The sequence below is a fragment of the Perognathus longimembris genome, chromosome 26 (assembly GCF_023159225.1).
Source record: "Perognathus longimembris pacificus isolate PPM17 chromosome 26, ASM2315922v1, whole genome shotgun sequence".
Lineage (NCBI taxonomy): Eukaryota > Metazoa > Chordata > Mammalia > Rodentia > Heteromyidae > Perognathus > Perognathus longimembris.
This window is the reverse complement of record NC_063186.1, coordinates 5,161,498-5,305,676: the sequence shown is the minus strand read 5'-3', so window position 1 is coordinate 5,305,676 and position 144,179 is coordinate 5,161,498. Positions and strand designations below refer to the sequence as shown.

At 45.1% G+C, this 144,179-nt stretch overlaps 2 protein-coding genes across 3 annotated transcripts in view; both read right to left on the bottom strand.

Moving 5' to 3' along the window:
- Positions 1–26,791: 26,791 nt before the first annotated feature.
- Positions 26,792–79,412, bottom strand: Ryk (receptor like tyrosine kinase). 2 transcript variants are annotated; one of them, XM_048334558.1, is made up of 15 exons: positions 79,230–79,412; positions 61,224–61,345; positions 56,535–56,634; positions 55,177–55,311; positions 54,123–54,176; positions 50,517–50,661; positions 48,085–48,185; positions 46,735–46,869; positions 45,824–45,910; positions 43,118–43,187; positions 37,848–37,980; positions 35,671–35,780; positions 35,367–35,526; positions 28,730–28,866; positions 26,792–27,877 (listed from the first exon to the last, which is right to left on the bottom strand). In XM_048334558.1, exons 3-15 carry the CDS (start codon positions 56,590–56,592, stop codon positions 27,766–27,768), a joined length of 1,437 nt encoding a protein of 478 aa, XP_048190515.1. In that variant the 5' UTR covers positions 56,593–56,634; positions 61,224–61,345; positions 79,230–79,412; the 3' UTR covers positions 26,792–27,765. The 2 variants fall into 2 exon arrangements, with proteins under 2 accessions (XP_048190515.1, XP_048190516.1); XM_048334559.1 differs by having other exon boundaries at positions 46,735–46,860.
- A 57,956-nt stretch (positions 79,413–137,368) lies between these two features.
- Positions 137,369–144,179, bottom strand: part of Amotl2 (angiomotin like 2) — a 13,313-nt gene continuing 6,502 nt past the window's right edge. Inside the window, exons 3-10 of the mRNA XM_048334611.1 lie at positions 143,592–143,895; positions 142,737–142,881; positions 142,282–142,374; positions 140,239–140,534; positions 139,740–140,047; positions 139,054–139,271; positions 138,397–138,573; positions 137,369–137,582 (exon numbers count right to left, since the gene is read on the bottom strand). Of these exons, the coding sequence (XP_048190568.1) occupies positions 137,524–137,582; positions 138,397–138,573; positions 139,054–139,271; positions 139,740–140,047; positions 140,239–140,534; positions 142,282–142,374; positions 142,737–142,881; positions 143,592–143,895 (1,600 nt within the window). The 3' untranslated portion in view covers positions 137,369–137,523. The remainder of the gene's footprint in view (positions 137,583–138,396; positions 138,574–139,053; positions 139,272–139,739; positions 140,048–140,238; positions 140,535–142,281; positions 142,375–142,736; positions 142,882–143,591; positions 143,896–144,179) is intronic.

Genomic DNA, 144,179 nt, shown 5'->3' with positions numbered 1-144,179 from the left:
ACCCTTTGCTCCCATCCAACCAACTGTCTGACTTGTTTTCCACAGTCAAGAGGAGCTGATCCTGTCCGGACAGGAAGAAGGGGTTGGTGCTCAGGAGGCTGAAAACGCACATGTGGAGTTGCGGGGGCAGGGATAGGATCTTTGGAATAGAGTATGAAAAGTCTTTGATATTTTCTTTGGTAACTACTGTCATAAAAGGGGACTCACTTCCTTCCCAAGACCCAGCTCTGATTTAATCACGCAAATCAGCTAGACTGTCATAAAGTCTGTGGTGCAGGGCTCGATCACGGCCTGGCTGTCTAAAGGTACTTAATTAATACTTCGGGGTGGATGAATTCGTGCATTCCAGGACGACCTATCCGTTCCAGAAGATATGTCCCAATCTTCCTTGCTGATTTTTTTCTTGTTTCTTTCAATCCTCCTCTTCCTTCTCTCTCTCTCTCACCCCCCCCCCCCGCCCGTCCCCCTACTCCCTGCCCTGGTTCTTCTTCTTTTGGTGCAGGTCCTGGAGCATAAAACAAACCCCTCTTAATCCTGCAACTAGTTTCCAGGCAACCACAGAGGGTCATTCGCTAATGTACAATTAAAATATCTCATCATGGGTCTCAGGTCATTTGGAGCTGAACCCACCACCCTTTCCATCTTTGGTGCATCCAGGGCTTTCTCCTTTTTCTGGCTATTTCTATCCCCAGGATGCTGCAAGGAAGGGGCGGTCCTTGGTCACTATTGCCTCCATTCCTTGTCCGATTCCATGAGTTTAGTAGTGTCCCTCTTTCTCCACACTCTTGGGGGACTGAAGACTACATAGAAGAGCCAGGCACGGAGGCTTTAATCACGGAGTGATTAAAGACAGCCAAAAGATAAAGGGCTAACTCGAGGGTCATTGTGTAAGAATAAACCTTCCTCACTCAGAGCCAAGTGTTGAGGAGAGCTGTGGTTCTTTTCACGTCTGGTTCTCCTCCTTCTTCACTGGGTTTTTGGTGTCACTTCCAAGGAATGTCACTCAAGTTGAGGCACAGGCCTCCTCCTGCTATGACACATCGGAGTTGAGCCACGCATATGATTTTACACGGTTAAGTAATGTGATAAACATCTCAGCCTGTAGCCTACCATGAGAAAAGAAACGATGAGTCTGATGTCGTTTACATCAAAGTAATCTGGCGATCAATTGCAGACGTTTGTTTGTGTACCTAAAAGCCACCGTATGGATGGCTTTCCATCTGAGGGCTGCTGACCCAAGCCCCTGGCCATGGAAGAATTCCCATGGCTTTCTCCAGCTGATGACTGTCCTTCGCCCATGCTAGCTACCAAGGTAAGAAGTGGGCACAGGTCACAGGTGGCATTTGGTTGTGCGGCGCAAAGTCACAGGCCTAGGTTTACCTTCTCTGGGCTCAGAATCCTTCTCGTAGTAGAGTCCTAAGAACAGAGTGAATGGGTCTCTGGCACCTCAGGTCTCCTAAGGCAAGGCCTATCCAGTGCCCTCTCGTCTAGACTCTTTGCCTGTCCGAGTCAAGTGGTATTGTAACTGGGCACATACACGCACAGCTTGGTAATTTAATGGATGGGTGGTTGTTTACCAGAGTAATGTTATATATCAAAGCTCGGAGCAGCCTTGCTCAGGGGCCATGTCAGAAGGTAGATATCCTCAATCGTCCCGTCTTTATCAAGTTCATCCCAATAATATGTTCATGGGAAAAGAACGGAAATGGAAACAACGGAGATGGTGGACACGGAAGGGCAAAGCTTTCTAGAAGCCAGGCAAGGCCCGAATCTGCCCTCCTGTGTGGACTGTTGACATTGCTCAGCCGTTACCTCGGATGCCTGATGGAGCACAACAGTAGGAGCAGGTGCCAGGTTCCGGTGGCCAAACCAAACGTCAGATGCCAGTTCTACGTGAATTTCAGATAACACAAACAAGTTTTGGCTCAAAGCGTAGACTAATAGCATACATATCATACTATATCGGAGCATCCTTACATTTATAGAAAGAACTCCACTGTTGATTTGAAATTCAAATTGAATTGAGTGCCTTTTCTTGCATTTTTCCCTGTTAAACCTACCAACCCGACACCCTACACTAGGTAGCTGGAGGCTAGTCTGTAACACCTTCAAGGTACTAGTGATAAGTATCCTAGCAAGTCAGGCCTCCGTAAATAGTCAAATGGTGGGAGGGTGAACTACTAGCCAGGTGACTGTAAAGCCACTCTTGAGTGACCTTCGAGAGACCAGATTCCACAGGTAAGATGTCATGGTGCTGGTATTTCATCTCAGACACACGAAGAATTTCAACAGCAGCCAATTTGTTTGAAGACCAAGATTAGTGAACTGAGTCCAGCTGCTTTCTATCACGTACGCAATTCTTTCTTTGTTTGAAGTGGCAGAGGTCAAATGGCTCGTCGCAGAAGGGCTAAAGAGAGGGTCTCACGACGCATTTAGTTCTCCTGAGAATTGGGATACGAGGATCATTATTTTATGCGAGATTTTTCCAGCGGGAGGTTATGTCAAGTGACCACGAGGACAGAACCCTCACAGAAAACTGTCACCCAAGAAGGTGGCCTTGCAGGGAGACAAGAGAAAGGCTCAGGCAGAGCTGAAGACTGCAATGAAAAGGGTGGGGGACTCCTAAGGATCCATAGTGCCTATGAGGGGTGTGTATTGGTGTTAAGAGAATTCACGGTCCATTATAACTGTCCAACAGGATCTTGAGCAGACCATGGGCAAAGCTTTCTCTGACTCAAGGGGTACTAGGTATGGGCATTTGTGGGTTAAAAATTCAGAGAGAAGGCTGGATCTGCTCACAGCCTATCCTGCAAGATGGACAGATGGAAGTGGATGAGATTTGTCTGGTAGGTTGGAGTCTCCGTGGGAATAGCCGGGGAGACAGTGACGGCAATAGGACATGGCCAGGGAGCGGGAGATGGGACATCTCTAGGTGACAGACATGTTGAGAGGCATGCTATTGGCGCAGACAGTAAGGATGAGAGCCTGGGGTTTAGTGCCTTTCCTTTATCTACTCTGGGCCAACCAGCCAATGCCTTCCTTTAATACAAGGTCCAACAACCAGTCTGGCCCCAGCTCTGGGGCCCTATTTGTGTTACTTTGGTCAGATCTTCCACGTCTCAGGAGAGAACGAATGAGAGGCCCAGAGAGGTGGGGTGCTTGGGGATACCCCAGGCTCTCGCTCTCTTTTATCACCTGAGCTGGTGGGTCATGGCAAGTTGTACGGAGTCAAGGCCAGTTTCTAAGCCATGGGATCACTTGTTGGCCTTTGGATAGGTGCCTGAGGTTGGGGCCATAGTCAATTACTGCCCCCTCACCTTTCCAGTGTTTCCTCGGCGGGGGTGGGGGGGAGGAGCCTGAAAGTGAAAATAGCAGGAAAGAAAAGTGAAACCAACCTCTCTACCCTTTCCCAGGAAAGAGCCAAAGGGTCCACAGCCAAGCCAAATGGCAGAAGCAAAGGTCGTCTTGTAACCTCTCCAATGATAACCCAAAGGAACCTTTGGGACTTCCTCATTCCTGGGCCTTGTCAGCTTCCTGAATGGCTCTGGTTCCCAGGATATAAGAGGCTCTGAAGTCTGCATTACAGGCTGCAGCTAGACGGCCTGCCCCACCCATCGCACCCTTCGCCCAGCTGAGACATGGAGGGCAGGACGGTGGCCTCGCACACCAACCCTGCAGACGCCCCATGGACGGGATCACGTACCTGTGCGCATGCCCCCATCCTCAGTGCACAAACACAATGGAGACACCCCACCTATCATGCTCCTAAACCCCACCCACAGCAATCCCCAGGTACCAACCCACAGAGATTAGACACATACAACCTCTCTCCCTCTAGCTGCTGCACCTACACATCTGTCCTGCACCAACCCACACATCCACAAACACCCGCATTTGCCCTTGTACATGTCCTTGTCCACTTCATACACACACAACCGGGGGTACAGCCTCTACTAACATCTACCTGTAGAGTACGCTGCTGTTCCTTCTCTGGACAGGACTAGGACACCAGCTTCTTGCCCCTCAGTCAGATTCCAGCCCAGTGTGAAACCCCTCTGAGACAAAGCCAGGGAAACCATCCCCCAACTGAACTCACATGGCTAGCTAGCCACCTTCACGGAGGTGAATCAGAGCATCAGGATACAATTAGTACAGAAGGCTCTGGGCCGCAGAACATCCGGTGTGGTTTTAAATGCCATTATTAGAAATCATTACAAAACATATTTCTCTTGTTCTTGACTGTAAGATTCATCTAACAAGCATTAACTGAACTTTCTCAAAAACTTAGTCAGGATTTTTATCATTCCCTGGGTATCATTCTAATTTCCAATGGCATCAAGCTGCAAAAAAAAAAAAAATAGGAGGTAGAGAACTATTGTGTGGTGACAAGAAGGAAACTCCCTAAACATTTTTTTTTTTTAATGCATTCCTCCTTCTCCATAGAGGCAAGTCGAGAAGAAAAAGTCCCTGGCAGTGGCTTTCAGTGAACTCGGGCATCATGGTGTACATAGAAAATACAGGCAGGCCCCAGGCAGATGGGCTTTTTCCTCGTTCCCAACATGGGCTTCTGAGAGCCATCTGCACAGAGAAGCCTCCAGGGACTCCTCAGAATCTGGGGACCCGGGCCAGCCCCTCTCCATCATCTCCCTTCTTGGGAGCCAGTTGCACTGACAGAGATGGAAGATGGATTTTTCAGGTCACTCCAACCCTAAAACCACACAAACACAGGCTGCTAATCTGTTCTTGGAACGGTCAGGAAAGACCATTTTAGCGTGATCCTTTGCACAAATAAAATTAAGAGGTCACAGACGCTGCCATCGGGGCGTTGCTCAGCTTCTGCTAGAAAACATTCGTGTTTAGGGAAGTCCAATTGAGGCATATACTGAGAAAGGAGCAACGGTCTAAAATGCTTTGCTGAAAACAATCAGACCTGAATAGTCATACCAAAGCTCAAGTCTGGATTCTGAACACCACTCAACACCTAACAGGATTCCCCCCTGTAGGTGGCAGACACCGAATACCAACAGCTACTGAAGAGCCCCTGATTTTGTAGGACAATGATATCTAATTTGTTGGGCTTGTCACATAGGCTGGTCATGCTGGTTGAACTTTAGTGTCATTTGACTCAGGATTTGTTGGGAGCAAGGCTGCAGGCGGGTTGGAATTTAGCCCTCTCTTCCTCTAGGACTTAGGGTATGTTGTCAGGGGTACAGGAAATGGGGTATCTTAGGAACACTGACTGTGGATTTCAGGCAGCCTGGGTTCCAGCAGCACCTATTTTTCTAAGAGTGAGTCACACATGGAGATAACCTCAGACCTCATGCTCTAGGGTGACAGTTACATGACAATAGACTAAAATGCAATTGCGCGCAAGCCTAGATTTTTCACGACAGCAGATGTGGGTGGCCCTGTTTTGGCAAGAAAAGTTGCGGTTTTGTTTCTATTTCCCCCTGACTCTGCAGAAGAAATAAGATCCATCCTATCAAGGTTGTGTATTACATCCACCCCATTGTCTGACTTGGAAACTTCCAGAAAATTCACTAGTGTTGACAATATGGATATTACTAGGCTCATTTTTGTGACATTTAACCTCTGTTGTTGACTGCAGGAATGGAAAGGGATCTCATAGCCAGGGGGCGAGGGGGGAGGAGAGAGAAGTCAAAGGGTACCATTACATCTCAGGACTAAATCAAAGCCCAGCTCAGAACAGAATGAGTCTACCTCAGGGGGGATGGTTCCTAAGGATAGACTTGGTAGCCTCCCTGAGCCACGTGCTCTCATTCAGTGATCTGACAATCCATGGCTCAGGGGACAGCAATGTATGCAAACTCACCCCATCAACCTTAACAGCCATGCCTGTGAAGGGCAGTCAGGGCCTACATGGAAGGTCAAAGAGGCTGGGCATCTGCTTCTCCCTTTCCACAGACTGGACTTCCTTCCTTCGACTGGTAGCAAAAAGATAAGGAGAAGCCATACTCTCCTTCTCCACTAATGTGGCCAAGACCCTTCCAGAAACTCTGGCCCCTTAGGGGACCTCAGAAGTGGATGCTCTTGAGGGTCTCTACTCAGGGTTGGTCCCCCAAGTGCTCTTTCAGGCTCAGGTCGAGCTGGGGGACCCAGGTGATCTCAGGGGAGGGGTGTTGGGGGCCATATGTGTGGAGGTATGGGGGAGGAATGAGAAGCAGAGTCTCAGGCTTGTAGACACATGCTACGCCCATGCAGGTCTACTGCATTGGCTTCCTGGGGCTGTTGGGGCAAAGCGCCAAAGTATCTGTCACCAATATTTCTTTTCTTATGGTTCTAGAGGCTCTGGAAGTTCAAGACCACGATGTTGGCAGGGTTGGTTTCTTCTGAGGCCTCTCTTTCTCTTTGACTTGACTCTTAGCCCTTCTACCTGTCTTCATAGGATTTTCCCTCTGGACAATCTGTGTCCAACATTCCTCTTTTTATAAGAACACCGGGGCTCATACCTACAATCCTAGCTACTCAGGAAGCTGAGACTATGGGGGAAGAGGGAACTAAGTTGCAAAGCCAGTCTAGGTTTCAAAAAGTCCACAGGACTCAATCTCCAATTAACCACCCAAAACTCGGCTGCACGTCTAGCTCAAGTGGTAGAGCAAAAAAGGCCCAGGAAGAACGCAAGACCCTGAGTTCAAACCAGGATAACACACACACACACACACACACACACACACACACACACACACACACACACAGACCTGTCATATAAAATTAGATCATACCTTGATAACATCATTTTAACCTCACAATCTCTTGAAAGACCCTATCTTCAAATGCAGTCACTTTCTAGGGGATTAGGACTTCAACACAGGTATAGGACCACGATCCACATTTCTTAGCCTCTCCCAAGGCCAGTATTGTTCCTGTCTATTTAACTTGCCAAATGCTTCAGCTCTTAACATGTATCTGCCACATGAAGTCACTTCTCCCATGCATTTGGCCCCAGTCTGGCTGTTGTAGTGCAGGTACCTTATGAGGTCCTTCATTTGTGTTGCATCTCACAAGGGAAGTCATAGGTGAGAAATGCAGACAGGGCTGGAAGGAATCCACTGAGTAATTTGGAAGCTCTCATTCCTTTTGTTGTTGTTGGTTGTAGGGCTTGAACTCCTGGCCTGGAAGCTGTCCCTGAGCTTCTGCATTCGAGGCTAGTGCTCTGCTATCTTGAGCCACAGCTCCACATCTGGCTTTCTGGTGGTTCGTTGGAGATAAGAGTCTCGCGGATTTTGCTGCTCAGGCTGGCTTTACACCTGGATCCGTAGATCTCAGCCTCCTGAGTAGCTAGGATGACAGGTGTGAGCCATCAGCCCCTGGGTTCCTTGTTCTTTGAAGAGTACTGACCTTCAACCGAGTCATACATTCAGCACTCCTTGTTCTATGCTGTTCTAGATTATCAGACGTCTCCAGTTTACAAAACACACACTCATTATTGGCCTTGTGGAAGCTATAGTCTACAAGAGGGGACTACACACATAATGTACACTGACACACATACTATCTACTAACCAAATAAGTACATTATAATACATATTACGAAGCAAAAATAAAGGTGCAGGTCAGGGATAATTAGGAATGCTGAGAAGGGGGCAAGATCTGAAGTTCAATGCCAGTAAGTCAAGATGTTCTTGTGAGAAGATGACATTTAAGCACCAGATTAAGAGTCCAACAACCTGAATTCCGGCACCAACTCTGCCAGTTTCCAGCTCAGTGTACTTGAAAAGATGACCTGCTTGGACCTCAGTTTCCTCATCTACCAAATCTTAAGTGTTGACCAAAATCTCTGTGCTTCTTCCCAGCTTTCTGCACCTAAAGAGAAGCTCACACAGTAGGGAGTCATGGATTCTTTCCACCTCCTTATCTTTCCTGCCGGCTTTGACCCTATTTCCCCACTCTCCAATCCCTGAACTTGGGTCTAAGCCACTTTTACGGGAAGAGCTAATGAGTTGAGCGGGGGTCAGAAAAGTCCTGGAATAAACTTGAGTCACACGCAGGCTCTATGCGCCACACTAGTAGGGGAGCCACCCTAACCCACCACAGCCTTTCCGGTAGATTGAAGAGGTGGGGGTTGAGAATGTGGCCTAGTGGTAGAGTTGCTCGCCTAGCACGCAGGAAGCCCTGGGTTCAATTCCTATACACAGAAAAAGCCAGAGGTGGCACTGTGGCATAAATGGTAAAGTGCTAGCTCTGAGTACAAAGAGGCTCAGTGACAGTGCCCAGACACTGAATTCAAGCCCCAGGACTGTCAAAAATGAAAAAAAAAAAAAAGATTGAAGATGTGGACATATTGGTTCTAGATGATCCCAGCTGGAAGGTCTTTTAGAGACCCTCCTTTTCCAGAGGAGAAAGCTGCTGAGGCTAAGAGAGGGGAAGGAATTTGACCAGAGCCTCACAGAGAAGATACTGGAAACATCTGATTTCACCACCACGACCGCTTTACTGAGATGTAATTGGCACATAGAAGGATTAAGCCTTCCTCTGCCTCCCCCTATCCAATATCTCCACCATGGAGGTAGTACTTCGATTTCCATCATCACCCAGATTTCAAGTCCTCTAGTCACCCTTCCTCAGCCCACTCTTTAGGAACCACTTCCTGCTCTATGAATCAGTCTCTGCGCATATTTTTTAGGTGGTGCTGATGGAAGCTAGTTGATAGATTGGGCGTGAACTGAGGAAAAAAAAAAAAAAAGGAGGATCCAGATGGTTCCTGGATTTTGGCCACAGCCACTGGAAGGCTGGTGCTGCCATCCTGGGAGATGAAGGGTGGAGCAGGTTTTAAGGGGAACACCCCCCGGCTTGTGTGGGGATCCCAAGGGGCCCATCAAGCCGCTGGGAATTGGTCAGATGGGAATTGGTGGCAGCTGACCCAGAGAGTCTGGAGTTCCAGAAAGAGCTTGTTGTGCTGGGAGACACAGGAGTGGAGGTGAAGGCCAGGGCCCAGGCCAGTGTTCTGAGCAGGTACAGAAGAAGACCACTTGGGCTTTTCTAAGGAGGGTCTTGTCCATCCAGAAAGCACACCCTTGCCCACAACTCTGTGCCTTGGGGGAAGAGAGTTCGGTCTCCCCAATGCCTGCACAGAGCCTGGATCCTGGTAACTGTTTCACACCCAACTGAAGAATGGCAGGGATAAGAAAGGCTGCTTCCTGCTTCCTTCTCTGAGCCAACCATAGCAGGGACCATGAGTCCTAGTAATCCTTTACCATCGGCTAGAGGGCAATTTCCACTCTTGGGAACCAGGAGGGAGAAGCAAAATGACATTCGATTCAATAATATCCTTCATGAACCTTCCTTCCCCCATCCCCCAGCCAATCTCTTAGTAACTCCCCCAGTTGTATCTCATCCCTACATTCTAGGTGAGAAGAGACCACTCTAGAGAGGAAAAGGTATACAATTCCAGGAATTGGGATAGAAGAACCAGCCCTTCTGGGGGCCAGAATAAAGCAGGGATGAAAGATGACTAGGTTGGCTGGGAATGTGGCTTAATGGTAGAGTGCTAGCCTTGAGCAAAAGAAGTTCAGAGACAGTGCCCAGGTCCTGAGTTCAAGCCCCAGGACTGGGAAAAAAAAAAAGATGACTAGAATTGGCAGGAAGACGACATAAGGCTGAACATTCCAAGCAAAAGAGAGAAGAAGCGTGAGGAGCAGAGATGGCCTCTTTCCCTTGAAGGAATTCCAGGAAGAGATATCTGAGGATGTTTCTAAGGAATAACCATACCAGAATATGTGAGTCTGGACTACAACATAGAAACAGGCACTGCTCAGCCAGCTGGGTACTGGGAGCTGGGTAACACTCAGGATCCAGCAGCAGCTTAGCAAGTGTGCAGGTCCTCTGTCAGCAGAGGCCAAGCAGCTCCATGAGCTCTGCTTGTTAGAGAGGGGCCATGCCCCCCGCCCCCAGCCCACTTCCAGGACAGCCTGAGGACAGGAGGCGGTCTGGGCCTTGCAGTTGACCAAGGCAGAAAGGACAAGCCCTGGAATGTGCTGACCTCTGCCTTCTACAAGGTTCAAGAACCAAGACCCATTCTTCCCAGCCCCAAAGTCATGCTGAAGCCTCAAGGCAGGTGAAGTCCAGAGCAGGGCAGGGCAGAGCCAACCACTTCCCTTAGGTTGATTCTAAAGGGCTGTGGCTCTCCCCAGGGCCCTCTCCACCCTCCCCAATATCCAGGGTCAACCACAGTCACATCGCCAAGGCAGTGCTGGCTCGGTGCCTCTTGGGCAGGGCCCTGCCCGGAGTCCTTAACGCTGGCCATCCTAAATAAATCACCTTTCAGGAAATGTCACCGTTGGTGTGGGAAAACAATGCCAGTTGGTTGTATAGGAGCAGAACATAGGCAGCTGGAAGTTCAGAGGGCAGTCACCCATGGCTGGAAAAGGATGGCGTGTGAAGGAAGCTGCCAAGTAGGGCCTTGAGTGTGAGCGTGAGGAAGACACCCTTCCTCCAGCAGGGGTACACACAGTCTCAACACACACACACACACACACACACACACGTATATTTGCTACTTCTTGGGTGGGGGGGGGCGGGTGGCTCCCTTCAGCTGATTGAGCAAACCACCATCCAAGATCACAGAGCTGTCCAGTCAAGAAGCCTGAGAAGGTGACCTCACTGAGCCTCACTGTCTCCTTCTGTCAAAGAAGGACTTGTACTAGATGACCTCTAAGGTCTCCCTCCTCACAAAATCCTGTCACACGGAAGTGATCGTAAAGCAAGAATGTGCTTTCCCCTGAAGTGTTGGGGTCCTTGGACGTCTCTGCACTCCAGGCCCCTGTTCTGGAGGTGCTGGGCCGGGCTTTGGCTGAGAACAGCCCCCTGAGGCTAAGGAGATTGCATGTGGATGGCTGTCCTGCCTTTGCCTTATTTCCCTTTGTCTTTTATAAATCCTCAATGGGGTGGTGGTGGTGGTAGGTGGTCTGTGGTCGAGCTGTCCCGCCTCATTTTAGGCAGATTTCCTGAGGAGCAAGCCCTGAAATCGGCTTTTCAATTTCAGAGGAGGGAAAACAAATTGATTCCAGTGCAGGACCGCTTCCAAGAACATTGAAGCCAGCTGTGGTTTCTTCAGGCACTGTGGGGGGGCCCCTTCCTGCTCCCCCTGAAGGAAGGGAAGGTGCTGCCATCCCTAACTCCACCTCTAGAGGCCCAGAAAGATGCTGTCCTCTGGCTACCTTACCCCCTCCGTTCCAACCGGCAGCACTTCCGGCTGGGATTCTCCACCTTGGAATTGCTCCCGGGAATTTCTGGAAGCCTAAGACGGTGTGCAGATTGTTTTCATTAGGATGATTCTGGGTTTAACTTCCTGGCCCTGTGTCATCAGGATGACAGGCTCTTTCTCAGTATCACATGGGACCAGGGTCCTCTCCTACCTTGTCCTCACCCCCATGGATCAGTATTATTTTCTTATTGCAATTCCAGAGCCTTGGTCAGGGTCAAATCCAAGCCACTAGCTCCAAGATGACTGCCAAAGGGCTCCAGGGAATCTGCCAACATTTGGTCTGAATGCTTTAAACTCCTCAAAATTGTAATAGAGGGCCTGGGAATGTGGCTTAGCGGTAGAGTGCTTGCCTAGCATGCATGAAGCCCTGGGTTCGATTCCTCAGCACCACATATATAGAAAAAGCCAGAAGTGGCGCTGTGGCTCAAGTTGGCAGAGTGCTATAGCCTTGAGCAAAAAAGAAGCCAGGGACAGGGCCCTGAGTTCAAGCCCCAGGACTGGCAAAAAAAAACCCCAAAACAAAACAGAACAGCAAAGGACATTTTAAGAGAGGAGAAGGATGAAATGATGGACCAGAAGATGGGACTCAATGGCCACATGAGTAGATATCCATTTCCCATGGATAAAATGACCCAAGAGAGGAAGGAGTCCCTGGTTTTGAAGAACCATGAGCGCTATTTTGAATGTAAAGTTACAACTTCAGAGGCAACTGATGTTGTGTGACTTCTAAATTATAAATCCTCTAGGCTAAGCTGGGCGCTGCTGGCTCATGCCTGTTAGCTATTCAAGAGGCTGAGATCTGAGGATTGAAGTTCAAAGCCAGCCCAGACAGGAAAGTCTGTAAGACTCTCATCTCCAATTAACCACCAGAAAACTGGAAGTGGAGCTGTGGTTCAACGTGGTAGAGCACTAGCTCTTGAGCAAAAAGAGCTCAGGGACAGTGCCCAGGACCTGAGTTCAAGCCCCAGGACCGACCCCCCCCCCCAAAAAAAATCCTCCAAGACAAAACTTGAGAGGACATAGGAGTCATGTTTATCATTTCCCTTGGCTCTAAGCAAGAAGCAAAAAGCCACAGGCCAAGGATGCTCTGGGGAAAGCTCCACAACCCTCTGAGAATGGACAGGGGGGATCCTGGCACAATGTTCCACTTTTGGGCTGAGTAGTCTATTTGTGGGCAGTGTAGGAGTGTCCAGGAATCCACGGAAGGCCATTCTGCTTTCAGGCCAATGAAATAATTGGAGCTAAGAGACAACCAGGGTGACACAAAACCGGCATGAGAAGGCCGGCAGTAACTCCTAAAACTCAAGCTGCCAAAGACTAGGAGGCTCCTCACCCGCTTGGCCACTCTTCACGAATGACTAACCCTTGCTGAGTAAGGACGCAGAAATGCAGTTTCAGGGAACTGTTTATCACATCCTGAAATTTGTATTTCAGAAGAGTCCAAAGGTAGCAGTACACCTCATTATGACTATCCATCAAACACCTATCTCAAGCAATCTGAGGAGGGGTCGGGGAGTTTCTGTTAGAGTTGCTAGCAAAAGGCCAAACGCCATTTCTAAAACCACTCTTTGCCACAGACTAGAGGGAAAGAACAAGGTGCCCCTGTTTCTCCTGATGGCTCAACCCTTTACGATGAGGGTCCCATTTTAACTTCACGACTTCTGATTTCACTGGGACTGCAGATATATTTGTTTTGCTCAGCGTGTGATCTTTAGAGATCAGCTGTCTCTAACCTCTGGCATCCACACTTATCTCCCTAGGAGGACTGATCAATTAGGCTCATACCTATCATCCTAGCTACACAAGAGGCCGAGATCTGAGGATCACAGTTCAAAGCCAGCCCAGGCAGAAAAGTACGTGAGACTCTTATTTCTAATTAGCTAGCCAAAAAGCAGATGTGGAGTGGTGGCTCAAGTGGTAGAGCACCAGCCTTAAATAAAAAATCCAAATAGGAACATGAGGACCTAAATTCAAGCCTCAGTACTACAAAACCACATATCACAAAAAATATTCCCTGAAGCATCATTTGTAATAGGAAAAAACAACTGGAATTAACATTTTGAGCATCAGAAAAAAAAAAGGCTCAAAATGAACCATAGTACGCTCAGACAATAGAGAAATGTATCTACATAGGAGTAGGAGCTCTGTATACTTCTTGTGATAATATGTATGTCCCATGTTGTTAAATGAAAAGGAGTTTCACATGTATCGTATGCTATCCTTTATGTAATAAAAGAGAATATATTCATGTCATCATATGTATATATATATAATATGTATATATATATATATGTAATTTTCTTGATAGTACTGGGGTTTTGAATGTAGGGTCCACCTGAGCCATGTTCTCAGCCCATTTTTATTTCTATCTTGTTTGGATATAGTGAGCAGGCACCTTTGCCCTACGTGCTCACAGGCATGCAAAGAATGCAGGGCTGTGTCCGTGCCTTACCTAGACTGTCTTTTTTCCCCCCTGGTAGTGGGGGGCTTGAATCCAAGGCTTTGGGCTCTTTCTTGGCTTTTTCACTCAAAGCTGGCACTCTACCACTTGAGCCGCACCGCCACTTCCTAGACTCCCATTGAAAGCTACATTTGTAGAGAGATCAGCCTCGAAAGGATGGGGTGAGCGATATCACACTGCAGACAAGAGACGCTTTCTCCCTTCTTCTATGAGCATACAGTGAGTGTACAGCCTCCTCCTAGGCGCTGCCCGGCCGTCCCCATGGGACTTGGAAAACAGGGGAGTCCATGTAAACATGGGGGTCATGCTGCTTGCTGAGCTGTGACACAGTCCTTCATCTCTGACTTGGCATTGTAAGTCTTAGGCAGTCATTCTCAAAACTGGTGGATTTTAGTCAGGTGAGATCTGGACATTGACGCACGTCACTGTCTCCTGAAAGTTATTGGGATGCTGGTTCATTATGCTGAAACTTGGTTTAAAAAAAAGGCGGGGGGGGGGGGCGACATTTATCTGAAATTTCAACATATACTATATTTCAAGGCAAACCAATAGTTGCTGTAACAAAGCTCATTGTGGAAGGATTTTAGGTAATAAATTCAAGAAGGGTAAATAGGGGCTGGGGATATGGCCTAGTGGCAAGAGTGCCTGCCTCATATACATGAGGCCCTGGGTTCGATTCCCCAGCACCACATATACAGAAAATGGCCAGAAGTGGCACTGTGGCTCAAGTGGCAGAGTGCTAGCCTTGAGCAAAAAGAAGCCAGGGACGACAGTGCTCAGGCCCTGAGTCCAAGCCCCAGGACTGGCAAAAAAGAAGAAGAAGGGTAAATAGACTTTGAAAAAAATTATTTTGCAAGCTTTAATGTGGTAATGAACCTAAGTCAATGTTCATGGCTCTTTTTTTTTTTTTGGCCAGTACTGGGGCTTGAACTCAGGGCCTAGGCACTGAGTTTCATTTTGCTCAAGCTTAGTGATCTGCCACTTGAGCTACAGCACCTCTTATGGCTTTTTCTGAGTTGTTTATTGGAGATAAGTCTCTCACAGATTTTTTTTTCTGCCCGGGTTGGCTTCGAACCAGGTGTGATCCTCAGATCTCAGCCTCCTGAGTAGCTAGAATATAGACATGAGCCACCAGCATGCAGCTCATGGCTGTGTTTTAATATTACCCAGGGTATTGATGGAAAATTCTACAAGGAATGCCTCCAAGAATAGAGCCAATAGACTTGTGGAGTAGAACCCATATCATCTATGAAATGCTCTTCAAGAAGTCTGACCACAAATCTGATTAACAATCCAGAACTAAGTAGCATTGTCAGGAAAGGCAGGGAACAGAAAAAAACTCAGAAGACTTCTAGTAGGGTGTAATCAACATTATTCATAATTCAGAAGCTTCTGTAAGACATATGACTTGGTTCCTTCCACAAATAAATGACTAGAAAGTAAAAAGTGGTACTCTGAAGGACACTTAAGAGGTAAGTCAACACAATGCAATCAATTTAGAGCCTGATTTCAACAAACCATCCCTAAAAAGCTAACTATGGACATGGCAGTATCTTTAATGACAATAAGGAATGCTAGCTAACTTTTGGGTGTTATAATATAGCAAGCGACTCTACTTTTTGAAGAGAATCCTTCCGTTCTAGAGATACTGAAAATTTTCACAGATGAAACAACACAAATGTGGAATTCACTTTATAGTAATTCAGTGGCCAGCAGCTAGGGAAGGCATGGGAGAGGGAATTAGAGATGAAAAGAGATTGGGCATATGTTAACAATTATTAAAGCTGGTCATGGACACACTGGAGACTTGCTTTACTATTTACTCTTGTGTTTAAAACTTTTCCATAGTGAAGTGTATTTATAAAGCAAAAACAGTACAATTTCTGGATTTGTTAGCTAAGTTGCCTAATACAGTAATTATGCACTTGACAGAATTAAGTAGCACATGAATCTTAGAAGGAAATAATCCTATAGAAGCAAAGTTGGCTTTTTTTTTTTTTTAAAGGTTGTGGGCATTTCATTCCTAAACATTTGGGAACATTTTGTTCCATGTCCATATCTAAAAAGATGGTCTGCTTTTAATTTACCTTTTGAAAATTATTAGCATTAAAGAGTGGGTAAAACTACTATGGCTGACAATCACATGAAAGACATCAGATTTTTTTTTTCTTGGTTATACTGGTATGGATGCTCAGTGTTGATGTCAGCTTTTCCGGTCACCACAGGATACATGAAGTTTTCTTTTGAAAGAAGAGAATAAGCCAAAGATCCCAAAACAGAGATCTACCCTTTGATAGGTTTCCTTCTTGGGCACATGGACACTCTAAGTAGAACTTTGAGTGACTTGACTGTTGGCGAGGGGAAGTTGTTCATAAAAGTCTAAGTATTGACATGGAAATGAGTCTAAAACTAGGCCCTGGGCTCCTTTTGCTGCAGCAGCAGGACTTACTCCAGCACCATCTTGGTTGGAAGATGCCTGAGGAAAAACACATGGAGCTGTTCTGCTGTGAAGAGAGCTGCTTCCCAGCTGAGCAGAAACAATCAAGGGACATTAACATTCACTGACCACTTCATCCTGTGACTCTCCAAACATGATATGTGCCTGTTTTGGCTTTTGCAGTTGTTAAATGTGATTAAATAAAAGAAGATGATTAAAAATAGCATAAGCAAATAATGGAACCAATTTTAAAGTAAATGTAGAAAAAGTCACAGCTAGTGAAATTTAGAAAACATCAATAGACCAGTTGGTCAGATTAAGAAATAGAGCCTCTCAAGATCACATGGAGATTTTTCTTTTCATTTTCTTTCCTTTCCTCCCTCCTTACTTTTCCTTCTTCCCTCTCCATCCTCTTCCCTTCCTTCCCCATCCCCCCTTCATCCCTCACCCCTCCTCTCTTCCTTCCTTCTCTTCCTCTCTTCCTCCCTTCCTTTCTCCCTTCCTTCCTTCCTTCCTTCCTTCCTCCCTACCTTCCTCCCTTCTTCCCCCCCCCCCATTTTTTGACAGTCCTGGGGCTTGAACTCAGGGCCTGGGCACTGTCTCTGAGCTTCTTTGGCTCAAGGCTAGCTAGCACTATACTTGAGCCACAGCACCACTTCTGGCTTCTTCTGTGTATGTGGTACTGAGGAACTGAACCCAGGGCTTCATGCATGCTAGACAAGCACTCTACCACTAAGCCACATTCTCAGCCGTGTGTGTGTGTGTGTGTGTGTGTGTGTGTGTGTGTGTGTGTGTGTGTGTGTGTGTACTGGGGCTTGGAGTTAGGGCCTAGGTGCTGTCCCTTAGCTTTTTCACTCCAGGCTGTCCCTCTACCACTTGAGCTACACCTCCATTTCTAGCTTTTTGCCAGTTAACTGGAGATAAGATTCTCCTGGACTTTCCTGCCCAGGCTTGGCTTTGAACCTCAATACTCAGATCTCAGCTAGGCTTAGAGGCGTAAGCCATGGACACTACCCTCCTCTCTTTTCTTTTCTCTCCTCTAGTGGGGTCACCAAATGGTTTACATTCTAGCTGACACTCATCATGTGTCTGTGGCCACCTGGACTCTGTCCTTCCCAATCCATGTACCTTAATGTGGGGATACTACCACTAACCTCAGAAGGCAGTTACAAAACAGATAACCCTCCAGCATAGCCCCGGGAACACAGTGAGTACTCAGTAAGTTAGTAGTCAAGCCGTCATTGCACAACTGGATCAGGGGTAGTTGTGCAATCTTCTGCTTCCAGGGCTCCTAAGTGATAGCCTATCATTCTCTGGATCAACTTTAAAAAAAAACAAAACACATATATATGTATATATATATATATATATATATTCTTGCTCATGCCCTCAAACATCATCTAGTCCCTTTCTATGTGCCTAATTTTTATGCAGCCTTTATTACACAGCTCCTTCTAGAACTTCCTTAGGGAAGAAGCTAGACCAGAATGAAGCATACATTAGTCAGGCAGGAAATAAGTGATCAAGAAAAAGGGCCTGAAGCTCTGGGAGAACTTGAGACCTAAGGGTAAGGAGACCCATCTAACTAGCAACATATTCATCCTTGGGCCATCTTGTGAAACCTTCTACCTACCCACCTACATGGCTGGCTCCCATCCCACTTGCCCATTATGTGGGATAGGTAATCTGCCTTAACAAACAATGCCAAAATGCCACCTGTCATTTGCTCTGTAGCTCCTTTTATTAAAACCTCCTTTTGAATCAGTTACAAATTTATCATCTCTTCTCAAGAATCCCTTGGTCAACGTATAACAGATTCTGTAGAATTTATGGCACTCACGGATTTGTCACAATCTACTTTCAAGTGTTGGTATACCACTTCACCTATACTGAGAACTTTATGATCAATCATGTTGTATCTTTTTTTCCCCAACTGTGATTCTCTTCTCGTGCGTTTTATTTTTCCACATGTTACAAACCCCATGCTATATTGTATTGATTTATGTTCTAGAAATTCCCTTTTGGACATGAAAGTAGAAGGAGGAAGAGGGATGAGAATGGGAGGGGTAAATATGATCAAAGTACAGTGTATGAAATTGTAATAGTGTAATTATTTCCATACAATATTTGGTGCAGTATATACTACACTACACTAAAAAAAAAAAATCTCAGCTGGTGGCTCACACCTATAATCGTTACTCAGGAGGCTGAGATTTGAGGATTGTGGTTTGAAGCCAGCCCAGGCAAAAAAAAAAAGTCTGTGAAACTCTTCTCTCCAACAAACTACCCAGGAAAAACTGAAAGCGGTGCTGTGGCTCAAGTGGTAGAGCGCTAGCCTTGAGTAAAAGCAGCTCAGGGACAGTGCTCAGGCCCAAAGTTCAAGACCTATGACTGGCAAAAACCACCACCACCACCAAAAACCTCTTTTTTAAGAGATTAGTTAATGCAAAAAAAAAAATGGCAGTTTTTATTTATCCTGTTGTTCATGACTCTTCTTGTTCTTTTGTGAAAATCCAGACTTCTAGCTGGAATTATTCTGCTTCTGCTGCAAGGATTTCTTTGTCTTTCATATAGTGCAGCTCTATACTTGAATTCTTTTTGGACTTTTAGACCCCCCCCCCAAGTCTTTTTCCACCACTACTGAATGAGATCTTTTCACTAGGTAAAAGTCTCTTTAAAATCTTTTTTTTTTTAGCAAGCATTTATGATAAAAGGTTTAAAGTAGGGAGAAATGTAAAAGAGGGAAACGCTTTCCTACCCAGGGAAATGGGAGTTAAAGACTCAAAATGGCAGCACTTACTTATATTTATGTACACTTTCTGAATTAGGCAAATACATGTGGCCATGCCAGTCTAGTAACTCCTAACTCTTAGACAACAGTTTTGGCTGTTTATGATGGGTGAGAAGCCAACCGCCAAAACCCAGGTAACCTTTAGGACTTCCTTTTGCCAGAGATGCTGTTGACTCTTCTTTTTTCTCTACCCAGTCAGGAAGAGTTCCCAGATTTTTATCATTTCAAAGGAAAAGTTAGCTAAGCTCCTCCTATATCTCCTAATTTAGTAAACTTAACATTGAAATGAAAGCAAGGTAGGAGGAGGGGTTATCTGCTTTTCCAATTTACTTCCTAGTTTCAACTTCTGAATCTGGCCCTTTCAGTACTTGTGAAAAAACAATCTATTCTCTCCCATTTCTCTCCTAAATATGGGTCCTTATCCATTTTATAACAGGGGCACAAAGGGTTGATGGTACATCTTTTTTTTTTTTTTTTTGCCAGTCCTGGGCCTTGGACTCAGGGCCTGAGCACTGTCCCTGGCTTCTTTGTGCTCAAGGCTAGCACTCTGCCACTTGAGCCACAGTGCCACCTCTGGCCATTTTCTATATATGTGGTGCTGGGGAATCAAACCCAGGGCTTCATGTATATGAAGCAAGCACTCTTGCATGTATATGAAGCAAGCACCACTAGGCCATGGTCCCAGCCCCTGATGGTACATCTTCTATAGCTGCTGCAGGCTGGCTCTGTCACTAGGCAAGTCTTTAAAAGGTGTTGATTACTTCTGGCTTCTGTTCATTTCAACAAGAAAACATTTTCCCCACTTCAGGGTTTCTCTTCATCACTATCAATGAACAATGAATTATGAAGTACTCGGTATGGTTTTCCTCATGTTTCTTACACATAGAGTTCGCTGGGTTCCTTGTTTGACTTTTTCTAGTTTTAAAAAATGTAGACATTAGTCTACTAGAATTTTTGTCCCCCCTCCCCTTTTTTTTGGCCAGTCCTGGGGCTTGGACTCAGGGCCCGAGCACTGTCCCTGGCTTCTTTTTGCTCAAGGCTAGCACTCTGCCACTTGAGCCACAGCGGCACTTCTGGCTTCTTCTTTTTATGTGGTGCTGAGGAATTGAACCCAGGGCTTCATGCATGCTAGGCAAGCACTCTACCACTAAACCATATTCCCAGCCCTTGTCCCTTCTTCAGGGACTCTTACATGTGTATTAGGGACATGGACTTGTCCAAAACTCATTCTCTCATTTTAACATTAGATTTTGAGGGTTTTTTTCCCCCCTTTTTGTGGTTCATTCTGGATAGTTTTTATCACTCTGTCTTCAAATTCACTAATATTCTCTCTACAATACCATCTGCTATTTCTAACATCCAATGTATCTCAGACATAGTAAGTTTCATGTCTGTAAGTTCAAGTTGGGTTTTTATCTATCTCTTCTGTTTACTCACTCTATCTTCCTCAAGACATAAGCTGTTTTCTAATAACTGTGCAAAGATTTTGTCTTCTGATTCTACCATTTATGTAGATTCTGAGGTAGCTCCTGGAGACTTGATTTTCCTCTTCATTATGGATTTCTTTCTCCTGTTCTTTATAATCATCTTTGAGTATATGCCATCATTTAAATTTTACCTTATTAGGTGGTATTTTTGAATTCCCGAGTATTCCTGACCCTTCCTTATAAGACATAACTAAGTCACATACAGCCAGTTTCTTTTAAGATTTGCTTCTAAGCTTGGTCATATGAAAGCAGAGTAGCATTTGGTCTGGGGCTAATTCTTCCCTATGGTGATGACAAACACTCCTGTATATTCTAATTATGAAATTTTTCCATTCAAAGATGGAAAATTCCATCCTTGTGTGCACTACAAGGATTTTCCCTCTGGCTCTTTTTGGATGATACTTTCTCATACCTTTTGAAATCTTCTCTTGTATATATGCGCTCACCGGTGTTCAGCTGACTCTCTGAGGGACTATCAGCCGACTTCTAGACTTTTCTTTCTGCAACTTCTGGTATTTCTGGTGCAAACTCAGACCTCTTTGGCTTCCTAACTTTATCTTACTAATTCCAAGACTTTTAAGCACTCCCTATGTTCCCCTCCAAGATTAAGTGGGTCATTATGGGCTCACTTCATTTTCTTCCCATTTTCAGGGATCAGTCATTTGTTTTCTAACATCCAATGCCTTCATAATCCTCATTTTGTGTCTTTGTCCAGTGTTTCGCTGCTTTGGCTGGAAGTAAACCTGGTCCATTAATCCATCTTGTTCAATACTGCAAGTTCCAAGTGTTCACCTTTTTGATTTTTTCCAAAGTGTTCACCTTCTAATACAAGCTTGAAATCCCTATTAGTCACCCAAGTGGACATGTATATCCCAACATTTTATGAGTCAAAGGCCGAGGGGAGTCATCATGTTCAGTCTCTGGTGAGTTACCCATTTTCTTGGAACTATCTGCAAACACACCTTGGCAGTCGACAGATAAGATCCTAAAACGTTCTGTGCTTGAAGAAATGTGTGGTCCAGCCTTTCCCACATCATTACCACCGTCACTCTGACGATTGTTTTGTCTGTAACAGACAAAGTCATTTTTTTTTTCTTTGTCCAGGCTTGTGGCGACTTATAAAAAATTAATTCCTTCAAACACACACTGGGTTGCTAATCTATTTGCTTTCAGTTCCAGGGATTAATCATAACTAAAGTTATTTCCTGGTCTTAGTTCTTAAATCTCCTAATTTGCTTTCTCATCCTCATCCCTTGCCTATGTAGCTTGAACAAAAAGGCCCAAATCTAATCATTTTTGTCACGAGCCTTTACTCAACTGATAAGTGTTATTAAGTCTTTGTTGCTCAAAGCTTTTTTTTTTTCCTTTTGCCAGTCCTGGGCCTTGAACTCAGGGCCTGAGCACTGTCCCTGGCTTCTTTTTGCTCAAGGCTAGCACTCTACCACTTGAGCCACAGCGCCACTTCTGGCCTTTTCTATACATGTGGTGCTGAGGAATTGAAGCCAGGGCTTCATGTATGCAAGACAAGCACTTACCAGTAGGCCACATTCCTGGCCCTGCTCAAAGCTCTTAAAGATTCAATTTTTATCTTATACAATAGTCCTTCAAAATACTGTGTGTGTGCGCACACACACACGTGTGCTCACAAGTCCTGGGGCTCTTGAGCTTAGGGCCTGGGAGCTGTCTTTGAGTGTTTGTACTCCAGGCTAGCACTCTACTGTTGAAGCCACAGCTCTACTTTTGGATTTTTTTGGTAGTTAACTTTGGTAGTTAGCTTTCTTGCCTGCACAGGCTTTGAACCAAAACCCACAGATCTCAGCCTCCTGAGTAGCTAGGATTACAGGCATGAGCCATCAGCACCCAGATAAAAATATTTTCATAATTCTTCAAAGTCCTAAATATTTTGGGATGTCTCTAATTTAATTTCTACTTTTACACTGGATGGATCTTTCCTGAATGTATATGATCCACGCATTATCTTGCCAGTACAGCCAACAATATTGGTATCAAGGGCAGACAGTTGGTGGTGCTGGCTGTGGTAGTAGTGATGGTGACAAAAGTCTTTACCTTTGGTACAGAGAACGCAGTTGGGTCCATCAAGGCCACAAAAGCTGGGTCAGAAGCCTAGAGAGAAGTATATTACACTGCTAGAGCCAAGGGACTCAGAACAGAATAATAAACTTAATTCCCAGTAAAGGAGCAAGCTGCTCATTGCAAAGCTATGATTCTGTAAGGTCCTGGAAGAACATGAAAGTGGGCTTGGTGCGTGATTAAGTCAAAGTCACTATGAAAACCCTCTAGGCAAGTGAGGATCAGTGGAAAGGTTTTCCACTGCTATCTTCTCTCCTCCATCACCCAATCAACCCATGTCCTAAAGACACTCCTCCTCCCTCAGGCTGGTTCTGTCTGGCTCCCTTCCTTGGCATCCATCTCTCTTAAGTTGCCTCTACCTGCAGGATCCATAGCTAGGAAGTCAACCATCTCAGTCAGGAGGCTTGCAGAAAGTTCTGGAAGCCTTTGCACTGGGTTCTCAGGCACTTGCATGGGGAAGAAACAGGAATATCAGTTGCCTTTTTAAAGTGTCCCGCCATGAGGCAAAGATTTAACAGTCTGCAGGGCCAGGAAAGAAGCCAGGATCTGCCTGGGCCCTGTTCCACGAGGCCGGCCTTCCTGGAACAGCTGGAGCGGAGCTGCTTCTCCCACAGAGCCTGCAGTTGTAAGGAACAGCAGGGCGTAGGTCCCAGGGATAAGGGCTGGCAGGTTTGATGGTATTCTCACCAGGCTGCCCTGAGGGGGTCCTGAGAAGAACCTCATACTATCCTTCAAGGGCTGGCCACTCTGCCCTTGGATAGTTCACTGGTCTGCCTATCTGGGCACCTCTTTCAACTCTCAAGGCAAGACCTGCTTCTCACTCTCGTACCTTCTCTTCTGGGTTGTAGCGATGATGGTTAACACGCTTATGATGTTTTATAAAATTTACCAAGGCCCTCCCATCCCTCTGTTCCTGGACTGGCCCGATTACATGCCCAGGGTCCTGCCCCAACCACTCTCAAAGCGCCTTTTATTTGGCATTGGGTTTTGTTCAGATTTTGGAGGCAGACTACATTGAGAAGTACATATTTTATTATGCTGAGCCAACTTTCTTGAGTCTAGTTAGAGAGGAGGCCTTGAAAGTTCTGCCCCTTGGAACATTTCACATGACGAAGTTCTTGGGGCTACTTTCAGGGAAATGTTTTGAGAGTACTGTTTGATCATCAAATCAACATCAATCCAATCAACCAATGAGAATGATAGAAAAACTGCTGGCTGATAGGATTATTGACAGAATTCTATCAATAATCCAAGTAAAGAGCACTTACCTTCCCTCAACATGAACAACCAGAGTGGTCATGGGGTTGTCTAAGATTCAAGAGCCAGCAAGGAGTCATGGTCAGAGACCTGTTAGGTCTCCTTCCAGGTTGCAGGCCTCCACCATCACCCATGGTTGAGTCCCACAGTCATCTTAGGAGCTGTGATATTCACTCTCTTATCAAGCTCAGGTCAAGCCATGGTGGTACCTAGGGACAGCTAGAAGACACCAAGCTTTCTACCTCCATAAACCATTCCAATTCATCCTAAATAAAAATTAGGTGTAATAATGTTTTCACAGTGTTCAGATTTAAGTGTAAGTCACTTTAGAAAACTTGGCTGGGGCTGGGGATATGGCCTAGTGGCAAGAGTGCTTGCCTCTTATACATGAAGCCCTGGGTTCGATTCCCCAGCACCACATATACAGAAAATGGCCAGAAGTGGCGCTGTGGCTCAAGTGGCAGAGTGCTAGCCTTGAGCAAAAAAAGAAGTCAGGGACAGTGCTCAGGCCCTGAATCCAAGCTCCAGGACTGGCAAAAAAAAAAGAAAAAAAGAAAAGAGAAAACTTGGCTGTTTTGGTGAGCTTGTGGGTTCTAAGAACAGTGTTTCTTGCTATGTGGAGCAGCTTCCACGAGGCCTCGGCCCCTCCCACCCAGAATACTAACTAACCAGATGTTCTGACATTGACCATTACACTTTCATTTCTCAGAGGACAGAAAATGTTTACCCCTTGGAACAAGTGGAATGACAGAGTCTAAGAAGTCCCACATAAAATCTCTAGTGGGTATCATGCTTTTGGATCATCCTTGTAAAATAGTGGTTACTATTTATCTGCCAATCACTTCCAGTCTCAAGAATCTTGTAATGAAGATGAGTAGCCTATGCTACCCTCCTTCCTTTGGACTGCAATGTGAGAAAGCAGCAAACATTTAATCTACTCTTTGTTATAGCTGATTCCACTACAACCAAAGTTGTGGAGAAAAATATCATAACCAACCAGGGAAGTACCTTGTGGCCAACCACATGAGTTCTACTTTCCCTTGTTTTGGTCATCTTCCTTTCAAGTTTCCCTCAGTATAGCTTCCAACTCTGATGCTTGTAAGCCACTAACCAACCTCACTCCCAACCAAAAGTACCATCTCTTGCATCATCAGAAATACTGAGACCAACAAGAGTTTTCTAAAATATCCTGCCTGTTCTTGCAAGTCTTTCCTCTTATCCCAATGGTATAGGTAGGGATTCAGACCAATGAATTATAATCACACTTCCACTGTGTATTACTTATACACCCTGTTTAAACAGGATAGAAATGGGAAGCTAACTCCACAGGAGTATTGTCACGATTATGTGAGACAGCTCATAGTACAGTGCCTGAAGTACCATGAGCAACAGTAACTTACCACTGTCGTTGCTAAAATGAACATGCCCAACATCACCACCCAATGGAATCCTTTTATCAACTTACCACCTACCTCCACAAGAGTCTAAACTTCTTATCATGGAGCCCTCATGACACATGTGCCATTTCTCTCTGGAATCTTATCTCCTGTCACTCTCTGCCTTGAATACTATGCTCCAATAATAGTAAACTGTCCATGCATCTACAAGAATGAAGTAAATAAAATCAATGTGCACTCATTTGACAGGTATTTATTATTAAAATGCTCACTAATGGAATGTTTGTTAGTTATTACTCTATTAAATAAATTCCTCTTCCTAAAACAGCATACCCACCTCTAAAAAAAACACATCAACCTGAGAAAGACCTTATTTTCCCTCTGTGTGGAAAGTGGCACTGAAAACCATTTCCTAAACTTGTACGAGTTAGGTTACAATCTTTTCATCTCTAAAACACAACGCTATGCAAAGTAGCTATGGAAAAAACTAATATTTATAATCTACTTCTAAATCTTACATTGTTTAAATACACTTGTAGTGTCACATCCTGTGGGAAGGGAGCTAAGTTCCTTCGAGAGAGCACTACAACACAGGAGCAGGAGGCTGAGGCTGGCAACAAAGCAAGCCGAGGAATGTGAAGAGGTCTAGAGTGGCCAGCAAAGGTGGAGCAGGGAAAGCCCCTTGGTGTGAAGCCAACCCAGGTTTCCACAGTGTCTGGTAGATCAGGCTCCTCTCTTCCTTTTCCTGCTTTCCCAGAAGCAGTGAGAAGGCCCAGAGGGAGCACTTACCATCAGACAATTCTGCCAGGCTGACCTAGAATTCCTGTCAAGTTAAGCAAAGCTGCCCCTTTCAGTGAAGTCATTTGGGGGCATGTGGGATAGGAATGGGGCAGAGGCCAGAGGAACACAGACTAGAAATTCCAACACAAAACTCAAAACACATGTACTGAGCATTGTACTTCCTGAAGATGACATTACAGTCAGATCAAAGCCATTTTGGCTAGACACAAGTTGGGGCTAGAGAATTTTTTGGGGTCAGTCCTAGGGCTTGAACTCAGGGCCTGGGCACTTTCCCTGAGCTTCTCTGGCTTGAGGCAAGCGCTCTACCACTAAGCCACATCCCCAGCCCTGGTGGAACTTTATAAAGCTATTAACTCTGGTGCTTTTCTGTAGTCAGGACCCCTATCTAGTTCTTTCTTGAGCTCATCATGGTCTTTAGCATAGACTGATGTCCTGTTGATGCCGGGACCTGGTCTCTCTCAATGAACCTGTGCGTGGGCTTGTGCTCGATGGCCTGCTAGGGCTCCTTAGGCAAGCCTGCTCTTGGGCTGCTCGGATGCCCTCAGCACTCAGGACACCAAATGTCCATTACCTGCTCCCCAGCCTAAGCAACTCCATAGCAACGCCAGCCTGGTTAAACCAGTGACTCCTCTCATGCATTGGTCCAACTACATCCATTCAAATAGTCTGAACCCCTTCGGGTTTATGCTGTGTTGAGTCTTCTCCTGCATTCCTTGGGTACCACTCAGAGTTTCCTTATGTGCTCTAGTCAGTCTCTCTTTTGCTCTAAGCAATAATTCTCTAGATAGAACTCCACCTGTTTAACCTACAAAGAAAAAACACCGAAAATATTTTCAACACTGTCATACTATAAAACAAATCCTTTAATTTTTCAAATGTTTTATAAAACAATTTTACACTTAAGCCAGCCTTGAAGATAAGCACAAAATTTATCAGTTTACAAATTAAAAAAAAACCCACAACAAACTTGAGCACCCACTCTGTGCATAGCACTATTCTAGGTGCAATAGAAGGGAATCTTAACCTTAGAAACATGATTTCACTTTCTGGAACTGCACTGTCTCCCTTCCCAAGAATAAAAATAAATAAAGTTCCCATTGCTTCCTACTAACCTGACACTCTTCTGGCTCACAGGAAAGCTAATTTCTAAAAACAATTTTAAGATGTGATGAACTCAGTACCTGCTCCTCTTAGAAAGCAGAACTCATTTTCTCTAAAAAACAAAAGAAATGATTTTCCATGTAAGGTCAGTTTGTTTCATGAACATTTTTTTTAATGTCCTTTTCTCGCTAGATTCTCTTCCTCCAATTGCCTTTTTTTAATTTTTGCAAAAAGCAAATCAATTATCATTTTAAGCTGTTTTTTCCTTTCTTAAGAAAAGTTCTGCATCTTGAAAACAAACCATTCCCAAGAGTAGTGATAAAAATATTAAATTAACTTTAAAGGTGAGTCACCTATGTTACCTCAATGACGTAAAGACATAAAAAGCAGTTGGCACTAAGATAGCTATTCCAAATATCTGTGTCTAAACAATTTAAAAAAACGGTTTATTTTGTAAGAATGTACCCCTAGTCCAAAGTAATTACACTTTAAAAAAAATTTTGGCCCCCAAATTTACAAAACCCCTTTCAGTTCAACCTAATAAAAATGATATTTAGAAAATACCCCACATTATTATTGTTTTTCTTTAAAAAGTTCTGGCTCTAAAGCATTGCTAAGGCACGGTGTTCTGGAAGACAAATGTGCTCCTGCCGGCACTGTGTTACATGCGAAGTGTCCATGGCAGCCACCTTCTTCTGATGAGGTGAACTATGCGGAGTCAGACATAGGCTCCCAGGGCGGCGTGGAACTCTGTGAGACACTGGACCAGCTGCTGAAACTTGGGCCTCTCCTCTGGATCCAAGGCCCAGCAACATGCCATCACAGCAAATCTACAGCAACAACAGAAAAGTTGGCTAATAATCAGTCACACAGCACGTCATACCTTTTGGTCAATTTGATGTCCCGTTAGCCCTGCTGTCCAAATATGGACACGGAGAAGACAACATTAAAATCAGATCCACTTTACTACATGTTGACAGTTCTAGAGTAGAAAAAGAAGCTAAAATGAATTATTGGATAATATGTGTGTATTTCAATCCTTCATGACATCCTAATCAAAGTACTTCAGCAACTATTGAGTTCACATGAACACATAAGACAGTCAAAATAACAACTTGTGTTACCCTGTAAGTTCTAAAGAGAAGTGGGAGGAAGTGCTATCCAGGAACCCTGGATATATACAACAAAGCTGCTACTTTGCCCTGACCAGCCTGCCACCCCATACCCATGATATGCAAGACTAGTCATGTGATAGAAGCAGGAGGCAGGAGCAATTATGTCACTCACTAGCCCAGAGCATCATCCCTCAGCACTGCCAGGTGTCAATGTGACAAGGCAAGATGACAATGAGAAAGGCCCTGAAAGCACTTCATGCTTAAGTCTGTTTAAGCAAGTCACATAACTGACAAAACTCTTGTCATTTTCCTCTCCACTAGAGTCAACTCTCAGACTACTTCGTAGTGCTTATATTAGGCACTACAAATACAACATGTCAAGTGCATGAAAGAAAGAGTGAAAGAGTTTGTCTAAATGTGGATTGCGACAAGAGCCTAATTCAAGTCTAAAGTGTCAAATGGTAGGCTTCCATATTCTGCATGGACATGGAAACCTGCTCTTTTTCTTTTATAGCGTTATAGTCGATGGAATCAAACTCGTGTCTGCAAGATTTAAGAACGACTCACAGTTCATCAGGACAGTTGATGGGCTGGGCTATTCGGTAACCATCTTTCAGGTAGGCGGCCATCTCAAAGGGGTCAATGTCCACATAGGGGGTCTGGCCCAGAGTCATGAGCTCCCACAGCGTCACCCCAAACGCCCACTGAGAAAAGAGCAGCAGGACAATGAAATGATCTTTCAAACAGCTGCCTACAGACAGCTAGCTACAGGCCCAAAATAGCAGTTCAACTTAACTCTTAAGAAAGCAGAAGAGTATTTATAGGAAGTCTATGGCTGAGCAAGGAGGTGTACACTATCACTGCAGATACTTATGAAATGGAAGCAGGAGCCACAGTGGGCAAAGCTGCTGAGACCATAACTAGAAAAACAAAAGCAAATGAGTTGGGGTCATATAGTTCAAGTGGTGGAACGCATCCAAGCAAGCAAGTAGCCTTTGGTCCAGCCTTCCAGAACCTAGTATCATTTTCATTAACAGTCGTTATCAGTAAAGTAATGCCCAGTCTGTACTTTGGGAGGAGGGGGAAGAGAGGGAACAGGTGGCTGGGCATATAATTTTATTTATTTATTTATTTATTTTCAGGCAGGAGAGAAAGTTTATTACTGAACTGCTGGCCTGTGGCCAAGATGATCCATGGCCTGGATATATAATTTTTTTTTTTTTTTTGGCCAGTCCTGGGGCTTGGACTCAGGGCCTGAGCACTGTCCCTGGCTTCTTCTTGCTCAAGGCTAGCACTCTGCCACTTGAGCCACAGCGCCACTTCTGGCCATTTTCTGTATATGTGGTACTGGGGAATCGAACCTAGGGCCTCATGTATACGAGGCAAGCACTCTAGCCACTAGGCCATATCCCCAGCCCCCTGGATATATAATTTTAACACCCCCAGTGACTAGAATTTCCTTTAAATCTCCTGGGATATTCCATTCTGTTTAAAATGCAAAAATGATTTCAAGCCTCAAGTTTTGTTTTGACACAACCAACAGATACAAATAAGCAAAAGAACTAAAATGATTTCAGATTAATAAAAACTAAGTGGAAGTGTGAGCTTACATCCAATTATTTTCCAGTTTTAAAATCTTACTCTGGCCTGGGCACTGGTGGCTCATGCCTGTAATCCTTAACTACTCAGGAGGCTGAGGTTTGAGGATCATGGTTCAAAACCAGCCCAGGCAGGAAAGGCTATGAGAGTCTTATCTCTAACCACCAGAAAACTGGAAGTGGTTCAAAGTGCTAGGCATTTTGGTTCAAGGCACTAGCCTTGAGCAAAAGAGCTCAGGGACAGTACCCAGGCCTTGAGTTCAAACCCTACGACCACCAAAAAACAAAACAACAACAACAAAAAACTTTCTCTGTGATATCTTACCAAGAATACTAAGTAAGGCAATGCTTAACTTCTAAATAGTGTCTAAATTCTAGAGTGGGTAATTCCCTACAGAGATAAACAGAGGTTGACTGAAAAAGGTGTTTCCATTCCTACTCCATGAGACAGAGTGGGCTGGTTCCTGTCTACTGATTGTGGCAGAACTGGAGGAGGAAACAATTTAAATTATATTTTGGAGGAAGAAACAATAGGAAATGGTGACAAGAAAACATTGGCATTTCAAGATAGAAAGTAACTCCACAGACAGCGGAGATATATTTTAACACCTTTTGACCAGGACTCTGACAATAATGCTGGTGGGGAAAGATCTAAAGTTATACACAAGCAGTGTAACAATACAATGTGTACAAGCTGACTAGTAGTAACATTACTTCTCTTGAGCTGTGGATATAGCATAGCTCAGTGTACAGCTATTTGCCTAATACATTCAAGGCTCTGGCACTGGGGGAAAAGCCCTTCTTTCATCATATTGCATATCATTATTGCAGTCACTTAAGATTCTCATATAAAGTCTACAATATTTTAAAATACTATAAAAAAAGAACAATCAAGCTAAAAGCTACACTTCATGTTCATTTCTTTAAACCCAACAAAAGTGATTCATTATAGGTTGTCCACCCAATCATTAAAAAAGAAAAACTCATGACCAAATGGGTCAAGGATGATTTGTGGAAAATTTGTTCTCTCAAATCTTCTGATAACTAAACCATTTAAAATCTAGACAGATCTATTCTATAATTTCCTTCTGTTTGACGTAGTTGGAAAGTCAGTGTAAGAAGGTCAAGCTATTTTTTCCAGAGTTTCATGAGAGATTTCAGCTACATTCATTGAGAGAACACTTATAGACTAACAATGTTTTGTGGGTTTTTTTTTTTTTTGGATGGGGCTTAAACTCAGGATCTGGGCACTGTCCCTGAGCTTTTTGGCTCAAGGCTAAGTGCTCTATGCTTGGGCTACAACTAGTGCTTAGTTGGAGATAGAGGGACTTTTCTGCCCAGGCTGGCTTTGAATCATGATCCTCAGATCTCAGCCCCCTGAGTACCTAGGATTATAGGTTTGAGCCATCAGTGCCTAGATACATACTTTTTCTTTTTAATGTAGTACTGACTAAAGTTGAGGCTACTAAATTAAGAGATTTTCATTCTACCACTGTAGGAACTTAAAATGCTGGGCTGACTTCAGCACTTAAGTCAGTGACATACCTCCACCAATATTCAGTTTTGCTTTTCACAACTTCAGTCATTCTCAATTAGCTATGGAAAAGTTAACTCTGTTTGGGAGTGGCTCCCATTATCAAGAAGACTTGCCTGACTAGCTGTGGGGGTAGTGCTGCCAGTGGCCTACAAGGCAGAATGTTGAACTAGACAACAATTCTTGAGTCTTCAAAGTTTAATGTTGTTTGCTTCTTAGGGTTTAGACTTAAACAACAGTGTTTTCTTTCCTATTTTTCTCTTTGGAGACAGATATGCCTATCCTAAACTTGTCCCATCACTGTAATTCACCACATTAATTTTCCTGGTTCCCTAGGTTTTACTGGAGACAAACTACCTTGAGGCTCACTAACATCATCAGACAGATCACATTTAGATGAGCTTTTAAATTTTAGAGACTGCATCTAGCGGTGGAATGAATTCAGACTTTTAAGGCTAATGGGAGGAAAGGAGTACATTCTACAGGTGAGGAGGATACTGAATTTGGCAGACCAGTGGCGAAATGTGATAGACTGAATGACTTTGAGGAATGATGAGGTCATGATGGTGGAGACTTCAAGAGTAAGATTAGTGCCCTTATAAGTCTCCAACACTGGGTGCCAGTGGTTCATGACTATAATTCTAGCTACTTGGGAGGTTGATATCTGAGCACTGTGGTTAGAAGCTATCCCCAGCAGAAGTTTGTGAGACTCATCCCCAATTAACTATCAAAAAGCCAGAAGTGGGATTGTGGCAAGTGATAAGAGCACCAGCCAGTGAGCAACTGGTCAGCTCTACAGATATACTAACTATTCCTAATATAAACAATGCTCTTCATTACAAGGAAATATGAGGTCAATTAAAATGATAGCACTTATTTATTTATTTATTTTTTGGCCAGTCCTGGGACTTGGACTCAGGGCCTGAGCACTGTCCCTGGCTTCTCTTTGCTCAAGGCTAGCACTCTACCACTTGAGCCACAGCGCCACTTCTGGCCGTTTTCTGTATATGTGGTGCTGGGGAATTGAACCCAGGGCCTCATGTATATGAGGCAAGCACTCTTGCCACTAGGCCATATCCCCAGCCCCGATAGCACTTATTAATATTCTTTTTTTTTCTTTTTTTTTGGCCAGTCCTGGGCCTTGGACTCAGGGCCTGAGCACTGTCCCTGGCTTCTTCTCGCTCAAGGCTAGCACTCTGCCACTTGAGCCACAGCGCCGCTTCTGGCCGTTTTCTGCATATGTGGTGCTGGGGAATAGAACCTAGGGCCTCGTGTATCCGAGGCAGGCACTCTTGCCACTAGGCTATATCCCCAGCCCCCACTTATTAATATTATTAATATTATATCTTAAATTTTTTGTGCCAGTCTAGGGTTTGAACTCAGGGCCTGGGTACTTTTTTCTTTTTTGCTAATGGTTAGTGCTCTACCATTTGAGCCATAGCTCCTCTTTCAGGTATTTTGGTGCTTAAGTGGAGATAAGAGTCTCACAGACTTTTCTGCCTAAGCTGGCTCTGAACCACAATCTTCAGATTGCAGCCTCTTGATGGTGAGGATTATAGGCGTGAGCCACCAGTTTCTGGCCTTGTATCTTAAATTTTTTATTTCCTAAACTAAGGTCAAAAAAGATCCTTTACCTCTAATTTTTTCTTAATGTCTTTAATGTTGTTTCCTCTTAATACTTAAATAGTAGATCTTAGATTTTTGATTTATAAATTCTGCCACCATGAAGGAAACAACTACCAGAAACCTAAGCATCACTCTAAAATGAACAACAAAAAAGAGTTTTCTGTACTTTGGAAAATAATAAATACTCTGGTACCTCTAGCTTTCTCTCTGATACTACAGTAGTTCAACAACTACTCTTCCATGGTGCTTTATAAATCTGAAGGTTTCTTCAATTGTGCTAAGGAAATAGCAATGTCTGTAGCATTGAGCAAACAGGAATAAGAAGTAACGTTCTACAGATGCAAGCTTGGGATCACTTCACATATTCTCCTCCTTCTGGGTAGTAGTCATTAACATCCACACACACACACAAAAATATGATAAAGACTTAAGGGTCACTTTTTGTTTTTAATCCTAAAAATTGTTCAAGGCCTTAAAGTATCTCTTCGTTGCCATATGTGATACTGATAAGATTAGCAGGAAAGGTGTTTCTTTGACTTGTTTTTCCCAAGAAAATGCTTTATAATATAATGTAATACCATTAAATAAGAAAACCAACAAATGTGCTGTTCTGATTGCATTTAACAGGGTATAGTTATCTGCATAGCAGTATTATACTAGCTAATATGATTAGCTAAATAGTTCAAAGAAGACATAAATCAAATTTTCAAATAAGGGAAAAGAAAGTCACAGACACACCAAAAAAAAAAAAAAAAAGCTACTCTCTGATTGTACCCAAATCTGTTGAAAACAATAAAAACAATCCGGACATTAAGAATGTCTCTGATGAGGTCATGTCTTGGAATAATATTAGAAAGACATTTATAACCAGTCAAATCAGTTATACATATATTTCTTAAACTCAAAAGTTAAAAGTTGGTGTTATTACGAGAATCTTGACATATTGAAATAGGAGACCTTTCCAGTAATAATTATTAAAGCAAAGCCTAGAGATGCAATGTATCATTTTTAAGACAGAGTACACTTATCAACCTCTGTTCTTTAAATTCACTAAGGCTATAGAAGTTTGTTATAGTAGCCCATGGAAACTAATATACGGGGGAAGACTGTACACTAATGAATGAGCACAATTATTGTTTAGTGTAATGTACTATTAAAAGAGAAACCCTTAAAGCACACTTAACTTTGAAGTAAAAGGCTCTAGATAATAAAACACAGAGATACCAGATACATTTTAAGCCTAAATTAATACTTTGAGCCAAATTATTCTATTAGATTTTACAGGTAAAGCAGATCATGAAGTCATTATGTGGGAGGACTTTATAGGTACATGCTTTATCTCCTCTTTAAGTATACAGATATAATGCATAGCAGCCATGAAAATGAAAAATCCATCATTTTCTCCCCTGTGGTACTAAGGATTAAACCCAAGGCCTCCTGCATGCTAGGCAAGCAGCTCTGTCACTTGAGCTATGCCCCAGTCCTTTTTTACTTTGTTTTTGAGATAAGGTCTCACTAATTGTCCATGTCAGTTTCAAACTTTTTATCTTCCCTTCTCTGCCTCTAGAGTGGCTGGGATAATAGGCATGCCCAACTACGCACAGCCCATTGAGCATAATCTAAACTAGACTATGAAGTCAAACAACAGCAATAAAAAAAAAAAAATACATGAAAAATCACAAAGTAGATGTGACTTCTGAAACTGCACATCACAAAATATAAGGAATTGATCTACATGATCTAGTTGAATATCTAGAAACTGACAAAAGAAAACAGTAAGTGATGTGTGGGGGGTTATAAATTACACAGGTCATATAGTGCTTAGAAACAAAGAAAACAATGTATCTTTATGATGGGGAACCACTCAGTCATTTTGAGACTTGTCTAAGAAAAAAGATAGACGGGACCACAGGCTCATGCCTGTAATCCTAGCTACTGAGGAGGCTGAGATTTGAGGACTGTAGTTCAAAGTCAGCCAAGGAGGAAAATCCCTGGGACTCATCTCCAATTAGCCACCAGAAAAAGGCAGGGGGGGGGGGGGGAGAGAATGGCACTGTGGCTCAAAGTGGTAAGTGCTAGCTTTGAGCAAAAAAATAGCTCAGGAGTAGCACTCAGACCATGAGTTCAAGACCCACGACTGACCAAAAAAGAAAAAAAGGGAGAAAAGATCAGTTATTGTATCCCCTCTAAGCCTCAATATCCTCACCTTTAAACTGAGATAACAATGCCTATCAGAGGTTAGCAGTGCCCTCCTATGGTATATATGAGGATAAAAATGAGATCACACAGTGTTGGCCCACTGTTTGGGTCAAGAGCTTTCTTCTGTAAACAGGACAACTAGCAACTAATTACACTTGCTTCCCGAATGCAAACTTTTAGGAAGTATCAGATTTTAACATAAAGTAGGGTATTCATTCTGTTACTATCCAGGGGTCCCAGCACTTACCACATCGCTAGCACTAGAGAACTCATTATTAACCAGACTTTCAAGAGCCATCCATCGAACTGGCCTGTTTTCATTGTCCCCAAGACAGTGATAGTCCATAGGGAACAAGTCTCTGGAGAGGGCATTGTCTGTAATCTTAACTTGAAGGGTGTCATCGATGCTGAAAAGTAAAATTACAATGATCAGAGGCAATCCAGGTATTGTGGTGAGCCATAAATACAACCCAAGACCCACTGTGACTTCTGCAGACAGCCTCTGGAGAGAGCGCTACCCAACAAGACAATGACAAGCTCATGGCACCTACACACAGTTCCTAGCAGCCAGGTCCTTGTGGATAACTTCCCTTCTTGCCAGGTAACTCATTCCACAGGCAATCTGAATAGCCATGTGTACCAGGTCTTGTTGAGAAATTGCCTGTGATAAGAGAAAAATGGAAAAGTTTACAGATAGTAAAGCTCCTGAGAGTGGCTACTAATTTTATTCCACAAGCCTGTTCTACCTCAAAATACTTTTTATGTCTATATATTGAGTTTTCATTACTTTATTTTATGTGTCAGTACTAGAGCTTGAACTCAGGATCTAGGTGCTATGTCCCTTAGCTTTTTTGCTCAAGGGTAGCACTCTACCACTTGAGCTACAGCTCTACTTGCTTTTTGGTAGTTAATCAGAGATGAGTCTCCACAGAAAACAAAGGGGCATGATCTCCCTGATATATGACTGTTAACAAAGGGAGACGGAGAGACAAAGTCTGTGAATACTGTATATGTGCTTGATACATTGTATATTGCATATATGTCAACCTGACCTAGACAAGGGATAGAAAAACAGGTCGTGAGATATCATAAGAAATGTACACACTGCCCTACTATGTAACTGCACCCTCTTTGCACAACACCTTGTAAAAAAATTTATGTCCAATTAATAAAAATAAAAAATAAAAAAAAAAAGAGATGAGTCTCATAGTCTTTCCTGCTCAGGCTAGCTTCCAACTGTGATACAATCTCAGCCTCTTGAGTAGCTAAGATTATAGGCATGAGCCACTAGAGCCTGTATATGCTTAGTTTTTTAAAACTCTTTTGTTTTTCTTTCTTTCTTGTCAGTCATCGGGCTTAAAAAACAGCCTAGGTGAACTCAGGGGTCTAGGTGCTGTGTCCCTGAGCTTTTTTGTTCAAGGCTAGTGCTCTACCACTTTAAATCACAGCACCACTTCTAGATTCCTGGTAGTTAACTGGAGATAAGAGTCACATGGACTTTCCTGCCAAGGCTGTCTTTTTTTTTTTTTGGCCAGTCCTGGGCCTTGGACTCAGGGCCTGAGCACTGTCCCTGGCTTCTTCCCGCTCAAGGCTAGCACTCTGCCACTTGAGCCACAGCGCCGCTTCTGGCCGTTTTCTGCATATGTGGTGCTGGGGAATCGAACCTAGGGCCTCGTGTATCCGAGGCAGGCACTCTTGCCACTAGGCTATATCCCCAGCCCCTGCCAAGGCTGTCTTTAAAGTGCAATCGTCAGATCTCAGCCTTCCAAGTAGCTAGGATTACAGGCATGAGCCACCAGTGCCTAGCTAAAAACTATTTCTTGACCAATGATATATTCCCCTATCTCCCTAGACCATACTTCTTTCAGTACAGTTCTCATTTTGATACCTGCTAAATTTGTCTCTCCACCTCTGTTAAGACTCTGTCTCCCTGAAATCCAGCACATGTAGTAGCTGTCAGTAAACACTTGGTCAATGGCTGCAGAGTTCTCAAAGTAATATTTCAAATACTTACCTTGCAATAATTTTTCCTTCCTTTTAAAGCTGTATTTTTTATTAGGAGACTATCTCTCAGGGACCACTTCCAAACTAACAAAAATCTACTGGACGTGTTCTTCTAGGTGCGTGCCAACGCTGCAAGCTGAGAAGTCATTTCCCAGGTGATGCTGACGATCACTGACCAACCACTGGCTGGGAACCACAGCTTCAATCTTGTCAGTTTCCTAAGTAGTCCAGGTATGGCTGGTGTGTTACGGTCAAGGGTATCAAGAAGATACCTGATGATCTCCCACAATACTGATTTCCAGCCATCCCCAGCCATCACAATATGAGCCAAATGCCTCTGAAAAGCCTGTTCCCATACCTAGAAGGAAGGCCTAGGACAAGCACCTTCAGAGTTATCAGAATGACCGAGATGGTATTACAGACAGTTTGGATAAACACGGTGAAATTACAAGGAAAACCCTTGGCATCAAGCCAAATGTAAGGTAAGAAGTCCTTAACTAGTCAAATGGGACTTAGAATTAGACATTTAAAAATACAGGAATCATAAACCATCTTCATTTTCCTGTACATCAGCAGGTTATAAATATCTTCTGGCTTGATTTTAGTTTCTTCTTGAAGATCTTTAAACAGTGTATATCCAAGACTGTTAATATCTAATAATATTTTCAAAAGTATTATCAGAAATTCCTAGCAAATAATTGGTATTTGTGCAAATTTGTCTCACCTGAGGATTATTGGCCTCTACTAATTTGCACTGCCGTAAAAACAATTTAAGATTCCCCCAATTCATGTAAGGCAGTATCACCATGGGCTTTTCTCCTTCTTCTATACACACGTGAGTAATAGGAAGAAGATTTCTATAAAATAATAAGAAATCAGGAGAAAGACAAATGAAATCTAAAATATTTATTAGGGGCTTATTTTAAATAAAAAGGATTAAAGACAATTTTAAACAAACAAAATCCCAAACATACTTAACAACATATTTATCATGAAAAAGTTTTCATTATAAATGCTCTGTTTTTTTTAAACAGCAGATTTACAAGTGTGCCCATAAATGTGCTTTATTGATAGGTAAGTTTTTACTCCAAACAGTACTTAACATGGTTAAAAAAACAACAACTTAGAAATGACTTGGCTGTAAGAATAATACGACATGTTTCTATTATCACACTGTGTGTGTATGCACATGTGCATGTGTGCGTATGTATGTGCGTACCAGTACTGAGATTTGAACTCAGTGCCTCTTGCTCTTGCTTGGCCTGATATTCAGGACTGGGCCCTCTACCACTTGGACTACGTCACCAGTCAAGTATTTTGTTAGTTAGTTGGAGATGGGAGTCTTCCAGACTTTTCTATATGTACTTGTTCAAACTGATCCTCTTATTCTTGACCTTCTGAATAGCTAGGGGTGAGCTACTCAACTATAATCAACTTTTTTTAAATGGCCCAATCCAGACCATGGACAAGAACAATAAAAAATGTCTTTTAAGAGGCTGGAACTACAGGGAGCCAGTGGCTCAAGCCTATAATCCTAGCTACTCAGGAGCCTGAGATCTGAGGACCACAGTTCAAAGCCAGCCCAGGCAGGAAAGACCCCATGAAAAGTAGAACTGTGGCTCAAGTGGTAGAACACTAGCCTTGAGCCGAAGAGCTCAAAGACAGTGCCTAGGTCCCGAGTTCAAGCCCATGGACCAGCACACATAAAAAATTACCTATGTATATGTATATATATACATATATATATGTAGAGAGAGAGAGAGAGAGAGAGAGAGAGAGTTGTTGTCTTTGACTTTAGGATTATGTTGCCTTTCTTATTTCCTAAAACTTGGCTCAGGTGAGTATGTATTCCTTTTGCAAAACAGTCACTAAATGCTGATGTGACCACCTGCACAAGTAGGCCCTGCGTGTGTTCACAGGAATTACTAACTGGGAAAAAGCTGATCCTGGGGAACTGGGACATGAGCTTGAAGGTCAGCAGACCTGGGAGAGGTGTGGACTTGTGAGAGGTAACCTCTCTTGGGGCTTCTGCTTACATGACAGGACAATGGCAGCCAATACGGCTTCAATTTATTGGCAGGGAATCCCATGCTGGGGGACAGCAGTTAGGTAACCTGGAAAATAAAGACTACCTACATGAAGAAAGAAAGAAAACAAAAATGCAGGTCTTCATCTGATTCCAAAACCCTGGGATACTTCTTCCCAGGGAAGAAAAGGGGAATAGAGGAAGGATTGATTACAGGGCAACTCCTATGCACACTCTAACACACAGATTGACCTGCACAAACTATAACTCCAACATGATTATGATGAGTCGCCTTGGCCCTCAAAGATGATTCGTTTGCCCTTTTCTTTGTGACTGAATTTTACTTGGCAGAACTGAAGGCACAATAAATAGTCTTAGGGACTGGGAATATGGCCTAGTGGCAAGAGTGTTTGCCTCGTATACATGAGTGTTTGCCTTGTATACATGAAGCCCTGGGTTCGATTCCCCAGCACCATATATATAGAAGACGGCAAGAGGTGGCGCTGTGGCTCAAGTGGCAGAGTGCTTGAGCAAAAAAGCCAGGGGCAGTGCTCAGGCCCTGAGTCCATGGCCCAGGACTGGCAAAAAACAAAAACAAAAACCAAAAAAACACACAAAAAAACAATAAATAGTCTTAAAAATGAGATGAACTGCAATAGTAAATGGGAAGCATGACTTACTTTCTACATATTAATAACATATTTTTTCAGTTTAACTAGGAGTCCTAGTATCACACATAGCCAAGATGAATGATTAACCATAACCAGCTACAACCTTGAGAAGACCACACTTTCCTCTGTCAGTGTTCATTATCAAATATTCCAATTCAGTACATCACTCCACTCTGTCCCCTGAGGATATCTTGGAGCTTTTGGAAAGCCACACACCCTTAAGTAGCCTAGAGAATGTTGCAAATGCTCACTTGGAACATTTTTCAGCCAAGGCATGTTTAGAGCTACAGTGGATATAAAATTGTTTCTCGGGAAAACCCTTGCTTTGTCTACACTTAGCTCTGTCACATACTTCTTGGCTGATGGAGTACAGACTTTTCATCAGGGTAAGAATATTGGCTAGGTACAAAAGTGCTGGGTATGATACACTAGTATAAAACACTTCTGGCACTTTCCCCCCCACCGTCAACACAACAGAACATCACGCACTCTCAACACTGCCAAAAAGGACGCTTCCAACTGATCATTTCCCAGTTCTTGTCCAAAGCCAAGAGAAGATAAAAATGTGTTTGTCAGAAAATACAGCCTAAGGAATGGTGTTCATCTACTCCTCTGCAAAAGGTTATTTCTATTCTTGGTATGTAAGTGGAAGGCCATGTTCTTGAGCTATACAGGTAACTCTTCAAAGGAACACCTCACTGTTTGTTAATTCTGTGCTAAATTTTTTTTTTCAAAGGCACTCGGTTCTTTTTATTCTTCAATGAAATTAGGAAATATGAATGTTGATGATTAAACTAATCATTAAACTAACCATTGTTGGGGCTGGAAATATGGCCTAGTGACAAAAAGTGCTTGCCTCGTATACATGAAGCCCTGGGTTCGATTCCTCAGCACCACATATATAGAAAAGGCCAGAAGTGCCGCTGTGGCTCAAGGGGCAGAGTGCTAGCCATGAGCAAAAAAAAAAGAAAAAAAAAAATTAATCATTGTCTGGAGCATATGACAAACCTATTGAGACATATGCCCTGGAATTTGAAAGTAAAGGAATTTTTTCTCCCCTTCCTCAACACACAAGATCTGTTTTCTTTTCTTCAGCTAGTGTGATATATCAACTTTTCTTTTGCCAGTCCTGGGGCTTGAACTCAGGGCCTGAGCACTATTCCTGGCTTCCTTTTTACTCAAGGCTAGCACTTGAGCCACAGTGCCATTTCTGGCTTTTTCTATATATGTGGTGCTGAGGAATCGAACCCAGGGCTTCATGTATGCGAGGCAAGCACTTTAGACCACTAAGCCACATTCCCAGCCCCTGTGATATAACAACTTTTAATGTTTGCTTCACCTTTGGTTGGTCAGAAGCTAAGCTGTAAGGATTTTAAGTTCTATCATATCAGAAACAGCTCTTGACTTGTTTTCTTTTCTATCACCACAATGCCAAAAAAGGGTTTCATTTTCAATACCAGTTTATTGATTTCTTATTGTGACTGCTATCTTTTTAGGCCTTTAAAAGCCAAAGTAAAAAGCCGGGTGCAGGCGGCTCATGCCTGTAACCCTAGCTACTCAGCCCATGAGATTCTTATCTTCAGTTAACCAGCAAAAAGCCATAAAATTGGAACTATGGCTCAAGTGGTAGAGTACTAGCTTTGAATGAAAGAGCTTAAGGGCAATGCCCAGGCTCCAAGTTCAAGGCCCAAGACTGGCGCCAAAAAAAGGGGGGAGGGAATAAAGCTCTTGTGTAATCATCACACTTCTCAACAGAGCTCAAGTAACTCATCAAAACACACAGGAATTAAAATACATGATGCCTTTTGCATGTCTCACTTTATGTGCTTTTCTATGGGAGTCCATAGGCATTGTCCAAAAAGGATGGTCACAGTACCTTTTTAAAGCATGCAATCAAATCTAATTCTATCCAGTGCTTTAAAAAAAAAAAAAAGTGTTGACTCTGACACTGCTGCACATGCTGTATTTATGTTTCTCCTGGTTCAGAAGGTAGACATTTTCACTACTTATACATAGACCCATGAGTGTTTTTTTAAACTTATATAATGACTAAATGACACATATAAAGGGTAAATTAAACAAAATGTAGTGTAGTCATTCAATGAACCACTCACTACGTGCTTTTTAAATGGAGACAGAGATTTATAGTTACTGACATGTAAAGCTAGAAAGTTTATTCTATCAAGAAGCATGCTAGCTTCGTTGACAATAATAGTGAAACTGGAGGTGTGACTCAAGTGGTATAGCACCAGCTAGTTGGATGAGAGAGCAAGGCTCTGAGTTCAACCCCCAGTATTGCTTACACATATATGCATGCAATCATGCACATATGCAAACGTGCGCGCACACGCACACACACACACACAGCAAACAAGCAAACAAGTGAGAATAAAAGGAAGAAAAGATAGTAATACTGTCATTATGTATGAAATGCTCATTCTTTTAAACGCATACTAAAAACATACATGTTGAGATGTCTAATTTACTAAAATATCTCCAAAATACAGATAGACATCTAGACGTAGATTATATCTTTTCTTTTTGGTCTGACACTGGGATCTGATGATTCCGTTCATGGGCTAGTGCTCTACCAACTGAGCCACGCTTCAACCCTTAGCCCTAGATTATAGATCTATATAGGTACAAACACATAAACGCACCCGTACATGAAATAAGTACAGCAAAATGTTAACCATCACTGCATCTAGTATTTGTTTTGGTTTTAGTGCTCAAAAGTTTAATAACAAGTGTTTTGGACTATTCTACCTTTTAAAAAAGAAATATGCCATAAATATGTATAAACTATCTCTTCAGAACTTAGCTGTAATTATCCAAGTGGAGGGTTACAGGCTACTTTCTATCTACTTCATTTGTAAACGGTACAATGTGAATGCATTTTACGTTTACATTCAGAAAAACATCATTAGAAATTTAAAAAAGGGGGGCTGGGGATATGGCCTAGTGGCAAGAGTGCTTGCCTCGTATACATGAGGCCCTGGGTTCAATTCCCCAGCACCACATATACAGAAAATGGCCAGAAGTGGCGCTGTGGCTCAAGTGGCAGAGTGCTATCCTTGAGCAAAAAGAACCCAGGGACAGTGCTCAGGCCCTGAGTCCAAGCCCCAGGACTGGCAAAAAAAAAAAAAAAAAAAAAAAAGAAAGAAATTTAAAAAAGGAAACAAGGTTTTCCAAAAAGCTTTCCGTTTAGGACTTGTCACAACTCAATGTTCTGTAAATAAACATAGCCTAGAGGAATGCTGTGCACAGCACTCCAGTGCTGGTGGCTTCTGCTCTCACCTGTGATGAAGACCTCGCAGCTTACAGCTCTCCGTTAGCATCATTGTCACCTGAATTTCAGAAGCCTGATCTACATGAAAAAAGGAAATGCGTCAAGTAATAATACCATATACATATGACAGTATTTTCTACTGCTATGACATAGTTACCCCGGACTAAGTTAAATTCTCATTCCAAGTTACAAGTAAATCTAAACAGATCTAGCCTAAAGCTCTATCACAGTAGTCTCATTCAAACTTAGAAATTGAGAAGGCTTCATAGGCAAAGTTGCAAAAAGCAGTAATGGACGAGAAAATTATCTGTAACACATAAAACATATAAAGGACTAATTTCTTCTTACCTTCTTTAAAGAGCTAACACAAATCAATATGGGGGGAAAACTGAAATAGGTAGCGGCAAGAGGATGCCATTCGGGGCTACATGATGAGATTGGGTCTCAATAAAACAAAAATGCTGTGCAAGCTAAGAAATTTTAAACTTCATTTGTTTCTAAGTCATCTCTTTCTGTGCTTTATCCGCTCTTCCATAACTTACTAGTGTCTTTTCTCCTAAAACATCTCTTAAAAACTTCTGTAGGAATGCAAACTTCATGAGTAGAAAGCCAAAGACTCGATCTGCTTGCTACTTTTTAGGAAAAGGAGTGGTCCACTAGTGTCTGCTAAAATAGTCTTAGCCAGGCACTGGGGTAGCTCACGCCTGTAATCCTAGCTACTCAGGAGACTGAGATCTGAGGATCGAGGTTTAAAGCCAGCCCAGGCAGGGGGAAAGAAAAAAAAAAAAAGCAAAACCTCACCACTCCAAAAGAATAAATCTCAAAGATATTCAATCATATGAAGGTATCTCATGGTTCTGAGCCAAGTGCCCTGGTGCACTTCCTCTCTGTGCCCCACACAAACAATGACACTATGTTGGCTAAGAACTCATTGTGCTTTTATTTCCTCCCATTCTAATTACAGTGGTCAGACAGAGAAACAACCAAGTGATTGTAAATCAAGTCTACATGGGAAGAGACACCTTATCTAGTAAGAGTCCTGGTATCCGTATTGTGTTTTCTTATCAGTATTATTTCCTTTTCTCCCCCTTCCAGACTTAAATTAACCTGATTCTTTATGAAAATCACTTTGGTTAATAAAATCAAGACTCACTGCAATTCATACACTAGTTAAAAAGAGAAGAAATATTAGAATGAGGGAAAAAGTTTTCTTTAAAAAAAACTGGGAAAACAAAAAGGAGTTGTTTTATATTTAAACTTATGGCTCAGTTTTACACCTACAAAGAGTAGTTGTAAACTAACTTTCAGAAAACCTACTAGGGGGCCTGGGAATGTGGCTTGGTGGTAGAGTGCTTGCCTAACATGCATGAAGCCCCAAGTTCAATTCCTTAGCACCACATACACAGAAAAAAAAACAGAAGTAGTCACTGTGGCTCAAGTGGCAGAGTGCTATCCTTGAGCAAAAAGAAGCCAGGGACAGTGCATAGGCCCTGAGTCCAAGCCCCAGGACTGGCAAAAAAAGAAAACCTACTAGGATTTACTGACATGAAAATACTGACATTTAAGAATGTTTTGGGAGTTGGAAAGAATAGGTTAATAAAACAAATACTAAATAATAGTGAATTAAACCATTTGCTTAGAAAAGATAAAAGTGGGAGGGATGAAGGGTATGCGAATTTGTGGCAGCCTTAAACAAGCAATTTTGCTAAATTACAGGCAAATAAATTGCAAAGACTTTTTGTTAAGACTGATATAACCCAATTTTTTAGAAAAAAACCAAATATAAGCTCCATAAAATTTCCATGTATTGCATCATGGAATTTTAGAAACACAGTTCTTATAAAATTAATTTTGCAAATCTTCTAATATTTTGTCACCATCTACTCATAAAATTTAATTTGATCTTTCTTCTCCCATCTATCTCTACATTTAAAGTACTAAATTTATTTTTCAGAGAGTAGTGTCTTCTTACTTCAATACATATCAGGAACTGACAGATTTGCACCCTACATGTTACCACATTTCCTTATTAAAGAAATCAAAGAATAATAATAAAACCAAAAGACGCAGCTCAGAAGAGAGCTTTGGACTACTACGCATGAGGCCCAGAGATGGCTGAAATCCAAGGCTGGTAATCCAAGGCTGGTACCAATGAGACAGGAAGAAGAGGGCAAAGAAGGGGACAGGAGGGAGGAGGGAGGAAGAGAAGGAGGATGAAGCTTTTATAAATCTCAGTTAGTAACTAAAATCCTAATATTCTTAAAAGTCTATTTTACCAGTGTTAGATAATAAACTACACACAAATAATATTGCAGCACTGACAGAAAATCTGAATTATTTATATAAATCAATAAAAACCTGGGTATCACATTCCAAAATATAATCCAAAAAAAGAACACGTGAAAAAGAATATTCTGTTCATGAAAATACAAATAGTGCTTAGAGAACAATATGGTAATATTTATCTAAGTTTTAGATGTACACATCCCGTGGACCAGCAAGTTGGAATGAATATCTATTAGATAGTTAATGTCTTAATTTATAAACCTATTTTCTAAGCCTAACTCTCCTCAATAGCTAGACTCACGTGAGCTAAATTAGCATGGATTATAAAAGGTTGGGTACACACTATGAAACTGGGACAGAATTTTGCTGGCACAAGTAAACTTCAGGAAAGCATTAATGGAAACAGTATGGAAGAAAAAAAATCCTACCTTTAACTGTTTTTACAAATGTTTGTTTTTCTTTACTTGGATCTTTTTCATCTACTAAAATCCCATGGAAAATACGACCAAAGGTACCTAAAAGCAAAAAATAATAATTTATAAGATTATATGAAATGTTCGTAAAGTTACAATACAACTTTCTGGTACAATATAACATCAACACAAGGGCAAGCTTATAAAATATAGTATTCACACGCTGAAAAACTAATGAGAAAAAATTCTGCTTCCATTAGTTAACTACTTGCCATTGAGAGTAGTTTAAGTTCCTTATTTAGCTGTGACTGACCTAACAACTGATGAATACAGGGAAAAATATGTATCCACAACATCCAAAATAAATCATAGCCAATGGGTAAAAAAGTACTTCTTGAATCTGCCTAATCAACACCCTAAAACTCATAAAGAAAAGTGAGGACTGGTAAGAGGGGAAGGAAAGGCTACTACCGTTCTCTACTCAATACTATTAGCTGCTAACTCGTGCCATGAACATTATTTCATGTAATATTCATATCTGGTCTAAGAATTACAAAGATTACTACTTAACCACAACACTGTCTACAGGAAACTGAAGATCTTAGACATCACATGATTTCTCTAAGGCCATGTAGAGTAATAAATCCTGGAAATAGAATTTCGATCCAACTTCATTCCATCTGCTACAATCCACACACTCTATCACAAAGAAAAGACTTGGAATGCAGTATTTCAAAGAGGCTGCTAGGCAATGATTACTTTAGTTCGACTGAAACACAAAATACACCTTAAAGTTAACAAACACTTATGGATGCTTTGTATACTTGAAAATTAAGAACTGTATCAAAAGCCATGTAAGGTACATTAAAATCTAAAAAGGGAGATATCGAAAGTATTTTTTAAAATGACACTCAGAGAATAAATACCTTCTTGAAGTACATCTTTTAGTGTTATCCTCTCCCTAGATATTGCTATATCCTTCACCTTGGCTTTGGCCTCCAACAGAGTGACACTTCTCAAGTCGTTCTTCTCTATCCGCAAGGTAGGATAACCTGAGGAGCCAACAAAGCCAGACCAAGCAATATAAATACCCTTATTATGGTATTGGGGTCAAGTAGTTCAGTTGTTTCCCCTTAAACATCTCATGTTAAAGCACGTGAAAACACACATCAAAAATCTGTTCATAAAACGGTTCATGCCTACAATCCTAGCTCTTCAGAGGCTGTTATCTGAGGATTGTGGTTTCAAAGCCAGCCTGGGCAGGGGCTGGGGATATAGCCTAGTGGCAAGAGTGCCTGCCTCGGATACACGAGGCCCTAGGTTCGATTCCCCAGCACCACATATACAGAAAACGGCCAGAAGCGGCGCTGTGGCTCAAGTGGCAGAGTGCTAGCCTTGAGCAAAAAGAAGCCAGGGACAGTGCTCAGGCCCTGAGTCCAAGGCCCAGGACTGGCCAAAAAAAAAAAAAAAAAAGCCAGCCTGGGCAGAAAAGTCCTCATGAGACTCTTATCTCCAATTATCTAAAAACCCTAAGTGGTGCTGTGGTTCAAAGTGTTACAGCATTTGCATTGAGCAAAAAGAGCTCAGGGACAGTGGCCAGGCCCTGAGTTCAAGCCTTACAACCAACCAAAAAAAAAAGGTAATTAAGGTAATTAGTGGCTTGGGATATAACTTGGTGGAAGAATGATTGACTAGCATGCATGAAGTCCTAGGTTTGCTCTCCAGCACCTATGGGGTAGAGAGTAGAATTAGACCCTGTATTCTCAATAATAACTAGCAAGCATCCCATTATGATTAGAAAACAGTGTAAAGGGCTGGGGTATAGCTCATAGTACAGTGCATGTTTAACATGTTGGAGACCACATGTTCAATCCCCAGCAGCATACAAAAATAATGTAAATAAAATCTTTACATGCCCAGAAGACCATCAAACAATTTATAAAAATTCAAATTGTTTGGGTTAGCTCAAAAGCGAATTTCATATAACTACCTGAAAATCTTTCGTTTAAATCTCTACAGAAGTGACTTAGTAGCTATTTTAATATAATTACTTAATGAAACTGCCCCCAAAGCAAAACTAGTTCTAGCAACTCATCTTAAATTTACTTCCAAGACTCATATTTCATTTAATGCTCTAGAAACGAAGGCTTAAGATCAGGCTTAATTTGGCACAAATGATGTTTGCAGCAAGGTGTACATGTTTCACAAGAACATTAGCCATAGGGGACCACTGTAGACCATACAGAAAACAGCATTAGAATTAAATTAACTCTTACTGGTGATAGGAGTTGCATTGTTGGGTGTGTCGGCTCTCAGATACTGAGTTGTCTGGGTGGAAGGCTGAGAAAGCCCTTGGGAACTACTGCTGGCACTGATGCTGCAAATAATTTTTAGGAGACAAGTATTTGACAGGTGAGTCTCAACAAGAAATTTCTTTTCCTACAAAATGCAAGTTGCATTATAGCCTGCCTAAAATCCTAAAGGAGATCACAGTAATGCACCAATCTCTATCACAGATTCCATACTGAAAATTTCATTTACATCATAAGGTAGAGCTCTATTTCTACCCTCAAAATCACCATGCAGGTTCATCTGAGCAAAGTTATTCAAAAAGAGAGGTACTAGTTCTCAGCTTACATAAGGATATGCTATCCCTAAACCACACCTAAGGGTATGTTAAAGAACTATGGCCCGTCATTCAAAGAGAGAGCCTAAGCCATTTAATTAGATTGCTCATGTGCATAAAGGGAGCAAAAAGAAGGACTTTTAATGATGACTATGAATCAAATGGCCTAAAGATGATAGAATAAACAAACCAAATCAATGTGCCAACATGCACAAAGCTTAGGAAGCAGTATCCTATCTGGTTCAAGTTTGTTTAGTAACATACATTTCCTTCTCCCGATTCCCCAATGGCACTTTTTAAAAGAATTTACAAACATTCTCAGAAGTTTCTAGTTTTGGAACAGTATATATAATGCTATATACTCTGAAACCGAATCCAGAAAATGGCAGACACATGTAATTATTAACCTCGTGTTGATTGAGAGTGCTACAAATATTCCCAAACACCCCCCTCAGTGGGCACCATATTTGACCCATAGAGATCACCCTTGGGCACATTCCAGTATCACTGTGTTAGCCCTTCCAATGTTGCCGCAGTACAGAAGTTAATCTCCTGAGCAGAGCATGAAGAGTGAAGGCAGATGGCAGGACTCGCCTTCTATGCCTCTCAGATACACAATCAGTGGAGTCCAAGTACGCGAAACTGTTTACCCTACTTCTCTACACCTACCTCAGTCTTTTCAAAGACGGGTGACTTAAAAACATATAACGACTATGTATTGCTATGGATGCTTCAACACTTCTCCGTGAATTTTTTTTTATTTCACAAGCCCATACATATAATTAAAAATGTAAATGTAACATGAAGGCAATAAGCACTCTAAACCCCTATGTGGCCTTTTTTTAAATCACTAACAAACACCTTACTATTGTTTGCTGTAACTAAAAGTTGGATCTGGTAGAGTTTTTTTAAGGGTGGAAGTTATTCAAGAACTGATCTACCGGAGTTTACAGGTATAGTTTGTATAGTAGAGATAGCATAAATCTTGAAGTCATGATTGCCAATACCACTAATACTTGCTACATGATGTTGGCAAAACTATTCAGGCCTTCTGGAGCCTCAAACTCATCATAGATAAAGAGAATACAGCCCCATGACCAAACTGCTAATAGGGGTACAAGAAAGACGAATATATAAAGCATTTACACACTGCCTGGCCCTCATATTTCTAGTTGCTTTTATTATTATGAACATTATGCATCCCAATCCTTAGAAGGAACTACAGGACATTACAGAAAGTCAGATCTGAGTACTACTCGAGCATCTGACTAGAAATCAGTTGAGGAAATAAGTAATTTCAGATGACTTACTCATAAAATGGGATTTTAAAAAATCTACCTTATACGGGGCTGGGGATATAGCCTAGTGGCAAGAGTGCCTGCCTCGGATACACGAGGCCCTAGGTTCGATTCCCCAGCACCACATATACAGAAAACGGCCAGAAGTGGCGCTGTGGCTCAAGTGGCAGAGTGCTAGCCTTGAGCGGGAAGAAGCCAGGGACAGTGCTCAGGCCCTGAGTCCAAGGCCCAGGACTGGCAAAAAAAAAAAAAATCTACCTTATAACATTCTGTGGGGCTCAAACTTATAATGTACGTGAAAGCACAACTTAAATACTACCTGCAAACAATATCACTGATTGCTAAATAAACATGGACTCCATTTCTCCCCTTTAAGTGAACAGTAGATGGCACTCCTGTGCATCCTCAGAGAGATTGAGAGATTGTGGACATTGAAATGTTATGGGTTATCTGTGTCAGTTTTTCATTTGCTTAATAGATTACTGAATGTAGAGGGAGGAGCAAATAAGCACTACGCTAAGTGGAAAGTACCTGAGTCAACTATGACAGCAGCAAGGAGCAATGGGGATAGAAAACAGCTTGGATTTCTACAAGAATTCTTCTCAATAAATAATAAGCTATAATTAATGACTACATAAACTTTAAAGGATATAAGACGGTGATTAGAAGAAATTATTTTTCTGTTAGCTAAGGCTAACATACTCTTGTACCACTGTGCTGGATAAATGTGGACTTTCACACACATGCTTTTATTTTTTTCCTTTCCCAAAAATATGTACAGTACCTGTCATCCAGTTCAATCCTTTTCATACTATGAAGGTGCAAAACGGCTAGAATTATTGCTACAAGAAATATTACTGCACAACACACCCCTACACTAATGTAAAACACACGTGTAGAAGTAGTTGGAGCTGCATGTACAGGATCATCTGAAAAAAAAAAGCACATTAAGCTTTTTAAACAAACGATTGTTTAGTGATCTAATATACACAGTGAATAACATCTTTATTGTAAAAACTTTCCATTTCATGCATCCTTTCTATGATTTTTATCCTTTCTTTGATTTACCTGTGGTATGCTAGTATATGTTCACACAATTTTTTATGTTTTTGCTATACTTGTAAAAAACATTATTAAAACTTCTGGCTAACAACAGATACACACAAGTGTTATACACCAATGCATGAAACATACTGCAGTACTGCTGTCTTAAGAGTTTTCTGAAACCGGGCTGGGGATATGGCCTAGTGGCAAGAGTGCTTGCCTCATATACATGAGGCCCTGGGTTCGATTCCCTAGCACCATATATACAGAAAACGGCCAGAAGTGGCGCTGTGGCTCAAGTGGCAGAGTGCTAGCCTTGAGCAAAAGGAAGCCAGGGACAGTGCTCAGGCCCTGAGTCCAAGGCCCAGGACTGGCCAAAAAAAAAAAAAAAAAAGTTTTCTGAAACCAAGAAATGTTCTATATTGTACTGACCTGACACAGTGGCTTCTGACCATGTGGGCACTGTATCACTATTGTGTGAGGATTTAATTTTATTTCACTTAAAGTATAAAATTATATATGATTAATAGTCACCCTTGCAGAAATCACAGATCTTTTTAGAGCACTTTGCCGATCTGTTTTTAAAGACCTTACTGATTCAATAACATTATATTCAGCTTTTATATTATTTTAAAAGAGAAATCAGGAAAATATCAAGTTTAAGGCCAGCCTGGGCTACACAGCAAGACACTGTCTCAAGACACCAAAAGGCACACTGAGAAGAAGCACAGGGAGACAAAGCTACATTCTGACAAAGGGGTAAAGACATATGACTAAGCACAACTGGAGGGACTGGAAAGATTTGTGTAAATTATGATAATGGAGGCTCACATAATTCCACTGAATAAAACCCGAGGAATTTGGAATCTATCCTAAATGAGATGAAAAATCACTGCGAAGCTTCAAGCAAAGGAATGACACATTGGCCACTTACAAAACTGACGCCTGAATGCCGGGGTGAGGAGTGCTACATGGAGAAGCAAGAGCAGAAACAGGGACACATTAGAGGGTCGCTGGCTTGGCTCAGCTGAGTGCCATAGTAAAGACGTGGAGTGAATGGAATGGACTTGGCAGCACAGTTGACAGGCCTCACTAGCAGACTTTACTGAGGTTGGAAGAAAGAGGCATCAAGGTTTGGGATTAAGGGACCACTTGGACAATACTATTCTTAAAAGATAAAAAGAAGCAGGGTAAGAGAACTTGAGGATCAAGAGTCTGGTTTTGTCCAACTTAAATTTGGAGCCCCTAGTACACAATTGTGTGGAGATGTCAAGTTAACAGATATGCAGTATTCAGCTCTGGGGACAGGTCGGGACACAAGGTAAATGGTACAGACTTTGAAAAAAGAAATAAGGGAAAGAGACTACTTTAAAATTTCAAACTTTGAGCTAGGTATGGTGGCACATGCCTGTGAGTCCCAGGACTCAGGAAACTGAGGCAAAGGTACTACAATTTGAAGCCAGCCTGAGGTACACAGTGCATTCCAGGTCAACCTGGGCTACTCAGTAAGAGTCTGTCTCAAAACAGCAAAAACAGCCCAAAGATTTAAACTTGCATTAACTAATAAATGCTAGAACGGTTTAAGGATCATCTAGATGTGGCTAGAGCTGGAATGAAGGCGATACTCTCCTCAAGACTTACGTGGTACCACAGGAGGGTTTTCAAGCAGGTTTGGGAAAGCCCCGCAGGCCTGGGTTGGCAGTGCCAGGGCACAGCACAGGCACTTTGCTCAGTTACCTCCAACTGCCAGGCCTACATGTGCACTGCTCTAGCTTCTCACTGTGATATTGGATGTGTCCCAGTGGATGGGGCCCAGTTGGCCCCCTTCAGATCTCAGGGGTCACTTTCCTTAGAAAGCTGAACCTCACTTCCTCAGGAGCAATTCTCTGACCCATCTCCAGGTTCCAAAGCCCATGTACCCACTTTACGTAGCCTGCTATGCTGTGTTATCACTGCCTACTGCCTAGTCTATATCCTCTGCAATGCCACATGCCTTAAGTCGGTCTGTAAGAGTTTAGTCTTCTGCCTCAGTCATACCACTCAGTACATTGTAGACATTCAGTCCGTGTTGAATGTTTGGATAGTAGGAAGGTAGAGGGCAAAGAAGAAACAGACAAGGAAAGGATATTCCATATTGCTCTTAGAAATATCCTACTAGCATTAAAAATACAACAGTGAATAAGATTATCAGAATTTTAAAATGCCACTGACATTGTAAAGAATGTTTTTTTTCTTCCTTTTCAGAGATATTCTATACCAAGTAGTCAATGTCTCATATTATTTTATCTTCAACAAGAATCTACTTTAGGACATTCTGATGCTTTTCGCTCCTTGGGAGATAAAAAAAAGATGAAACGGAAAACACACAGAATCACCCAAGAATTATTCTTGCCAAAAGAGTTGGATGAGTCTAATCAAATGCAAACTCTAAGAACAGTTACTAGAAAGAGAAGAGCAGGTTAAACAACACTAGCAGGATGCAGAAGGAGGGAAATTCTATAGGAAAAAAATGATATAATTGCATTCATTAATAAAGAGGAGAGGTGCTTTTGATCAATATGTCTCAAGCAAACACAGTAAGTATAGGCTTCCATTGGATCCCAATTCATGGAGAAGAAATTACAAAAAGATGTTTTCCACAGAATCAGGTTAATTTGAATATAGACAGCTATCAGAAGATACTAAGGAATTGCTGTTAAATTTCCTATCTATCTGTGATAAATCAAAATGAGTATGTGTTGGATAATTGTAAAGTGTGAGTGATTTATTGTAAATGAGTGAGATATTTTAAAAGAGATTAACATTGAGCTGGGTGCCAGTGGCTCATACATACCTATAGTCCTAGCTACTCAGGAGGCTGAGATCTGAAGATCAAGATAGAAAGCCAGCCAAGGCAGGAAAGTCCATGAGAGTCTTATCTCCTACTAACTACCCAATAAGCTGGGAGAGGAGCTATGGCTCACATAAGTGGTAGAGCACTAGAGTTGAGCAAAAAAGCTTAGGAACAGTGCCCAGACCCTGAGTTCAAGCCCAGGCCTAGTGCAAAAAGAAAAAAGAAAAGAATAACAAACCTGCACTTTTATCTGAATGAAACTGGATAAGGGTTTAGGTCCAGGGCAAAAAACTGGATTTTCCAACTTTTTCTAATAAAGATCTTGCACTTATTTCTAAAAATATTCAAAACTCAAAGCTTCACTTAATCTATACCAGATTATAATATACCAGTAAAATAAGTAGCAATGACAATGTAGAAAACACAAGGCTTTCCCAGCTCAATGTAATCATGTTCATAGGAAATCAACCATTTTCTATCCCTAATAAGAGAAAGATAATACAGTAAACTTACAAATAGTTCTGCTAGTGTTTTTGTCCAATGCTGAAGTTTTTACTTCTTCAAGTTCTGTATTAGAAGGGAAAAAGATGATTTAGAAATTCTTTTGCATTGAAATCTTTAAGTACTATAATAACATTTTCTCAATCTTGTCCAACATTGTTTTGTGTGCTATGAGAACACTTCCTGAACTAAGTAACAAGTTATTTGTTGCAGGACAATGAAAACTACTGCTCTGACAATCATCAGTACAATCAATAAGCAGTCTATACCAGTGTTAGACAAAGGGTGTTATTTAAATACTCAATGAGAAGGTAAAGGAAGTATGGGAAAGTACACATACTACATTGTCTTTACGGAAGTTCACCAGGCACATGAGCAGAATGCAAGGTTCAACAGAGTCCTAGAGTAACAAAACTTGCCTAAACCCACAATTCCCTCCCCAAACAATAGCAGGCAGTAATATATCGTTAACATGCTATATGGCATAAATGTTTCCTATTGCAGACAGCTCTTTAAATGTATAAATATAGATAATTAGGATCACATATTAAAGAATCAGAACAAACTGGAAGATTAGAGTAGCCAAGTGTAAGAGTACCCAAAGTTAGTACTATTATTAAATTTCAATGAAGCCAGGCACTGGTGGCTCACACTTGTAATCCTAGCTACTCAGGAGGCTGAGATCTGAGGCTTGTGGTTTGAAGCCAGCCGGGGAAGAAAAGTCCGTAAGTGCTAGCCTTGAGCAAAAAGAGCTCAGGGACGGAGCCCAGGCCCGAGTTCAAGCCATGGCCAACAAAAATAATAATATTAATTAATTAAATGTGATATTTAATTATACCGGAGAATTTTAATGCTAGTTTTCATGTACATAGTAAAGCAAACTGAGAAGATATGAATCATTCTATTTAACATTATGTTAACCTTAGCAGACAGTAGCAGTGGGGGAATCCACAGACTGCGGACCATATTTTGGCCAACACTCTGCTGCTAATAGCTGCAGAGCACTTCAGTGTCACCTATTACCATTCACAGCTACATAAAACACCTTGTTAAACAGATTTCTTACTTTTGTAGCACATTTTCCTTCGTTTAAAATTTAGGACTGTAAAATTTTTTGAAGAATTTACTGTCAAGTTGAGCTGCATTAGTATCATAACTTCAGAATCTACTTTGCCAGTACAGGAAAGCTCGACCCGAAACACTGTTTAAAAGAAAAGAGAGAAAATAGTTTAATTTTCTAAAAATCAATACTAATGCCCAAAATATCACTAAGAGACATTTCAAAATTAGTACCAATGGAAAATACATTTAGGGGGCTGGAGATATGGCCTAGTGGCAAGAGTGCCTGCCTCATATACATGAGGCCCTGGATTCGATTCCCCAGCACCACATATACAGAAAATGGCCAGAAGTGGCGCTGTGGCTCAAGTGGCAGAGTGCTAGCCTTGAGCAAGAAGAAGCCAGGGACAGAGCTCAGGCCCTGAGTCCAAGCCCCAGGACTGGCCAAAAAAAAAAAAAAGAAAAGAAAAGAAAATACATTTAAATAAACGTTCTAGATGATGTAATCTGTTTAAACTAGTTAAATGTATCTATGGGGCAAGAAGAACAGAAGAGTAAAGAGAAAGAGGGACAGTACAGACTTTGTGTCGTACAGGAGGAACAGCATGAATAGGAGTCAGGAAACAGTAAAAGGAAAAGGTGTTTCCAATAGAAGCCAGCATGTGCAGAGGACTGAACACCAAGCTGCATGTTATCTTGAAGTGCTGGAGTGCTAGGGCAAGTACAGCAGGCAGGGGCAGAGAATACAGGACCCAATACCTAGGCTGGGGAGTCTGCAATGCAGCTGACTGGAATGGGGGATGCTGGCGAACTCAATGCCATGTGGTCAGATGTAAATGGGCAATGCCCAGGCAGGCCACACTGGAAATTAACCCAAGAGAAGTAAAACCAGAGACAGAGACCCACGTGGAGGCCAGAGTTAGCAATGTAGGCAAGAAAGAAAGGAAAGGCTGAGCACAAACAGTTCCAGGAAGGTAGGAAAGGGGAAAAGTTTAGGAACACAGTCCCAACAATCAGCATCCTTTTTTTTTTTTTTTTTTTTTTTGCCAGTCCTGGGGTTTGAACTCAGGGCCTGAGTACTGTCCCTGGCTTCTTTTGAGCCACAGCGCCACTTCTGACCGTTTTCTGCATATGTGGTGCTGGGAAATTGAACCCAGGGCTTCATGTATACGAGGCAAGCACTCTTGCTACTAGGCCACATTCCCATCCCCAACAATCAGCACTCATAAAAAGTGCTTTCCAAAGACTTTACATGCCTGATAACTATCTAGTTAGAGATGGTAATGCGTAAACTGTCCATCTGGGGACAGGGGAGGGACAAATAAAGACAGTATGCTATGCCTGTCTTCAAGAACTCTTACTCACCTGATAAAGTGCGTGGAACTTCCCCCTGAACAGAAATGTTGACCTGGGGCATGTCCATAGCCACAAAATTGTCTACTTGGAATCCTAGTTTATATTCAACCTGTAAAATGAAGAGAAATAATCCACATTGGATCTATGGTCATTGAAAAGACATTAACAGTTTAACTTCACTAATTAGCTCATTAATCAGTACAAATAATGAATCTTTCATTGAATACAAAATAATCCAGCTACCAAATCTACATTGTCAGAGACAGTTTTAGACATTTTCAACAGGACAGATTGATTATCCTCCCTCCCTCTCTCTCCCTCTCTCTCTCTCTCTCTCTCTCTCTCTCTCTCTCTCTCTGGTGCCCAGAATAGTACCACCATTCTCCCCTTAAGCCTACCAAGGAAGATTTGAAAAATCATTCCGAGGTCTACACAGCCATCAATGGAGAAGTCTGGGGACTCAGATAAACAACCAATGAGTTGCGATACATACTTTGCAGGTCATAATTATTTGTCAATGCCTTCTGTCACTGATAAAAAATCAAGTGCTGAGAACATCTATGTGGCTAACAAAGATTCTTAACACATAAGCTAGTCTCTAGTCCAGCTCTTACTCACTGCTATAGTTCAGTTTGGTTCTCTTTTAACACTTTACCTGAAAGCCCCTGAGTTAAACACTGCAGAGGTATGTGAATACTAAACCTTTCTTCTCGGTTAAGATGGGTACATGAATACTATCTATTAGAAGCTGTGCTTAGTGCCACATTCTGCTGCAGTACATCAACGATCTGCTATTTCAGCTAGGAAGCATTACTAGCTTTGGACGTGGCAGTACCATGGCTACCACCAGAGGGTGCTGGAGAGCTAGCTAAGCAAGTATGGGCTGGGATCCTACTGGGGAACACAGGGATCAACTATTTTTTTCTCTAGCCCAGCTTGGTTTCCTGCTCCCACAGCCTGTGCCCCAAAGGGATATTACTGACACACCTTTTGACATCTTCAGCTGGTTCACACCCTCTTCTACCATCTGGGAAGATGGCCCTAGCAATCTCACTGCCCCTTACTCCACTCCTGCTATCCAGCTGTGGGAATCACATCCTGAAGAGAGGCACTCATCACAATAACCACCTCATCTCAGGGCAGGCCCTGAGTTGTGCTCAGCAATCCCTCCTTCACTGATCCTTCTCCAATTTCTTTCGGAGTTTACAAATTCACCACCCACTGCCCTTCTTGCTTCCTCACTCAAAAACAAGGTTCTTGTCCCTCCTCAACTAACACAGAGGAACCCACTTTCTGGCCTCTTTCCAGCACCAGACAGATCTGTGAGAACACCTCTTGTTCGAACTCCACTTCCAAGGAAAAGTCGATTCTCTTTGAATGACAACTTCTCCTTTCCATAGTACATGAGGTTCTAGCCCATATTTGCCACTAATAAGCTCTCCGTACCATCAACTTGTTTCTCTTGCTGTCCTTTATTATGAATCTCCTCTATATGTATAATTACCTACTAGGCTGACCTATCTACCTAAGGACCCTACAGCCTTCAGATTTAACAGACTCGAAGTTGAACTTACTACGGTTCTCCAAATTCATTGTATCCTTTGCTGTAGGTCCAGTTTTCTAGGCAGAAGAACAGCTGAACCCCAAGAAAGAAGAAAGGGGTAGAGCACAGGAGTCAAGGAACCAGTCTAGCACGAGTCCCTCAATGGAGCAAGGGGACAGGCAGGGAGGAGGAACGAAGATGAGGTTGAGTGTAGTTGGGGAGAAGTGGTAGTTGTGAAGAAAAGATGCTAAGAAGGCAATCATTTGGCCATGTCAGTAGCTTAGAAGAACACACAGTATGAAACCATGAAAACATGGAAGCCTGCCCTTTCTGAGAGACTGTCTGAATGTGGGAATCCTTGAGAAATCAGAGAAGGAAATACCTATTTTTTTTTTTTTTTTCTTTTGGCCAGTCCTGGGGCTTGGACTCAGGGTCTGAGCACTGTCCCTGGCTTCTTTTTGCTCAAGGCTAGCACTCTGCCGCTTGAGCCACAGCGCCACTTCTGGCCATTTTCTGTATATGTGGTGCTGGGGAATTGAACCCAGGGCCTCATGTATAGGAGGCAAGCACTCTTGCCACTAGGCCATATCCCCAGCCCTGGAAATACCTATTATTGAAATCCAATTTTCTCCACATTCTGCACATGTATTGATCTCTAAAGAATTATATTTGCGAATCACTCTTTGAAGAAACAAATTTATTCAAAGGCTAAATTTATAATCTACTGGGACGAAGAAAATGCGAACAGCAGTTGTTAGGGGAAAAAGAATGTGCCAAAATACTTTAGTAACCAGAGAAAATATAAAAATTTGAATGCACTACAATATAAACATTTTTGGTAATCATCCTTGGAGCAAATGGCAATTGCAAATAGGCAGCTGATGAGTAAATCCACCTCCTTCTGGAACACAGAATGCACTTGCCAACAGCCTTTTAATTTCTCTGAACTTACCAGTGTACTGCCTTTCTCATAGAAACCTCACTGTGGAGGGGACACAGCAGGTTGATCTCAGTAGATCCTACTGGTCTAGCAAGCACCCATAGACTTTCCCGGACAATGATGAAGAAATCCCTAATGCCAGAGAGCAGCTATAGAGTAAGGGTGGGTGGTGGGAGATCATACTATATCTTAGTGTATTTTTGTACCTCTGGGCCAGCTAAAGTATGCCATCTAAGAGGTGTAACTGCATTTTCCCCCCCTGGACATTGGAGGAACCTTCTAGAATACAGAAGAGCCAAGGTGCCTGTTAAAACAACCCAGTAGTTTTCCCTCTTTATTATATATATATATGTATATACATACATACATACATATATATGGCCTATTATCTCAAAACATAATTAGCACTCACTGAGGCACGTGTGACATACATGTTAAGACAGACACAACTAAGGCCTCTGAGGGAGCCACAATCTTTGGCAAGACAGAATAGCCATGTAAACACTGGAAAGCAACACTATTAGCCAAACCTTTGATATGTGAAAACTAATGTTAAAATATCTAGTGTTGAAATGATCTATTAGGAAGCCTAAAGATCTTTGGAGGCATTTAATTTTCTGAGAAATATTCAAAAGCAAGAACTCGGAGTTTCTGATAAAGTGTTAGAGCTTAGGAACCATAGCCATCCTTCTGAAAGTTCATGACTTTGTCTCAGAGCCAAATGACCAAGTAAAGAACCTGTCACTTCCTTGCCCTCTTGGAGTGACTTACCCATTTCAGGTCATGTCCACATCCTGCTTTTGCCCCCAATACTAGATTAGGTAAGACCCTTTCCAAATCTGGGTCTTAGTTTACTCTTATAAGTCCTGATCAAAGCACAATTACGTAAGCAAATAAGATACAACCACTGAAGGGGAATAAAAGTACAACTCTGTATGAAGGAACAGAGCTACTGTTTATCAGGCTACATAGTTCAGTACTCTACAAAAGCACAAAAGTATGCAGAATCTGCATAAGAGTTACTTACACACATATGCCCAATATAACCAATGTCAAAACAGATAACTACTCTGTAATAATTAAAAAGTACCTACAATAGGTATTCTTATTTTTAATATTGGAACTGTTTTTATTTCTTAAGTAAAATTCTACTCAGAAACCTAGGTGCTGAGAATGTAGCCTAGTGGTAGAGTGCTTGTCTAGCATGCATGAAGCCCTGGGTTCAATTCCTGAGCACCACATATACAGAAAAAGCCAGAAGTGGTGCTGTCACTCAAGTGGTAGAATGCTAGCCTTGTAAAAGAAGCCAGGGACAATGCTGAGGCCCTGAGTTCAAGCCCCAGGACTGGCAAAAAAGAAAAAGCAAAGGAAAAAGAAAAAGGAAAGAAATGAAACGAAAAGAAAAGAAAAGAAAAAGAGAAACCTGGTTGGAGGAGGGGAAGAAGCTCCACATACAGCCTCCTTGGGAAAAATCTTATATCCGAGGAACCTGGGAAGTTAGAGGAGATGTAAAGAATTCAGCAACAAGTAAGGTCCTGGACTGCAAGCTGGGCACTGGTGGCTCAGGAATCTGAGATCTAAGTATCCAGGCACAGAGCCAACTCAAGTAGACAAAATCTTAACAAGATTTCTTACCAAGAAGCCAGAAATGGAGGCACAGCCCAAATGACAGAATGCTAACCACGAGTGTAGAAGAAGCCAAGCAAGAACGTGAGACCCTGAGTTGAAGCCATGGTACCAGCAATAGTAATAATAATAATAATAATAATAATAATAATAATAAATGTCAGGTTTTGGGGGTTAGACCCCGAGGTTAAAAGCACCTCACCACAGCATACATAATGGGTTCATCTGTTGCACCTTGCTTTTACCTCAAATGGGACAGCTACAAAACGTGCAGAAGATCGTACCAGTGTCCCCCAAATCCCCTCACAGGGTCATTATCAGGTCTGACTACCCTTTCCCAAGCCTAGACCCAAATTACACTTAAAAACCCTAAGCGGATCGAGTGTCTGTACGTGCCAACCACTGAAATGCTGGCCACCTCACTACAAAGGACTTGAGACATTTTGGAGGTTCCAGATTTAAAATATAAATCTGAAAAGATCCAGTACTGTCATGGCACACCACCCCCTGACCCTTCTGTCAAATACAGCCCTTGCCTGTGTGGCTCTGCCATGGCAGCTGCTGGCCACTCACTCTCTCTCTCTCTTACCTTGGACTTCGCATGCCAAGTGAAGTGCAGGAAATTTGTCTCACTGGGTACTAGCAGGTTAAACAATAGAGCGTAGTGACTAATAAGGTCGTTTCTCACATAATACAGTTCTGCATCAAGACCTAGAACAAAATAGGGGGAAATAATTAAGTAATAAATATCTTCAAAATGAGACCCATCAGTATTTCAGACACAGGGATGAGAACATGCACAGGGATGTGTACATGCACATCACAAAGAGCTCACCCAGATGCTGTGCCACCTTATAAAGCAGGAGGACATTGTATTTTATTCCACCCAAGTAGCTCTCCCTATAAGAATTGGTGTGCAGGACCTGAGCCACTCTGTCTCCTGGAAAGAGCTTGTCTGAGTGGTACCTACAAGCAAACACCCTTTCTCTCAAAGTTGGTACAGATTTAACAAGAGAGATTCAAAATGGAAGGGAGACAGCTACCTGATTAAAACCCAAGTGTGAGCCAAAGCCTTTGACTTCCAGCTGGGAAAAAAAAATCCCTGCTTCCTCCATAAGAACCTCAGCTATCCACAGCGTATTTTCCATCCTACTGAGACTAGGTTCAGCTCTTAAGTATCCAGGAGTAGAAGTAATCTATAATTCACACTAGAGGCCAGCATTATAGTGATAATGTTAGCCAGATGGATGCTGATGTGCAGGAAGGAGGAAATTACCTGAGCTACAAGGATTCCGTTCCCCTTCTTGGTGGGAAAAATCAAAAGATCTCCAGATGGTTCACACCTTGGATTAACTATTAAGATAATGGCCCTATATCTTCCTTATGGAGCCCACTCCCTTTCAGATCAAGGCAGCACAGGAGTCTTCAGGGCATAATAACTACTATACAACCTTAAATTCAGAATATGAAAGAAAATCAAAGGTTCAGATGGTCTTCTTCCCTCACTTTCTCAAAAGCTCAGGTATAGTACCTCCCCAAATCTAAGCAACACCACCTATTACCCAATATTACTGGACTATAAACCTTCAGGCCCCTACAACTTCAAGGTGGTCATCCCTTATCCAAACTTCCCACATCAGGAACTGCTCCTCGTTACCTGACCCGTACTTTAGCTTTCCTAATAAGTCAAGCCTTGCTAACTTCCTACTCTTTGTAGGTCTTTTATCTGCTCACTCTCAAGACCATGCAGCCTGAGATTTCTACCCTCTTACATTTTGATAGCTTTAACTCCCCTTGGAGGCAGCCTTGGCCATGCTAAATGGTTCGTGCTACCCAATGATCTCATAAGGTACCAGTTATGTTTTTTGTTAGTACTCTGATTTGAAAATTGCAGAAGTCTTGAGTGATCTGCCCTTAACCTTATTTTCCCCATAAACCCTGTTATTTTTAGTGAACAAGCAGTTTTGAACATCTTTTTTAGGAGAGCATTTGACATTATAACAAAAATGCATATGTTCTTTAAATGTAATACTGAATGTTGGATATGGTGTGGTAAGCAATGTGACTATATATAAAGTTTTATAAATATTTATAGTCCTTGACATAATAATTCTAATACTAAATATCTTAGGAAAATCATAGACATTTATTTTTATGCACAAAGACATTAATCAAAATAATTTAAATTGGAGAAAATAATAAAAATTACCCACAGTGATTAATAAACCATGATACATCCGTATTATTTAAGATATAATTCAATAAGTTTCAACATTCTCTTTTTCTTTGGAGAAGGTAGCACCAAGCAACTATACTCCTTTTACTCATTACTTGTTCATGGATACCCCTTTTGAAGAGAGGTTTCAGTGACCAAAAAGAGTGACTGAAAAACACTAGAAAAGACTATCAAAAGCTGAGCATCCACAAGAAATTGGGCCCAGAGCTACAGCATTGCAAACTGCTGGAGTTCACACAGCCACTGTCCATCAGGGTTCCATACACACCCTCCTTTCCCTCTGCGTAGTTGGTAAGCATTCTTGCTATCTTGTCTTGGCTCCCAACAACCCTGCTGAGGATCTCCCACCTGAATGTGGGGCTCACAGCTCTCCTTGCCCTGCACATGCATGCCCAAGAGCCCCTGGGTGCCCAGGACCAGCACTTAGCAACCATTGCCCTTAGCCATCCAGGAGAAGACCCCAGGTAGCACATTTCCCTTTCTTCTAGTAAACCTCATCCTAGGCTCCCAACCTTGGTTTCTATGACAGCAGAGCCAAGCAGTCCCTCCTGTGAGCATAGCCTGCTACATACAGCTGTTTCCCTTCTCCAAATAAAAGACCCACAGGGCAGTCTTAAAAGACCCAGGTCTCGTGGCCGAGGGACAGAGCCCTACACTCTCACTCTCTGCTGAAGATGGATGGCCAAGGCTGTTCTTACCCACACTGGCCCATGACTTGTTGGCTTTCTCATACCCTTAAGTCTACCTCTGGCCACCCTCTCAGTCAGTCTCCAGTCCTATAATGGCCTCCTGGCCACAGCCCATAAGGATGAAGGAACAGTGTTCCCTCCAGTTGCCTGTGTACCTGTAGAGGGAGTGTGGATGAGTCACAGGGCAATGAAAGAATTACATAAACTCTTAATCCTGAAAGAAGAAAATGTCTACAGGGAAAATAAGGACATAGGGAAAAAAGACTAGAAAGACTACTGAAAAATTACTAATACACGATTAAGTAATGCTTGGTATTTTTCTTGTCTGTGGTCTTGTGTACTATTAAAATAGTCTATAGTTTAGTGTTTTACTTGATAATTAGGAAATAAGATTAATGAAATAAAAATAATCCTAAATTTATTTTCTGAAAAAGGTGTGATCTGTAGAGAATAGCACACTTTGTATTTCTGAGTTTAATCTTTTTTCTCTACCTTCTCATCATACACTCAGAAGTCTTCAAGAAAAAGTAAGAGACAAATCACAGTACTTGGGAGGCTGAGCTAAGAGGATGGATTGAACCCAGGAATTCAAGACCGTATTGGAAAACACAATGAGATGACCTAAAATTATATTAAAAGAATAGGGAGCCTAATAAAATGGCTTTCAGTGACTAGGAAGAATTCTAAAGAAGCTGTCACCAGAGAAAATCAGGTTTCAGTGAAACTAAAGAGATAAGGAAGTACTCTTAAGAGTCAGAGGAGAGCTTAAAACAGAACTGAACTCCACAAGACAACAAAACAGACAGAGGAAGGGAATGGAGGGTTGAGACGGGTCTGCTGAAAGGCAAACAAGAAGCAGACAAGTCCTAAAGAAGTAGGTAGCACTTTGTCATTACAATGTATAGAATATTTTTACTTTTGATTTTAAAAAACACCTCAATTGTTCCTTCAATTACATTAACTAGACTAAAAAATTTTCACTGCCAAGTAGGAATGTTGCTCAAAGGCTTGACAATTTGTTCATAATTTTATTTTTAAACAACACAAATTTGACACTAAAAAACTAATTATTCCTGCAAAACTCTTAAGATCCATCAAGAAAAATCCCTTTTTCCCTAGACAGTCTTAAATCCATATTTAATTCAAGGCTGGTGTTCTTTATCATCTAGTCTATTTATAGCTCCAATTCTTGTAACTCAACTAGTTAAAAAATTTTTTCCTAGTGACTTTTAAAGTTAACTATTTGTTTGCCAATGCTGCAATTGTAGGCAATCAAATCATCAAGCCATCTCCCCTTATAAAAAGAGTTAGCTTTATAGCCCCTTACAAACTTATTTCAAGGAGTTGTTCCTGTCTTCCCACTGCTTTACACATCACGCACAAGAATGGGGCCTCAGTGTATGTCTAGCTACTCAAATGCAGGTATCAGTTAATAAAAACTGACGACCTCAGAGATGGATTTAAAGGAAATGGTATGTTTAAAAAAATGTCAGGAATCAGTTAAGTAAGAAAACAAAAGTGAGTAATGCAGAGACAACACTGAAGCAGAAGTTCAAGGTTCTGACATCTCTTCCTGACTTTGCTGTTAAGTAGCTAAGTGACCTTTGGCAATCAATTACTTAAGTGCCTTCTGTAGCCATCAATTTTCTCAACTTTAGACAAAAGATTTAGGCCAGATGGTGTTAATGTCCCTCCTCAACCATAAAATTCTATTATTCTATGATATCATCCGTGGTTTGCAAATGTCAGCCAACATACAATTATTCTATGATATCATCCATAATTCCCATATACCAGTCAAAACTAAAATTGAACTTAGCCAAGACAATCTCATGAGCCCTTAATCAGAAGAGAATTTTAAAAAATCACGGAATATGCATTAAACCACTAAATATACTTCAATCAATGTTAAATAAAAACAAACAGACCATATCTCAAATACTTTGAATGCACAGAAAACAGTAAGTTGAAATGAATAAGATAGCTCATTAAAATCCATTAAGTCTAGCTATAATCAGATTATTCCCAGGAAGTTTGCTGATATTTTGTATTTAACTACATCATACATAAGGAATTATAAATGTTAAAACTACAGGAAAGCAATAACCTTTCTTCACAATCAAAAAAAATTACCTAAGAGCCAGGTGGCAGTGGCTCAGGCCTGTAATCCTAAACTATTCAGGAGGCTGAGATCTGAGGATTGTGGTTCAAAGCCAGCCTGGCCAGGAAAGTCCATGAAACTCTCATCTTCAGTTAACCACCAGAAAACTGGAAGTGGCACTGTGGCTCAAAGTGGTAGAGCTCTAGCCTTGAACCAAAAAGCTCAGTGGGACAGCACCCAGACCCTGAGTTCAAGCCCCACAACAGCAATAACAACAAAAATTACTTAAATCCTCAAGCCATCATTGTTCAAGCAATAAAATACCAATTAAGTAAAATTTTTCACAAAAAGTGAAACCACTACTTGGCTTAATTAAGGCTAGTCTGAGTAAGAAAGGAGGCTGCCAAAATATTTTGGATATTGGTTTCCAATCCAAAAATATGCAAATGCCAACCAATGACTAAAATATTTTTAAAATTATACAGCATTCATTTACTTCATAGTTTCTGAACGAGTAGCATTTCTGTTGGACTGGTAAACATCCTGTTTTACATATGTGGAAATAAATAAAAACATTAATAGCATGCCTACCCACAAATAGCAGAAGGAGGTACAAACAAAACTATGCACATTCCAAATCCAAGACTCTACCATACAACATTATCTACTATATACCCACAAAGTGCATGTACATACATCTATAAGCCTTAAGCACTGTTTCTTTAATTCGGACTAAGTTCTCTCCTTTAGCAAACAGCTCAAGGAATTGAAACAACTTTAGGGAAGATGTATAAACAATATAAACAATTCTTGGTCATTTTGACTTCTGCACAAGACAGACTAGTGATCAGATTACCTCTCTCATCTGAAATAACCAAAAAACAAAAATACATGAAACACTAGTCTTAAAACACCCAGTATTAGGTAACAAACAGTGATTCCTCAAAGTAGCTCTGTAACTACATTACAGAGAAGAAAACAAAGGTTAAAATCCAGAAAGGCAGCTGGACTATGCAGAATGAATTATCAGAAAGGAGAGCTTTACTGAGAGACATTCAATAACTGCAGACGGCTGCCCTCCAGTATTCAGCTGGGAACTAATCAGAAATATAAGAAAATGACACATGGACAGAGAAAAGATAAAAGCTCACAGTGCCTAGCACTCAGAACTTGGAGCCATTCCCAACAGCCAGACTTCACAGTTCATCAGGCAAAGTATACAAAAGAGTCTTGACTCCGTAATGGGGAATAATTAGCCCTCCATTGAGCACTGTTCCTGTCCCATCCAGCAAGCTTCAAAAGCAAGACCTGAAAGGATAAATTTGTTTCTAAATGATTAACCGCCTCTAAAGCAAAACTTAAGAATATTTATAAGAATACAAAAATACTCAGCTCCAGTAGAATAAAATTCATAATGCTTGTCATCCAGACAAAAAGGTCTTTTGCCACTGGGTGCTAGCAGTTCAAGCCTGTAATCCTACCTACACAGGCGACTGAGATTTAAGGATCTCAGTTCAGGGCTGGGGATATGGCCTAGTGGCAAGAATGCAGGGCCACATGAGGCCCTGGGTTCGAGTCCCCAGCACCACACATAGAGAAAAGGCCAGAGGTGGTGCTGTGGCTGAAGTGGCAGAGTGCTAGCCTTGAGCAAAAAGAAGACAGGGACAGTGCTCAGGCCCTGAGTCCAAGGTCCAGGACTGGGCAAAAAAAAAAAAAAGAATAAGGATCTCAGTTCAAAGCCAGCTTGAGAAGTAAAGTCCAAGAGACTATCTCCAATTAACTAATAAAAATACTAGTCAAGAGCAAGGAAGCTGGGGCTGGGAATGTGGCTTAGTGGTAGAGTGCTTGCCTAGCATGCATGAACCTTGGGTTCGATTCCTCAGTATTACACACACAGAAAAGGCCAGAAGTGGTAGAGTGCTAGCCTTGAGCAAAAGAAGCTCAGGGACAGTGCCCAGGCCTTGAGTTCAAGCCCCAGCCCCGAAAAAAAAGAGCAAGGAAGCTGAGTGCTACCTCAAGGCACTGATAGGCCTGGAACTATAATTTTTTTCAATTTTTGTATTGTTATTATCTAAAGGTAATGTACAGATGGTTACAGTGACGTAAGTCAGATAGAGTACATTTCTTTTTGAACAATGTCACTTCTTCCTTCACTCTCTCAAAGAAACTTTTAACAAATGAACAAAAGAAGGATGGATGGATAGATAGGTTAGACTGAAACCAACCCACAAATGTTGGAATTAACACGAACATTTTAAAACTAATGTAATTGTATTCCACATGGTACGCAACATAGGAAGAACATGGAAGGTATAAAAAGATCCAAATCAAATTTTTAGAAATGACAACTACAATATAAGAAACAAAAGATTCACTGGTATAAGATTAACAGGACCCACACTATCACTGTATCTTATCTGACTACACTGAAAACTGTATATACTGGTATTAGAACTAGGGAAGTGAAAAGGAATATCAAAATCAAGAGACAAAGGATAAAAAGACAAACGACTCCAAAAGCAATGCTTGCAAAAACCATTTGGTGTAAACCAACTGAACGACTCATGGGGGGGAGAGGGAAAGGGGGAAGGGGAGGGGGGAATGAAAGAGGACATAACAAACAGTACAAGAAATGTACCCAAGGCCTAACTATGAAACTGTAACTTCTCTGTACAAATAAATAAGAAACAAAAAAGATTAACAGGAGGCTAGTTTTTCAGGAAAAAAAAAGATGAGAATTTTCTTTCCCAGCTTTTAGTTAATTATTGGTAAAGGCTTATTCTAGAATCAAATCTGAATACTTCACGTTCTTTGGTCTAGTGTAGAACAACATTGTACTGAGAGACTGCTGTGTCAAGCCATGAAGTGGGCTTCACTGTAGTACAGGAAAGTTTTTAAGGGTGCAATTCATACTATGCAAACTGACCTACAAAAAACAACCTGAGAACCATTTTACCTCCAAAAGGTAAGTTACAATGAAGACAGTGATTTGAGAAAATTAAGCAACTTCAAAGAAAATAAGCTATCAGAGCCTAATATATGTAAACTAAAGTGTAAGTTCAGTCCAATTCCCTTTTGGATAACTTAGAAAGCAAAGGGACGGGCTGGAGATATGGCCTAGTGGTAGAGTGCTTGTCTCATATACCTGAAGCCCTGGGTTCAATTCCCCAGCACCACATATACAGAAAAAAAATGGCCAGAACTGGCGCCATGGCTCAAGTGGCAGAGTGCTAGCCTTGAGCAAAAAGAAGCCAGGGACAGTGCTCAGGGCCTGAGTCCAAGGCCCAGGACTGGCAAAAAAAAAAAAAAAAAAAAAAAGAAAACAAAAGGACAGGGCTGGGGATATGGCCTAGTGGCTAGAGTGCTTGCCTCCTATAACATGAAGCCCTGGGTTCGATTCCCCAGCACCACATATACAGAAAACGGCCAGAAGTGGCGCTGTGGCTCAAGTGGCAGAGTGCTAGCCTTGAGCAAAAAGAAGCCAGAGACAGATCTCAGGCCCTGAGTCCAAGCCCCAGGACTGGCCAAAAAAAAACAAACAAAAAACAAAGGGACATGATCAACAATAGTGACCTCAGTAAGGCACATGGCAGTGAATCAAAACAGAAAGTATCATTCATTCATGCATTAATTCACTGAACTTCTACTGAACATCTATTGTATGTCAGGTACTGTTTTAGGTGGCTAGAGATAGAATTCAGTAATATAGAGGAAGACACCAACAACTAATAAAATGTTGGAATGTTGGGTACTTATCGTATGGTCACAGTGACAATGAAGTTAACCATAAAGACACAGATCTAAAGAAGTAGGAAAAACATATGAGGCAAATTAAGCATCTCTTCTGGGATGAGAAAGAATTTGGCACCAAAGGAACTCAACAGGTAGTTCACCAAGAGGCAGGGATAAAAAAGGGTCTAAGCGACCTGTAAGTGTCTCTAAATATATACTTTTAAATTGGGACAACCTCAGTAGCTTAAATATTTTATATTTATGAATTAATGTTCATTTTTAGGTATAATGGTTTTTGTAATTTTTAAAAATCTCTATACACATACTATTTTTTTTATGAAATTATGTGTGTTTGCTCAAAATAATCTATGCAAGAGCTACAAGGAGTAAGGGCAAAAGAGCACAGCAGGGTGAGGTGGTGCAGATGAAACAAACCAGTCTTGGGTTGATAACTGCTAAAGCTGAATGATGGATACACAGAGATTTATGACTCTATTTTTTCATGTTTGAAATTTTTCATAAGAAATATATTTTATCCCACGGATCCCCTCCTATGCTAGGGCTCAAACCCAAAGTCTCATGCACATGCCATGCTGGCCAAGTATTCTTACCCCTGAGTTATACACTCAGCAATAAATGCACTTTTAAAAAGCACTTACTTAAAATATAAATGAAGTATTTATAAATATAATGTTCCCTTCACAAGACTCCTCAGAGATGCGAAGAGATCACAATACAAAATGTGGCAGATCCCAGCTTCTGTGGAACTCAGTTTCACACAGAAACTTTCATCAGGGGTGTTTGTAAAGCCTCCCAAATTTAATAACCTAAAAGGCTAAGTCAGTATACAAAACTTGTTAGATGAAAAGTAAATCACTATTGCTATCCTAATGACAATATCTCACCCATCATACAAGAACATTACTATATACCCATTATCACCAGCAAATAATACCTCCAGTGAACTGCACAACTCTCAAAGACAGCTGTGTGGTCATAGACAGATGGCAACATATAAAGATAGCAATTTATTTCTAAGCTTCTGTTTCAATGTTATCTTTTCTTTTTTTTCTTTTTGCCAGTCCTGGGGCTTGGATTCAGGGCCTGAGCACTGCCCCTGGCTTCTTGTTGCTCAAGGCTAGCACTCTGCCACTTGAGCCACAGCGCCACTTCTGGACTTTTCTATATATGTGGTGCTGAGGAATCGAACCCAGGGCTTCCTGTATACGAGGCAAGCACTCTTGCCACTAGGCCATATTCCCAGTCCCTCAATGTTATCTTTTAATGACACTAAATTACTTTTTTTCTAAGGTATATCATCATTTTTTTGTACCACCAAGAAAAAAAAATTGGTCAATTGATAGATGACTCACTACTAACTACATAAGACTTCAGAGATGTTCAAAGTGGAAAAACTGTACATCTTATAATCAATTACACATGACATTCACTGAGCATCATTTCAGATCAGTGGAAGTAATTTCGCAGGTACATCTAGAAACCTGTGTTTCATTTAAGCTCCTCATAATTTTGGTTAAAGACTAAATACTGCACTAATTTAAAGAGGCCACACAATAGAGAGAGCAAGCACTGCGGAATCACAGAGCCCAAGAGACCTATAGAATCTAAGACCCCATCAAATTGTCTTCCTTTTTTTTCTTTTGTCAGTCATGGGGCTTGAACACTGGGCCTGGGTGCTGTCCCTGAGCTTTTTCAGGAGGGTGAGAGTTAAGGATTGAGGTTCAAAGCCAGTCTGGGCAGGAAAATGGGTGAGACTTATCTCCAACTAACCATCAGAAAACTGGAAGTGGAGTGGTGGAGAGGTAGCCCTGAGCAGAAAAGCTCAGGGACAGTGCCCAGACCCTGAGTACAAGCCCCATTACTGACCCCCCCCCCAAAAAAAAAAAAGATACATACAGCAAGGATTAATATAATTTCAGAATGGCTAGTGGTTCTGTTTCATGTACGAGTTTTTGTTACATTTTCGGGTGCACAGCTGGTAAGGTTTTTCAGAACACTGGCATAACTTCACCAAAACCCCAAAAGTAATGTTGTGAAACTTAAGAGTGCTTGAATATACACATTTCGTTTGCTCTTAAAGTGATTTGTAAACCCAAGCAGCACCTTCAGAACTAACCCATTAACTCAGGATATGACTCACAGGGGACAGGTTTAGCCATAATTGGATAGAACTTTCTCCCATATGTGTAGGGGGGGAAAAAAAGAAAGCAAGCCTCAAACCCACAATTGCACAATGTCTCAGCTCTGCTCTCCCAATGAAGAACACATGGGACTCAAATTAATGCTGTGTGGATGCCACCAATCCTACTCAAGATGCCTAAGTTAAGGACTGGCTGCAGGGCTAGCCCACTTCCACCAACACCTTCCCCCACTCTCCACCCCTGGAGCCCAGGATCTGGGCCATGGCATGTTATGCTAGTCTTGTCAACAAAGGGAACACCTTCCCCCGCCCCCCCCCCCCAGCCCCCATCCTCCTCACCCAGCATTTGGCCTGCGATTTAAGAGGAAACAAGAGGGGCTGGAAGGGGAGGAACACATGGCTCATCTCCTTTTCCTTTCACTCAAGCACTTCTCCTGAAAGAAAAGGGTCCTCTGGACACAGAAGCCCCAATCTGAAACCTGAGTTCTTGGGACTCCTGCTCTCAGTTCTCCCTACTAAGTCTTCTCCAAACTCTGCAAATTCCTCACAAATCCATCCCACCCCTTGGACTGCCCCAAATGACCACACTTATCTATCACCTCAAGGCTTATTACCCCATTTCCCAGACGCAGCTGTTCTGTCTCCAAGATACCTTTTCAATGGGTCCAGAGTTATCTTTTCTATACCCAGTCCTGACCGTGTATGCTCTTGTTCTAAATTCTTCAGCAGCCTTTCATGCCCGGAGAGATAAGGTCCAAATTCCTTACCCAATCTCAACTTACTTCCCAGCTTTCTATTTTAGCACTACCTACCTTTACTAATTTTTTCCCAACTTGACCACATTAATTTTCTTACTCGACTTTATACACACCTGCTTCACTTCTATGCCTTTGTTCGTGCCAGTTTCCGTAAAGTGCTCTTTTGCCTATCCAGCTCATCCTTCAAGATAGGATGCAAATATTTTCTTTCCTAGAACACATACCTTTCCTAAACTCACTAAGCTTCTTTCAAAGAAAAAAAAAAAAGCCAAAATCACTCCTTCAAAAGTAATCACTCAGGGCTGGGGATATGGCCTAGTGGCAAGAGTGCTTGCCTAGTATACATGAAGCCCTGGGTTCGATTCCCCAGCACCACATATATAGAAAACAGCCAGAAGTGGTACTGTGGCTCAAGTGGCAGAGTGCTAGCCTTGAGCAAAAAGAAGCCAGGGACAGTGCTCAGGCCCTGAGTCCAAGGCCCAGGACTGGAAAAAAAAAAAAAAAAAGTAATCACTCCTTCAAAAGTAATCACTCCTACAAAAATGCTTCACAGCAAAGAATAGTCATTCCTACAAAAGCTTACTTCTATCAATTATAGTCAGAAGTAATCACTCCTACAGTGTCTTTCACCAGCAATATCTTATTTCAATGTTACTACTGTAAGTAAAACAGGCCCCCTTTGAAATTCTCATCCCTTCAAGGAAAGGAGTCTTTTTTTATTTTTCCTGGTACCAGAGTTTGAACTCATGATCTCCCCTCAGCCTCAGCTGGGGCTCTATCACATTTTTTTGGCTCTATCACATCTTTGGGGGTTGGGGTGGTGTTGGTGGTACCAGAGTTTGAACTCAGGTTCTCTTTGCTTCTTTGGCTACACTCTAGCACTTAAGCCACACCCTCAGTCCAGCTTTTTGTTGATCATTTTGGAGATGAGTACCTCTTGCCTTTTTGGCCTGGGATAGCATTGAACTCTGATCCTCCAGATCTCAGTCTTCTAAATAGCTAGGATTATAGCCAGGAGTCACTGGCACCCAGCTGGAATCTAATCATTTTTAATCACCATTTTCTATTATAATATGTGTTACTTAGTTTAGCTGCAAACTATTTTCTTGACTGCTTTGGAGAGCAACAATGTAAACTAGTATGTTATTTTAAAGAAGATGTGAATAAGCCTAACTCTTTTAGAAGGTATTTGTATTGAAAGAAAGTACCAATCATCCAAAGTGATTTTTAACAGTTTTCCTTTTTTTTTTTTTGGCCTGTCCTGGGGCTTGGACTCGGGGCCTGAGCACTGTCCCTGGCCTCTTTTTGCTCAAGGCTAGTACTCTGCCACTTGAGCCACAGCGCCACTTCTGGCCATTTTCTGTACATGTGGTGCTGGGGAATTGAACCCAGGGACTCATGTATATGAGGCAAGCACTCTTGCCACTAGGCCATATCCCCAGCCCCCCATTTTTAATACTTAGTTAAACAAAATACATCTTCTATAAACAAACCCAGCACAAGGCCAACAGAAAAAAAGGGGAGAAAAACAATGCCTAGAATTGTCCTTAGGAGCATCAGGGTCAGACCTGCCCCATTAAAGGAAGTGGGGCCTTTTGCCCTTGGGCCTCAGCATGGGTCCCTGCTTCTAAGTACCAGAATTGGATATGAACAGAGAAACCAGCCCTGTAACATTAAGGCATCTTTGCATACCCTACAGGCTGAGGGAGTCCATGTGTATGGGACTCCTCTGAAATGCCCCTTGCACAGGCTCAAACAGATCTGTGCCAATGGACCAAAAATCTGGTAGTGCCAATGGACCAAAAATCCTGCTTGTGACAATCAGCAAGGTTGGGTATAACTTCTGGCTGGTGGACTGGAATGTCATTGTGTAGGGGTAGAATTCCCTGAACTGCCAAAAGAGGTTTGAGATTTTTTTTAAATGGTGCAGAAGAAATTACAGCCAGCTGCTAAGAGAACATAACCAGCAACCCCTGAGGGTTTCTTTTATTCCGTATAAAAAAACAGCCTTGAGGGGCACCAGGGACTCATGCTTGTAATCCTAGCTGCTCAGGAAACTGAGATCTGAGGATCGGAGTTCAAAGTCAGCCCAAGCAGGAAAGTCCGTGAGACTCTTATCTCCAATGAACCACGAGAAAACCAGAAGTGGCGCTGAGGTAGAGTGCGCTAGCCTTGAGCCGGAGAGCTCAGGGACAGCGCCCAGGCCCAGAGTTCAAGCCCCAGGAATGACAAAAAAAAAAATTCTTACTGGACATAAGATACATGTACAGAAAAAGTGCTGGTGTAAACATGCAGTCAGTCACAAGTCACAGTAAGGAAAAGGCTCTCACACACACTACACCCTTGCTCAGATCAACATGCAAACTCCATGCTGGCTCTGCTACTGGAGAGATGTCTGGCCAGTGGGACAGTTTCCAAACTTGCCAAGACCAGGGGTCTCTAAAGGCTGGCCAGCTCACCCCTGCATGCCCACCTGCCTTGAAGTAACCACAGCCACTGTTATACTTATTTCCTCTCTCGTTTTCCAAAGTCACAGGGAATGAATAGCTTCCAACTTTCAAGTGGTAAGGTGTAGGCCAATCCTCAGTTGGCAAGCAAGGAAACCAACAACCCAGGTCCTCCTCCAACACAATGCACATAACCTTCCAACCTAAGAACTCTACTTCTTGTCATACAGTCATGATCTCTGAGCCCAGGACTTCCACCTATTCTAGCTGCTCTTAAACTCAGAAATTTAAGTTCACATCACTTTCCTTACCTGACTCTGACCCATACTATACTAGTACAATTTGATGTCAAGTAGACTTTTTCTGATTTTGACAGAGTGGGAAAACTGGAAAAATGACCCCCTTTCTTTGTCTTTTCCCGAAAGCCTTCCAATCAATTAGTGAAATGGTAGGAACAAACTGTAGTGGGGGTGGGGGGAAGGGATAAAAAGAGGTTAGAAAAAAGATGAGGGAAAACAATGTATGACACTGATCAAGATGCATTGTACTCATAAACTGACATGTTGAATTGAAAACCATTTGTACAATTACTTAAAAGATCATTTTTAGCCAGGCACATGGCTCCCACCCGTAATCCTAGCTACTCAGAAGGCCTTGAGATGTGAGGATCACAGGTTGAAGCCAGCCCAGGAAAGGAAAGTCCTTCCAATAAACTACTCAGAAAAAGCTGGAAGTGGTGCTGTGGCTCAAGAGCGCCAGCTTTGAGCAAAAGAAGCTCAGGGACAGCACCCAGGGGCTGAGTTCAAGCCCCAGGACCAGCAAAAAAATAGAGATTAAAAAAAAAAAAAAAAGATAAATGAGCTAGGTCTTAAAAAGAGGATAAAAGACAGGCACTGGTGGCTTATGTCTATAATCCTAGCTACTCAGGAGGCTGGGATCTGAGGGTTGAGGGTTGAAGACAGCCAGGGCAGGAAAGTCTCTTATGTCTAAGAAACTACTCAGAAAAAAAAAAAGAAGTGGCACTGTGGCTCAAGTGGTACAGGACTGACCTTGAGCAAAAGTAGCTCAGGGACAGACCCCAGGCCCTAAGTTCAAGCCCCAGGACTAGCACAAGAAGAAAGAAAGGAAGGAGAGAGAGAAGAGGAAAGAAAAGGAAAGAAGGAGAGAAGGAATGGGATAAGAGCTCCATTTGACATTAGGAAGCCAAATGCTTATCCTTCATTGGCTTAGAAATATGAGAATAAAAATAGAGGAGAAAAATATAAACACAAGAAATAGTTGAGATAGCAGCAACCTCTGGAAAGCAGAGCTTAGAGGATGAAGAGGCCAAAGGCAGGATACTAGTTTCTGTTGTTGTTTTAAGACTCTAGTATTATTTATGTGTGTGTATCATGCATTATTAGATTTAAACAATTTATTCTTGTATCAAGCACAATTCTTTCACTACATAAAGCTGTCACTATCAACTTACAAGTTTCTTACTTGGAATCCCAAACTTATTGTCTTAGAAATATAAAGTTAATTTTTGTAACAACTTCTAGAAGGCATTTAACACATAAGGAATAAAAATACTGTACAAGAGTGCTATTTCAAGCAGTCTCAAACACCATAATAGCTCCCATGGAAAAGCACATTCTAAGGACTGAGGGAGACTCTCAAATACTCAAGAAGCACCACTTGCTCTTCCCAACCCAGGGCCCCTGGGAGCCCTTTAAAGGTAGACTGAAAGAGGGAGGTGGAGAAGGTCTGAAAGAGAGGACCTGATCTGGCTGTAAGGAGACACTAGATGTTCATGGCAACAGATGGCCTCAATTGTGCATTACAGAAAATACTTCTAGGATCCCTTATTCCAGTGGTGGATGCAGGAGTTCAGGAAGGCAATTGTCCCACCTCCATTCTCTTTATTTCTGGGCAAATGCTGGATTTTCATCAATCAGGAGCTTCCTCTGCTATAAACATTGCTAGGGAAATTAGTTTCTAGTTTATCAGAACATCATTTTAAGTCCGGATTAGCAATGATGTCTTCCCCACCATGCCATAATCAAACTTTTCTATGCACAAATTTTTATTACACTCAATAGAGTTGGGTCAGAAGCCTTTGCCAACAGTTTCACATATACATAGGTATATGTGTGTGTGTCATAGAGATAGACAGATAGATATAATGAACTAGGTGACCTTGAACAAGTTTTTAAAGCATCACTTTTCTCATCTCTAAAATGACAAGTAAAATACACAGGAACAAATATTTACGAGAAGTCAGTCAATCAATGGCAGCTTCTAGATGTCTTCTGTTCTGCCCCCTTGGCTGAGAGGAGAGAAGAAACCTACATAAACATCACAAATTATATAAGTTCTTTTCACCAAAAAAAATCTTGATAGAAGCATGCGTAATACATTGATACTTTAATTAATATATGATTTACACAGACATTATTTTTCTTAGGTTTTAGTTTTAGTCTTATGTTCCAGGACTGACTAATCCAATTTGCAGTTTCAATTCAGCTAGACTAAATTCAGCTTATTTAGCTACACCAGAAAGAGGATTAAGAAGAGCATATTACAAAAACATTGAATTCTTTGGTTAAAGACTACAAACTCATACACACACACACACATCAATGTCTAAAAGCAATTTCACTTCAACACTGAGTATCATGATCTCAGACATTAAAAAAAAAAACTATAAAGCAAAACCCACAGGTAATGGAATGCTTAAGAGAATAACTTTTCCCCTCAAATACTCAAGAAGTATTACACCCTGAGATGAGATGAAATGGAAGAATTGCCACAGTACACAAAAGAAAGCAAATGTTTAAGTATGACTATCACCTGGGGTGAGGGGCATGCCAGGTCTTTCCCCTAGTCTATCATTTCTCAAATTATTTCCCCAAACAACAAAGGTAAAGAGAACCAACAACTGACACAAAGCCAAGTTCTCCTTTCTCAAGGCCTACAAAAGCAGAATTACTTCAAACTCCAAAGAACCCCTGACAAATGACAAAAAAGGTACTGTAGAAGCTGAGAGACCTGCTACCTTCAGATTTGTTTGCTATTTAAAAATATGCTTTAAAATTCAATGCATATCCTACAAAATTAAGAAAATTCAGGGAAGAGGTGGGGTTGGGAGGGATGGGGGAGAATTACAAAAGGGGTGACACTAATCAAGGTGTATTCATAAACTTGGTTGAATGTCAATTCCTTTGTACAACTACTCAATGAAAATAAAAATATATATTAAAAAATAAGCTGGGCAAAAAAAAAAAACAAAAGCTGGGCAATGGTAACTCATACTTGTAATTCTAGCTACCAAGGAGGCTGAAACATGAGAGTAGAGGTTCAAAGCCAGCCTAGGCAAGATTGTCCCTCCAGTTAACCACCAAAATGCGAGAAGTGGAGTTGTGGCTTAAGTGATAGAGCTAACATTAGCCTTGAGCAAAAACAAAAAAGCTAAAGGACAGTCAGTGCCTAGGCCCTGAGTTCAAGGCCCAGGCCAGCAAGATAAATAAAACAAATAAATAGGCATATCAGTCCCACGATAAGGAGGTTGCGCTAACATTTAATGCCCTTCCAACCTTCCCCCTTTGTTTTTGTTTGTGCAAGTTTGCAACCAGACCCATCCACGAGAAGCGACGTCCACATAAAACCGACCTGTTGAACTGCATGCAACCTTTCTGCCCAACTACTGAAAGAACAATAAAAGCACGCAAAACTAACGTACAGAGGCTGTCAAAGTACTTGAAAGATGATACCTCTCTAGCAAAATAAACTTTTTAAAAAGCACGCAACCGGAATCATCTTATGAATGAGCACTTCAAGTGTGGCTTCCTAGGGTTATCCAAAAAAACAACAACAAAAAAACAAAACAACAACATAAAAACCCCAACCGAGTTAGGGGTTTGGCCAAAACGAATCTAGGACACAAAACTTCTTTAAAAAGTTTGTCCAACACCCCCCCACACCCACCCCCCTCCCCGAGGACCCGGAGTGACACGCCATGGGGGGGCGGGGAGGATGGATGGGAGAAACTTCAGGAAGGCAAAGTTTGCGTGCGAGTTGGGACTGCGAGTTTGGAGGAGGAGGAGGAGGAGGAGGAGGAGGAGGAGGAGGGTTGGGGCTGAGATCCGGGTCCCCGGCGGTGGCTCGGGGGTGGGGGGGGGGGGGGCGGCAGGGTCGCCAGGACGGAGGAGGGAGGGAGGTGGATCTGGATGGAGCTGGGTGGGGGGGGGGGGGACTGAGGGCGAAAAGGGATGTGTGTGGTGTGGTGTGGCCGGGGGAGGGGGGGGGCATCCCGTCCCCAGCACGCTGAGCGGAGGGTCGGGGCCCGAGGCGAGCCCCGAACTCTGGAAGGAGGTGTGCGGGATTGGTGGGGTGGGGGGGGGCGGTGGGGGCGGGCGGAAGTAGCGCGCGGCCCGACCCGACCCGGCCCGGTCCAAGGTGCCCCGGCCCCCCCCCCCCCCGGCAAACTCACCGATGAGGCGGCGCACCTCGTCCTCGCTCAGGTAGAGGCTCACGCTGGGCCCCGCGGAGCCGGGAGGCAGCCCCGGAGGCCGCAGAGCCTGGGCGGCGGCGGCGGCGGCGGCGACGACGGCGGCGGGCGCGGGCAGCAGCGCGAGGAGCAGCAGCAGCAGCAGGAGCGGCGGCGGCGGCGGCGGGGGCAGCGGCGGGGGCGGCGGCGGGGGCCGCGGGGCGCTCAGGCCGCCGCGAGCCCGACCCGGCCGCCGCCACTCGGACTCCTCCTCCTCCTCCTCCACGCGCATGGCGGCGGCGGCGGCGGCGGCCGCGGCCCTGACGGAAAGCCGGTGACGACCGGTTGCCTGGCCGTTACCCACCCCCGGCTCCGAGACTCTCACAGCCCCGAGCCGGGGGCGGCCACCCGACTCATCGCGCCGCCGGCCCGTGGCAGCCAGCCACCTCCCGCTTCAGGCCGTCAGAGCGCGCCGCCGCCGCCGCCGCCGCCGTCTCCTCCCCCTCCTCCTCCTCCTCCACCGCCTCGGCGGCGGCGGCGGCGGCGGCGGCATCGTCCACTGGGGGGCGCGCGCACGTGCGCGTGTCCGATATCCCTCCCCGCTCCGGAGGGGATGGGGGGGGGGGGAGGAGGAAACGCACGCACGTGCGTGCGGCCTTCGACGCGCGGGGACGCGCACGCCTACGCCCCGCCCCTTCGCGCACGCGCGCACACACACACGCCGCCCTCCTGGACGAGGCCGGGGTTCTGGGGCGGCGCCGGAGCGCTGCAGGTTTGAAAGGGACGCCGCCCCGGTGACACGCCGTCGTGGCAGCTCCGTGTTATGTGTCTATGTAAAAAGGAAAGCGCGCGGGTCTCGAACTTGCCGGGCCCCGGTTTATCTGTAAGCGGAACTTTTCCTGTCAGAAAGTCCTCGTCAGCGAGGGGTGGACGGCGGCCGGGGGCCGGGGCCGGGGCTGGGCCGGGGCTGGGCCGGGCTGGGCCGGGGCCGGGGCCGGGGCCGGGCCGGGCCGCTGAGGTGACCAGCTTCAGGGCCCTGAATGCGGAAAGAATGCTTTTCTTAAGGTTCTTATTTTATTTTATTTTATTTATTTGCTATTTGTGTAGTGAGGACGTATACAGACCAGGGGGAATCACCTTCCTTATTTCACCGTGTTTGGGGAGTTCGTGGCCCACATGCCTATGCCCGCACGGGTTTAATCCCATGGACACACGCATGTACTTTCCAGAAAAAGACCTTAGCGAGCTTTCCTAGACTTATTTTATAAGTCACACACACACACACACACACAAAATAATTGCGCTTGGTCGCACCTCAACCCTCGGGCTTGAACTCGGGGCCTGGGTGTTGTTCTTGAGCTTTTGTTTATTTGTTTTTTGCCAGTCCTGGAGCTAGAACTCAGCGCCTGAGCACCGTCCCTGGCTTCTTTTTTCGCTCAAGGCTGGCACTCTGCCACTTGAGCCCATAGCGCCACTTCTGGCGTTTTCTGTATATGTGGTGCTGAGGAATCGAACCCAGGGTTTCGTGCATGCTAGGCAAGCACTCTACCACCAAGCCACAGTCTCAACCTCCCTGCATCATCATCATCATCATCATCATCATCATCATCATCATCATCATCTTCTTCTTCTTCTTCTTCTTCTTCTCTTCGTGGTTAATTGGAGATGGGTCTCATGGCTTTCTTGCTGGCTTTGAACCACAACCCTCAGATCTCTGCCTCTTGTGTAGCAGCCACTTGTGCCCAGCACCAATTTTGTGTATGTGTGTGTGTGTGTGTACTGGTCCTGCAGCCTGGTTGCTGTCCCTGAGCTTCCCCCTCCCCTCCACCCCCCCCTCAAGGCTGGCACCTCACTGCTTGAGCTACAGCTCCTACTTCAGGCTTTTTGTTTGTTAATTGGAGATAGGGGTCTCACAGACTTTCCTTCCTGGGCTATCTTCAAACCATAATCCTTCACATCTCAGCCCCCTGAGTAGTTAGAATTGTAGGCATGAGTCATTGCCCCCTTCTACCTTACAGACTTATCCCCCCCCATTTGTCAGTACTATATTTATTAGAAACTTTTTTTGTTAGAGTATGTTAATGTCCAAAGGGGTTTTTATTGTACATTTTGTTGAATTTCAACCCCTCTGCTGCTCTTTCTTGTCCCCTTTCTACCCCTTCCACCTTTTAACAAACTTTTAATGGATTTCACTCTTCTCTTTTCATACAAGTATTTAATATATGTCAGGCACCAGTGATTCATGCCTGTAATCCTAGCTACTCAAGAGGCTGAGATCTGAGTATGACTATTTGAAGCCAGCCTGGGCAAGAAAACTTGTGAGACTCTTCAGTTAACCAGGAGAAAAGAGCAAACAGAAGGGCTGGGGATATGGCCTAGTGGCAAGAGTGCTTGCCTCCTATACATGAGGCCCTGGCTTCAATTCCCCAGCACCACATATACAGAAAATGGCCAGAAGTGGCGCTGTGGCTCAAGTGGCAGAGTGCTAGCCTTGAGCAAAAAGAAGCCAGGGACAGTGCTCAGGCCCTGAGTCCAAGGCCCAGGACTGGCCAAAAATAAAATAAAATAAAGAGCAAACAGAAGTGAAGGTATAGCTCAAGTGGTAGAACACCAGCCATGAGTGAAGAAAGCTAAGGGGTAGTACTAAGGCCCTGAGTTCAGCCTCCAGTACCGGTACCACCCTTCCCGTTACCCTCTGGTTTTCTTTACCTACCCAGTCTCCAAACAGGTTTTCTTTCTGAATCACAGTACTCCTCCTGCATCTGTTTTTTTAGCCTAGGGTCCATACCAAGAGTCAGCAGGCCCCCAATAATATGAAATAGTGTTCAAAAGTGTGTTTGTGTGTCATGTGTACTTGGGATTGTCTACATCTATGTGTCTATCTTGCATACACACAGAATGGGTTTATGCAGCTCATCATTTGTTCTCCTGAGTCTCCCCAGAAGTTAAAATTATCCCCTATAGGCACCCATGCTGCCAGTGAATTATTTCTGTGAGCCGCCTACCATGTCAGTCAAACTTCCTCTAATCACCCCCTTCACTAGAGAGGCTCCTAAGTGCTCTTTCTCAGCTCAGCTTGTCACCTCATTCCCCCCGGGGCCCTGATCCTAAGACACATACCCCCATCTCACCTCAGGAAAGCAGATGCTTTCCAGCCCAGCTGAAGTTGCTCCACCCTCAGAGAGGCCCTGAGAGAGTTATATTTATCCTCCAAAGGACAGGGGAACAGTTGATAAGGAAGAAAGATGGAGATCTGTATTTTCTCCATAGTGAGAAAGATGAATTCCATTTAGAGGTACATAGTTACCTTTCCTGGGTTGCAGCTCCTAGATATGATGGGTCATCATCCATCCTTACCCCCCAGGAACTAGGAGAAGGGTGAAGACTAAAGAAAAATGTGCCATCTAAATTGATAAAAAGCTGGGCTGGGAATGTGGTCTAGTGGTACAGTGCTTGCCTCATATACCTGAAGCCCTGGGTTTGATTCCTCAGCACCATATATATATATATATATATATATATATATACACATATTATGCCATATATACACACCATATATATACACCATATATACATACCATATATACCATATATACACACATATATACCATATATACACACCATATAACACACACACACACACACACACAGCCAGAAGTGGCGCTGTGGCTCAAGTGATAGAGTGCTAGCCTTGAGCAAAAAGAAGCCAGAGACAGCGCCCAGGCCCAGAGTTCAAGCCCCATGACCAAGGAATAGAACCTGCTTTTGGGCTCTCTTTGCTGATGTTGCCAGGCACCGGGTCTCAGGCAAAAGTCTTCCACAAACAGGAAGTTCTCAAGGCCATCCGCAAGGAAGAAGTCCTCTTCCTCTGTGCCCAAGGTGTGGGTGGCAACTTTTGACATTGCTCAATAGCCTCAGTGTGAAAATGCTGGGAAATCTTAACCTCAGCCTCCTGAGGTTTCTTTGCCTAGGGGAAGTGAAGGCCACAGTCCTGACCACACTTCACTCTCTGCCCCCACTCTTGGTTTTGGTTGACCTTATTCTTCTCCTTATGGAGACAGATTTGAGAAGGCCCCCCCCAAAATAACATGGTCAGGACTTGTGACCTCACTACTAAAAAAAAGAAAAAGGAAAAGCTTAGAGACATAGGGAGGGGCTGTGTGCTGAGCAGGGTGGTTAAGGACTATGGGAGTAAGCTGATATGATAACAGGGGTGACGGGTGTCCCATGTGTGAACTCTGGTGCAGCCTCAGTGTACCTGACCCAGACTAAACTTATTGTATTAGAAATAAGAAGCAATGGTTAATTTTGTAACAACTTTCAGAAGGCATTTAACACATAAGGAATAAAAATACTGTACAAGAGTACTATTTCAACAACAGAAAGTTCAGGGACAGTGCCTAGACCCTGAGTTCAAACCCCAGAACCAGCACAAAAAATAAAGACAGGGCTGGGAATATGACCTAGTGGCAAGAGTGCTTGTCTCGTATATGTGAAGCCCTGGATTCGATTCCTCAGCACCACATATATAGAAAAAAGCCGGAAGTGGTGCTGTGGCTCAAGTGATAGAGGGCTAGCAAAAGAAGCTCGAGGACAATGCCCAGCCTCTTGAGTTCACACCCCAAGACTGGCCAACAACAACAAAGAATGATGTTGAGAGCTAGTTCAGTACATGAGTTATGGGGGTGCTAATTGTTGGATCTGAAATGCCCCCTCCATGGGCTTGGTCTGCAGGTTGGTGCTTATGGACAGTAGCTGAAAATTTAAGAGGGTCTACTGGAAGCTCTTCTGATCAAGGGACATCTTCCTGCCTCTGCCTCCCAAATGCTGGAATTACAAAATGTGACTGGCTACCTTTCAGTTGTTCTGCTTGTTCTTCCCCTTTGGACTGGCTGATATCTCATTGTTCACTGAGCATTGGACATGGCTTCTAATCATTTTGTATCAGAATAAATCGTGAGTTTATGTGAATCATAAACCTTAATCCCTTTTTTTTCCTTCTCAGACATGAAGTGAATAGACTGCCTCTACAATGCTATCTTTACTATGTTATAAGCAGTGGGGCCAACTGATCATGCACAGGAACATCCAAAACTGTGAGCCAAAAGTAGACCTTCCTTCTGTGTAAGTTGATTATCTTAGGTATTTTGTCACAAGTAACCAAAAGAACAATTCAATCTATGTTACTTTGTTGTAAATTTATGGTGAAGATAGCTCAAAAACTTCATACAGTTATTCTCCTTCCTTCTGTCTGTCCTTCCTTCCCTCCCTCTCTTCCTCTCTTCCTTTCTCCCTTCCTTCTTTCCTTCTCTCTCTCTCTCCCTCCCTCTCTCCTTCCCCCCTCCCTCCCTCCTTCCCTTCCTTTCTTTTTTCCTTCCTTTCTTTCTTTTTGTTGTTGCTGGTAGTGGAAGTGGTGATACTAGGTATTGAACCTAGGGCCTCATGCATGACAGGAAAGTACACCTGATATACATAGATAGATAGATAGATAGATAGATAGATAGATAGATAGATAGATAGATAGATAGAACTTGGGGCCTAGGGTGCTGTCCCTGAGCTCTTTTTGCTCAGGGCTAGCACTCTACCACTTTGAGCTACAGAGCCACTTCTGGTTTTCTGGTGGTTAATTGGATATAAGAGTCTCACAGATTTTCCTGCCTGGTCTGGCTTTAAACTGCAATCCTCAGATCTTAGCCTCCTGAATAGCTAGTATTACAGGCATGAATCACCAGTACCCAGCTCGCTGTGGGGAGGGGAGGATGAGGGGTGTAATCTGGCCTAGTAGCTAGGATTACTGGCTTGAAGTACTGGTGCCCTGGTGAATCTTTATATTTTTATTTGAAAAATTCAAAACTAAAAAAAAAAAAAATCAATCCAATGGAAGAGGAGCTGAGAATTTACCTGTGTAAAGGAGAATAGCTGTAAAATTATTTACCTTTGGGAAGAGCTGAGACCCCAACACCTGATTTCCTCCCCTTTCCCCTCCAGCCCTATGACCCCAGGCACATTGGAAGTTGTAAATGGAGTTAATGCCAACTGTGCTGCAGCCCTTACGAGGGGATTATGGGAGAGAATTGCTTAAGCAAAGCACAGAAGCTGTTGTCAGGTCCCTAAGGAAGATATCTTTGTGGGGGGGGATCAAATCCTTCAAAGAAGAAAGCTCAGCACACTTTGAAATTGAAATGCATTGGAAGCTCCACCTTTGCTTACATCAGGCTTGTCCCTCCTCATATCTCTGTGTTCCTGTGGTAAACAGGCTCCAGTTCCATCGATCCAAGAATTCCCAGAGCCACGGAGGCTCCTCCCATTTCTCCTTTGCCCTCTTCCTCTATCTGCACGGTGATGCGAGACAATATTTGTGTAATAAACTCTATTAAACACATTGGGTTCGGGATAGAATGAGAGGGGTTTTGGAGCAGCCTCATATATTCTAAACTTTAAGAAAATATATTAGATATGCCTGCTGTTTACCTGATACCCCCAGTCCCCACTGCATCCTAATTCCTTATGACCTTCCACTGAAATGGTGCCGTGGTATGTATGTCTTCCTCTAAGATTTACTTTAGTTTTCTTCCCTTTGTAGATGCCTTCCTACCCCCCAAATTCCTATGTACTTCCTATGCAGAAAAGTTTAATTATCTCTGTGTTTTATATTCCCAACTGTTCACCTTCTGCATCCTCCCCAGGTGTTCAACCAAACAAAGAGCCTTGTGCTTAGGAGGAATGTCTGCCTCAGGGAAAGGCGCAGCTGTAATCTGTTAGGATTTCAAATATTAGCTACCCCCTCCCCACTCCACTGAAATTATAATTACTGCTGAAACATGCCTAGGAGAGATACAGCACTGTCAAGACAAGCATGTCAGAGGGATTGGTGAGGATTCTGAGGGGGAAATGGTGAGAGCAGAGGCTGGAAAAGCAGGCAGTATGGCTTTTTCAATAGACTAGAGGAGCAAGGATTGACATTGAACAGGGAAGGCAGCGAGGATGAAAATGGTGGGATTTTCTAGAGGTGGATCATTAAGTTGATGATAAATTGAATAATGTTGGGATGGGGAAAAACCAGTGTGAAATAAGGGCAAAGATAAATGCTAAGTGTGTTTGGACTGGGAATAGGTGATGGTGGTGCCATTCTGGTGGATAGAGAATAATAGCACTATTAATACTAACCTCCTCTTTCTTCTCTTCTGCTGACTGCTACTACTATTAATTGGGACTATTTGTTGGCCATGGACAGTATGTCACACACTTTGCTGAGTACTTGATGTTTGTCTTAGCCCATGGTATTCTGTTTCAGCAGCAAAGCATCTGGATGGCATCTCCTTTGCTGTGTTGTTGCATAGAAGGGAATCAAGAGGGTAAGAGATACATTGTATATTACATATGGGTCTACCTGACCTAGACAAGGGATGGAAAAACAGGTTGTAAGATATCACAAGAAATGTACACACTGCCCTAATATGTAACTTCACCCTCTTTGCACAACACCTTGTAAAAAAAATTATGTTCAATTAATAATAAAAATGTATATATTAAAAAAAAAAGAGGGTAAGAGAGGGAAGAAGTGCCAAACTCATACTGTCATGAGGATCTTATTCCCACAATAACATTTACCCCCACCAGTGAGACTAACGGTGAGCTTCCACTTCCAAATACCACCACATTGAGGATCAAGTTCCCAAGCCAAGAATTTTAGGGATACACTTAAACCACAGGTATTCCACGTGTGAACTCTGGCACAGTCTCAGTGTCCCTGGGCCAGACTGGGCTGCAATCCTCCTATTTGTGCTTTGCTACATTGCTAGGGATGACAAGTGCACACCAGTGTGCCCAGTCATTGTGCTTCTCCTATAGCTGGGAATATAGGCATGTTACCACAGTGCACAGCCATTACTTGAGATGGGGTTTCTCAAACCTTTTGTAAAATATAATTTTATTGTTGTTATAAAGGTGTGGTACAGAGGGGTTGTCACTACTTAAGTCAGGTAATAAGTACATTTCTTTTTTGGACAATATTACACCTTCCTTCATTTTCCCCCAGTTCAAACTTTTATGCTTGGGTTGGCCTTGAACCACAATCCCAGGATGTCTACCTTCCAAGTAGCTCTGGTTATAAGCATGAGCCACCCAACCTAGCTTTTCTATTCTTTTTGTTTTCATGGATATATTTCTTTCTAAGACTTCTTAATTTTACTGTGTTTTAATGTGTTTTTTTAAAAGAAATTATAGACCAACCCCTAGCCTTCGTCTTCTATGTGTAATCAGGCATCTCTCTATTTGCTTTCTGTATTGGTCAATTCAGGCTGCTGTAACAGAGCAACACAGGCTGGGTGACTTAAACAATGGAAATTTATCTTCTGGCAGTTCTGAAGGCCAGAAGTTGGAGATCAAGGTGGTTGTGAGGTGGGTACCTGGTGTGGCCTGTCTTTCTGGCTTATAGATAGCATCCTTCTTATGTTCTCACACAGCCTCTTTGTTTGGGGTTTTTTGTTTGTTTGTTTTTTGTTTTTGGTTGGTCTTTGTTGTTTGGCTTTTTCCCCAAAGTCTTGGGGCTTGAACTCAGCCTGGGCTCTGTTCCTGAGCTTCGTTTGCTCAAGGCTAGTGCTCTACCACTTCATCCACAGTGCCACTTCTGGCTTTTTCTGTGATTAATCAGAGATAAGAGTCTCATGGACTCTCCTGATTGGGCTGGTGTCAAACTGTGATCCTCGGATCTCAGCCTCGTGAGTAGCTAGCATGATAGACGTGAACCACTGGCACCCAGTTACCACACAGCCTCTTTGCTATGTGCCCAAAGAGAAAGATAGGTTTCGGCTATCTCTTCTTTTTCTTGTAAGGACAGAGGTTCTGTTAGGTTAAGTCACCACCCTACTGTCCCATTTAACCTTAAATATCTCCATCTGTCTCCAAATAGAATGGTATTGAGAGCTAGGAGTTGGGTATATGGATTTTTAGGGGTGCTAATTGTTGGCTCAGAAATGCCCCCTCATTTGTTAAAGGCTTGTTCTAAGACAAAAATACCTAAAGATAACAACATTTGATGTCTCCTTAACACTTATCACAGTATATGAAAGTCACTAATCAGTCATCAGATTTTTAGCACTGTACTCCCAAAAATGAAATGAAATCTGTCAAAATCAAAGACCAAAATGAAAAAAACAACAACAATAAAGACCAAAATGAATATAAAAACAACCTGTTTAAACACAAGGCAGAAAGTGGAAGAAAATACTTAAAATATTCCTAGAGAAACTAGAGATAGTACAGAACATGTAGAACAAGAACAAGTTGCTGAAGGACAAAAAGCAAAGAGCATCCAGAAAAAAAAATAAAGTATGATGTAAAAGTCAATATTAAGTAAAACTTATAAAGTTAAAGGATTCTCTCAGAAAGAAGAAACAGAGAATAGAGGTTAGAGAATAAATGTAGGATGAATTAAAGAATGTATCATTCAAATAAGAAGAGCTTCTGGAAAGAGAAAAAGGAAGAAATAAGGGGAAATTTCATTGTCAAAGAAACTATTCAAGAGTTTCTTCAAACTAAAGACCTGATTTTGCAGATTAAAATGGCTTGTTATCTGCTTAGCAAAATAGATAAATTGTAAGAGCACATCAACATACATCATGAAATTTCAGAACAGTAGATAAAGAGACAAAAAGAGAGAGAAAAGTTCAAGGTTCAGCCAGATTTTGGTAGCTCATGCCTGTAATCCTAGCTATTTAGGATGCTGAGACCTGAGGCTTGAGATATGAAGCCAACCATGGCAGATAAAACTGGGAGACTCATATCTCCAGTTAACAAGAAAAAAAAAGCTGGGAGTAGAGATGTGGCCCATGTGAAAGAGGGTCAGCCTGGAGTGAAAAAGCTAAGGGAGAGCTGAGAATGTGGCTTAGCGGTAGAGTCCTGGCCTAGCATGCATGAAGCCCAGGATTCCATTCCTCAGCACCACATACACAGAAAGGGCCGGAGTGGCACTGTGGCTCAAGTGGGAGAATGCTAGCCTTGAGCAAAAAGAAGCCAGAGACAGTGCTCAGGCTGTGAGTTCAAGCCCCTGGCCTAGCCAAAAAAAACTCAAAATATGTCATATGATTACAAAAATCTCAAAAATAGTATGTTTTACTGGGTGCTGGCAGCTCACACCTACAATCCTAACTATTCAGGAGGCTGAAATTTGAGGATCATGGTTCAAAGTCAGTGCAGGCAGGAATATCCATGATACTCTTAACCACCAAAATTCCAGAAATGGGGCTGTGGCTCAAGTGGTAGGACAGTACCTAAGCCCTAAATTCAAGCCCCAGGACTGGCACCCCCCCCCCCCACACACACACTTAACATTGTTCTATTTTGCATACTTAAATGACTGTAACTACCTCTTCTTCCTGATGTAGTTGTTAATATCCTTTGACTTGACAGCCATATAGTTCTGCAAACCCACTTGTTTTAATGCTCTGACCTGTTTGTTCATTGTGAACTGTTTGCTAGGGCCAAGTGTTTTATACCCAGAACCTCATTTAATTATTCTCACAGTAACTGGCATCATCCCAACCAAGTCCCCACTTTGTTGATTAAGGAGCTGGTGCTTAAACAGGTGAAATAACTTGACCAAAGAAGGTAGTAAGTAGCCAAGCCAGAATCCAGACTCCTGCACTGCTTCCAAAACCTGTGATAACTTTGAGGAAGGACATGCCCTACCCCAGCTCTACCGCAAAGCCTGGTTTGCCTGAAAGCCGCTGATGTCAGCCATCAGTGGGTGTTGTTGAAGCCACAAAGGCCTGGCTTTCCTGGGATGTGGAATAGCAGCCGGTGAGAGCCCTGATGTGCACAGACAGTCTCCGGCCTGCCTTCAGTGGCTGGGATGTGCCTGGAACCTGAAGCCTAGAAAAGCCTTTCAGCTTCAGGCACTTTTTTTTTTTTTTCCCCTAACATGATTTTGAAACCGTTGAGGAATTTCTTCACTTTGGAATGGGTTCAATAAATTTCTGTGAAGTGAGGTATTCAGCCCAAGCTCTTTCAACTTGTGCCAAAGAGCTGTCAGCTTAGATCATAACATTAGCAGCTCTGTGTTCTGGCAAGATTCATCAAGCCCTATGTTTTCCCTATTAAATTCTTCCACATATGCCTTTTCCTCTCTCCCATCTCAGGTCCCCACACTAGCTAATACCTTTATTGTATCCAGTCTAGACCACTGCAACAACTTTATCCTTTAGTGGCTTTGGGTTGAAGACGGTCATGGGCTTTAGCATGGAGACTAGAGATGAAGAACTTGTGGTTCCTTCCTCCAGAAGCTCCCAGTCTTTGTTCCCAGATTCTACTTGGAAGCCTCCAGAAAAGAACACTTACATAGACCTTGATTCAGACCAATGAGAATCCAGAATCATCTGGATTCCTGACCTATAGGAACAATGAGACTTCACTTCTATGCTGTCTTAAAATGTTCAACTTATAGTCATTTGTTACAGCAGCAGTAGGAAACTGATACAGACCCAGTAGAGCTCAGTGGTTAAAATGGAACTCTTTGCACTGAAGACAAGGAACCCCACACATCTCTTTTGACCCTAACAGTCAAGAGCAGGGAACCTCTTGAGAGGACCTGCAAGGTCTGTGGGGATGTGGCATGGAGAGGGAGGTGGGAGACATCCATAGCAGGCCAGGCTGCTCTCCTAAGAATGCCTGGAAGTGTAGAGAAAGGAAGACAGAGAAAGGCGGTGGCAGAGGAGAAACCAGAGGGAGAAATTGCCCAGCCAGAGGGCATAAATTTCTCTTTATTCTACCTCTTGGAAAAACACTCAGTAAAAGCTGTCCTAACTCTACAAGCTTTTGAGATGGATTTGTGTTTGTTTTGGATGCAATGCTGGGCCAAGTGTGGCCTCAAAGCAGCCCAAATTGCTGATTAAACGAATGTCTCATTTCCTTGTCTAAAAACAGAAGCAAAGGCTTGTCTGAGCCCTTCCTGCCTAAAGTCTATGGAGGAAATTTCAAAAGCCAGAGGTACAGGACTCCAGGTAGACAGAGGAATCAGAGAAAAATATCCAGTGTGTAGTTCAGTTTGCTCGAAAAAAGGAACACTCATCCCTAAGCCTTCAAACCAATAATTATCAAGAATTTAATACTTGGGCTGGGGATATGGCCTAGTGGCAAGAGTGCTTGCCTCGCATACATGAAGCCCTGGGTTCGATTCCCCAGCACCACATATATAGAAAACGGCCAGAAGTGGCGCTGTGGCTCAAGTGGCAGAGCAAAAAGAAGCCAGGGACAGTGCTCAGGCCCTGAGTCCAAGCCCCAGGACTGGCAAAAAAAAAAAAAAAAAATTTAATACTTGGCCCCTTGGGTTTACAATTCAAAACCCCAAATAAGTTTCCTTAATTCTCTCAGCAGTTTCACCTGTTAAGACTAAACAAAAATAAATGGAGAACAGGCCGGATGCAGCGACTCACATCTGTAGTCCCAGCTCCCCAGAAAGCAAAGACTGGGAAACTGTTCTGTCTCAGGGCAGCCTTCTCTAAGGGCTGCCCTTGAATATCTGACAGTCAGTCAGGTCATTCACCCCATTGAGAAGAGTGAACTCTTAGACTCAGATGTCAGGTGCTATGCTCAGGAAGGGGCTCAGATTCACTCACCCTCACTCTGAGATCCTACCTTAAGAGAAGATTCTTACTTTAAAAAAAAAAAAGTAAAACCTCAGGTTCCAATCCCCACATGTTAATGTCCCCTCACCAGGTAGATGCTTTTCTCTTTTTCTTTCTTCCTTTTTTTTTTGCCAGTCCTGGGGCTTGAACTCGGGGCCTGAGTACTGTCCCTGGCTTCTTTTTGCTCAAGGCTAGCATTCTACCACTTGAGCCACAGCACCACTTCTGGCCTTTTTTGTTTATGTGGTGCTGAGACTCGAACCCAGGGCTTCATGCATGCTAGGCAAGCATTCTACTGCTAAGCTACATTCCCACCCCCCAGGTAGATGTTACACTTAAAAGAGAAGAGGAAGATGGAGGAGGAAGAGGAGAAAGAGGAGAATTAGGAGGAGGAAGAGAAGGGAGGAGGAGAAGGAAGAGGAGATGGAGAAAAGGAGGAGGAGAAAGAGGAGGAAGAAGGAGCAGGAGCCGCAGCAACAGTGTGAGAAGAATTTGAAATCCAACAGTTGATCTTTATTCCATATCACCTAAAAGAGATCTGATTAAAAAGGAGTTGGCCTAGGGCTGGAAGCATGGCTCAGAGGTATCATACTAGCCTAGTGAAAAGAGGTTGGCCAGATAGACCCAAACAATCCCATCCATCCTTCAGATATGCTTGGAGTAGGGTAATTTGGATTATAAATCCATCCCTAGTGCTCATATAACCCCAGGATGCTTGTAGTCAAACTTCACTTTAATTAATTTATTTATTTGGCCTAAGGAAGTGCTCAAAGTTCTTGTACTTTCTACATTTTTTTCCGGGAAATGAAATGACATCATTCTAAAGTCACTTTTATTTGGATTAAACAGGCAAATATCAAAAAAACAAATCTTGGGCTGGGAATATGGCCTAGTGGCAAGAGTGCTTGCCTCATATACATGAAGCCCTGGATTCCATTCCCCAGCACCATATATATAGAAAATGACCAGAAGGAGCACTGTGGCTCAAGTGGCAGAGTGCTAGCCTTGAGCAAAAAGAAGCCAGGGACAGTGCTCAGGCCCTGAGTCCAAGGCCCAGGACTGGCAAAAAAACAAAACAAAACAAAAAAAACAAGTCTCAGAAGGCACACTTGATGAAAACAAAATCAAATATTGATCAAATTTCTTGACAGAAACTATGTGTAAGCTTTGAAGTAAAAACAAAAAAGAAAGCAGGGTGTGTGTGTGTGTGTGTGTGTGTGTGTGTGTGTGTGTAGGTGTAGAGCCACAAGAGAAGACTGACAAAATTGAGTAAATAAAAAATTTTAAACTTCTGCAAGACAAATAAAAACAATGAAAAGAAATTTACCCAAATATAAAGGCAAAAGAGACCAAAATGGGAGTGGTGAGAGGAAAACGGAAGGATGCAATTCTCACAGACAGAAAAATAACATCTTTGTTATATAAAGCACTTACAAAAATTGGTTTAAGAAATTAAGGCTTGAATAAGTAAAACCAACATCTGTGCTCACAAATCACCCAAGTGGAAACACTTTTAGAAACAAGGATGGTGAAAGATTAAAGGCTGTGGTTGTCCCAGAAAGGCAAACGAAAACAAGGAAGACCGTGATCTTTATCCATCACAACAGCAAAATTTAAAACAGGGATAGCTGGTAACTAATCCTGGTAACTGTGCGCAAAACAGGTATTGCAGGCAATGTTTATCTACAATGAGAATCTAAGAAAGCAACCCGCCCTAAGAATCATCAACTATGCTTGTAGGCTTGGAACCATCATCCCACATCTGGAAATGTATCCTGAGCAATAATTAAATGAAGGAAACTCTGTTTGGTGAAACGGAATATTAGTAATATCTCAGGAGGTTCTAGATGGCCTAGCCCTGGGTGCACAGTGCCCCTAGTGAATAGAGTTGGAATACTCCTTTTCCACAAGTATTTGCATCCAGCTATGTGCATGGCAGCTTAGGGGCTTAGGCTGTAGAATGAGAAACCTACAGAAAAGATAAGGGTGAGGTTGTGGCTTAGATGTAGAATGCTCGCCTAGCATACATGAAGGCCTAGGTTTGATTTCTTAGTACCACATACACAGAAAAAAGCCAGAAGCGATGCTGTGGCTCAAGTGGTAAAGTGCTAGCCTTGAGCAAAAGAGGATCAGGGACAGTGCCTAGGCCCTGAGTTCAAGACCCAGGACTAGCAAAAAAAAAGGGGGGGGGCTAGGAATATGGCCTAGTGGCAAGAGTGCTTGCCTCCTATACATGAAGCCCTAGGTTCGATTCCCCAGCACCACATATGTAGAAAATGGCCAGAGGTGGCACTGTAGCTCAAGTGGCAGAGTGCTAGCCTTGAGCAAAAAGAAGCCAGGGACAGTGCTCAGGCCCTAGTCCAAGGCCCAGGACTGGCCAAAAAAAAAAAAGATAATGATGAAGGGGATAACAGTGTACCATCTCAAAACATGCTATATTATTACTGTGTTGTTGATCTCCCTGTAAGAATTAGAACTGCAGGAAGGGCAAATAATTTCTCTCCCTACCTGCAGCAAGACATAAAGATTCTTTGGTTGCACACTAGCAGCACATGCCTATAATCTCAGCTACTCCAGAGGCTGCGATGGAGAGGTTCTTGTTTTGAGACTAGCTCAAGCACAAAGGGAGAACCAATCTCAAAAGTAACCAGAGCAAGCTGCGGCTGGGCCGCTGCGGGCGGGGGGGGGGGGGGGGGGGAAGTAACCAGAGCAAAAAGAGATAGAGGTATGGCTTACTGGTAGAATATCAACCTGGCAAGCACAAGGCCCTGAGTTCAAACCCCAGTACCATTAAAAAAAAAAGGGGGGCCATGAATTCACATGGAGTGTCATAAGGTTTAATTTTCAAACTGAAGTTCAAATGTTGAAGATGGCTCAACAGCAGCCTAGAGCTGCACCAGATGCTCGGTAAATAAGAAATAATCCTTTACTGTATCAAGCCACTGAGATTTAGCATATTTTGGTGCTGAAACATGGCCTATACTGTCCCCAAAGAACAACTTAGAGCCTCAAGATACCATATTTAGAGAATGAACCCTTACGCATAAATATGGACACAGTGAGATGTTTGGGTTACCATAGTGACATGGTGTTTGTTTATTCTCTTACTTTCTTCCTCCTCCTGAAATTTTTCATTGTGGTAGTACATCAAATTTTTTTTTTCTTAATTAGAAGGAAGGAGGAAGAAAGCAAAGCATTGGGAAGGTTTTGCTCCTTTTTCTTCCTCCTCTTTCTTCCTATCTTTTAATCCTCTGCCTCCTCCTTCTTCTTTTATCAGTCTGCATTTAAGTTTGAACTTGGGGGCCTTCCTTGTTCTTGGTAGGCAGGCATTCTGCCATTTGAGCTATGTCCCAGCTTGCTTTAGGTTTCATTTGTTTTTGTTCTTTTTTTTTTTTCTAGATAGGGTCTTGTGTTTTTGCTTAGGGTCAGCCCCATGAAAATGGCATCTGGGAAATGGCACAGGGAGATATTTAGTGGCATTTGGTTCTTGGGTTTCAGAGCTTCCAAATCACTCCTGTTCAATCTCAGCAGAAGAAAAAGAAAGTATGTTTCTAGAAATATTACTCATTTCAATGCTAGCAGAAAGAGAGATAGGGAGGGAGAGAAGGGGAGAGTTGATGGAGAAGAGGAGCTAAGCCAATCAGATTACTCCAGTCTTGATAGCACCCGTGAAAGATCCCAAGGAGACCTGGGACATTTGCCAAAAGAAGTGGTGCAAGGCTTGTGCAAAATGAATAAGTGCAGAAAGATTAGAGCAAGCCTGTGGAGGAAGACAAACAAAACAACCCCTCTTGCTCTTGTTCCTGGGCTTTCTGGCTACACTTCCTGCCCTTGGGTTTCAGCATCAGTTCAGTAAATATTTATTGAATGTCTGCTATGTCTTGGAGGTTCAGCTAGAACAAAACATAGTACCTCTCCTCATGGACTGAGAAGATAGCAAACCCATGCACATACATAATATAGTGTGTTAGAAAGCAACATGTGACACTAAAAGCAGAGAGAAGGATGGTGACTGCTGTTTTTCAAAGGGTGTTAGAAGTTGGGCACTGGTGGCCCATGCTTGTAATCTTTGCTATTCAAGAAGCTGTGATCTGAGGATCGTGGTTCACAACTATCCCAGGCAGAAAAACCTGTGAGACTCTTATCTCCAATTAGCCAGCAAAAAGCCAGGATGGCTCAAGTGGTAGTTAGCCTTCAGTAAAAAAAGGCTCAAGGACAGTGCCCAGGCCCTGAGTTCAGGAACCGCCCCCCTCACACACACACACAATGACATATTCCCATTATGTTAGTCTGAATAATCATTTTTTGGATATGAACCCAAAACACAAGAACCAAGAGCAGAAATAGACAAAAAAGCTTCTACATATTCTATATAGCTAATGAAACAGCCAACAAAATGACCTATACAATGGAAGAAAACACTTGACTTATTCACAACAGCCAAGCTATAGAATCCATCTAAGTGTCCATTGATGAGTGAATAAAATGTGGTATCTATACATAATGGAAGACTATTTGGCCTTTAAAAAGAAGGAAACCTGGGCTGGGAAGGTGGCTTAGTGGTAGGGTGCTTGCCTAGCATGCATGAAGCCCTGGGTTTGAGTCCTCAGGACCACATAAACAGATAAAGCCAGAAGTGGCGCTGTGGCTCAAGTGGTAGAGTGCTAGCCTTGAGCAAAAAAGAAGCCAGGGACAGTGCTCAGGCCCTAAGTTCAAGACCCATGATCAACAACAACAAAAAAAGTTCAGGGACAGTGCCTAGACCCTGAGTTCAAACCCCAGAACCAGCACAAAAAATAAAGAGAGACCTGGGGTATAACTCCCATAGTAAAGTGCTTGTGTAGAGCTCTGGGTCCGATTTCAGCACCACAAAAACACACAACCACACATGCATATACATAATGCTTACACATACATGCACATGCAAATACATAACACATACACACAAGCACGTTTTTTCCCGAACCACGTAAGAGTGAAGTGGGTAGAGTGAAGGAATGGAAGTGGGAAGACAGAAAATGCTGGGGATGGGAGCGCCACGGGCCTTGAGAACACGTTACATTCCCTGCGCAGACTGCGAAGATCGGGAGTGTCCTTCGTGCCCCACCCCACATCCCTGTGCAGTAGGGAAGCCTCAGCTTGCCTTCCACAATAGACATGTCTCTTCTTGAACTCTTCTTCCTTCCAGCCTCTTCTTGAGCTCTTCTTCCTTCCAGCTGAATATTCAGCTCCCTCCTGTGGCTGCTTTTCATATACGGCGGGGGAGCGGCAGGAGGGAAAACTCAAGGTCTCTAAATTCTGTCTTTCTGGGTTCTGTCTGCTCTCCCTTCCTTAGCCCCTCAATATACCATCTGTGTATTTTGAGTAAATGAGGGTCCTAACTGCACCCGCTGAAGGTGGGCTGGGGACCTTTAGCCTCTAGTGAGAGTGGCAAAGAGAGAATATCTGTACCTGGCTGGGGTCCTGGAGGTGAGCCCACCCTGTGTGGAAACCTTGGGGGTCCCATGCTCCATAATTTGTGGAGCCCTGTACAAAGTGAAAGCACAGAAGCCCCTTGTTCAGAAAGCAGAAAGTAGGAGCAAAAGATCCTAAAATATAAATGTGAGGTATTTTCCTTTCTTCATATTTGCTCTCTGGACTTACTGTTTGCTACTTAATGTCATTCTCAAGAGAAATGAAAATCTGGGGGTGGATATAGCCAAAGTGCACAGTCATACACCTTCTTTCACACCTGTGAATGCTAAGCAGGCTGTCAGTGCCCCTGCTTAGTCATGGCGTAGGACAGCTACATTGGCCTTGCCTTGAGCCTTGCTAAAATTCTATACATCCTGAGTCCATTGAAATCCCGTGCCCCTGGGGTATTGCAAACACCGCTTGGGGTATTACGTATGCAAATAGGGTGGCAAGAAACTGAGCACACTTGTATCCTCCATTGTCTACTAGACTGCACTTACAAAGCACACATCCAGAGATTTTTTTTTTAAACCCACTGAAAATAGCAATAGCAGTAGCAAGCTGTGCATCAAACTCAGGCTTCTAAGAGCCTTTCCTTTGCAAATAACCAGGCTACCATACTCATCTACCTGTGGTTCCCAGCACTGCCTATCACGACCACCAGGGGCCGCTGTTTAACCACACTCAAGCAAGCAACTCAGTTACTGTCCCCACAGATACCCCACAGTGCCCACTACGCTTGCTTTTGTGAGCAGCCTGGCAATGGTGCCCTCCCACTTTCCCCTGGCACCGTCTTGAGCACACCTCTCCTCCTACTGAAAAAGGGAGCAGAGAGGAGGTGGCAGTCAGTCGTATCATGATGCCCAACTAGCAGTCTTAACCGGACCATAGTATTTTCCTGCTAGGACAGAATTTGAGTGGGTGGGGCCTGCTCACCTGGTTTTCAGGGATAAGGCTAACTTCTGGAACTGTGGCAACATTTATTCATGCACTGATACAGTTCATTTAAAAATAAGGATGTGAGCTGAGTCCTGGTGGCTCATGCCTATAAACCTAGTTACTCAGGAGTCTTGAGATCCGAGGAGGATTGAGGTTCAAAGTCAGCCTGGGCAGCAAAGTCCATGAGACTCTATGTCCAATAGGTCACCAAAAAAACAAAACAAAACAGAACTACAGCTATAGCTCAAAGTATTAGAAAATAGCCTTGAGTACAAAAGCTCAGGGACAGCTGTCAGGCCTTGAGTTCAAGCCCCATGACCACCACCACCGCCACCAAAAAAAGTGATTTTTTACTAATCTTCAGTGTTCACTGGGCACATTTGCCCATCCCTGTTATCTCAGCTATTCCAGCTATGAAGGAGGTAAAAATGGAGATAATTGCAGTTCAGGGCAAGCCTGGTAAAAAGTCAGCAAGACCTTCATCTCCACCAACAAGCCAGGTTTGGTGGTTTGTATCAGTAGTCCCAGCTTGAAGAGTAGGAGGTCATAGGTAAGACGATCACGATCTGAGGCCCTCTAGGGCAAAAATATGAAATCCTACCTGAAAAGTAACTGAAGCAGAGGAAGGACTTAGAGGCATGGCTAAAGTAGTAGACTGCCTGTCAGCAAATGCGAGGGTCTGCGTTCAAACCCGAGTACCGTGGAAAATGACAACAACAACAACAACAACAACAAAAACTGGCTTCCTTGTGGAGTTGTGTGTTAGAAAGACCTTTACCAGCAAAGTGTGTGTGTGTGTGTGTGTGTGTGTGTGAGAGAGAGAGAGAGAGAGAGAGAGAGAGAGCCACTGCTTGGGATTCTGCACAGCAGATGTGGTCAGGGAAGGGGGCCAGAACTGAGTGGACACGTCCACGCCTTTCAGCTGCTTTGTGATGTGAAGCCGTGACTATCTAAACAGCCCCGACGAGGCGCAGCTCCTGAGTTCAAACCTGCCAAATGGTTTGAGATGGCATCTGCTGTCCTTTAAAGGTGATACTGCAGCGAGCTACACTGCTACTGCTACTTGTGGTAGTACAAGCTACACAACTATTACTACATTATACTGCACCAGCTACTGCTAGTAACAGGTAGACACACGTCTGTGCACACCGCAGGTGTGAGTAAAAGCATGTCTGGGGCTGAAGGGAAGTGTGTGCCACCAGCAATAGGGTCAACTTTCTGTCTCAACTCTGAGTTTGTTTGGGGCCAAGGCCTGGGTGGCTGGACTTTGTGGAGATAGTTGCTGACAGGACTTAAGTACCAGACAACTGGACCTATGACCCTGGGGCCTTTGGTTTGGATGCTGGCTGCAGCCTAAAATCAGGTGGTTGTTGTTTGGTTTTGTTCTGCAGCATGAGTGTAATTCCTTTAACAGAAAGGAAGGGAGTGGGGCTAACGTGGTAGAGTGGTTGCTTAGCATGCATGAAGTCCTGGGTTCAATTCCTCAGTACCACATAAGCAAAAAATAACCATAAAATAAATTTTTACAAAGAGGAACGAAGGGGAAGAAGAGGGATAGGTGGAGGGGGGCAATGTTGATCTTCTACTGTATGGTGTTCAGAGGTGCTCCTGGGAGTTTGTTTCCTTCATGGGACTGCCCCCCCCTTCAAGGTCCACCTCCATCTCCCCACTCAGCACAGTGGAAGCCTTCCCTCTGGACTGCATTCCATACCTGCTTCCTCTCAGGGGTAGAAGATAAAGGAATATTCTCATGGCATCCACCCAGATCTGAGAGGGAGCGTTCATTCTAGATGGACTTACTGAGACTGGCTGTATCTATTCTCACTAAAGCCCAGTACAGACTCCAGCAGCAGCAGGAACAGAATCCCACTGAGACAGTGCCTTGACGTGGCCATTTGATGGACTGCCAGGTGGAATGGCGTATCTAGAGAATATCCATTTTCTGTCATGGGAAAGAGGCAGACCTCAAACCAGACCTGCCTGGCCATTCACCACCCTGTTAGTCTGGGCCTACCTCCAGACATGGTGGCCAACACCTATGTCAGCTAGGAAGGGACCATGTTATTTTCCTGAGAAACCAAGCATGCAAAGTAAGCTGGCCTTTGTCAAGCCTGACTTTGAACCCAATCCTCCTAGCTCTCCACCCTTTCTCCAAGACAAGGTGTTAGCCAACAGATTTGGCTCTTGCTTTCCCACCTTTCCTGGTGAGCCATCCAAGTTCCAAACACGCCTCACTTGGTTACCGCATTTCTGGGTTTCACTTTATCCAAGGGGCGAGTCCTCAGCAGGGCTACGGGGCTGATAACCATGCAAATCCCCTATGCAAATAGGGTTGGGCCATAACTCCTTTCCCACAAAGACGCAAGTCAACAGTGCGAGGGGTGGGGGAATGGGCGGGAGTCCCGGCTTGGACCACACTGTCCAACATTCTCGCTGACCAGGAATGTCGAGCCGGGCCCCCGCCCCTGGGAGGAGGGAAACCTTACACACTTCCCCTCCCTCAAGTTTCTGGAGGATAACGGTGGCTTCCACAGGCACTGCTCAGTCCTGGTTTTAGGTAAAAATAATTTCTTATTTGTTTCATCAGTGTTTGTGAGGGTGGCAAAACTGTGTGTGTAATTAAATCTTTTTTTATTGTTGTTTGGTGTGTGTGTGTGTGTGTGTGTGTGTGTGTGTGTGTGCCAGTCCTGGAGCTTGAACTCAGGGCCTGAGCACCAAAGTTCTTTGCTCAAAGCTAGCACCTAACTACTTGAGCCACAGCTTCATTTCTGGCTTCTGGGTGATGAATGAGAGAGAGTTTCCTGGGGCTTCCCTGACTGGACCGGCTTCACACCAGGTGATCTTCAGGTCTCAGTCTCCTCTGAGAAGCGAGGATGCTCACCCTCTCAGGGCCTCAGATGCTCACCAGTCACAGCTGTCCCCACTGTGGGGCCTCAGCGCTCCCGGCCTCCCCGGGGGGGGGGCCCATTTCACAGAAGCAAAGGGGCCCCTCACTGCATTTCCTTCCCTTGAGGCCCGAGGAAAGTCACCCTGGGGACCCCCGATGGCCAGGGCAAGCGTCCCCTGGTCCTTCCGGGTCTCTGATCCAGGCTAGACAAGATGGGGTGGGGGTGGGTGGGGTACTGGGAGCATTAGAGAAGGCCACAGCCTGTTCCCCCCCCACCCCCCCACCCCCGCTCCTCGAGGATCACAAAGCCAAGCCCATCATCATCATCATCATCATCATCGCTGCTGGCTCAGGCCTGCAATCCAGCAATCCTAACTACCCAGCCGGTTCGAAGCCAGCCAGGGCAGTAGAGTCCAGGATAGGCTGTGCCTGGGGCACAAAAGAAGCCCAGGGACAGCGCCCAGGCCCCGAGTTCAAGCCCCCACAGCCGGCCAATAAATAAATAAATAAGCAAACAAGTAAATAAAGAGTAGAAAGAATAAACTAGGACTCACAGACCCGTGGGAGTGGAGGGGTAGAGAGGGTGGGGGGTGGGTGCTGTGACCGTCGCCGCCGCTAAGGGGCGCCCGCGCCCGCCCGGGATGCGGCGGGAGGGGCGGGGCCGGGCCCGGGGGGAGGGGCGGGGCCGGGGCGGGAGGGGCGGGGCCGGGGCGGGAGGGGCGGGGCGGGGCCGCCGGCGGAGGAATGCGGCCTCTGGCTCCCGGCCGCGGGGCCGCATTCCGATCTGGCTCTGGAATGTGGACAGGGTGTTCACCGGGCGCCCTGGACGTGCAAGCTCCATGCCTCCCACCCCACCCCACCTCCACCCCCCTACCCTCCCTCCCCCCCCCCCACACACACACATACCGCCTCCCCCTGGCTGCGGGACACCGGGCAGCGGCTCCCCAGGGGCCCCCAAGCGGCCACTCCATTCCAGCCGGGGGAAGCTGGAAGGCCAGGGATAGGATTGACTTTTTTTTGGGGGGGGGGGAGTGCCACCCATCAGCTTCAAGGAGCCTCAGAGCTCAGGTTCCCCGTGTTGCAGAGGACCCAGCTGAGGAATGATTGAATACCCAGGAGAATGCGTTTAATTTATTCACCAAACGTTTACTGAGCATCTGCTCTGGTCTGATCACTTAGTTTAGTTTTGGGGATTACAGAAGGAAAGCAGTGCCTGTCCTCCAGAGACTGCCATTCGGCTCTGAAAGAAAGCCAAGGAACGCAGAGGAATACCTGCTGGGAAAAGCTGTGGGTAATTGGAAAGGCTGAGAGTTAAAAAGTATTCTAGAAAGGAGGGAAGCTTGAATGTGGAGGGGAAAAAACAAAAAAACAGGCCTCCTGTGAATGGACCCCTTGACAAGAGCACAGGCCTGCTAAAAGCGTCCCCCCCTGCCCCCCACCCCTGCTGAGTTAGAGCCAGGATCAAGTCATCCTCCCCAGATAGCCCTTGCTACCCACTGATAGGTATATCAAGAGGATTCGAACTCAGCAGCGGGTTGCTTTGGGAGTACTGTGAGGATTAAGGTATCACCCTCTGTATCTGTCAAGCTGGAATACTAGCTCAGTAAACACTCATTGGTCTCCCAGCACGTAGCCCGGATGACCAACTCCTTCTGTTCCCCCTGTGAGTGTGCAGTTTCTCAGTCTGAAGAGGTAGCTGTCCAGCCCTTCAGGCCTGCCTAGGAGAAGTACCTAGCCTGATCATGGACTCCTTTGACTTTGGTCCTTTTCAGGTTTGGGGTGATAGCGTGCAGGAGATGAAACTGGTAACCCGGGCCCTCCACGAAGGTCCTGGAATCCCCCCCGGGGGGGCCTGGTGCTGCAGATAAGGAGGATTTGGAGCAGAGAAGGGCCCTGTTTGCAGGTGCAATGTGCAGGATGGGCCATACAGACACTTGAGGCCAAGACAGTGGGGTCCCAGAAGGCTGGACACAAAGAGTAGTCCAGGAAGGGAGTCACAAGAGGGCAGAGGGTAGGGACCACTGGTGACTGGCTGCACCAGGAGGCCAGAGCTCCAAATATCCTGTTTGACCCTTACCTGGTCAGGATGGACCTGAGCACAGGGGGACCCTCCAGGGATCAAAACCTCTGTGTATCCCCAATTGTTACCCAGTTGATGGAGCAGGAATGTTTACAACCAGAAATTCTTTGTCAGGCTATTCCCCTCTCAGGAATACATGGGACTGAAATTCTTGTGTGCAGAGGAAAAGTGCAGGCCTTGGAATGGCCTCTGCAGCATTGTTCCTGGGCAAACACAGGAAGATGGGTTTCCTTTAACTTTGTGGTGCTGACATCTGAATCCGGACCCTTCCCCCAGCCTCTGCAGCCTCCTGGGGGGCGGAGAAGGGAGAATGACCAAGTAGCGATGGAAAATAAACACCCACCTCTGCCCTCCTGACTTATTTCATGTTCTTAGAACTTCCTCTCTTGGAGCCCCGCTTTGTTATTTTAAAATTCCACATGTTGGTGGGTTGGAGCTGGGAAAATCCCTTGTTGCCATTGCTACGGGGTGGAGGGAGGCTAGGGTCAGCTCCACACTGGGAGCCCAGGAGAAGTGGCGTGGCCTACTAGGCCTGACTGAAGTCAGCTCCTGAATCAGTCATCCTGGGGGTTGGGCCTGTGTACCTGTTTGTGAGCATGCGTCGGTCCCATCGTGGAGACTGTGGCAGTAGTTCTAGTAGTTATGACCGTAGGCTGTATTGGGTAATGGTAGAGACATCCCAAGGGGGAATTCTAGATGGGCCTGGACAGTTGCAAGGGAAACCACTGGCTGTCTCTGTTCATTCCCAAATGACTCAGGCTGCCATCTCTCCTGGTGTCTATGCTAGAGACACATTGAGGTGTTTCTTCCTAGTCCTTGTTCTGTTTCTCAACCCACTCCTGATCCCTATCCCATTTTTCATGGGGAAAAATGTGAAGATGTACCCACAAAATGATCCCTGTAAATTTTCCTCCTTTTGCTAATTCCTTCATTCCTCCATTCATTTCATTCATGCATACACTCACCCAACAAATGTTGATGGAGTAGCTACCAGGTGCCAGGTGCTAGAAATACAGAGGCAAATGAACTGGAAAAATGGCAAGCATACCAAGGATCCCAACGATCAGTAACACAAAGTCTGATAGGCTGTGAAGTGAGTCAAGAAGTAGAATTAAGGGGCTAGGGATATGGCCTAGTGGCAAGAGTGCTTGCCTTCTATGCATGAGGCCCTGGGTTCAATTCCCCAGCACCACATATACAGAAAACGGCCAGAAGTGGCGCTGTGGCTCAAGTAGCAGAGTGCTAGCCTTGAGCAAAAAGAAGCCAAGCCCCAGGACTGGCCAAAAAAAAAAAAAAGTAGAATTAAGACCAATTGATTAATCAATTAACTTTATTTATCTGAGCCTTGAGCTTGCCAGGTAGATGATCTACCACTGGACCCTTCCTCAGCCCTTTAAAATAAATATTTTAGGGCTGGGAATATGGCCTAGTGGTAGAGTGATCACCTCATATACATGAAGCCCTGGGTTTGATTCCTCAGTACCACATATATAGAAAAAAGCCGGAAGTAGTGCTGTGGCTCAAGAGGTAGAGTGCTACCCTTGAGCAAAAAGAAGCCAGGGACAGTGCTCAGGCCCTGAGTCCACGCCCCAGGACTGGCAACAAAAACGAAACAAATAAAAATAAATATATTAATGAGAGACGACTAAAAAATGAAGAGCTGAGATGTAGCTCAGTGGCAAAGCACTTTCCCGGCAAGTGCCACATCCTTAATTTGATCCTCAGTGCCCCAAAAGAAATACAGTTTAAAAAAACAACAACAACAACACTGGGTGCTGATGGTTCAAGCCTATAATCCTGGTGAATCAGGAGGCTGAAATCTGAAGATCACAGTTCAAAGCCAGCCTGGTAGGAAAGTCTGTGAGACTCTTATCTCTAATTAATTACCAGAAAACCAGAAGTGGGGCTGTGGCTCAACATGACAGAGTGCTAGCCTTGAGCAAAAGGGTTCAGAGACAGCACCCAAGCCCTGAGTTCAAGCTGTGTGACCAAATAAAATAAAATGAACTGATGGTAACCAAAATATAAACAAAAAATATTCAGTAAGCACAAGATCTGAAATGATTCTATGCCAGGCCATTTGAGGACCTGAGGGGAAGGGAAGCCAGGAGCACTTGATCTTGAACTCAGGATGGAATGGAACATGGGCAGACTACCATGCAAGCACCAAAAAGTAGGTTATGCAAGTCTTCTTTGCCACATAAGAAACTCATGGCCTGCAGTTGAGGGAGAAAAGGTGTGGTCCTATTAAAAATGTATCCTGACTGGGAATGTGGCTTAGTAGTAGAGTGCTTACCTAGCATACATGGAGCCCTGGGTTCGATTCCTCAGTACCACACAAACAGAAGAAAACCCAGAAGTGCTGCTGTGGTTCAAGTGGTAGAATGCTAGCCTTGAGCAAAAAGAAACTCAGAAACAGTGCCCAGACCTTGAGTTCAAGCCCCAGGACTAGCTACACACACACACACACACACACACACACACACACACACCATATATATAACAGGCTCTGGTGGTTCATGCTTGTAATCCTAGCTCTCAGAAGGCTGAGATTCTAGGATTGCGGTTTGAAGCTGGTCTAGATAGGAAAGTCTGTGCAACTCTTATTTCTAGTTAAACAGCAAAAAGCCAGAAGTGGAGATGTGGCTCAAGTGGTAAAATACCAACCTTGAGTGAAAAAGTCAAGTGAAAGTGCAAGGCCCTGAGTTCAAACCCTGGTACTGGTACCAAGTAAGAGAGAGAGAGACACAGAGAGAGAGAGAGAGAGAGAGAGATGAACCCCATGCATGAACCCCATAGATACACTATAGGAATGCATGCCCAGAGTTTAGTAGCTCCTTTCTTTGATATCAATGGTCCTTTTGTAAGTGGGTAACCGTTGTATAATTTTCTTAATGATGCATTAAAAAAAAAACAAAACGACTGTAGCTGTGTGTTGCTGATGTTTGGAGCAGAGCTAAGTCATGGATGTTTAGACCCAAGACTGAAGGGCTGAATGTTGAGACAGGGGCGGGACCCCACTACTCCTTCTACTTGATAATGAGACAACAGCTGCTCCTGGGACAGGACATGGTAGAACCTGACCCTTGAAGGCAAGCCTGCCTGTCTCTGGTGCCTTAGGCAAATGACAAGTGGGCTTGGGAGTGAGCGACTGAGGGGGGTGGGTGGGTGGGATTCCCGTTAGAGAGTATTTCCAGTGTGTTTTTCTGTCTAGCCCAGACACACCCACAGACTGGCATGAATCATAGTAATTCCCTAAAGCCCCCTTGTGCCTGGAAATGCCCAGTGGTATTTCCCACAGTTCTTTAGTCCTGCATGCCAATGAGCTTAGCTGTCCCCCACCCAGCCACAACCCCTTGGCCATCCTCTGGGGAGAGCACTGCACAGGGAGGAGCTGAAAGCAGAGGTGTCACTTCTGGAGACTGCAGTGGCTTGTAGATTTTTGTCCACACAACCTCAGAACTGAGGTCCTCCTGAGCCCCTTTTACACCTCCATAGACTTTCCATCTTTAGCATGATGCCTATGGGACCAGAAGACTCTTTATCTCCAATGAACCACCAGAAAACCAGAAGTGGTGCTGTGGCTCAAAGCAGTAGAGTCTAGCCTTGAGCAGAAAAAGCTCAGGGACAATGCCCAGGCCCTGAGTTCAAGCCCCATGACCAATGAAGAAACAACAACAAAAAAGTAAAAGAAATTGACTCAAAAATTCTGGCAATTTACAGAAGAGCTATTTCAAAGACACAGAGTCATAAAACATGAAAACAAATCACTAGTGGTTACCAATATAATTAGGTCAGCTCAAAAATAAAATGGAAAACATTGGCAAGAGCTGGTTGGTGTGAGTGCATCGTCAGGAAAAGAAATATTCGCATACAATATTAACAGGAATGTGCATTTTTATGCCTTTTTGAAAACTTGCTCATAGGGGCTGGGAATGTGGCCTAGTGGGTAGAGTGCTTGCCTGGCATACATGAAGCCCTGGGTTCGATTCCTCAGCACCACATACACAGAAAAAGCCAGAAGTGGCGCTGTGGCTCAAGTCGTAGAGTGCTAGCGTTGAGTAAAAAGAAGTTCAGGGACAGTGCCCAGGCCCTGAGTTCAAGCTCCAAGACTGGCAAAAACAAAACAAAACAAAAAAACCTAGTTCATTAAAATTACTCTATAAAGGTAAATATTTTAGATTACGCGACACCGATTAGGATACATTGTATTTATAAACTGCTTTGTTATATGGTACTTCCTTTGTACAACTACTTAAAGATAATTAAAAAAGAAAAAGCACCCCGGGTGCCAGTGGCTCACTTCTCTAATCCTAACTACTCAGGAGGCTGAGATCTGAGGATTGTGGTTCAAAGCCAGCCTAAGCAGGAAAGTCCATGAGAATCTTATCTCCAGTTAACCACAGAAAAAGCTGGAAGTGACGCTGTATCTCAAGTGGTAGAACCATTAATTAGCCTTGAACAAAAGGAGCCCGGGGACTATGCCCAGACCCCAGACTTCAATACTCAGGACAAAAAAAAAAAAAAGAGTCCCATCGACTTTTGTACCCTGCATTGGCTTCCAACCACAATCCTCAGATCTCAGCCTCCTGAGTTGCTAGGATGACAGGCGTATGAGCCACTCCTGCTTGGCAATGTCTCATCTCTGAAGGAAAAACAAACAAACAAAAAAGAACTCCTGTATTTTCTCCCCAGCTCTCCTGGGTCTGATTCTCCTTTGTATGCTGTTTTCTTCCTGCTGGCCTTTCGAAGTTTCTTTTCTGATGGGTGTCTGGGATCTCAGTGCCACTTGTCTTGCTCAGGCCTTGCCCAGTTAATTGCACTGGGTACTTGATAGGCCTTTATAACATGTCTTGGAATTCTGGGACCTGATGCCCTTTCTGTACTCCTCTGCTGGGGAGGTACATGGTGAAGTGTCTTTACCCTTGCTGGGGGCAAGGTGTCCAGGAGGAAGCTGATGGGGGGACCTGGCTCCCCTGCCAATCATCCCTTAGAGAACGTTTCCCTGAGTCATTTGCTTTATCTTCACTTCTTGAGGGAGGAGACTTGGACAAGGTGCCCAGGGCAGTGCAGTGAGTGACTCAGAGATGAAGCTCCTGTCTCACCTTGCCCCCACCCCAGCTTGCCCCCATCCCAGTGCCCTACTTCCCAGCCCTAAGTTCCCAGGCCAGCCCCTGGCATGCCACCAGCACCAGGATGGGTCGAGTTTCACAGTGGTGGTGTTTGCTTATTGAACAAGTAAAATAACCATTTACTTTAATGGAAATGGAGGAGGAGGAGGAGGAGGAGGAGGAGGAGGAGGAGGAGGAGGAGGAGGAGGAGGAGGAGGAAAGAAGATGAGGACTCAAAGATATAGAAGATATAGCTAAGTGCTGGTAGCTCATGACTGTAATACTAGCTACTCAGGAGGCTGAGTTCTAAGGATAGAAGTTCAAAGCTAGCCTGGGCAGGAAAGTCTATTAGACTCTTATCTCCAATAAACCAGCAAAAAGCTGGAAGTAGATCTATTGTTGTTCAATTGGTAGGGTACTAGCCTGAAGTGAAAAAACTAAGGAACAGTGGCCCAAGCCCTGAGTTTAGGCTCTGTTACAGGCTATTTTTTTTTAAAGCAAATAATCATAAACATTCAAAATCCTGTACCTGAAACCCTTAGGTACATTATATTTAGAAATGTGGAATTCTAATGGGCTAGGAATATAGCCTAGTGGCAAGAATGCTTGCCTCATATACATGAAGCCCTGGGTTCAATTCCTCAGCACCACATATATAGAAAATGGCCAGAAGTGGCGCTATGGCTCAAGTGGTAGAGTGCTAGCCTTGAGCAAAAAGAAGCCAGGGACAGTGCTCAGGCCCTGAGTTCAAGGCCCAGGACTGGCAAAAACAAAAAAAAGAGAGAAATTTGGAATTCTAAGAGAGTAGTTTTTTGTTTTTGTTTTGATGTGGGTCCTTGGACTTGAACTCAGGGACTGGGTGCTGCCCCTGAGCTTTTCTGTCAAGGATGGCACTCTACCACTTGAGCCACAGCTTTACTTCCAGCTTCTTGGTACTTAATTGGAGGTAAGAGTCTCACAGACTTTCCTGCCCAGGCTGGCTTTGAACTTCAAAGCTCAGATCTCAACCTCCTAAGTAGCTAGAATGACAGGTGTGAAGCACCGGTGCCCAGCTAGGAGTTTAGTTAAAGGATTATACTAGTATACTGTATGGAGATTGTATCTCTATCACGGCAAGTCTATGGTAAAACATCTGAGTATTTCTGTACTAAGTAGGCTAACTGAAACCATAGTCAGTCTTTGATGATCAGTTCAGTTCATGTGTTTGTAACATTTATTATTTTTTAAACTTTGGTTTTTGGAGACTTCTGCATTTCATAATTGTGGGATACTGTGCATTTTTGCTACACTACTCACTTACATAATGAGGAATTCTGTAGACATGGAATCAGAACTACAGAGTTCAGCTACATAGTTGAGCACTATAACGAGCCCAAGCCTGCTTATGGTCATGTGGACTGTTTCCAGTCTCTTCAGTTACATCAATGGACAGCACTGTACACTCATCCCGTGCGCAAGAATGTCTGTAGGGTAAATTCCTTCGTGGTAGAATTGCTGGGTCAATTAATAATAATGATGGTTAGCGCTGGCATGGTAGTTAATAAGAAATGGAGACTCTCATAAATGCTTCACAATCATTAGTGCATTTTGATCTTTGAAATGAAGTGTCAGGGCCAGGTATGGTAGTCATCTCATTTTGCAGGTGAGAAAAAATGAAGGTAAGTGACTTGGAGAGCTGGGGTTCAAGCCAAGGTGTTCCACTTCCTGTCCTCGCCCTTCGCTATGGCATTCTCCTGCCTTTTGAGGATCGTGGGAATTGGAGACTTGGATGTTACCAGATTGTCCTCCAGGCACAGTTATCATTTCACATTCTCACCAGCAGCCTGTGAGTGAGCCAGTTTGTTCCCCTACCAACACTGGGCTGGATCAAACTTTCTGATCTTTGCCAATCTGATAGGCGAAAGATCTGTGGTGTCATTTAAACGTGAATATTTTCCTATGAGTCAGGTTGAAATTGAGCATCTTTTTTTTTTTTTTTTTTTTGGTGAAGGGTCATCGTACTTCCTTTTCTATAAAATGCACCTGAGCCTGAGTACCTTCAATACCAGGCCCAGCTCTCTGAACACATTGTGCTTCCTCACAGAGGCTTGGGGTCTATGGGTACATTTGTCATCTCTCAGCCACTTCTCCCAGGTCCTGGTGAAGTAACCTGACTGGTCTTCCCTTTGATGGATACAGACTGACCTCAACATACACTTTTGTGTGTGTGTGTGTGTGCGTGCATGCACGCGCGCAAGGGTCCTAGAGCTTGAACTCAGGGCCTGGGTGCTGTCCCTCAACTTCTTTTGTTCAAGACTAGTGCTGTACCACTTGAGCCACAGTTCCACTTCTGGCTTTTGGGGTAGTTTTAGTGGGGATATGAATCTTACATACTTTCTTTCCCTGGGCTGGCTTTGAACTGGGTGCGAGCCACTGGGATCCTCATAGCACTTCTCAATCTTAGGCTTCAGATGACAAAATCTGGAATCCACTTTCTTAACCTGTGGCCTAAGGATTTTTGTAATCTAGTGCTGGTCTCCCTTTTTCAGTCTCCTTCTAACTACCCCCATCCTGCCCTTCCTACACTCCACACTCTGAGGACCGCTTGCTCTGAAAACCCTGTGGGTTCCTAATCTCTCTGCCCCTATCACGGACAATCCCCATGGCTAGAGTGCCTCATTTCTCCCCAACCCACAAGGCCGAGCTGACATATCAACTCCTCAGACACACCTCTCAGAAGGAGAGCAGCTATCAATGCATACATTTGCTGTGGCACATTAAAGTTCCCTCAAGCCACACAAGGGATATTTGAAGTGCTTTCTTAATAGAAAACAGCTCTCATCACCTGCTACCTAGCGAGACCATAAAGTCATCAAAGTGTTTCAGTGCAGAGACAAGTGTTGGGTTATATATGGCTCCCAGATGAGTCCCCCTGGACAGCCCAAAAGGCATTTCTTGGACATTCTTGTTTCAACTATCTACTGCACACTCCCATTCCCAGCAGACATGCCTCCATGACCATAATACTCTGTCAACAACAAAACTACTCTTTCGTATCAGTCATTTCTTTCCCAGCTCCCATCCAGGTTGCTTGATAAGTTGAAATGTGCTTCTATGTTAGTTGGTCAGACAACACTGAGTATATGCCATTGTGTAGTAGCAACAGCAAAAGGAGACCTACAGGAGGCAGTTTATCTCCATTTGACAGGTAAACACTTGCCAAGTGATGGTTCATCAGGGCCATTAGCCCAGGGCCCTGAGAGGAAGGTGAGACCCGGGCAGAAAGCGCTCGCCAGGCTTTCCATCAGGACATGAGGTCCAGACAGGTTTCCAAGGATGGCAGGGAATCGGAAAGGCTGGAAAAGCCAGGGATCCTCCAGAGGGAAGGTGTGTTGATGAATCACTTAGGAGAAACCCTATTTAGTTTGTTTGCTAGGCCTCCGAGGCTCGCTTGGGTATTGTAATTATCTGAGAACTTTACAAAAAGAGAGATTCCACTCCCTCCACCCCACCCCCAGGTCCCACCTCTGATGTGTTGGACCCGAACTGGTATGGGAGCAGTGAGATCTTCAAAAGCATTCCAGGTGATGGCTGAGGTTCTGGCTGGGCTGGGAACCTCTGCCTAAGTGGCCCTGGGGTATGCATACCTGCCTGGCTCTGAGCATCTGTGTGCTGGGCCTCATGGCCCCCTCCTAGGCCTCTGGTCACCCCAGGAAGGGCCTCACACACCTGGCCTCAGATTCCCAGGAACATTTCTCTGCCTGGTTAACATTCAGGCAGAGGCCCTGAACTCTTTCAGTTGCTTTACTTTCCCTCCACCATCAGTAACTCTCTTCTGGAACTTTCCTGAGGTTCAAGGACAGCAGTGGGAAAAGGCCACTATTTCCCTTCTGTAATTGTCACCGCCAGACCCCTTAAAAAGCTGAGCTTCCTGGGGACACAGCTATGTGCTGACCAGCCGATCAGGAGACTTGTGTGCCGGCCACAGAGGCCGTGCCAAAAAAATGATTTTCTCTCCTTGCATTTCCTGGCATTGAACAGGGCCGGAATGAAGTCCAGTTTGCTCTTTGAAGCCCTCTGGACTGAGTGGTCTCAGGAATGTTCTTACTTCACTTCAGGGAATTTATAGGTGGGGCTTTTGGTCACCAGCCAGTGTTGCCAATGGAAAACCTAGACTGGTCACAGGTTTGAGCCCACTTTTCTCTTCAGCAGGGCAGCAGGACATAGAGTCACCACAGGAAAGAAAATGTAGGGTGGGCATTCTGATTTTCTGACCAGAAAGCTAGCTAGCTACACTCCCCCCCAGGGTTTTCTGTCAAGGTGGGAGGTAAGATGTCTGAACTCTGGGCCCCTTTTGTTTGGTTACTTATTTTAAAAGAAGTATTTATTTTGATTTAAATAATATACATTCTTGAGCCAGGCTCCTGTGATCCTTGCTACTCAGTAGACTGAGACCCAAAGGATCACTGTTCAAAGCCAGCCTATGTAGAAAAGTCTCAGAGACTCCATCTCTAATTAACTAGCAAAGAGCTGGTCTGAAGGCCTGGCTCTACTGGTAGAGCATCAAACAAGTACAAGACTCTGAGTTCAAACTCCAACACTAACAATAATAATAATGATCATAATAGATATATGTTCTTTATTAAAGGAGGAAGAAATGCAAACAGCAATGAACCCAGAATGACGAAGTCCTACCTGGTGGAGAAGCCAATCTTGTTATTGTTTAGTGAGCATTTGCTACCTTCTTTCCTTCCTTCCTTCCTTCCTTTCTCTCTTTCTCTCTTTTTCTCTCTTTCTTTCTTGTCAGTCCTGAGGCTTAAACTCAGGGCCTGAAAGTTGCCCCTAGGCTTCTTTTGCTCAAGGCTAGCTCTCTTTATCACTTGAACCACAGCACCACTCCTGGCTTTTGCTGGAGAGTTTATTGGAGATAAAAGTCTCATGAACTTTTCTGCCTGGGCTGGCTTCAATCCTCAGATCTCAGCCTCCTGAGTAGCTAGGATCACAGGCGTGAGCCACCCGTACCTGGCTGCTTCACCAATTTCTGTGGGCATAGGTGTGGATCTCAGGGCAGGGTCTGGGATAACTTGACCTTGGAAAGTACCTCAAGGCCTGGCACTGCATAAGCTATGCAATGATGCTTACAAATAGTCCTTCTAGAGACTTCCTACTGCCCTGCCTTCTTGGAAAGAATAGTATGTCCAGTGTGTCCCATCCGGGAACCCATCCAAGGAGAGATGCTAAAGCGGTGTCTCATCTTCTTCAGCCCAGAGGCCTCGCACACAGCTCTGAGTTGCTTCACAGCCCTCCAACTATGCGAAGAATGCGAGTCATTTCCCATGGGGCTGGCAACTGTGAAGCAACTCTGAGCCCAACCTCCCCAAATATCTGCTTTTGCAAACACACAAAGCACAGAAGCATCTGGAAAATGTGGTCTTTGGGCGATCACCTTAGGCGGTTGAGTATGCCAGGAGTGTTTTCTGCATTCACTGTCCATCTCGGAACTGTTGGGGAAATCAGCTTGGGATGTATGCTCCCTACAAGGGCAGAAAGCACAGAACTCGCTAGAGGGGGAGGCTTTTCAAGGGAAGCCTTTGGGTCCTAGGCTGGGCTCTTTCTCCTAACTTTGTGCTGGGTTTGTTGTTGAACAGCCCTCTGAGTCTTTTGAATGCCCTGAGATACCTGGGTGTAGGGTTGCATTCACCAAAGCCAGAAACCACCCCAACCCCCCACCCCCACCAGCTTTGGATCAATTTTGTGTCCTAAGTAGGTAGAGGGAGTGATCAGCAGAGCCCTGCCAGGCCTAACAGAGGGCGGGACAGAGGCAAGCAGAAGACGCAAGTTTCTGAGTAGTTGGAGCATTCCTAGCCACTCTCCAGTGTCTCACTGAGCTATATAGCAGGTCTGATCAGGCCCCAGTGACCTACATAACCTTCCTGACCTGGACAAATAGGAGCCCTGGCTCAGGTTGGAGAGCCTGCCTATCTGGGGAAGGTTGGGGTGACGAGGATTTGAACCCTGACATATTGAAACTACCTAAATGTTCAATGGCGACTGAGTCATGGTGTGACCACAAGAGGGAATATTATGTAAAAGAGCTTATTATAAAAAAAAGCTTATTAAATGGCAACATTACAGATCTTTAAGATAAGATGTTATGGGAATAAAAAGGAGATACATAGCATTTTTAGGTATCTGAACAATTGAAGACTGGAAGGGGATTTCAAAAAATAATGGTAGTGGTTGGTTTGGGGATGTGGTTTAGCAGTAGAGCACGCATGAAGCCCTGGGTTCCACTCCTTAGTACCACATACACAGAAAAAGCCGGAAATGATGCTGTGGCTCAAGTGGTAGAGTGTTAGCCTTGAGCAAAAGAAGCTTAAGGACAGTGCCCAGGCCCTGAGTTCATTCAAGACTGGCAAAAAAAAAAAAAAAAAAAAAAAAAAAAAAAGGCTATCAGCTCAATGATAGACAAAGACTCTTGAGTTCAAATCCCAGTATCAGTATAGAGTATAGCTCAGTGGCAGTTTGCTTGCTTAGCTAGCATGTAGAAGGCCCTGGGTTCAATCTCCAGCACTATGAACACTATGAATGAATGAATGAATAAATAAGTAAATAAATAAATAATGAAGCAGCGGCTATGTTACAGTGGTTTGATTAAGGACTGTATTTTTCTTGAATAAGTCAGGCAGATCTGGAATGCCAGCTTAGTTCTTGTCTTTCTTTGTGAAAATGACCCCGACAGGAAGCCTTCCTGAGTCTGGTTCCTCATCTATACAATGGGTTTAGTCAGGGCTGCTTTACAAGATTCTTGGACTGTAAATCAGACAGTGAGCTTCCTCTCCTTACCTTCCTTTCTTCCTCCTCTCCCTTCCTCCCCCTCACTTCCCCCCTCCCACCCCCCTCCCGGGTAAATTTTTCACTAATGGGGAACAATCTAGATATCCACAAAGGAATCTGCAACTGAGTCACCAACTTTGAGTCTGCTCAAAGCTCTTTCTCTCTCTGGAGACTCATTGGCCTGCTATGACCCAAGCAGAGCTGGATCCCAGATGCTGTGGAAGAGGAGGATGGGAGTACCGAGGGTCCAAGGCCAGGGACCGTGAGCAGGCCAAGCCCCTTTTGTTCTTGATTGCAGAGTGTCAGACGTGGTCTGGCCTCCAGCCACTAGCAAAGCCACAAAGGACTCTGTGGTTAACAGTGCAGGTAGGGTTTGGGAGCCGGCCTGGAAGACATCACACGGTGAACAGACCTCCCAAGACCTTGTTGTAGCCTGCTCCCAGGCCCTCTTATATTTTGTTTGTTTTTGATGGTACTGGGGTTTGAACTCAAGGCCTTGTGCTTGCTAGGCAAGCACTTTACAACTTGAGCCTCACTATTTTGAATCACACCTGTCACTGAACCTCATGGTTAATCACACATACCCTAGAGCCTGTTTTCTTGTCTGTCTCCTTGCCTGGAACATGTTTTATAAGCTTGTATAGTAAGTAGGTCTCTGACAAGTGTTCAATATTTGTTAACTATACAAAAATTAGAGTTATTACATATATTGTGCTCTCTGAAGTATCTATTCAATCTTGACAGACCACCCTAAGAAAAAGAAACTATTGACACACTCTATGTTTCTTTTTTTTCTCGGTGGGGAGGGAGTGGGACTGGAGTTTTAAGCTAAGATCATGTACTTGGTAGGTAGGTGGTCTACCACTTGACTTCTGGCTTGTTGATATGGGGGTCTCACTCTTCCCCCACCCCCCGGGGGGGGGCTGGGTTTGAACCAAGATCCTCAAATTCTCTGCTTCCTAAGTAGCTGGGATTACTGGCATATACAACAATGCCCAGTTCAACACACACATTTTAGGTATGAGGAACCTGAGGCTCAGAGAGAAAAACCTACTTGTCACACAGTAGATTAGTAGGGAGCCAGGATTTGAACCCCAGTTGCCTGACTTCTAGGGGTGTGTGTGTGTGTGTGTGTGTGTGTGTGTGTGTCTGGTTCCAGAGGATCAGGGCATTCCAGGTGTGATAGTATGATGGTATATCCTCATTCCCCTCCCCCCCCCTCATCCTTTCTCCTGATTCTGGGCTGCCTTTTCAGGGTCATAGGATGGAAAAGCAAGAGGAAAGAGAAAATGGAATTGAGTCAGATGGTCTCTGGAGTCTCTGGTCTTTATTGAATTCTGGGAAGAGAGAGAGAGAGAAAAAAAAGCAGCCATGCGCATTCCAAGTATGTCAAGGTAATCGGGGGCTGTTTACAGGCAGCAGAGATGTCTACAGGCAAATATCTCTGGCAGCCAGCCAGCACCTGCAAGTGAGAGAGAGGCCAGGAATTTGGAGATCCAAAGGCCCTGAGCTCAGAGGCCCTAGGCTCTAGAGCCCGCCAGCTGGCTTGGGGGGGCGGGGCTGAGTGATGGAGGGGTGGGCGGGAGGGGAGGGGTGAGCAGGATGGTCCTGGGTCACTGCAGCCCCACCATTTCCTGCAGGCTGCATTTGGTCCTGGCCCCTTGTCATACGCCGCCGACTCCTGAGAGGAAAGGGAAGTGGACTGCCTGTCTCCCTCCTGCCCTCCGACAAGCCTGCGCCTTCACTCCCCTGGCTCCATACCTTAGCTGTGAGGACACTTGGGAGCCTCACTTCTTAGCAGTGCCCTCGTTCAGGGAGGGTGCCGTCTCCTCTGAGCTCTGTAGAAACACATGGGGTTATAGAAGGCGCTTCCTGCTCAGAATCCCTGAAATCTCCACGCTCCCCTCCAGTCAGGGCAGATCTGAGCAAAGTGAACGAAACAGAAGGATCCAAAAGAAAGGCCAGGGCACCACTTAGGGGAAGGGGCAAGAGGGATAGGAAATAACAATAGCTGGAGACTTCTTAATTCTCTGGAACATTTGTTTATACAGTTCTAAATATCTGAGTTGAATGTGAAAAAGGACAATCAATTAGTTCTACTCATCTGTGAATTCACCCAACAAACTTGTCCGTGCCTTAAATATGTGGCCTGGGGCTGGATCGGATGTTAGGTGCTGAGTATTTACAAGTATCTGAGACTATCTGATGGATAGTCCTCACTTGGGAGTGGGTCCGTATGCCATGCTTGTAATCCCAGCCATGTGGGGACATACTGATGGCAGTATCCTGATTCAAGGCCAGTAGCTACAGAGGATCTCAGTATGAGACCTGCCCTAGACAAAAATTGAGCTAAGGGGGCTGGGATTGTGGCTTAGTGGTAGAGTGCTCGCCTTGCATTCATGAAATCCTGGGTTCAATTCCTCAGCACCACATATATAGAAAGGGCCAGAAGTGGCGCTGTGGCTCAAGTGGTAGAGTGCTAGCCTTGAAAAAAAAAAAAAAGCCAGGGACAGTGCTCAGGCCCTGAGTTCAAGCCCCAGGACTGGCAAAGAAAAAAAAATGGAGATAGGTTTACTCATTCATTCATTCATTCACTGCACTGGAAGTTTTTAGCTCCTCCCAGACCCTGGGGCAGGCAGAGAGCTGCAGACAGCCCCAGTCCTCCAGAGACTGTCAGATGGAAGATGAGCATGCCACCTCTTCCTCCTGCAATACACCCCAATTTCAGCCACATTAGACCCATGAGCTATTGACCACCGCTTAACCTCCCTGACCTCTTCTCCTAACCAGCCTCCCCTCTGCCCTGTTCTAGCTCCTGCCTATTCCCAAAGGCCTTCACCCTCAATGATCCTTCTGGAATTTTCTTCCCTGTAAATGCCCTCTGTAGGCGCTGTTGACCGCTACAACCAGCCTCCACTCCCGGCTGCACTTTACCCTGCTTTTCTGTCTGCTTTCCCCGGGCCCTTGAGACCTTCTAACATTTTCTGACATTTCCTTATAGCAATGCTCTTGTCCATGGAATGCAAGCCCTTGAGAGGGGAGGGGCTTTGCTCTGTTCCCGGATGTTGCCCAAACATCTAGCATAGCGCCCAGCTTGGGGGTGGTTTGGTAAATATTTGTTGAATGAATTGAGCAAATAATAACACACATACTGTAAAATTACTCATGGTTAAGTGCTGGCCTGAGAGAATGAGTAAAACAAGCTCCTCCCACCTGATAGAACTCTATAATTTTACTTTTGTTTTTCCTTTGAAACACCAGTCAGAGTTTACAATGATCCTGTGTGTGTGGCAGGTAGGGATAGTGGTTCCCATCTGTAACTCCCAGCACCTGGGAGGACACCGAATTCAAGGCCAGCCCAGGTTTGACAGCGACACTGCCTCTGAAAAAAACAAACAACAACAAAAACCACACACACACTTGTCATTACCCAGTGCAGCTGAGACAATTCCCCTCTATGTTGTCATCCTCGTGGTTTCCTCGTGGCTGGGGGTTCGGGGCAAGGAGGAGGGGAGGAAGAGGTGATAGTGGGACACAGGACTCCCAGCACAGGCCGTCTCCCTGCCTGGCATTGCCTGGAGGGAAACAGGGGGGGAGGGGCTGGTGGGTGGCCAGTCATGTATTCACTCAGGAGGAGGGAGCCACAGCTCAGTTTCAGAAGGCTGAGATAATAGGATTTGAGAACAATTGTAAAAATACCTCACATGCCAGTAGGCATTCAGACCGCAGATTCACGAGGCGCTGAGGCTTGATCTTTTCCTGGAAGCCAGAGGGGAGAGAATTCCCAAGAGTGTTACAGCATGCCAGGTATTTGGAACAGGGAGGTGCTTGTGTAGGAAGAAAAAGGGGGTGGTGGTGGTGCTGGTGACCTTGGAGCACAGTACTGTACTAGAGGCTGTGCTGAACTGGCCAGGCAGCTCTATCCTCAGGATCTCCACCGAGATGGGAAAAGACACCTGGCTAAGGCCAAAGGACATTCACATCAAAGGAACAACCCATCAAAGAAAAAAAGTGTGCTAGTCAGAGCCCCGGAGGCAGCCAGTCCTGTGCCAGCCTCTGTGGTCTGGTGCCCTTAGTCAAGCCCTTCCTGTCTATTGGGGAGTGAGACTGGTGTTCAGCCTCTGGCCAAGGGGTGCCTAGGGGGCCAGTCTTTGGCTTGTGGATGTATCTCTTTCGGAGACTAGGGAGGGGTTCCAGGGAAGCTGGCGCAGAGACAGGTCAGGCTGGGAGTGGGGGGGAAGAGTTATCTGCTTGCACTGTCCTGATGTCCAGTGTCTACCATGCTTCCTTAGTTGCCCAGGGTAGCGGGGGTTGGGGGGGGCACAGTTCCTGGTGAGCAAGGAGATGAGGTGGACGACTCAGCAGAGGAGTCCCCACAATGACAGGACTCGGAACATCGCCTAGTACAAGGTTCTGAGCTGGGGAAGCATGAGGTCATCTTCAGGGACCCCAGAGATACCAGGCCAAGGAAGCCTTCAGGGGAGGAGGCCGAGGCAGGATCAGAGCTGGCACGTGCAGGGCACAGGAATGAGATAGGAGGCCCAGGGATGGAGAGGGTGAGGGGGAGGTCCTGACAGCTCGGGAATGAATGTCAGCTTGGAAGGAATGCTGGGAATCTCTTCAGCTGAGAACCACTCCGGGCTGGAACAGCTTGTGAGTTTGATCAAATGACCCCCGTCTCAAGCGCCTCCTATGGTTTTGATGCCCATGCACCCATGTCCAACACCCTCGCTGCCTCTCCGGCCTCTATCAACAGTCACAGCCCCTCTCTCCTCGCTTCCCCCTAGCCTTGGTCCCCATCGCTCCTGTTCTTCTTGTAACTGAAACACCTTCCTTTGGGCTCTTGCTCATGCTCTATGCTGTTCTCTTCCCCCTCATCCTCACCCCCTTTCCCATGCCAGCTGCAAACATTCCACTGTTTCCTGAAGAACCCCCCTCCCCTGCCGCCCATCAAACATGCTAGTGCTCTTAGTGTCTGGATTCGCTCTTGCATCTGTGAGTGTCCCTTCTCAAACCACAGACATGTCACCACAGGTGATGTGCGGGTCAAGGAGGGTGCACTTCAGCGGAGAGCCATCTCCCATAAAGGCTGCGGGTCAGGGAGCTGGACTCCCCCACTCTGTTCTACCCAAGCTCCTGCAAAGCCTCCAATTAGAACACAGGTCATGGAGCTCAAGGCTTGAGCCGCAGCGCCACTTCTGGCTTTTTCTGTTTATGTGGTGCTGAGGAATCAAACCCAGGTCTTCATGCATGCTAGGCAAGCACTCTACCACTAAGCCACATTCCCAGCCCTGTGGTTTATTTTGTTTTGTTTTTTTTCTTTTGTCAGTCATGAGGCTTGAACTCAGGGCCTGAACATTGTCTCTGGGCTCTTTCGCTCATGGCTAGTACTCTACAGTACTAGCTCAAGTGGGGGTTAATTAGAGATAGTCTCACAGACTTTCCTGCCCGGGCAGGCTTTGAACCATGGTCCTCAGATCTCAGCCTCCTGAACAGCTAGGCTTACACAGGCATGAGCCACCTGCACCCTGCAATATTGTCCATTTTTATCCTCTGCCCCCAGCTAGCTGGAGCTCCTCCAAGGTGAGCTGCTCTACCATCTATGTTTAGTGTGATATCAAAGGAGGTGCTGAAAGAAACACTTGGGTGAACGATTGCCAGCTCCCTCTTGCAGCTCTGGACCTGTTCTGGTGTCACCCTTCTTCCCCGCTCCTGCAGCGGCCTGTAGACTGTGTCATGCCTTGGCTACTTGCTGAAAGTGATCCATTGCCTGTCACTCAAGTCCCTACATCATTCAAAGCTCTCTCCTAAGGGTCATAGGCTGGCTTGACTTTGGGACGGAGAGCAATTGTTCAACAAGGTGGTGAGGGGCTGGAGAGTCCCACCTTCCTTCCCTGTCGTATCCTTTTGGCTTCTACTAGCCTGAATTGTGCAGAGGGGCAAGGATGTAGCCTACTAAGGCAGGTCCTGTGGACCTGGGCATGTCGAGCTAGGCAGTTCCAAGGGTGAGGCAGGACACAGCTCCAAAGCCCTCCCTAGCACAGACTGCCCGACAGGACAAAGGGGACAAAGGGTGCCCGGGATTGCTGATGAGGAGACCAGCCTAGGGGTGAGCACCCTCCTGAGCCTAAGGGGGGGGGGAGGGAAGGTAGACAGAAGCATTGACGTAGGTACAGGGGAGGGCAGGGCCTCCTAGCTTGGCTGGACCAGCCCAGCAGGAAGCCAGAGCTGGGAGGACCAGGCAGGGTGGGGAAGACCTGCAGGTGGAGACCAGGCATCTTGGGAAGCGAATGTGCTTCTAAAGCGGATTCCATTCTGGGAGAGGCTCAAGGCTGCGTGGCCATGTGGTCCTCCCATACCTGTGATTTGGAGGTTTGGGGAAGCTTGGGCCTGGTCCCTCCTGTGGTCACTGTAGGACATCTGCTGGAGTGAGTGACTCCAGAGCTGGAGCTGCCAAGGGCAACTTGATTGTTCCCGTCCCCGGTGACTCCCTCTGCTCTCCTGCGGGTCACTGTGGAGAGCCAGGGTCAGACCTGCCAAAGAAATAGCACAGTGGAGAGTATTTATACAAGGCTCTTAAGGCTTTGTCTAAAATGCATACCGTCCCTTGTGATCACTCTGCACCGATTCATCCACGGACCAAGACCTAGGTTTGATGCAGCCTCCTTGGGGGCCTTTGCAGATGCCCCCTAAGCTAAGCAGGGAGCGCCTGCTCCGGCTCTTGTTTTCTACCTACAGCTATCCATTTTCGTCTCTGAATGCCACCATGATCCTTCAGAGGAAAGGACTCAGGACTTCTCTGTGGTAGCCCCAGGACCTGGCAGAAGGAATTGCCCAGCAAACATTGAACAAATCAACTGTCATAGGCAGCAATTCCTTTCATTACAAAGAAAAGGAAGTTCCTTCGGGAAAAAGTCTGATAACTTCAGGAAGAGTGGGCCTCACTCAGACCCAACAGGAACAGGGACCTGACCCAGTCCCTTGCATCTCCAATTCCTTTCATTGCGGAGGGACATAACCGCCCATGTAGCCCCAGACCTTCCCGGTTCCAGATTCTCAGGAGGGTGCTAATGCACTTGTTTACATTTTCACATGGAAAAATTCCAGAATAGACTAGAACTGTATAGCTCAGTGGTTAGAGTACTTGCCCAGCATGCATGAGCCCCTAGGATCGATCCTTATAGTATTGTAACACAAAAACCAAAACCCGGGACTGGGGATATGGCCTAGTGGCAAGAGTGCTTGCCTCCTACACATGAAGCTCTAGGTTCAATTCCCCAGCACCACATATATACAGAAAACGGCCAGAAGTGGCGCTGTGGCTCAAGTGGCAGAGTGCTAGCCTTGAGCGGGAAGAAGCCAGGGACAGTGCTCAGGCCCTGAGTCCAAGCCCCAGGACTGGCCAAAAAAATACCCCAAGCACAATAAAACAAAACAGAAAGAAAAAAAAAAAGAAGAAAGAAAGGACGAAAGAAAGAAAGAAAGAAAGAAAGAAAGAAAGAAAGAAAGAAAGAAAGAAAGAAAGAAAGAAAGAAAGAAAAAGTCCCAAGGGAAGAATACTGACTGGCCCAACTTGAGCCAGTTGCCAACCTGGAGCCCACTGTAAGAAAGGAAGACTATTCTCATTCAAAGCACATGACTGGAGAAAAGTTGGTCAGTGTGAATAAGGATCCCAGGAGACAGTGTGCTACTCTAGGCAGACAAAGCAAAGCTGAGCATTGCATGAGGGAATGAATGTAAGAATGAATGGGTGAGCAGGAGACTGACTGCACATGTCCAATCTCCTGAGTGTTTGCAAACCATCTTCAGTGGTTCTTTTGATTATTTTCTTTGTCAGTTATGGGGCTTGAACTCAGGGCCTAGGTGCCATCCCTGTGCTCTTTTGCTCAAGTCTAGCTCTCTACCACTTTGACCCCCATCTCCACTTTCAGTGTTTGAGTGGTTAATTGGAGATAAGAAGCTCATGAGCACTTTTCTGCTCAAGCTGTCTTCAAACCTCCATCCTCCCATCTCAGCCTTCTGAGTAGCTAGGATTACGGGCATTGAGCCACCAGCTCCCAGCTCTTCATTGGTTCTTACAAAAGCCACATTTCACAGATAAGGAATTTTGACTAAGACAGTTGATTTGTTCAGGGCTTCTTAAGCAATCTCATCTTTCATTATGCACAGTGAATGATGCAGCCAGGATTTCATTCCTCTCCTGTGGTATGAGATACCTCCCTTGGGGGTGGTGTTCCTCCCATGTAAATGTGGGCAGCCAGACAAGTCCTGAGTAGTCACTAGAGAAAAGGGCAAGTAGTCAACTGGAGGGAGGGAGTGGGGACTGTGCTAAGGGTTAACTCCAAACCCTTTTCTGCACCAGCTCTTGTTGGAAATTTTTCTTGCCTTGACCATTACTGCATACAAAACCGAGTTGCTTGTTTGGAGGGTTTGAGATTATGCCATCTTTGCTTTAGGAATAAACTATGATTCAATTAGCCTGTGATGATGATCTTAGCCCTTGACTGGGGTCATAACATCTCCGAATATGGGAGTCATGATCCGGAGAAGAGAAAGCCTTTGACCTAGGCAAATGAGGGCAAATGGACAGCTCATTTTCTCTCTCCTGCTAGCTCCCTGTCATATACCAAGGAACTCCTGATTTCTTCTGCAGCTTTCTTTTAAATTTACAATGCTTTCTACTTGGCTCTCATTCTGGGTTCTTAAGGGTGAAGACTGGATCTGCTCATCTTGCTCTCCTAGAACTTGAAGTCTATGGTAGGTAGTCTGGGAAGATATTTCTAGTACTTCCTCCCATCCCTATAACCATGCCTCTTTGCAGCCTGACTCTGCTGGCTCTCCCACAAAGAGGCTGACTCTTCCTATCTCTTAGATTTGGCCTTGCCCATGACTTGCTTTGAGCCACTAGAGTGCGGTGGCCCGGTCCTTAGCAGGCCTGGTAGCTTTTTCTCTTACCCTCTTCGGATCTCCTGAGCTACATGTACCTCTGTCTGCACTACCCACTAGAACCAGTGAGACTGTGTGGACCAATGCCCTCCCAGCTGAGGCTCACTGGGAATGCTGATCACAGATAGCTCCAAGTATCAGTCATATGAATTAGGCCCATCTCGGGCCTTCAAGTAAAGCTACCAGTAGATTGCAGTCCAGCCCCAATACCCGATCCATGGAATTGTGAGAAAATAAAATGGTTCTTGTAAGCAGCTAAGTTTTGAAGTGGTATGTCACACAGTAATAGCAAATGGATAAAAAATAGTTCCTAATTGTTGTAGGCTGGGTCTCTCAAAAGCAGATGGTTAGCTGGATGCTGGTGGCTCAGGTCTGTAATCCTAGCTTATCAGGAGGCTGAGATCTGAGGATCAAGATTTGAAGCCGACCTAGGCAGGAAAGTCCTAAAGACTCTTATCTACAATTAACCTCCAAAGAGCTGGAAGTGGGACTGTGGCTCAAGTGGTAGAGTACTGGCCTTGAGCAAAAAAGCTCAGGGACAGTGCCCAGGCCCTGAGTTCAAGCCCCAAGACTGGCACACACACACACACACACACACACACACACACACACACAGAGTTGTTCAAGTCCAAATTCTTTTTCTCATAGCCCAATGTGTCACATTACATTTGGTTGTCATATTACCTTAGTCTTCTCCAATCTATGACAACTCCTTAGTCTTTCCTTGTCTCAAAGAATCTTAAAACCGGGCTGGGGATATGGCCTAGTGGCAAGAGTGCTCGCCTCGTATACAGGAGGTCCTAGGTTCAATTCCCCAGCACCACATATACAGAAAATGGCCAGAAGTGGCGCTGTGGCTCAAGTGGCAGAGTGCTAGCCTTGAGCAAAAACAAGCCAGGGACAGTGCTCAGGCCCTGAGTCCAAGGCCCAGGACTGGCCAAAAAAAAAAAAAAAAAAGAATCTTAAAACCTCCCCCCACTCCCATCCTGGGGCTTGAACTCTGGGCCTGGGCACTGTCCCTGAGCTTCTTTTTGCTCAAGGCTAATGCTCTACCACTTGAGCCACAGGGCCCCTTCCGGCTTTTTCTGTTTATGTGGTACTAAGGAATTGAACCCAGGGCTTCATGCATGCTAGGCAAGCACTCTACCACCGAGCCACATTCCCAGCCTCTTAAGACTTTTTAAGAGGGCTGGTCAGTAATTTTATAGAATGTCCCTTCACATTTTTGTGTTTGTCTAAGGTTTGGTTGTGATTAGATTGAGGTCATGCTTCAATCTAATGCGGGAAGGATTACCACACAAATGGCCTTACCCTTCTCAATGTGTCATACATCCCAGATCCATCATATCATTCATATCGTGTGTGTGTGTGTGTGTGTGTGTGTGTGTGTGTGTGTGCGCGCGCTAATCCTCTACTCCAACTCAGGGCTTCAAAGCTAACACTCTGTCACTTCAGTCACAGCTCCCCACTTCTGGCTTTGTTTGGGGTATGTGTGTGGGGGGGGTACTTATTGGAGATAAGTATCTCTCAGACTTTTGCCCAGACTGGCTTTGAACCTCAGGCCTCAGGTCTCAGTCTCCTGAGTAGGAGTTACAAGCACAAGTCATAGGCTCCTGGGCTTGTCATTCTGTTTTATTACTGGTAATATTAAATTTTGGTTATTTGGTTAAGAAGTAGATGGGTTTCTCCAGTGTAGTCAGTAAAAATTGGTTTAGGGAAAGTAGTTTTGAAATTTAGCAATTTCTTAAACTTTTACCCAGTCGTTTTAGTATCTATGGGTGGATTTGGTCTTCAGAAAGCTCTAGGGTTCCACTGTGACTTTGTATTTCCTCATTCCTTCTGCATTCATTAAGTGGCATTCTTCAGTAAGGGAGAGTCATCACAAATACTTCTTCGGTGACAATCGTGGAGAGTTTTACAAAGAGGCAATAAGATCATAAAACAGGGTTGGCCTCACTCAATCTGGGGTAGTCCAAGAAATCATCTCTTAGAGGTGTCACTTATGTTTACTCTCGAGGGGCCAAAAGAACTATCATTGCCAAGGGCTGGGTGAGAATGTTCCAGACACAGAGAATAGTATGCACAAAAGCTGATAGCATACAACCAAAACTGTTCAAGGCCAAAATGAAACTGCACAGGTGACCTTAGTGGGGTTGAAAACTTGACCACCTGGATGAGTTTCATTAGGGGTAAGGGGCTGCTGCTTCCTCCAGTTAAAGCTCCACCACGTGGAAATAAAAGCGAGGCATGCCCAGAATTTCTGAGTGCTCAAAAGAAGTTGGACGGCTGAGAATATGTTGCCTGGGAGGGAAAAGCCAAAGCTCGCTCTAATTTAGGCATGGCTGGTAGGGCAGCAAATGCATTCTTGTTAGACTCATGGCCTTGCGCAGATAAGGCTGGTATAGAAGAGATTAGGAGGAATTCCTGCCGCATTCCAAGACCTGGCAGGCAGGACCTTTGTCCCAGCTCCAGGAGGCCTTGCCCACTTTCCCTCTTAGGGGCGTCCTGTCCCACTGCCTTTGTGTTAGGACTGCATTGTTCTTACTAGAAGAGTCAAAGATGACATGATACATGGTGGAGGGGACCCAGGGCAAAAGCCAGGCTCTCTTTCCTTGTTCCTAAGAGAGACAATGGAAACTTTTGTTCCTGTTTCAGCTGAAGAAACTGGTGTCTGGGTGGGAGGTAAAGATGGTCCTTGCCAGCTGTTTGGGGGTGAGGGGTGGGGCGGGAAAGCACTTCATGTTCTTTGGCTCTTGGATGAGGCCAAGTGGCACCTACCGAAGTTTACCGACAGATATTTAATGTTATGAGTAACATGAGGCTACAAGGGAGATAAGGAAGGAGAAGAAAAGGGAATGTTAGAGAGTGAGCAATACTAAAATCCACTGAGTCTGTGAATAAAGCCCACCGAAAGCTGAGGAATAACAGGGAGTCGTGGATATGAGGGAAGTTAGAGTGAGCTGCCATGGGGGAGATAAAAGTGATTAAAATAATACTACACAGCCTGGCTCTAGGGATTCACGTCTGTCATCCTAGCTATTCAGGAGTCTGAGAACTGAGGATCATGGTTCAAAGCCAGCTGGGGCAGGAAAGGGTGTGAAGACTTTGGTCATCAAGTAACCACCTAAAACCAGAAGTAGATCCGTGGCTCAGAGTGGTAGAGCTCTAGCCTTGAGAAAAAGAAAAAAAAAGCTCAAGGACAGCACCCAGGCCCTGAACTCAAGCCCCATAATCAGGAAATAAATGAATAACTAATAGAATAATTCTATAGGGGTTGGAGGTGTGACTCAGGTGGTAGAGTGCTTGCCAATAAGCAAAACATATCAGATACTGAGTTTGAGTCCCAGGCTTGAACCAAAAAAAAAAAAAAAATAAAACCCCACAAAATAACAACAACAACAACATTATGTGCATTTGTGAAATACCACAGTGAAACCCCTTTGAACAATTAGCCTGCACTAAAACAACAACAACAAAAAGACAGGAACTTAAGACAGGTCCTGCCAGGATGTGGACGCCACTGGGAAGGAGGAGGATGTGATCAGAGAGAGTGAATATGGCCAAAGGACTTCCTGTACATGTGTGGAAATGGGACGTGGGAGTTGTTGAGATTCGATGGGCAAGAGGGAGGGGGCATGAGGAAGAATTGACTGAGGAGGTGGGCCTGTGCAAGGTACATACGTGCACATGTCAAAAGTCAACCCCTGGAGCTGGGAATGTGGCTTAGTGGTAGGGTGCTTGCCTAGCATGCATGAAGCCCTGGGTTCAATTCCTCAGTACCACAGACACAGAAAACCCCCATGTAGCGCTGTGGTCAAGTGATAGAACGCTAGCCTTGAGCACAGAGAGGCTCAGGGACAGAGTCCAGACCCTGACTGAGTTCAAGCCCCGGGGCTGGCAAACAACAACAGCAACAACAATGACAACAATTCACCTCCTTTGAACAGCGAACTGATGCTAGTAAAAACATAGAGGGGAAAAATAAAAATGGGCAATTTGTCTCTATAGACATTTCTTCAAAGAATATATTATATATGTATAATCATATTTTATATATTGAAATAACACTGAACACAACACTGAAATAACAATGAACCATACTCTGTATCTAGCAACAGTGAAAAACTGGATCACTTATATATGGATGGTAGAAAAACAAGATGAAGCTACAAGGAGTCTGGCCTTAAGCTACAAGGGGATTTCAGTGGACTTCCTTCTAGAATAACTACAAAAATCATAGCTGGGTGTGGTGGTTCATGCTTGTACTACCATACTCAGGAGAGCTATAGATAACAGAGACGGTGGATTAAAGCTAGCTCAGGAAAAAAATCAGCTCCACTTTACCACAGCAAATAAACTAGGTGTGGTGGACTAATATAGCCTTCTTTTCAAGATGAGCCTAGGAAACCTGTTTCTATGTGAAGGCCAGGTCTACCAGTACTACATACTTCACACTCAGTTCCTTCTCTTATTGACCTTTTGCACTGATATGAGACACTTGTCACAAATACTGAATCAATATTGATAACTTATCATTAGCTAAAGTCCATCCCTTACGTAGATAGCCCTGGTTTCCCTATCACTTCTGTTCCGTTTCAGAGTCCCATCTACACCACCGCATTACATTGGTGGTTGTGTCTCCTCAAGTCTTCTTTCGCTGTTAATGGTTTCAAATGCTTGTGGTAGCCATCACGTGAATGTGGAAAGAAGCTGAGCTCAGGAATCTTCATTCGCAGCCTAGCTCTGCTCTTATTAGCTGGGAACCTAGGGTAACTTTTCGAAACCCTCTATAAAATAGAAACTCATTGAAACCCTCTATAAAATAGAAACTCACTGAAACCCTCTATAAAATAGAAGCAATAAAAGTGAACTTGTAGGGCTATACCCTGCAAGATGGTACTTGAGGACTGTCTAGCACAGTGCCTACACACAGTTGCACTCAAAAGTCATGGTATTAGCCAGGCGTAGCAGCTTAAACCTTAAGTACTCAGCTTCCTGAGAGGCAAAGATCAGAGAATTTCAGTTCAGGGTCAGCCTGGCCATAAAAGTTTGTGAGGCTGCACCTCAACTAGTGATTTGGCATAGGAGTGGTGCATGTCTGTCGTTTTAAGCTACGGGGAAAGTACGGTGGCTGTTGCAGTAACCAGTACCTGTCAACCTAGCCGCAAAGGGAAGCACAGATAGAAGGATTGCAGTCTAGGCCATCCTAGTCATAAAAAGTGAGGCTCTACACCCCACTCCCCCAACAACAACAACAAAAAACTAAACACACAAAAAAAGGGCTAGTGGAGTGACCTGCTTAGCAAATTCAAGGCCCTGAGCTTCCCACCCCCCCCCCCCGGCCCCCCTCCCTCAGACTGGGATTTGTTTTTTTATACCTGATGTTTTCACTCATTGGCTGTCGCTTTGCCACCCACCCCAACATTTTTTTTTTTTAAGTAACAATAGTAGTGATGCACCTGCTTGCCTTCCCAATTCTTCCCTCTCTGCAGCCCCCGCCCCCCATCCTCCCCCAGTAGGGGGGGGTGGGGGCTGGGGGAGTTTCCCCCAAGTCTTCAGCAGTCAGCCTCGGGTCTGGAGTGTGGGCTACTCATGGTGACCTACTTGTCAGGAATGCACGAGGCTGTCTGCTCCTGGCCTTGAGTCAGCACCCAGGAGCTCTGAGCCTACTCTGCCCAAACCTGACTCCACCCAGGCCTTGCCCGCTGGGAAAGGGGATTAGCCTACTGCCTGCTAGTTCAAGGCTATTGTTAGTGGGGGACACCTGGACAAACGGATGGGCTTTGTCCCATCTACCTGCTTGCCACACACTCCACTCTGTGCTCAGACACTGGTCCCCCACAAGAAGAAGGCACGAGGACAGAAATGGAAAACATGCCTGTGGAAACTTCCCTGTTGCAGGTACTCTAGACAGTTCTCTAGCCATTCATTTGATATCATCCAAACACAGATCGTAATAAACAAAAACAAACAAACCCCATGCAAAACAACTAGCTTTCCACCATAGAGGTGCAAAGATAAATCTTCTAACTCACTGTATAGGGTTTATGTGGTTTCCTATTTGCCTCTCCCCCCACCTCCCCTACCACACCTCTACCTGAGCATAAAGTTCTAGAGGATAGGAATTTCTATTTTATTTTATGATTTTTCTAGTCCTGGGGCTTGAACTCAGGGCCTGGGCACTGTCCCCTGAGCTTCTGTTGCTCAACGCTACCATTCTACCACTTGAGCCACAGCTCCACTTCCGGCCTTTTCTGTGTATGTGGTACTGAGGAATCGAACCTAGGGCTTCATGCCTGCTACGTGAGCACTCTACCACTGAGCCTCATGCCCAGCTTGGCCATGGATTTTTATCTGCATTCTTTTCCACTGTCTCCCCAACATCCGGATGCGTGCTTTTCACAGTGGCGGGACATCCTGGGTATTTGTAGAAGAGGTGGACTTTAGCAGCAAAGGCTCAAACATACATTCCGTGTCTTGGCCCTGCTGTTCCCTGAGTCCAGACACTCAAGGACCAGCATGGAGGCTGCAGAAAGTGGTGCAGGCCATGGACACAGACCTTTGACCAGGTTGCCTGACCTGAGAAATGTTGGCAGGTGCATAGGCCAGAGTTTTTCTCAGACACTAGAAGGGCCCTACGTTCCTGGGCACTCAGAAAATAGGAGATGCCAGGCCTAGAAGACACAGCGTTCCATTTCCTGGAGGCATATCATCAGTTTCCTCCCACTCCCTTGATTGTGGGGCTTCTACTTCTAGAAAGGAAGAGAAGGGAGGATTGCTCCTGAAAATTACACGGAGGCTCTGGAGAGGAGGGGCGGTATCTCTTGCCTGGCTCTGATCCTTGTGCTCTTTGTGTGTCTGAGCCCCTGTAAATTGTCCTTCAGACCCAAGTACCGTCCAGGATGGCTGGGAACGGCTGTCCTGATAAATTGTTCTGCCCCACCCCATCTCTGGCCTACTCCCAGAGGGAGCCTAAGCTTGGCAGAGCCAGACAGGAGCAGCTCTCTTGGGGGGGTAGAGGGAGTTCTGGTTCTTCCTGCTGTTCCCACGGCCGGGCTGGCCCAGGCCCACGTGGCCATCAGCGCCTAGGCCTGACTCAGGGGCCAGCCATCCAGCGGGGCTGGTTCTGGGCTCACACACCCACAACACCTGTTCATCTGCTGCTCTTGGCTTGGCCCAGGCCCTCAGGCTCAGCTTCTCCTGCTCTGACCTGAAGACTCCACCCACAGAGTCCCTTTCTTCCTCTCCCGTTTCCTGAGGAAAAACAAAAAACAAAAAACAAAAAACTGGGGGATTGGCCAAGGAGGAAGGAATTGGGGTCTCTAAGTAAAGATAGCCTCAGGGGCTATTGTTCAGGACCATTTATGACCACAGCGCAGGGAGAGGGAACAAGCCTTCGGATCAGTGAGAAGGTGGCTATGTCTTCTCACCCCTGGCTTCCATTATCACCAAGCTGAGGCATAGATAAGATGTCCATAGCAAGGTGCCCCCTCAGCCTGCAAGTGCCATTTCTCTTCCCCCTCATGGTTCCATGGAAGGTAAAGGGGGGCTGAAGAGAAGAGGCTTCCAGGAGGAAATTATAAATGAGAGAAGACAGGAGCAGCAGAGGCAAAGGCCTGGGCTTGAGGAGCATGGTCCACTAGAAGCCATCGACCTGCTATTTTCACGGCTGGGTCTGTACAGTGCCTGGTGGAACCACCAGGGACACAGATGGGGACTACAACAAGCGTGTTCGTTTTATCTAACCCTCTGGGCACCCTGTGGTGGGCTTGAGGTATGAAAGTCAAGTGGATGGTAGAGACATGGAAATGTGTGAACGTGTCGTTTGCTTCATTTGTGACTGTACCTTGGGACCTGTCACAGTGCTAGCTGGGTACATGGCTGGCACTCAATCGACACTTGTAACACAAATGAATGAATGAATGAGGAGATGCCATAGCCACTTAAAGAGAAATAGAGGAAAGAGAAGTCAGCTGTGCTGAGGCAGAGAACCCACACTTTAGCATCCTTAGGAAGGAGCTCTATTTTTCTCTCTTTTTGAGCTAAGAGAGTGCCTCTGGCCGCTGAGGCTTAGCTGAGGCTTGTGCAGATAGTCACTCTGCAGCATGGCTTTGGGTATTTTAGCTGCTGATGCAATGTGTTAGGAGGTTTCCACAGTGCACCGTTGAGCAAGCAGCTAGGGCAGAGGAGAGTCTGGGCGGGGCCTCTAGGAGCTGGAAAAGAAGGCCAGACTGATGCAAGAAACAAACCTGAACAGGGAAATGATCATGTGCTTGCCCAACACTCTTGGAATGTGCCCCCCAGGTAGGAGCCTCTGGATTCGCAGAAGCCATTTATCTGAGGACGGATTGTGACACTTGGCTTGTTCAGAGTTGAAAGCTGAGAGGCTCTGAGAGCAGAGAGGAGATGTGTATCCCTATTACAGTTGAGTGGCCACTATCACCTTATGGTGGAGAGGTTACTCCAGCTGGAGGCTGGAGGTTTGTTTGGTGGGTGGGGGACAAGGTTCAAAGATGGGCCAACCCCAGGTCAGGATCTTGGCCAACTCTGATCAAGCTCTGCTGTCCAAGCTCTGTGTGGGAGACATCCTCTTTAGTGATGTCTCCTCCAGGATCCTTTTGTGGTACTTCTCCAAGATGAACCACTTCAACTTCTTCTATCTCCAGCTCCAAGCTTCACCTGGAAGAGACAAGAATAAACCCAAATCATGGGTACCTTCTACAGCATCACCCCTGGGGAGGACCCAGCACTCAGTGCCCCATACAGATTTTTATAAAGATATTGAAGCTGTGTGCCTGGACATTCACTTGGACAGGGTCTCCAAAGTTCTAGACCATAGTGCATTCTTTTTCTTACAAAGACTCCTCCCCCCGCCCAATTATATGAGTTCCCAGGCTCCCCAAACTGGACTTACCTCCTCCCAATCCTGCTCTGCTCTGGAAAACCTTGAGCAGACACTGTGAGCTCAGGGTGGGTAGAAAGAGAAATCCATGGAATTGTCCCGGGGAATAATCTGAGAGGTATGACTGAAGCAGATCCCGTGGTAGGGCTACAGGTAGGGCATTTGGTGATGGCCCATGGTTGACTGCAGGCTTTGTAAAATACCATTGAATTGCACATGTCTAGAGGGTGAATCTTACGGCACGTGAATGCCATCTTTTTGTTAGGACACTGAGAACTCAGTTGTGACACTTAGTACCTCTGTTGCACCCAGGCATGTCTAGTCTACGAGGCATTGCTCTGTTGCTAGGGCTCTTGGCTGCCTTCAGGGAGCTCAGTCATATACAGCCAGAGCTCAGTGTGTGTGTGTGTGTGTGTGTGTGTGTGTGTGTGTGTGTGTGTGTGTGTGTGTGTGACTTTGCATTCTAACCAAGTCTTCACTTGTGTTGGAGTCAAAAACAAGTTTCCTTGTTGGGGGGAGGGGCGGGCAGTGAAGTAGCTTTGGTTGTCTTTGGTGGTTGGGCCTCAGTTTACTGTCCCTGTCTTGGCACATTTTTACAAGCTCTGTGTGCCTGGAACATGCTCAAGCCAGGGGGAAGTTAACAATGATTAACTAGGAGGTGAAGAAATTCGGGAAGCTGGGGCAGTTGCTTATAGCTCCTGGGCCGACCTCTCAGTGTGTGTATGTGTGCGTGTGTACGTGTGTGTGTGTGTGTGTGTGTGTGTGTGTGTGTGCGCGTTGCACCTTTGAGCCACATCCCCAACCCGGTTGGTGGTGGTAGCATGGAGGTGAAGCAGGCAGGTGAGGACTTCCCCCTCAAAGAGGAACTTAGCCTCCGAAGGGCCCAGCAGAGCCGCCCAGGCTGGTGCAGGCCTCACCCCTTTACAGGTGCTCAGACACCTGGGATAAAAACACCTCCCTCCCTCGCTGGGGCCTGCCCAACCTTCCACAGCTTGCAGTGGTTTTTACTATTTCCAGAGCTTGGTTAGGCTGCATTTCAGAGGCCATGAGATAACCTCATTGGGGAGCATTTGGCTAAAGAATCCCACAAGGGGCACCAGCAGGAAAATGTTGCTACTCCTCATATCTTTCTCTGGGACACACGTAGACACATACATGCCCACATACGCATGCATGCACTGGATGCATCGAGATCAATTCCTTTATCCCCCTCTCCCCTCTCGTCTGTGCCAAAGGCATATGAACACGACTTGACATACAACACCTGCGGAATGTTCTCATCCGAAGACCTTGGCCAACGTTCTGGGGTGGGTGGGTGTCTTGTCATGGTTGTCTCCTTGCAGGTCTAAACTGTGCTTCCAGGGCTCCTTAGTGTGTGCGTGTGTGCGTGTGCGTGTGCGTGTGTGTGGTGGGGGGGTCATAAGGAGGCAAGTGGAGCTGAATGGGAATCTCTTTGTAAGCCGTTCTTTGGAATCCACTGCCAGTCACTGCCAATTTGCTTTCGGCACCAAGTCTCAGCAGAGGACCAATGGGGGAAAGGAGCAGGTGTCCTATTATTCAGACTGCCACCAGAGACCAGTCTCAGGTGAGGGATCCATCCATGCTGCCGAAACCTCGGTTGAGAGCTTGGCAGAGGGAAGGGAGGCCTTGATGTTGCCCTGGGGGCAAGAGGCAGACTGGAGGGTTGGGTGACCAGCAACCTGGTTGGAGAAGTCCTTGGATGTTCTGAATTCTTGCGTTTGCTCCGCTCTATGGAGTCTGGCTAGAAGCCACCCTCTAGAATGTTCTCAGCTTGGTCAGGCATCAACATGGCTCTCCAGTACCCAGCCCTGCCTGGAGGCCAACTTCACCCACGGTAGGGGGAACAGCTTCCCGTCATGTCCCATAACCCGTCTGCCTGCCTGCCCACATCCTCACTGGGAATGCTCAAGCAAGATGGTGGATAGCATTCTTGGTTTTTGGTTTCTGATTTGGTTGTTGTTTGTAGCAATATACTTTTCCTGAACTTCAAGAAAGGTGGGTTAAAGAATTGCATCCAGGCTGGGCACCAGTGGTTCATGTCTAGCCACTCAGAAGGCTGAGATCTGAGGACGGCTGTTTGAAGCCAGCCTGGGCAGGAAAAGTCCTGTGATATTCTTATCTCCAATGAACCATCAGAAAACCCGAAGTGGAACTGTGGCTCAAAGTGGAAGACTGCCCCCCCACCCCCCCAAAAAAAGGCATCCAAGAACACCCAATACCTTTGGACATATTCTACACGTTGCCCTCTACCATGACTTTCTCTGCCCTCCCCAATGTTTTCAGCTAAAGTGTGTATGTGACAACTATGTCCTCATCCCAACTCTTAATCATTTTACAAACTTCCCAGGTTTGTCTGAGGGCCTCCACGAGGATGGAATATGACACGCGTGGCTCTCACCTCCTTTCCTTTCCCCAGGGCAAAACTCTCCCACCACCCACCCACACTAAAGACAACATCGTCACCTTGATGGGTGTTTATGAGTAATGGTGGTGTGCATAGCCAGGCTCGGTGGCAAGTGTTTGTAATCCCAGTGTTTGGGATTACTGAGGACACTGGAAAGTTTGAGGATAGCCTGGGTTTTATATATATAGTGAGACTGGTCTTAAGTAAAAAAAAGAAAAAAAAAAAGACACCATTTTGTATTTTTTTTTTTTAATTAAAATACTGTTATACCCAGTGGAATGCAGCAGCAGTCCAGGTACAGGGTAGCATAACAAAAACGGCCATGTTTACATTTTAAATATTTACGATAACTTAAAAACATACAGACACGCACTCATGATCTTTGGCAGAAAATGTTCACAGCACAAAAAAATACTTTAAAAGAAATACCAAATATTAATCCAAAATATATTAAGTTGCTTTTTTTTTTAACTTTCACAATATTTTTGCCTTTTTTCTCCTGTTTTTTTTCCTTTTCTCTTGGTTTTTGTAAACAATGCACATGAACCAAATGTATTTTTTCAGCTTTAAACAGGGGTAAAGGGTTTTAAAAAAAAATGCAGTTGTCCAGCAAATGCAAATGTTTTAAAAAGGAAACTTTAAGAAACCGTCAGGATAGAATAACACAGACAGAACTTAAAAAACAGTAAAAGAGAATAAAGGAAAAAGAAAAACATGAAAATCCAAAAGAAAGAACAGCAACAACGAAGAAAACAATTAAAAGACAAAAACTGGTAAAAAATAAAAATCCACCCATTGCTTTTGGGGTTGAATTGGGGGATTTTTTTTTTTTTTGACCGGAAGTCAAAGTCACTGCTGAGCATGAGGCTACCACATGGAGACCTCTTCCCCATTCCCAGTGTCGCGTGCCCTGAGCTGGGCAAGGGTGGCTTGAGGAACCAGCCTCGTGGGCGCCATTTTTATTTTTTTTTTTAATTCTTAAGATCAAGGCTCCACTCAGAAGACTATGTTGAGCCACGTCTTGTAGCTCACTGACTAATTTTCAACAGCATAGTTCCATCCCTCCGGGGGAACAAAAAACACTTGGGAGAACAAGACAGAGTCCCATGTCTTTATAAAGCTGGTGCTGGGGGCAGGGTCAACACAGCTCACAGCCCACGGGTGGTCTCGGCAGATGTCGGTGGCGTGCGTGGTGGCTCATTTCGTCTGGCTCAGTTTATAACCACATGGATGGGATGTCCCCGAGACAGGAACCGCGGAGCCATATCGAGAGAGGCTGGTGATGCCAAGTTGCACCATCTTCCAGGGTTCCACGTAGAGGAAAAGGCAGCCAAACAACCAGCACCCCAAGTTCACGGGCCAAACGTTCAAGGAAGAGGAGAAGGAGAGAAGTCACTGGGAGAGACCAGTGAGAAGTTTCCAGAACTGTGGCAGCAGGGACGGGCGGCACAGCCCCAATGGACATGAATCTGAACCAGCATGCTTCAATCTTCTGTTCCCGGAGAAAAGGGAATTTATATACAAACTACACACTGTCCCCAGTCCACACAAATGGCCCCTAAACCATACCGAGTGAAAGGCGAGACAGTGATTTCTGCATGACTCATGCCCTCAGACAGTCTTCAAAAAAAAAAAAAACACACAAAAGATTCAAGTCCAAGTGATCCCAAGAAGGCAATGAGGAACTGAACAGGGGGTGAGGTTAGCCAGGGCCACACTTAGCCACAAAACAACCTGGGCTGGTGCCAATCTTGGAGATCAGCTCCCCACTAACACATTCCCCTCTTCCTCTCTGAGTCGGAACAGGCAAGGGCGGGAGAGGCCTTGACTCCACTCCTTTCACCCATCCTGCTGGTGAAAGTTGGATCTTCCTTCTCCACAGGCGCAAGAAGATGGACGGCCTAAGGAGAGGAGTCTTCCAGGGGGGACTGAGCCCTCTCAGCGCCCCCCTCTCCCCAACAACACTCCTCTCCCTCCCCGAGCTCCCAGCAACAGATAGTCAGTGGCTGAGGAAAAATGGAAGGGCCCAGCGTTTGGGAGGGGCAGCTGGAATGGTGGAGGATGGCGGTGATGAGAGCACGATTCGGGGTCCTCAAGAAACCCCTCTCCTTCCTTCAGATCAGTATCTCCACCATGTCTGACAGGTCCTGGACGCGGGATGAGGCTACGGAGTCTGGAGAGAGACAAGACCATAGGCACAAGCCCCGAGTGTTAACGGCACTGCTTTATCCTAGTGCATTTTAAAGACAGGATCTTTCCTCACCAACTCCTGACACCCCCCCCCCCCACCTTCAGCTGCCCTGGTTCCCCTAACTTGGCCAACTAAACATGGTATTCGGTTCCCAGACTACCAAGCTTCAGCGTGGAAGATGGCGTTTGTTCAGGACTCTGAACTGGTTGGAGGCCTCAGAAGGGCTGTGGAGGGCCCATGGTGTGGGGGGGGAAGGGGGAGGCTGCAGAATTCCTCTCATGCCTGTGGTTTTCTGAGATCATGAGACACAGACAAATATGCAAAGGCTAATGTGAAAGGGAAGCTAAAAAATAAAAAGCGCGGGGGGGGGGGGTGTCACTTCTCAAGTTTCTCCTTCCTGGACTTTTAAAAAGAGTCTCTCAAGAGGAGAGCACCGTGACAGCAGACTGTAGGCTGGCAATCGAATATATGAGAAAAACTATGGAGAAGGAGATGGGGGGGGGGGGGAACCTTCCATTGGGTTACTTCCTTTCTGAAACTCATTCCTCATTCTGTGTTCTCACTTGCTGAAATCTGGACCTGATCTCCACTAGGGCTGTACTTGTGCCTCACGTAGCTTCACACCAGAGGGGGTCCCATACCCTCAGAACCTCTCATTATTCATTCAGTTCCCCCCCCCCTTCATGGTAGGTGGACAGTGACCAGAAAAGGAACCCAGGGAGATAGGGTCTCAGTGTCTCTATTCACATTCCAGTTCCCCCCACTCCCGGGACAGGCCAGGGGAAGGAGGGCTTACCTAGAGAGGCTGCCCTTTGGCCACTGCCGCACGCCAGGAAGCTGCTGGGTTCTGAAGCCAGGCAGGCAGGGGTGCTCTCTGGCAGGCCATCAGTCTGGGTGCTCCCATCTCGGCTCCCGTGTTTGGCGTGAGTGGTAGGGGGAGCTGGGGCTACTGGTTCCTCGACGGGCGCTCTGTCTGCAGGAAAGAAGGGAGGTTGGCGGTTACAAACTGGCTTACAAGATGTGCCCCCCCCCCCCCAATAGAGAGCTCCCTAAGTGAACCCAGACCGACTGGGCATTGTGGCTGGCTCTTGGTTTTTCAGCTCTGAAATGACCCAAGTGCTACTGATTTCAAATGGGAGTAACTAGCAAGTTGCTTCTGAATGTCTGAAATGGTGGGCTCCCTCTTTGTAGATAACTCTGGATCTGGGGTATCTGCTCCGGAGGAGTTACCAGGGCTTGTCTAGAAGGCGCACCTGCACAGGGAGTTGCTTTTACTTGGATGGCTCAGTGGGTGATGGAATGTGTCGGGATGAACACATTGGGCACAGCGGGGATCTGCGAGTCGGGAAGTCCTGGCTCCCGTGAGCCATGGTTCTGGGCAAACAGACCTAGCAATCTGTTTAGGTCTAAGACATTCTTCTCTTCATCTCACCACCAACTTCCTTCCTCTTACCTCCTGTCAGCTGGGCAGGAGCATCCGCCTGGCGCTCACTGGTTGCCGGTGGTCCTTGCCAGCCCTGGGTTCCTGCAGCTGCTGCGAAGATAGAAGGCACCGACTTGGCGGGCCGCAGGGACCCTTGGATGGTCTTGCCAGGGTCTTTCCTGGAGCGTTGCTGGAGGACTTTGATCACTGCGTCCTTCTCTAAGATCTGGGCGTGGAGAACCTTCAACCTGAGGGAGAGAGAGCCAGGCCCAATATGGTCAGACCTACCAATCCAGCACCACCACCTTGCCCACCTCACAGAAAGGGAAGGGAACACCCCACTACACAGGGCCCAACAGTCTGGGCCCGCAGAAGTGTCACCACAGCCCCGCAGTTGGTGGTCTCAGCTTAGGCTCCAGAAACCACCAGCCCTTTCTTTAGACTCTAAGACCATCTGTTAGCACTGGGGCACATGCTCAGGGGCAGGTCCCAGTCTCATTGCTAGCTCTGGGCTAACCCCCATTCATCCTAACGAGGCAATGCTCCAGACAGGAGTCGAGGCTATAGTCTAGATAGTGCACAACAGCCCCATAGCCAGAGTCTCCTCAGCTGACTGGGAACAAGGGCCTGTTTATCAGGAATGGAGAATGTCATTGAAACCCGGACACTGCCACGCCAACCGTCCACCTCAGGGGGTCAGGCCTGCCGTTGCGAACCTGCTTTCCATCTCCTGGTGCCTGTGGCCCCCCGCGAGCAGACCCTCGTTGAAGCTGCTGCTGGGCGAGGGCTGAGGAGAGTGTCGGATAAGCGTGGTGTCCCGCTGGGCGGCCGCAGTGGCAGCTGCGTCCATGGCAAACTGCCTCATGGCCCGCTCCTCCAAATACTTCTGCTCCCATTTGGTCATGTCAGCCTCCAGGGCCAGGATCTGCTCCTCCTTCTCCCTCAGCTGTTCTGAGAGTCGCAGGGCGCTGAGCTCTTGGGACCCACCGTGGCTGGCGCCACTGCTCGAGGTACCTGTCTGCCTCTGCAGAGCAAGGAGCACCGTGGTCAGGCGTGAAGGATGAAGTGATCCCCATAGGAGGACTCTCACTTAGACACATGTTCATCACACACACACACACACACACACACACACACACGCGCGCGCGCGCACATCACCCAGCCTCGATGGGCATGGTTAAGTTTGGGAGCGATGAAGCCACCTCCAGGACTCACCTGCTGTGCACGCAGCGCCTTGAGTTCCTGCTCCAGGCGTGTCCGCAGCCGCAGTTCCAGCTGCTCCCGCTTCTCGCAGGCGGCCTGCAGCTGCCCAAGGGCCTGCTGCAGCCTCTCCACCTTCTCTACATAGGCCTGTTTCTTCCGCAGCTCTTCCTCGGCTCGGGCAGCTCGGCCCTGAGCGTTGCCCAAGGCCTGCTCCAACAGCTCCGCACGCCGCCGCTGGTCCTCGATGGCGCCACGCAGCAGTGCGATCTCCCGCTCCAGCTTCTCCTGTTCCTGCTGCTGCTCGTAGCCTGCAGGGAGAATGGAAGGGGCTCAGTCAGTGATGGGGACCCTGCTAGCCAGTCCTGTTACCTATCTTACTACACCGAACCCTCCAGCTCCTCCAGGTAAGGACTTTGGCCTTCAACTTACATGGGGTGGGGGGGTGAAGGGGGGGGGAAGTAGGCCCGAGCAGAGAGAGGGGTTAGATGTGGGCCAGTGCTAAGGGACAAAGCAGCCAGCCATTGGTGACCAGGACCCATCCTTTTGTGCTAGTGTTTCCTATCTGACTCCAGGGAAAAACAAGAAGAGAGATCAGCCCTTGCAAGAAGAGAGACACCTTGCTTTCAGAGCTAGCTGGTAGGTACAGTTGCCTGGGTTTTCTTTAGCCCTTGGGTGGTAGAGCCAGTGGACTTAGCCTTCTGCTCTAGAAATTTCCTGTCACCTTGGAGGAAGGGGACAGGGGAGATATAGATGCTCCACAGAAGGGAGGAGGGGGGCCCCTCCAACCCACCTCCAAGCCTCCAGCCCCAGTCTCCCCCTTCCCAAAGCTGGGCGAGGGGGAGCCAAAGGGCTGCTAGCCTAGCAGGAGGGAGCAGAGGGGGGGCAGGCAGGCCCAGAGCAGAACAGCCCAGCTGCTCTGGAATGCCAGGCATCCAGGTCACCCGTGGCTGGAGATTAATGGCTCCAAGGAGAAGCCAAGAACAGCCTGGCGCTAGCTAGCCTAGCTCCCTGAGGAGCGGAAACGCCTCCTGCCTCCAAGCCTGCCCCCCCCCCCCCTAAGACTTCCTTTCTTTCACTGAACTAAGCTCTAAAAACTGACCCTCAGACCTAAGGCCTCCTCCAATCTGCCCTCCCCCTCTTCCTCCCTCCCCCAAACAGCAACTCATTCTTTCCAGACTCCCAACACTGCAATCCTCTTTTCTCCCTCCCTCACCCCCTATCCAGAGACCCTTTGGCTACAGACACCTCATGCTCTCCAATTCCTCAAGTACAGACTGGCTTACTCCTCCCCAGTCCACCAGTCTCTCACCAGGGCTTTGACCTCCACCATTCCCTGCCTGAGGTTTGGGATGAGGTATCCAGAAGGACTGAGTTTTCCTTGAAAGAAGGGGTTGCCCTCTCACTTCTGGACACCCCTTTACCATCCACACCACCTCTCACAGTCCTACATTAGCTTCCACAGTAAGGAGGCCAGCTCCTGCTTTCAACTTCCGGCCCTCCGGGCGACTTCTAGGGCCTGCTCCCACCCTCCTCTGAGCACCAGCCAGGTGCTCGGCCAAGCCCTGCTCCAGAACAAGAAGTACGCTAAGACTACTCGATAAACGTAGCCACCCTTCAGGGATGCCAGTGCCCTCTGTCTTTACAGGGAAGCTTCCCCAACCCCTTCCTGCCATATTCTCAGTTTCTTATATCCCCAGTGGACACACTAGGCTTTCTGTTGCCTCCAGCTCCCTAGGAAATTCATTCACCAGTGTTACCACTTGTTGACAGAGCTACCTGGCCTCTTACCCTACAACCCCTCCTTCCTGAGCACCCAGGCCTCATGAAAAAAACACTGTTCCCAGCTTTTCAATAAACGTAGAACCACCTCTTATTTCCCACCCCCCCCCCAAGGTCTAGTCGAGTGCTTGGCACACAGTAACACATTTAATAAACCTGGACCTGTAAAATAAATGCTTTGCAAGGGAGGGGGGGGGGCCAGACGTCCCCATCCCGAGGGGCCACGGGGGTCCCATTTCTGCACACTGGGCCAGGGTTCTTAGGACTTGTACTCACTCTGAGCAAGCAGCTTGGTCACCATGTCCTGACTGCCCGCCTGGGCCTCCTGGGTCTTGCTTGCCAAATGGCGGTTTGCAGATTCTAATCTCTCTGTTTCAAGCGAAGAAGGAAAAAAAGATGTTTTAGTGTCAGGTGATGGCAGCCCGCCCGGGGTCCTGTCGGTGAGCTTGCGTGCTCCAAGCCGGGGATGGGGCTTGTAGGAGGACCCAAACTCATTCAGGTCAGGGTCCTGTAAAAGAGGGGAGTACCCTCTTTGGGGGTTCCATGATCTTGGCTGCATGGGAGTCTGTATCATCACAAAACACAGAGACGAGCACTTGCTAGCCTCGGGGCCAATGTGTGCGTATGTGTGTTCACAGAGAGCAGAAGTTCTGAATTTCCTCTAGAATAGAGAACCCAAGGCTCTCCAGATGATCGATCGCCACCCCCCCCCCCCCCCACGTGGCGCTCACCTCTAAGATCACGGTTGAAGTCCTGCAGCCTTCTCATTTCACTGTCCATCTTATTCCGCATGGTCTTCTCCAGGGCCTCACGTTTGGAGGAGGCCCGTGTCAGGCTCTCGTGGGCCTCGGACAGCCGCTGGATTTCATTCTCCAGCTACAAGGGGGCAGACAGCAAATTAAAGGAACTGAAGCTTCCCTATTTGCAGTGTCCAGAAAGAGGCATGCTACTTTCCGGCTGGCGCTTGCTGAGAAATCAGAGTATAGGGGGCCCGGAGTGGGGCATGTTCTAGGTGGTTCCATCTATGCTGAACACCTGGGGACAATCATGGGAGGGTCTGTGTGTGTGTGTATGTGTCTGTGTGGGTGTGTGCGTGTGCAGCATCTGCTGATGCCTGGCGGGAAGCATTTGCTTCTCCCCAAGACATGGCCATGTACCCCGAGGGCTGCCTGGCCCCAGCTGCCCCTCCCACTTGGCGGCCACAGGTCCTGCACGTGCTCCTAAGCTGGCTTGCCATGCCAACAAGTCATTTTTTTCCCTCCCCCTCCAAAAAGGAGGAGCTTTCTCTTTTGGCCAGGCTTGGCCTAGGAACAGACTGGCTGTTGTATGGGGGACACAAAGGGCTCTCTGTGGGAGGTGTCCCTGGAAGGGGTGTGTGTGTGTGTGTGTGTGTGTGTGTGTGTGTGTGTGTGTGTGTGTGCAGGATGAAGGTGCTAGCTGGTGAATGAGCTCTTTCTTACTGGCACTGGCCAGCCAACTGCCCCTGCTGCCGGCCTAGAGGTCTCTCAGCTGTTCCCCAGTTGTCTGGAATCAGCTTGGGAGGGTGGCCCTCAGCCTCCCCCCCCCCCCGCCCCCCCGGGCCTTACCTTCTCAATGCGGCCTGCCTTCTCCGCAGAGCTCTCCAGCTCCCTCTGCAGCCTCTCGTTGTCCCGCTGCAGCCTGGCATTCTCCCTCAGAAAAGTCTCCATCTGGGCCAGGTGGGCATTGCCCGGGGTGGCCGGGGTGGCCTGGGGATTTGCAGGCCCCTCCACTGCAGGTGGACTGAGGGAGCCCAAGGGGCCGTGGCCAAGGGTGGCTGGGTGCGGGGGTGGGGGGTGCTCCTGGGGCTGCTGCAGATACTGGTACTGCTGCTGCTGCAGGAACACAGGAGGCACCTGGGCCTGCAGGATCCTGGAACACAAGGGGAGTGGCTTATAGAAAACCACCACGGGCAGAACCCCCCAACTAAAAGCAACGCATGACTAATCTCACTGCTCATCAGTCAGTACTCAGTCTCCTAGGTTAGTTGTCAGAGAGGAGGAGGACTCCCCCCCCCCCCAAGGGCCAAAGCAGCAAGGTGGGAAGAGATTAAGGTCAGGATGCTCATTTTTCACTTGGCCCTCCTGGGGCTGTGGGCATTGGTATCAGCTACAGCTATCCTGGGCCTTAGGAACAACTACTATTTAAAAAGAAAA

What these genes read in the sequence shown, in the direction of transcription:
- Ryk (XM_048334558.1), bottom strand. Translation starts at nt 56,592, where the DNA reads ATGGACATGCCCCAGGTCAACATTTCTGTTCAGGGGGAAGTTCCACGC. An exon ending in CAATGCAACTCCTATCACCA is followed by an intron (nt 46,870 to 48,084) that starts GTAAGAGTTAAT and finishes CTGGCTTTGTTG; the next exon opens with GCTCCTCAGGTTATCCTACC. An exon ending in TAGAGGCCAATAATCCTCAG is followed by an intron (nt 35,781 to 37,847) that starts GTGAGACAAATT and finishes CTCTTATCACAG; the next exon opens with GCAATTTCTCAACAAGACCT.